This window comes from Pinus tabuliformis, chromosome 5_2 (assembly GCF_031772625.1).
Source record: "Pinus tabuliformis cultivar Carrire ecotype Pingquan chromosome 5_2, CPIR1, whole genome shotgun sequence".
Lineage (NCBI taxonomy): Eukaryota > Viridiplantae > Streptophyta > Pinopsida > Pinales > Pinaceae > Pinus > Pinus tabuliformis.
This window is the reverse complement of record NC_142306.1, coordinates 407069780-407213958: the sequence shown is the minus strand read 5'-3', so window position 1 is coordinate 407213958 and position 144179 is coordinate 407069780. Positions and strand designations below refer to the sequence as shown.

Sequence of the window (144179 nt, the reverse complement as noted above, 5' to 3'; positions counted from 1 at the left end):
TCCACAAGAATCCCAAAGAGGACTGCAAAACCCTGGTCTTCCTTAGCCAAAAATTGCAGAGATACAGTGAATAATACAATGATAGCTTCTCCCTCAAGAGTCCAACCATGAAAATGAGCAAGAAAGTACATAATATAGATCATCTAACCTCTTTCCCTACCTCCATGGGTCGAGCTCACTATCCTAGGAGCTGTTTCAACCACTTCTAAACTAAGCACTACAAACTAGGCAGTCAAAACAACTTGCCTCTATAAACTTGGAAAACAATTCATTCATTTAATATTTACCCTTTTCATGAATGAATATTATAGAAGTGTTACATAAGAGTAAAAGTGTCTTAAAAGTACAATAATTACATCAAAGAGAATCATAATTCACCCCAAAAAGTCAAACTGGGTCAAACTGCGTTTTTCTGAGCTGTACAGTGCATTTTGGAAAAATCTGCCTGACGGGTCGCGCGCCTTTGGGACCACATTTGGAGCACTTGAAGGTGTCCAAATTGTGAAATAGTAGGCTTGTTGGAAAGGTCTGTGAGTCTAATTTCCAACTCAACTGGAATTTTTGAATTTGGAGTTCATTTGCCCTGTCAAAAATCAAATCTCCCAAGACTGCTTTCTGCAGTTCAAAAAAGTGGTAGAAAGTCATTTTTTGCTAGTTTTTTGACTTTCAGGAGGCCCAAAACTTCACCAAATCTCAAGTCCATCCATGAGCATGTGTAAATTTGCATGAAAAATCTGGAAATGCTGAGTTTTGTCAAATGGAGTTGCCATGATGAAGGGTCGCGCGGGGGGTGAGCCCCGTTAATGGGAAAAACCTGCAAATTGCCTAAAAATGCCAAAATTCACCCAAAAATGCTCAAAATTTCTTGAGATTTGTGCTGTGGCTAGGCTATTTAGTGCCATTCTCATTCAAAGAGGCTTTGGCCAAAATTTGGAGTGGATCGGGCCTTTTCCGTCGTTTTAGTGCCTTGGCCAACCTCTTTGGATCTAGCGATTGTAATTTTGACATCTCTCTAAAACCATGACACCTGTGCAAAAAGTGAAGGAGGTTTTTCTTCTTTGGAATGTTATGGACAAAAACCTCTCTCATGTTTCCAAAATTCATCTTTTATTGCTCTGGAACATCATTTGAGTGTGACTTGTCCCGATGTGTGAAATAAGGAATTTTGTCGAAATGGAGCGAAATGAAGGGGATAGGGGGCTTCTAAATTCTTGAGAAAATTTAGGGGAGTAGGGAGGGATGTTAGGAAGCAGGGGAAAGTGGAATCTCAAAGATTGAGTGAGGGGAAGGGGTCCAAAAGGGCAAAACACAGGCCCGACCTAGAAAATTGCCAGGTTGTAGCTAGAAACTAGGGTTTGTGCAAAAATGAGGATTTTGGGGGATCTAAGGGATGGGAAATGTTTGATAGGGTATTTTAAGGATAGGGGAAGGTGTATGAACATATGGATACAAGTTTTACCGATGACTTGACCGTCCAAGAGAAATTGGCTTTCAAAACCCTAGGAGAGGGAAATGACCTTGCCAAGGCACAACTGAAGCATAAACAAAGTGTAAAATGACTCATTAGACACTGAGATGATAATGAAAACCCTATGAATGATGATAGACTCAGCTGAATAGTGACATAGATTGGAAAACCCTAGACCTAATGCCTAGTGACCAAATTTTGCTTGAAGACTCACTGAAATGACAAAATTTGACCTTGACACTTCAAAATCACTTTGTAAGAGCATATTTGATCACTGGAGGAAGGCTGGAAAGACTGACACTAACAGACCCTAGGTGTCTTCCCATTCCTTCTATTGAGTGCATGCATGATATTCTTGCAAAAAAAGAAAAAAGAAAAAAGTACACATTAATATAAAAATTAGCCTCTAAAACACGAGATGCAGATTTTGGGGTTATAGGTTTTAAATTTAACTAGGTTTTGGAAAAAAGGTAGTGTTTTACTTAAAAAGAAAGGCTAATAGATTCACAATCTTGATGATTATGGTTGCATGTATTTCCACGGAAAATATTGCTAGGATATTAGGTGAAGTGTTCGATTTTTTGGGTTTGAAGAAAATCTCCATGCATCATTCAGATAAATAATTGGTTGAACATTACAACCAATTATAGGGTCAAATCATAAAATATGGTCTCCACACATATAAAGCCTATGTATCAAGCAAAACCCTAGGTACCAAGAGGAATATTCATGATTGGGAATTCTTGAGCTGCAGTAGGCTATTTTTTGAGTTTGTTGGATTGAAGCTAGTTTTTTCTCTAGCCCAAAATGATTTTCGAGGGAGTTAGGACACAATATCAAATCATCCTAGATGAATAAGAGAGGAAAAAATCCAAGCAAGAGAAAGCTGTGAGGCAATATGGCCATGAAATCATGTTATGTTCAATCTGCTGCCCTAGAATGATCCAGGTGGATATTGATGGCCACCTGCCTATCCCACTTGGACCCCAACCATTTTATCTTCTAGTTTTCCAGTTTCCTTATTTGTAGCACAATTTACTATTTTTGGTAGTTTTTCAGGTCCTGAACTTCCGGAGCCATTTTGAGGCCCTAAACGACGTTTTTTTGGCATAATTGCTTTAATCATTGTGAAGGATATTATGTCGATTGTTGTATTTCTCAGAGAGATATTTCCAATGAGGTATCATACATGTAAAACAAAGATAATATGCCTAAGTTACAACCCAAGGAAGTTGGCTGCCCAAATAACCCCAATGGGGCCCATAAACTCTTGGTGTTACGTTGCCTCGGGTTAGGGTTTTCTCTTATTGTTCAATAATAAAAATTCCCTTGAGCCTCATTGTAACTCAGTTCAGAGGCATGTAGCTACCACATATCTTATGTGAGATAAGCTACCATCGCCCAAGCTATCTTATTTCCATTCTATTTGTAAGCATAGTTCAGTATTTTTCTATTAATGAAATGAAGTGTTTTTCTGTTGTATATTTGTATTTATGGTTATATCTGTAGTTTTTTGCATTCCTTTTTAAATCTAGATCAGTGGTATTATGTGGCCTGCTCTTTCTCTATTTTTCTTTGCATGTCCCCAACGAGGTCAGTGTATAAGGAGTTAGGGATCGATCTGGTCCAACCATTATAGGATCAGCCTCGCAAAACTAAATGACCTCCCATGGCAGAAGAAAAGAAATATGAGGGGGTAGGATATCCTTTCAAAATGTTGCTCTAGGAATCCCTCGAGCGATAGATGGATGCGATGATGGATAAATTTGCCGAGATCTTTTGACGGCTACCTATAGGCGATGCATATTCATCTAACAGCCACTCTGGAGGCACCACTCCTTTTAAGGTACAAGTTAACTTCAATATTCCCATATTTGAAGGCCTGATAGATGTAGACGCTGTAGATAAATGGTTAAATTTGTTGGAAGGGTATTTTTCTGTTCATGATTTTTCCAACCAAGAAAATATTACTTTTGCACTTCTCAAAGCTACCCCCCACGTCAAGGACTGGTGGGAAATATACTATGAGCAAAAGGATGAGAAGGAACCCTCACTGTTTTCAGCCGCACCCACTTGGAATTTGTTCTGGGACACCATCAAGTAACAATACTACCTTGTCAGGAGATATGAGGATAAATACATAAAGTGGACCATGCTGCGACAGAGGAGGGACCAAGACATGCTAGAGTTTACCAATATTTTTCATACCCATCACACGAAATTGGGTATCAAGGATTCTGAGGGGCATTTGGTACTTAAATATCAAGACTGCCTACACAGGTACATCCAGGATGAGATGGAGTTCTTGGACATATCCTCACTTGGAACGACGTACTGATACACTATTAATATTGAGTAGAAGTTTAAACAAAAGAAGCGAGACTTTGGATTTGTGAATCCGAAGAACAAAGGACAAAGCCAAGACGGGGTGACCTAAGACAACCGGTCAAAGTTGCAAGAAAAGAACACCATCACGAATTCAAAGAAGGACACATGAAATTGGTGTGAGTTCCATAAGAGCCCCACTCACAACACAAGTGAGTGTCAGGCCAAGCAATCCCTGGTGGCTGAGTTGAAGGCTTTAGACTCAGATTCATGTCACGACTCTAAGTCAGAACCAGGGAAAATTTTGAGAACCCCCCCTAAATTTACATGTATAATAAATGGGTGAATCTCCATGGTATATAGGAAAAATGGAAGGCGATTTTATCAACAATATGATATGTATATATAATTTTTTGGCGAATCTCTCACCAGGCATGGCGAATATTTTACTCAATTATAAAATATTGTGTTTACTGAATACACAAATGAAATCATTGCATTTCTTTAAAATATCTTTTGAAATCAAAATTACCGAAATTACATATTGATAACCTATTAGGTGTAGGATAAAATTCACCTGTGCCATTCACAGAAAGCATGAGAAAATACCTAATACTATATATAAAACCAACAAAAATTCAAATTCATCACTTCTAGGGACCTCGTAACCACCCTGCCAATACACAAGTATGTTCTTGTTTGAAATTAGAAAAATTACCCAAATTACAATCTGTTTACTCTAGCATATGTTGGAAAGCTATAGAAGGATGACTAGTGCAATCAATCCATTCCTTTTAGCCCTGGATTTGTTTCAGTTTAAAACATAAGTATACAAATATGCTTGTCCAATGTCTATGCTTTAACCATTCACCTTAAGATGTTTTTATAATATAATTTCCTAAGTCTATTTAATATCTTCATTATCATAAAAACCAACCTATATCCATCTTAACTCCACATCTACCACTCTTAGGGGGATGAAATCTATTTATCCCTCTGAGCACTTGGTAGACCCAGAATTAAGATGGATCTAAGATGATAAAATTTCCCCTTTAAATATTTTATGCTCACATGAATACCATGGTATTACCATGGGTCAATACCATGGGTTATCATAAACCTGGAGCTTAAAAATTACTATTAGTAATTTATAAAAATTAATAAAATTAATAGTTGATTTTTATTTTAACCAAGCTAAAATGTTTAACATACATTAAATTACAACATCCATTTTTACTCTTGATGGGATCAAATATTTTTTCACTCTATGCTATTTTGCATATCATGATATTTTATACCTCTCGGGGGTTAGTAGATCCAGAGTAAACATGGATCTGTGTTGGTTTAATTCCCCCATTTAAATAGGCTATATTCCAGGTGAATACCATGGGTCAATACCATGTGCCATTTTGGTGAATACCATAGGTCAATACCATGTGCCATTTTTATTTTTATTAATACTAATATTAGGGTTAATAATGTTTTTTTGCATGGTATTAATAACAATCTAGTCCATGGCATTTTTTGAGTGTTCATAAATATAAGGTGACTTATGGAGTAAATATAAAAAATGTTTTATTTTTTTACCATACCTCTCGTTTATTTATATTTTTATTAATTTACGATACCTCTTTTACAAATATGGTATTTGGCCCATAGTATTCACTTAAATAAAACCTCTTTCTTGAGCCTTCATAAATATAACGAGGGTTATGGACTAAATATAAAAAGAGGTTTTATTTATTTACCATGCGTCTAGTTTATTTATATTTTTATTTATTTACCATACCTTTTGAGTAAGTATAAAAAGACGTTTTATTTATTTACCATACCTCCACTTTACTTATATTTTTATTTGTTTATACCCTTGCATGTATATAAGGTGACTTATGGAGTAAATATAAAAAATGTTTTATTTATTTACCATACCTCTCATTTATTTATATTTTTATTAATTTACCATACCTCTTTTATAAATATGGTATTTGGACCTTTGGCCCATAGGATTCACTTAAATAAAACCTATTCTTGAAAATGGGCTAATGGAAGGTTGTAACTCCTAATTTCAAGGGCTAAATTTACCTTTTTACCCTCTCCCTTAAAATAAGGTGGGTTATTTGAGGTGATTTGTAAAAATGTACTATGATACAAAATATTCGCCCACTAAAAATTTAAAACCCCTTAATTTCGCCAAAGGGCGAACATTCGCCCCTAAAATTTTCTATGGTCAGAACCCAACAAGAGGAATGACAAAGGGAATCAGATTATTGATGCAGAGCCCAATGCCATTGTTACCACCGCCAAGATCCAGAAGGATGAGCTCGAAGATCCAGAGGAAGGGGAACATCTCTTCCACTCACATATGTGGATGAAGGGTTCGCTGCTGCAATTCATTGTCGACAATGGGAGCCAAAAGAACCTCATTTCAGCAGAGGTCATTAACAGGTAAAATTTTAAGAACCCCCCCCCCCCCCCCCCAAATTTATAAATATAATAAATGGGTGAATCTCCATGGTATATAGGAAAAATGAAAGGCGATTTTATCAATAATATAATATGTATATATAATTTTTTGGCGAATCTCTCACCAGGCATGGCGAATATTTTACTCAATTATAAAAGTCTTTCACTAAATAATAAAACTTTGTAAAGTCCTAGTGAATCTTAGCATAGGCTACATGCTGGTTTAATTCCCCCATTTAAATAGGCTACATTCCAGGTGAATACCATGGGTCAATACCATGTGCCATTTTGGTGAATACCATGGGTCAATACCATGTGCCATTTTTATTTTTATTAATTCTAATATTAGGGTTAATAATGGTTTTTTGCATGGTATTAATAACAATCTAGTCCATGGTATTTGTCCCATAGTATTTTGGCCATAGGTTTCACCTAAATATAACCCATTTTTTGAGTGTTCGTAAATATAAGGTGACTTATGGAGTAAATATAAAAAAATGTTTTATTTGTTTACCATACCTCTCGTTTACTTATATTTTTATTAATTTACCATACCTCTTTTACAAATATGGTATTTGGCCCATAAGATTCACTTAAATAAAACCTCTTTCTTGAGCCTTCATAAATAGAACGAGGGTTATGGACTAAATATAAAAAGAGGTTTTATTTATTTATGATACGTCTAGTTTATTTATATTTTTATTTATTTACCATACATTTTGAGTAAGTATAAAAAGACGTTTTATTTATTTACCATACCGCCACTTTACTTATATTTTTATTTGTTTACACCCTTACATGTATATAAGGTGACTTATGGAGTAAATATAAAAAATGTTTTATTTATTTACCATACCTCTCATTTATTTATATTTTTATTAATTTACCATACCTCTTTTATAAATATGGTATTTGGCCCATAGGATTCACTTAAATAAAACCTATTCTTGAAAATGGGCGAATGGATTCACTTAAATAAAACCTATTCTTGAAAATGGGTGAATGGAAGGTTGTAAGTCCTAATTTCAAGGGCTAAATTTACCTTTTTTACCCTCTCCCTTAAAATAAGGTGGGCTATTTGAGGTGATTTGTAAAAATATACTATGATACAAAATATTCGCCCACTAAAAATTTAAAACCCCTTAATTTCGCCAAAGGGCGAACATTCGCCCCTAAAATTATCCTTGGTCATTAAGCGGTTGGGCCTACTGACTACACCTCACCCTTAGTCGTACATTATCGGGTGGCTTCACCAAGGACGAGATCTCTGAGTTAGCCAATAGTGTCGCCTTTCCTACAACATCAAGCCCTTCACAGATGAGGTATTGTGTGATGTTTCTCCTCTTGACATTTATGATGTATTATTAGGACAACCATACTTGTGGAAGAGACATGCTGTATATGAGTCTAGAACTCACTCTGTGATTATTTCTTTGGGTAATAAGTTATACAGGATACCGCAAGTAGCCCCACCTACCGCCACCTCTTTGATCTCTGCTAAGAAATGCAACAAGATCATCTCCCAGACTAGGAAATTTATTTTCTTTTTGGTTCACTCTCAAAGTAAGGGGAAGATCATAGCCACATCCATGGCCCTCGGGAAGGGTTACTCGATGCAACAGAAACAAGTGGATACGGTCATGAAAGAATACACAGACATCTTCTCCTCACCCACACGGGTACCATTGCACTGTCAGGTCAAGCATTTGTTTGATCTGACTCCTAGAGCACCTCTAACCAACGGGCCGATATATCACTGCTCCATTGTGGAAAATGGAAAGTATAAGCAACTACATGATCAACATCAGGTGTCACACAATTTTCAGGTGTGCGACAAAGTTTGGTTGTATTTGCAGAAAGAATACCTTACTAGAGCCCATCTGAAGCTCAGACCACTCCGATATGGTCCTTACACCATTACCAAAGATGTGGGAGACAATGATTTGGAGCACAACATTCCCCCATTCCTTGGCTTAGACCTAGTCTTCAATGTGGACTGCCTTTGACCATGTTTCCCACCATTACTGGACACATCAAACATTGCAGAACAACTCACACCAGCTGAAGTTTCCTCATCTCATGGAGGAACTCAATGCAATGGGGACCATTGCTTCCTAAGGGGGAAGGAATGATGCAAGTGGATATTTGTGGTCACTTTCCCATCCCACTTGGATCCCCACCATTATCTATTCCATTTTTTCAGTTTCCTTATTTGTAGCACAATTTACTATTTTTGGTAGTTTTTCAAGTCGTGAACTTCCAGAGCCATTTTGAGGCCCTAAATGACGTTTTTTTTTGGAAAAATTACTCTAGTGATTGCTATGGAAATCACATCAATAGTTGTAGTCCTCGGAGAGATATTTCGAACAAGGTATCATACATGTCAAACGGAGATAATATGACCAAGTTACGACCCCGGGAAGTTGGTTGCTCAACTAACCCCAACGTGGCCCATAAAGTCTTGGTGTTACATCTCCTCGGGTTAGGGTTTTAGTTGTTTAGGGTTTTATCTTATTGCTCAATAATAAACAGGCCCTTGAGCCTCATTGTAACTTATTTCAGAACATGTAGCCGCCACATCTCTTCTCAAAGATAAGATACCATCGCCCGAACTATCTTATTTCCATTATGTTTGTAAGCACAGTTCAATATTTTTCTATTAATGAAATGAAGTGTTTTTCTGCTACATCTTTGTATTTATGGTTGTATCTTTAATTTGTTGCTTTCTTGTTTAAATCCAGATCATAGAATGAGGGTTTTATCGTAAGGAATGGATGTATCATGAAGAACTAGGGTTCGTTTGGCTAGATAGGGCACATGTCAAGAGAGATAAGGAAAATCATATGCTCTAGGATTCATAAAAGCTCTTTGACTAGATTACTTAATGAAATTAAGCATGCAATAGGTTTCCTTTATTAAAATCATCTATTAGGTGAAAAATCATGTTAAAAACCCATAATCAATGAAAATTCATGGTAAACTAACATGGAAATAACTTACGAGAGGCTAACCTTTCTGTGTATCAAGCTACCTTGGATGACCTTGGCAGAAAATCCCTTTTACTCAAGCCACTTGATATCCAAGATGGAAGGCCATGAGATGTGTGAGGAATAGAATGGATGGTGAACTTCTTTTAATGTGCTAAGCTGAGCCTCTTGCTCAAATTACCTTGAATAATTTATGAGTTACATTTTACTTTTCTCCTTTTCTAACTTTTGTTGACTCATTGAAGTGTAAAAATCTCAAGATGAATCTTTTAAAGTGAGAATAATGCTTTCAAAAACTTAAAAATCTTGAGTTAGGCCTTGAGTTTGACATTATAGCACTGAGTAAAGAAGTGTTGTAGCACACTAAAGACAACTTATGGAGTGTTATAACCTAGTTGGGGTGCCTTTAAAAGTCTTTAAGAAAGAAATATTTAGAGTTAGATCACATTGCTGATGACTTGGAGGGTGCTACAACATAACATTCTAGACTTATGGAGCACTACAAGGGCTAGAAAAGGTGAAAAAATCATATTTAAATGTTGAAAAGGAGCCTATAACACTAATTGATAGGTCTCCTAGGCACTAGGGAAGCATGTAATAGATATGAAATTGAAAAGGAGGCTCAAAATAGGCTCCAAAACAAGCCTATAATACATTAATGATGAGTTATGATATGCTATAATGCATCACTGGTGAATTGTGGAAAACTATAGGGGTTAAGGTCAAATTATAGCTTTTTGAGCCTAATTTGTGTTGTCTAATTTGTGAAGTGTAGCACAACACTTTGATTTATGATGTGATATAACACTTTCTTGAGGACTTGTGAAGTGTTATACTAAATGACTTATCTCCAAAATTTTAAGTAAACTAAGTTAATAATCTCCTCCAAGAATTACCTTTAGTAGGCCAGAAATGTAGTGTTACTTGAGGTCCTTTGAATGACAGATAGATCTTTTAGGTTCACAAATTCCCATCAAATACTTCAAGTTAAGAAAATTGCTTAGAGATCATAGGTCTTAGACAAAATTAGTTAAATGATCTTTGCCTAGTCCAGAAAAGTGGGTCCCTCAATTTCTCCCAGGCATAAGATTTTGGGAGAAATTGGAGGGGGGTTGGTGTAGCAATCAAAACACAACGGTGTCAAGAAATATGGATCATGTTTCTTTGGTAGACAATTTATAATGGATAGAATGCTTTTTAACACATAAGAAATCTAAAGAGAAATTACTATTGATGAATGGTGACCTCCTCGTGAACTTAGCTAGGAAATTTTATGTTGGAGATTGGAAGAGACACTATAATTTTCTAGCCACCAAGGTTTTCTCCAAGCCTAAAGTAGTTCCATTTTATTGATTGGTACACCATACTTGTAAAAAACTTGTCCATAATTTGTATTGAAAAAACCAATGGTGGAGTCCACAACTAAACATATATGAGTTGTTTCTTTGAGACAACTGCCTCTTTCACTATCAAGGCAGAATATGTATTAAAGTTGGAATATTTTCAATTCCATCATCTCCAAGTTTATGTCTATCAGATTATGCAAAAGAAAAATGTGCAAGTAATGGAAGTAATACAACTTACAATGATATCTAAAAAAGAAACTATAAGAAACATAAATTCATAAGTGTTGCTAAAATGATAGTTAAGTTACTCCAATAAAGTTGCATATTCATCAAAGAAAACCTTGTTTCATTTATACGTATTTTGTTATGGCCTTGGACATGTAGGAAATTCTATTTTTCCATTAGAATCCTTATGTTTTTGCAAATACTAAACTTGAGGAGCAAGATTACTATGTAAAAATGCCTTGCTAACATGATTGCTTATCATCCATCAACTCTATGTATACCTTAACAATTTTGAGTTTGCTAAGCTTAAAACTCTCTCCCTTATCCCATTTTTTATGTAGTTAGATATTTTTAGCCATTAGGATAGGTCACCCCCATGAAACCTTAGCATTCTTCAATGAAATACAAGTCAATTCCAGCATAATACAAGTCAATTCCAGCATAAAAATCAACTTGATCACCATGTTTAATGTTATGCATGTGTCTGTGGCTCTTAGACATGATAAGCAAATCCAAGATTATGGGAAAAAATCCCCCCGCCCCCACATGAAACCTTTGTATTCTTCTATTAAATGCAAGTTGATGGCATAAAACCTAATTCAAACACCATGCTCATTGTTCTACACATGTGTGTTGTTTTATTCGCTCTAGAACATGCTATCAAGATCCATGATTTTGCAAAAAAAAATGGCCACCTCGTGAAGCGTTAACATTCTTCATTAACATGCAAGTAAAAGGCATAAAAGCCAACCCAATCACCATGTTTACTATTTTTCTTTAATGTGTTAATCCACTAACTCTAGATTGATGAAATCAAACCCATGGTTATGCAATAAGAATGACCGCCCCATAAAACCTTAACACTCTTCGATAGAATACAAGTAAAGATGTAAAACCAAACTCAGTGAATACATTTAATGTTATGACTAAGTAAATTGATTTACTATCTCTTGAACACATAGTTTTCCTTGTAAATCCTGCAAGATTCTACCCCTATGGAAAGCATAATGCTCAATTCACATAAGTAAATTAGGTTGAGTAGAAATTAAGGGCACAGAGAGTAAATTACCAAAAAGGAACCTATGTTTCATTAAGTTAAGTTAGCTAAAGAAGATAAGTCTAGAGTGTGATTATGATGGATAACACAACCATGAAGTATAGTATTTTTATAGGAAAATGGTTTAAATAACATTCCCATAAAGTGATGGTTAAGTGAGCACATAATTTTGAGTTTGTTGCAATTTGATTTTCTAAAATTTCAATTATACAAGTGAAGCTTATCTTTTACTAGACTAAATTATATTAATTAAAATGTTTAAAATTTAATAAACCAAGTGTTATATCAATTTTTATAATAAATAAATTATGTCAATTTTGAAATAAGATTTTCTGATTTTTATTTTAATTATCAATAAATATTAGATGGATAATAGTGATTTAATCTCGGCATAATATTTTAGAGTATTCTTAATAGTACTCATAGATTAAAGGTTGAAATTTATTTTAAAAGTAGTTACGCCTTTTCAACTTTTTTAATTAAATTAATTAATTTTAAAATATCATATGTTTTTTTACATGTGGCATTAGTAAGCCATGGTATTAGTCCATAGTATTGTAACAAATCTATTTAGTAGTTAAGAATTTTCATAGTAAGGTAGGAATGAATTTCCATGATTAAGACTCTTCTTACATATTTTTTTAAATGTATATATATTTAACTCATATATTAGTTTTTATATTATATTAATAATAATAATAAAGAAGTTACATGAGTTAATTTCTACAATTGTTTATAATTTTGGTAATGTAAAACACATCATGAGTTAAGTGTTTTAATGCTTATAGGCTTTTACCACAATTAATTAACCACACTATTAATAATAATAATTTAAGATCAAAACAAATGACACACCCAATTAGTATATAAAACTATTTTGTTGATGAAAAAATAACCTAATTCCACGTAACAATTTGATTACTAAAACTTACAAATATGTATTCTCATTAAAACAACTAATCTAAATTAACTATAAAAAGGCTATCCATTTATTCTCAAACTTGGATTCAAAATTATGCAAATGACTATTGTAATTGCCATTTTATAAAAAGGATTCTATAGATGATGGTCGTGCTAGGGAATTACATTTTTGGTTAGAAAAATTGTATGACTATCTTTTATATTCTTACATGTTGTAATTGCCATTTTATAAAAAGGATTCTATACATGATGGCCATGTTAGGGAATTATATTTTGGGTTAAAAAATTGTTTCTTCGATTCAATCTATTATTAATTTGTTTTTAGGGTAGAAAAATTGTATTATTATCTTTTACATTCTTACATGTTGTAATTGCCATTTTATAAAAAAGATTCTATAGATGATGGCCATGTCAGGGAATTATATTTCGGGTAGATTTTTTTTTAAATTCAATTTATTATGAATTTGTTTTTAAGTAAGATTTTTTAGAGTTTTGGTGGATTTTTAATTGAAATATGATGAAATCTCGATTTATATTATTTAAATTGGTTTTTAGATTGTATATATGGATTCAATAACTTGAAAAACTCTAGAACACTTTGGTTGTACAGAGTTCACTCATCAAATTTGTAATTGTAATAAATTCCTAAAACACTTTAGTTGTGTAGAGTTCACTCATCAAACTTATAATTACAGTGAATAATAAAAAAAAAAATCCCCAAATATAAATAACATAAACACGGAATATTCTACTTATTTACGAAGTGACACTTTCTATATTTACTTATTTACGAAGTGACACTTTCTATATTTGGTGGGTTAACTTGGAAATTTTAATTAGATGAAGAGGTGATAAACATAATCTCGAAATGCGTTTATATACTATTCACTAAACAGGTCTTGTGACTTATAATGACTATAGGATATAGTAATCCCATACAAATCTATTTGGAAAGTGCAATTATCTTAGTTGGTGAACAATTTATTTGTTTTATTTTTTAGTATTTATATATTATAAATTTGAATTGTAATTTTTTTAAATATTAAATTTATTTGTTTATTAAAAATATAATTTAAATAATAAAAATGTAAAAATATTATTATAATTAAATTATAATTATAATTTTTAATATATATATAATTTTTGTGAAAATTTATAATAATTATTATAATTATAATTATATATATATATATATATATATATATATATATATATATATATCATCCCAAGAGTTAGCTCAATCGGTTAAGTTGGGGTCTCGTTGTGTCAATTCCTGAAAGCTCTTGGGGTCAGGTCTTGTTATAGGCCGAGGGACGTACGAAGTCTTGTTATAGGCCGAGGAGTGTAAACCCTAGATTTTCCCGTGGACATAGCGCCACCCACTGACCGAAAGTGTCCGTGAACCATGCCCAAATATATATATATATATATATATATATATATATAATTTATTTATTTATTAAAAATATATTTTAAATAATAAATATTTAACAAAAAAAAATTACAACCTAATCTAATTTTGTTTTGCTAACCGTATAAAAACAAAACATAAAATATATAAAAACACACTCTAATACTTAAGTTCAAGGGATCTTAGACTGCGTCGATACCTTTGTTACATCTTGTCAAAGTCGTCACCTATCGGATATATTTGTCAAACACGTACGCTAAACTTCGCCCTTACCACTCTAACATTGTTAAATTTAATCATTTGAATATTACAGTAAATAAAGAATTTTAAATTACGAGAGTTTGACACATTGTATCCTAATTCTCTTTACCACAAGATTTTCATGGTGGGTTATCAAGTGAGATTGAACTTTTACTTCTAGTAAATGGCATTGATGATCAGCTAAACACAAATTATATGAGGTTTGATATTTTTTTCCTATGACAACAATATAATGGCATGGACCAAAATTTATGTTGGTAACGTCTTTTACAATTTCAAATATTTCAGATGTGTGATTTAAAGCTATATTCTATTCTAATATAAGAAATAGGTAGATGTGTTGTCTCCGTTTTTTAATAAAAATTAAAAAAATTATTTAAATATTATATATATATATTATGAGTTTTATTGAAAATTATATTAAAAAAAGTTAAAATAATAAATTTGAATTGTTAAATTTATACAATAAGATTTTATTTAGGTATTAAAAGATATTTGAAAATATTTGAAAATCAATAATCTTTTTAAATTATATTATTAAATTTAGACGCAGAAAAAAATAACATAAAATAATTAAATGTTAAATTTAGAAAATATAACTTAATTAAAATCATCTAAAATAACACTTTTTAATTAAAAAAAAACTTACTAATAATCTTAAAAAATATTCAAATTATATATATATCTATATATATAAAATTACAAACCTAGTAATAAATCAATTCAAATGATAAATTATTAACTAAAGAGTTCACCAAAGAATGACCCTTTGAGTGGAAAACGCACTATCCCCACTATCCATGATTCCTTGAAGTTAGGATCCTACCGACCAAGTGAAAAAATCAATTATTAATAAAGTTTTGTAGCCATAAACATTATTATGGTTACTTAAATTTAAAACATAAATAAGTTATATGAACGAAATATGAATTAAGTTTAGAAACCTTGAAATAAATTATATTAATAAAAAAAAAAATTGATTTATATTTAAAGTATTGTTTAATGTTATTTTTCAAGAGGTTAAATTTGCCATTTTTGTGATACAGTAAAGATTGAAGATATAATTTTTTTTCATGTAATGTTTTATATGAATGAAAAAAAAACAAAATTGATTTAAATTTAAAGTATTGTTTAATGCTATTTTTCAATAAGTTAATTTTGCCATTTTTGTGATACAATAAAGATGGAAGATATAAATTTCTTTCACTTGAATGTTTAATGTATAACTATATTTGATTTGATCTTAATTTCAGAATATTGATCATACTACTAATTTTAAATTTGTAATTTTAACTCAATAACAATGTGATCTTAGTAGATTTTTTTTAATGTTTTTTGAGCATATAAACAAAATTTGGAAAAGATTCAAATAATTTCTCATTTTCTTAAAATTCAAGAAACCAAATTTAATCTTAATCAACATTAACTGTTTTCATCATGATATAGTTATAACATATAATACTTTATAAAATAAATAACTATTAATTCAACATTTACCTATTATATAATATTAATAAATCTTAAAATACAATTAGCAACTAACTCTTGCTTTTTATAATTTTTTTTAACACATTTTAAAAGATTGAACATGGTTTTTCTACATAATTATTTCCAAAATATCAATTATTGGATTTATGGTTAAAGAATAAAAAAATTTAAAAATTTAAATTTTATAAATTAATTAACTATATTTTCCAATAAAAGATTTAATATTTTATAGTTTTTTCTTACATTGTTTATTTATTATACTATTTTACATATATGCTTGATATATCTACTTTAAAATAAAGTAAATAAAGTAAGTAGTATTGTGGTTATGTAATAAAAATGGATTTCAACATGATACTTTTGTGTGGATAATTAGCTTGTAATCATATATTGAATAATTTCGCTATCAAACAAAACCATTATTAACTATCATTAAAATATTCACTGCTTTTCATTATTCAATGAAATGCAAGTCCAAAACATAAAATTCAACTTTATTATTATTTAGGTGTGCTGATTTTGAAACATGATAAATATATTTATTTTATTTTATTATTTTTTAACCAGATTGGTAGTAATTTTATAATAATAAAAGTCTAGTTTTAAGGATAGTACCCTTACATCAAAGCTCTTACCTCTCGAGTCATTAAGAAGAGGGAGATCTTCAAATGAGTAAACAAAATATTACTGTCACTATTACATACAATACTCCTCAAACAAAAAAGATGTTGCCCATATATTCTACAAAACTTGCACACTATCATAATTGAGGTTTACATTACAAAAAAAAACTGATATCCATTTTATATAAATTGAATTCAAGACTAGGATGAACTATCACCATGGGCTATGTTCGAAGTCCTGCATGCCATGAGCTCTATGACCCCTTCTACACCTAACACGAGCACTATCAACACCACCCTCCTCAACATCCATTTGCACATTAGAAGCCTCCAAGATTGCCACCCACTTAGTAAGTTGCTAGACCTCAACATTTATTCTGGCCAACAAGGAATATGTGGAAGTGTTATGCTCCAGATTTTTTTTTTTTTTTTTCCACAAAGGCCTGGAAAGAGCACCATTGCCGATCTATTAAGTCCTCTAGTTTATTCATGGTGGAGACCAAGACTTGTGTGGAGTCTATAAGCTTGTCTATCAACTCCGAGGCCCTGATGGTCTCATGGAGCCCATCATATTTATCTAGCCCAACCATGAAACCGACTGTGGAGAGCATGATAAAATGTCTGCCAACCCAAAAAGGGCTGAGGATAGAGAGAACTAGGACACCACTTCCAGTAACACTCGTTTTCCTTATCCCTGCGGCATATGATTGAAGATGCAAATAGGAGTTCCAACGAAAACCATAGAGCCATATATAATTATACCTGCAATTGGAATACAAGCCCTACAAAGGCTAAAGATCTGCCATCATGGTGAAAATCACACTAGGATAGAGGCAAATTGAACTTATACTCATGTTGGACATTAGAGATGAAGCCACCCTTCTTTGATATGAAGGATTCACCACAACCAAAGGAGGGAGCATTAAATTTGTTTTAGAAAGGTTTAATAAGAAATGACAGTAGAGAGTGAATAACGTGAGTCACATGTTCACCTTCAATTTCCACTTGAATTTAGGCCGATTAAAGGCTTGAACCTGACCTTGCCTTTAGGAACCTTCCACCAGTTCATTAATATTTGAAGCTTGGGAAGATGCGTCCTTAGACTGCCTCCCTGCATTCCTTAGGATAAAATGATTACTCTTCATTTATGGAACTGGTATAAATATGATTTTGCATTGATTTCAAGGATCCCTTGGGACAATGAGGATCCTCTTTTTTCCATTTCATCAACACTTGAATTTAGATTTCTAAGAATATGGAAAAATTTAACTTTGCCAAATTTTGTCAATGTGACCTATATCCTAAGAATCAAGGGAGGAAAGGAGGAGTTAATAGATCTCTTTTCTTTAGTAAATTTCCTTATAACCAATAGAGAATCCCCAAAAATAGTAATATGATTGATTCCTTGATCTGAGGCTAGCTCCAATCCTTTCCAAAGGGAAAGAAACTCAACATGGTTGTTCGTGGTCTTTCCAAGCCCCCAAACATATTGCAAAACCATTTGTTCATCAGGGCCTATAGTGACCCATCCCGGGAAAACATGATAAATAGATTTATGATCATGCAATAAGAAATTGATTGAATTTGATCTTTTTTTTTGGATTATGGGTATGTAATGTTGTACTAAAAGAGTTGCATCGCGCACTTAAACCGTTGGTGTGTTGTGGGATATTAAATTTGCACTAAAGGTTGTGTCATGCAATGAAACCATTTATAGTTATTCTCAAATGGTTACTCCCTTGAAGCTTTGGTTTCTTTAATAAAATGTAGGAACAAGGTATAAATCCCAACTCAATTACCATGTTTAGTATTCTACTTGTGAGTGTTGATTTATTTGAGTCTATAGGACTTCGGTAAGCAAGCTATGATGTGCAATAAAAAATGAATTTGAATATGATGTTTTTGTTGGTGACGGACTTGTAAAATTGTATTGAAAAGTTGCATCGTGGAATGCAACAATTGCCAATTATTCCTAAAATGGCCACCACATGAAGCATTGGCATTATTCAATAAAATGCAAGTATGAGGCATATAGAGCAAACTCAAACACAATGTTTAATGTTCTATATGTAAGTATTGAATGAGTCTAGACAAGGTAAGTATATCTACAAATTATGCAATAATAAATGGATTTGAAATTAATACTTATTTGAGTGGTGTACTTGTGAACTTGTAATCAAAGGTTGTTTAATAATAATAATAATAATCACATTTTAAGTTCATGACCAAGTTAGACACCAAATTATTTTATGAGGCCTTCTAGTTTGTGGGACAAGGGACCTCCCTCCATGCAACTATTTCACTATTAAAGTTTATGAAGTTGTACCTACACTACCCCTTTTGGGTTTGAAATTGTGACTTGTAATGAGAATATACAAGTTACTCCCATTAACAACCATTGTTAATTAATTCCATAATAGCTACTCAATAAAAATTTAAAAATTCTCACCAAATCTAAAACATAAAACCCAACTTTATCACCATATTATTGCTTTATATATCTTAATTTATTAAAATTAAATAAATATATTTATTATTATAAAATATTAAAATTTGAATATATATATATATATATATTATTTTCACTAATATAATTATTTTAAATTAAATTTTCCTTAACACAAACAAATTGGACTTCCCAAAACTCAAATGGTCATTGTGGAGACAACTCATACAATTTAGGATCAATGTTGAATATTGTTCTTCAATTTACTTCTCATAACCACCTCCCAACTCATTCAGTAAAGCGTTGCAATTCATATTCATGAGAAACTCCACAAAATTTCCACTGCAATAAAACAATAATATTCAAAATAATATCTAAATCTATTAAACACTATTTTTTGATAACAACTATAGGTTTAATAATAGTTTTGAACTGTTTAAAAATATTGGTTTTGAACAAACTCCATAAATAGCTTTGCCTTCAATGCTGGTTAAAACCAGAAGAACAACCTGCAGGTATATCTTATAATAATTTAGAAAAAAAATCAATCGGAACGCGAATTCGTTCGCACCGACATTCCCGACAAATGACTGCAGCGATCTCACCGCCTGTGTTCTGTCAACCACAAAAAGCCTTCTACCCTTCTTCCGATTTCACTGCAATATAACAAATAGAAAGGCGACACACTTGCTGAGACCCTAGATTTTGACTCAATTAGTTACATTATTTGTATTTACTGTTTAATTATGCGTGTCAGTTTTTCGGAACTCGGACTTGAAACCTCGGAATTCGGAATCCTCCCGCGTTATAGTTTGTGATGAGCTGGTTTATCAATGGCATCGATATCGCCTTGGTTTTCAAGGCTTTATATACAACACCCAATTGGTCATCTTCATTCAAGTTCCATCCTGAGGTTTTGTTGATTTGCATCCCTGACAGAAGCTGAGGAAGACGAGGCCTCAGGTTCCATCCTCATTGCCATCTTAGCTCTGGTAGGGCTGTAGATCAATAGGTCAGAGGTAGCACGGAGTGAAGGCCTTTAGAAGGATTGTAACTGCAAATAAGCTGGTCTGTGTGGGTTTGATTTGAAGGTGCACTCATGAATTTGGGCTTATGTAGTAACGTTGGAGTAGGGTATTAACTGATTAGAAATATTTTCATTATAGATGTTGTTGTGCATTGCAAGATCTGTATTGTTTGGTTGCACTTTTCTCTTCTATATCTGAAAAAGTAAACAGTTTTCTTAAAAAGCAAACAGTTTTCTGAAAAAGCTTAGTTGTCAAAATATGGAGTAAAAGGAAACTATTGTTGCAGGAAACCCATCTTGCTGAAAACCAATAAGCATATCGAGCGAGGTTTGGAGGAAGGGTCAAGTATCTTCTGCAATAGTTCAATGGCTTCCTTAAGGTCTCCTGTGATTTGTGTCTTTTTTATCATAGCATTTTTTGGATATTCTCTAGCAGAAGATCCCTATCTATTCTTTACATGGAACGTTACATGGGGCACAATATCACCTCTTGGTACCCCTCAACAGGTATAATTTTAAAAAATCTCAGGCCTTTTCAATGATAATATTTATAGCACATGTATGATTCCCTGGTATTTGTCTGAGATCCTCTCTGATGTTGTTTCAGGGAATTCTAATTAATGGGCAATTCCCCGGACCCCAGATTGACAGTGTTACCAATAATAACATTGTTATAAATGTGTTTAACAAATTGGATCAGGCTTTCTTGATATCTTGGTAAGTTCTTCGGGTTCTCTCTTTGCGTGTATTGGCTGACTGAGGTTCATTATCCTTACACAAGTTCTGGTACAGGAGTGGCATCCAGCAAAGGAGGAATTCATGGCAAGATGGAGTTTTTGGAACAAACTGCCCTATTCCACCAGGAAGGAACTTTACATACAAGTTCCAGGTGAAGGACCAGATAGGGAGCTACTTCTATTTTCCATCGCTGTATATGCAGAAAGCAGCAGGAGGATTTGGAGGACTAACTGTAGCTAGCAGGCTCCTCATCCCTGTTCCATTCCCTGATCCTGCTGGTGATGTCACTCTGCTTATAGGTGACTGGTACAAGAGCAACATATCAGTAAGTTATTGATCTATCTCATAAACAATTACATCTTTGGAATATAAAAAGAAAGGATATGTTCAACTTCAGCTTGTCCACAAGGATCATTAATCTCTGACCATTTTCTACCTTTGAGCAGACCCTTAGAAAAACACTTGAAAATGGCAGACCTCTGGGTAATCCTGATGCTGTTCTCATCAATGGCCGTGGGCTACCAAATCAAGCATCAATTACAGTGGAGCAAGGTATCAGATTGCTAATCTCAATAACAAGGCAGTCTGCTAGATTTAGTTTTCACAATTATTCTTTTTAATTATCTAAAGTGGATCATCTGTTTATGTGTAGGAAAAACATACCGCCTCCGGATTTCAAATGTGGGATTGTCATCCTCTTTGAACTTCAGGATCCAGGGTCACAAGTTGAAGCTTGTGGAAGTGGAAGGATCTCACACCATTCAAAACATCTATGATTCTCTTGACATTCACGTTGGCCAAACCTACTCTGTTCTGGTCACTGCAGATCAGCCACCTCAGGACTATTACATTGTTGCATCTACCCGTTTCACAAATCCTGTTATTTATAATACTGGCGTTTTCCACTACATCAATTCCCAGAAGCAGGTTTCTGGACAAATTCCAGGGGCTCCAACAACCGACATTGAGTGGTCTCTGAACCAGGCCAAAAGTATCAGGTTTGAATTTTGATATACCCAACTAGTCTATGATTGGTAGGACTTACGCCCATCATATGTTCTCAAAATTTGAACAACAATTGTTGTGCAGAAGGAACTTGACAGCCAGTGCAGCTCGTCCCAACCCACAAGGATCTTACCACTATGGTAAAGTCAACATTACTCGAACAATAATACTGGCAAACTCTGCCCCCATCATCAATGGCACACAACGCTATGCAGTGAATGGTGTCTCCTACGTGCGTCCCAGCACACCAATGCAGCTTGCAGATTACTTAAACATCAGTGGAGTGTACACCTTGGGAGGCATTCATGATAGGCCCAGCTTTGATTCTTCATCTGGCTACTTGAACACTGCTCTGCTGTCTGTGGAATACCGTACTTTTGTTGAGATAGTGTTCCAGAACAATGAAAACACTATCCAGTCATGGCATTTGGATGGATATTCCTTCTTTGTAGTGGGGTAACTTCTAATTTCCAATGCGTCAAGTATACTGCTGGTGTCTTGACTCATGGTTATGGTTAAGCTAGGGTTGTGATATTGCTCACCAAAATAAAAATGCTATAGACATGTTTAGCTTATTTGAGATTCCATTCTCATTTTCTCTGCAGAATGGAGGCTGGTACATGGACACCTGCAAGTCGGTCTGGATACAATCTCTTCGATGCAGTTTCTCGTTGCACAACCCAGGTTGCCAACCTATTGCGTACCTTATTTTTCTGTGTATATTCTTATAGCTTTTCAAATTGTATCATGACAACTAAGTCACAGCCGCTGCAGCTATTAAATGTTTGTTATGTTGTTTTGTTTCAACGCAGGTGTATCCACAATCATGGACTGCTATTCTTTTAACTTTTGATAACGCAGGAATATGGAACTTGAGGTCAGAAATATGGCCACGCCAATATCTGGGTCAGCAAACATACGTGAGAGTGAGGTCTCCTGTGCGATCACTGAGAGATGAACTTAATATTCCTCGCAATGCTCTCTTCTGTGGGAAGGCTAGACGCCACCCACGCGTCCCTCAGTAGAGATTTCAGGAATTTTCAAGTCAGTGTGCAAGCGAGTGTGCAAGCTAATATGAAATGGAGCTTATCTATGTTTGCAATAAAATGGAAGGCATCGCCACTAATTAGTGTGTATCTCGGGTCGGATAACTTCTTTTCAAGAGTTATCATGGAATACCAGTATATAAACTCCACGTGAAAAACCTGGGATAAATCGAAATTTATAAATATGGCAACTTATTATAGTTTAGATGCAATTGTTACAATGCTCTCGGTTCAGTTTTTTGATGAGATGGTAATGAAAATGTATTCTCTAATACAATATAATACAATCAATTTGATATTACATGCATTCAAAATCTTCAATCAACGTGTACAGCACTTGATAAATTAACTCATGGCTCATCACACAAATGAAATTATGGAAAAATTTAACATATCAAAATTTTGTTTTGAATATTAACTTGATAATAATATTATGGCTGACTTCCTGGATTCAGGATGACAATTACATATACATACCCTTCACTCAGCAATTAATTAAATCATATTTAAGAAGTTTTTCGAGGGAACTCTGAAATCACACGTGTCAAAATATTTTCTCCAATTTCAGGATGCTTTTCATGGTCTTTATAGTTATCAATAATAAAAATAACTATATCCAACAAAATTAGAGAATAATTATATTAAATAAAATTCAAATTGAAATATTTTGTTATCCATTAAATTAATTTAATGCCATATATCATGTTTGTTATTATTTTTTGTTTTTTCATAACCAAGTTAATTTTTGTTGAAATTTGAAAACAGTAAATGCAGTTTTGTTTTTTAATTATTTTATAAAAAAATCATAATAATTAATTGAGTTGGAAGGATAGAAATAAAAAAAAATAAAAAAATTCTTTATTTATATTCAAAATGATTTTTAAGTAATAAAATTATTGTAAGTTGAAGGTTGAACTTCAAAATTCAAAGTAATTTTTAAATAATAAATTTATATTAAATTAATTTTATTAATAATTTCTACATCTTTTTAAAATAAAACTTTAAACCCATACTAAAATATTTCTAATCACTTACGGATAACATTACTATGCAGACTTCCAAATAAATATTTGGTGTAATCAATAACCAACCAAAAGATCGTTTTGATTCCTATAATATTTACCCAATGCTTCTTGTGCCATTACCATTCACATTACTTTTGCTTTCAATCAACCACATAATGCGAATGCAATGAAGCTCATTCACCAAGACACGCCAAGTTAAGTTTAAGTTTTAAATTAAAGTCGACGTGATATGCGGAAATGTGCACGAGAGAAAAACTAAAAACATATAAAATTAAAGTTTTGCATTACTAAATTAATAATAATAATTCGTAATATTCGTAATATTGTGAAAGCAACCATGGTGCAGAGGTGTGGAGAATTTGCAGTTTTCCGTACAAGATAGCTAAGCTAAAACACTATCAAATGAAAACTGAAAATTGGCAAAGGTTTTCGCTTGGTACACCTTACAATTTTATTTTATTTTGTCCAAAAGTGTTGTAATAGTTATTAATAATAACTAAATTTTTATATAGTTCTGTATAACTTTTGCACATACACCCGCACAACTATTTATGTATTCGATAATGTCTTTAGTCATTGATATTTGAAATTGATGTTAATTAATGATTATACTTTGTGAAATACATTTTTCAACAACCTCATCACAATTTTGTTCGCACAACTATTTCTGCACTCAATAATGCCCTTAATTGACATTCAAAACTCTGCATACAATATCTCTAAACAACTAGCTTTGAAATTGATATTAATTAATGATTATACATTGTGAAATACATTCCTAAAAAGATATTTGTATATTTATCATCTTAGTAAATTTCACATCTATTCAATAATGCTTTTCCTTCAACACAACTTTGTCCACACTACTATTTCCACACTCAATACTGCCCCAATACATTGACATTGGAAGCTCCACATTGAATAACACCCATTCCACATAACAACTCATTAAAAACATATAATATTAAAGTTTTGCATTACTTTAAACTAATAACAATAATTCATATTACTGTCGAAGGAACTCATTGTGTGGAGGTGCGGAGCATCTGCAGTTCTTCGCACAAGATAGTTAGCTAAGAAATTGTTGAATGTAAACCAGAAATCAACAAAGGTGAATCGTTAATGTGGAGTTCTCATTTCATTCTTATTATTCCACATTTATTCGAGAATTCTTTTCCTATCGCACAACTTTATCCACACAACTACTTCCACACTCAGTAATGCCCTGAGTCACTGACATTGGAAGCTCCACATTCAATAACGCCCATTTGATTACCTGCACAAGCTACATATAACACCTTATTAAAAACATATAATATTAAAGTTTTACATTACTAAATTAGTAACAACAATTCGTAATACCGTGGGAGGAACTCATTATGCGGAGGTACGAAGCATCTGCAGTGCTCTGCAAAACATAGTTAGCTAAGAAACTGCCAAATGTGAACTGGAAATCAATAAAGGTGAATCGTTAACATCCACCATTTTTAAAATAGAAAAATAACTTTTAGGTGTTGGAGTTGTGAAAAAGGCTCAAACTTTAATTGTATGATAATAATAAAATAAATGTGACACAACCACCTCTACACAAATTTGTCTGCATAACTGCTTCTACGCTCAACAATGCCCTGAATCACATAAGATCCACACACGCATAATCATCTATGTATAACTTCGTCCGTACAACTATTTATGTACTCGATAATGTGCTTCGATAATTCCGCACTAGTTCTGTGGTTGCGAACAAAACGTTCCTAAATCATAATTAAAAAAGAGACTTGTATTTTTACTATTTTAATAAACCTTGCACAAAGCCTTCCACACATTCGTTTGGCCACACAACACTTTTTTCTTCACACGTTCCACACACATATATTGTACTAATGATCATAATAATCTGGCCATGAGAGAGAGCGGTTGCCAGAGAAGTGTTTTATTGCACACAGTTTCGATTACACTATCTCAGATGGACGAAATAAAATCGAGATAAATTCTAGTAGGAGTGAGAACTGGTTATTGTATATGATAATCAATTGAATAAAAATTGTGCATACTGCAAAAATAAATATGTACAAAAAGCGCATTTCATTGAGCAAAAACTTTGTTTAGTGAAGTGCAGAGAAAGTTCATTGTGCGGAAGAAGCTGTTGTACTCTCATGCACAACCACCTCCGAATAACTTCATCAACACATTCATATGGATATGGTATTTAAACAAAGTAATGCTCTCTTGTGAAAAATACCATTTCAAATTTCGTGTAAGCAGATAATGGAGAAGGAACATTATTATATGGAGGGAAGTTCAATGTGTGAAAATTCAACCCATTATGTGGATCTCCTCACATTGAACTTTTGTCCGTACAATAATCTTTTTAGAGTTGACACTTGGATAAAAATGATACTTGTTGCAGGTATGAAAAAAGCTCTCAATATTTCATTGTATGCACTTCGACATTCTGTAGAATCTATTAATAATAAAGTAAGTACACACAACCACCCCCACATATCAATAATGCCCCAAGTCACATAAGATCTGCACACACACAATCATCTCCACATAACTTTTCCCACACAACTATTTCTATACTCAATAACGCGCTTCGATTATTCTAGACAACTAGTTCTGTGGTTGCAAAGAAAACATTCCTAAATGATAATTAAAAAAGAGATTTGTATTTTCATCTTTTCGCACATTCGATTGGCTGCACAACACTTAATAGAAACGAGATAAATTCCAGTAGGAACGAGAGATGGTTATTACATGTAAAATTCAATTGAATAAAGGTTGTGCATAGTGCAATTTTTTTTGGGTACAAAAATGACATTTCATTGAGCAAAAACTTTATTTAGCAAAGTACGAAGAAAGTTCATTGTGCAAAAGAAGCAGTTTAGATTTGATTGTGTTGTTGTTCACAAGAAAATAACATTGTTTATGTTGATATTATTGATAATATTTTAATAATAAATAATGCATACCAACGCTATTTAATTGATTATCTTTGCATGAAGCTTTTTGCATAGTGGAATTAAATGATAAATAGATTTTGTTGATAGATATTTGATCATGATCTTATGCGGAAGTGCATAGGAAGTCCATTGTATAGAGAAAGTTTATTGTGTGGAATTCCACACTTCGCAATAAGGGATTTTATTGCTAATATTATTGATAAATATTTTTTTAGTTATAAATAAAGTTTCATTGTGTGCATCTTTGTAACTTTGCTCCAAAAACTTCTATTGCTAATATTTTAGTATTAAATTATCGACATGAGTTGTTGGAAAGTTCAATTTCCATATCATTGAACAAATTCATAGTTGGAACTAAATGATTTGTTTGATTGCAGAAAAGTTCAAAGTGAATATACCATTCTGCAAAAATTTATTGATTATGAACTTTTGTTCATGTTATTAATAATAAACAATGCATATTTCGATAGTCAATTTGCATAGAACTGTGAATAGAACTCATTATTAAATAATTTTGAATTTGTTATAAAGAAGATTTAGTTTAATTTATATTTATGATTTTTAGATTTATAGTTTTTTAAGTAGGGTAGTCCTTGTGCAGAAGTTTGACTGTTTGATAAATATTTTTCTTCAGAGAGAAGCGTTTCATTGTAACCTTTGGAGAATAACAACTATGTACCTGGAGCCAAGTAGTATCAAATAACATAGAATTAGTAAAAGAAACTCGTTAATTGATTAAAAATTGTAATGGGAGAATAAAATCTTAACCAGATGAACTGTAGTTAATAATTGTATTCTTAAAAGACCTATGTCTCTGGTCGAAAAGTATTATTAAATGTTAATTTTTATCTTAACAAATAACACAACATGTGATATATAACAAAGTTTCAAAACCATGTGTTTGAATACAAATAAAAAATGTTATCATAATTTTTTTTATTATAAAATCGATATAGTCTAAGTAGTTTTAAATGGAATAGTTCTTGTAGTTCAATTTGTAAATATGAGAACTAATATGTACAATGAGAACTTTGTACAAGGAACCAAATAACATAGAATTAGCAATCCAAGCTCAACAAGGTCAAATCTCTAATACAAAGAGTTATTTCACTATAAGCAAAAAGTGTGTATCATAAACATAATTGATTAATTATTCTATCGAATGGAATCTATGCCGACCTGGAGATGTGCCATATTTTATTATTAAGATATATATGTCTAAGATGCAAAACGATTGTCAAATGTTCAATTTTGTTTAAAGCAACAACATAACATTGTATATATATATATATATATATATATCTCAGATTCAGTAAGAATTATATTTAGAATAAAATGTCAATGACAATGGCCATATGATATTTCTTTGTGTAGAGATTTCACTGTGCGGAAGAAACTTATGAGAAATCTGTACAAGGAACTAAATAACACAATATTAGCAAATGAAGCTCAACAGTATGAGATTTATAATAATGATAGTTATTTCGCTGTGGGTAGAGAGGGTGTGTCAGAAACATAATTAACTAATTACTTTGTGAAATGAAATCCATGCAAGTCTCAAGACATTGTGTCAATATTCTATTATTAAAAGATATATGTCTAAGATATGAAACCATTGCCATATGTTCAATTTTGTTTAAAGCAACAATACAAAACTAAATGTAATAGAAAAGCTGAAAGCATATTTTTTGAAAGTTATAGAGATCACTATCATAACATTGATACAAATCATATTTAGTAAGAATTATAGTAAAAAAAAAATGTCAATGACCGTGACCATATCTCAGATTTGTACGAGATCATATTCAAAACATAGTCTTAAAAGGAAAAATTTCTGAATATAATCAAAATTATGCAAATAAAACTATAAAGTAGATGGATTTGTTGTAGCAAAAATTGTTGTTCCGCTTCCTTGAACGACATCTGTAGTCATAAAACAAAAATCTATGACATGTATTACAAGTCCATGACTCATTGAAGAAACACATTCACCGTTTTTTTAATGTAGTCTCTATCGGGGGCAACTGTAACTTCCATTTTCATGTTTTTAGTGAAAATCTCTTTTTCAATTTCCCTAGTTTCTTCCTGCACCTCGAAAACCAACTTAGCATTCTGCTTATTGACCTTGGAAAAAGTAATTAACCATGTGTCAATATGTTCTGCAGTAAAATCAGTGATGCATCAAACGTGCATCAAACTCCGCTCCCATTTTCTGTTTTTTCTCCTCCAATTGAGTTTGTGGCATTTGTTTGAAATTAACTCAGAATCTTGCAACATGGGCAGAACTTCTAAGCCTTTTATAATATCTATTTCCTTGAGATAGGCACTACCTCTCCTTTTTCATAGGTCACTATAGGAAGAATTGATATTCTCAAGTGTAGTGACCCTTTTCGCCCATCTAACTTCCAATTGTTTCACTCGTTCACTATCTGGTAGCTGTTGGTTTTGATTTTCGAAAGAAGAGAGTAGTTGTAGTCTCTGCTTAAAAATATCTAATTCATTGTCAACAAATTTCTTGTCTTCTATAAAACTACTATTAACCAAGTTCGTAAATATTGTTAGTTGCTTTTGCAAATGCATTAAATCGTAAATTGCTCGCCATGCACCATGAATAATTTATAATATTTGGCATACGTTGTTGAGGATATATTCCTTCACTGTATTAAGTAGATTAACAACCCTGTTAAATGATTGTGGTGTTGAAACAACAAAACTTGACAATGAAGGTGACCGTACTGCCAATGGAGTTATTAACAGAGGAAATGGATTTGCGATATCTTGTAGTTCTTTCAATTTGTTTTTTAACATCTATTTTTTTGCAAGCACATTGGTAACATTTTGAGCAATTGCGAATACATGAAACTGATAGATTTATAGTGGCAGATGAAATCTTTGTTGGGCTCCTAGGGTTAGCGAGCGCTCTGAGAACACCTGCAACGGCGCCGACTACGCTTCCGCACAGCTCTACTGAACAGTAACAGACGCATACCGGCAGTGAGAAACTGCGCTGTACCAGGCCTGTAACATGGCTCATCCGTTGGGGGGGGCGTCAGGGCCCTCCCCGTCACATCTCGATCCGGAGCACGGGGTTGTCTTCGGAACTGTGGACAATGAGATTCTGCACACACGACATCATCCCAGCAAGGACACCATGGGCAACGAAAATGATGAAAAAGGGGAAAGCAAGGATCAGAATGGTTCAGACGAGCCTGAAAAAAGGCCAAAGGTAACATCGTCCACTTGCAGACCAGTGGCTAAGGAGAGACCACGTATAGAGTTACCAGGAGAAAAAATAGAAGCAAGAATACAGTTTATGCAGGACCATGCCCTCATAGGGAAGTTCATCGGGTTTTGGCCCACGGAGAAAGCTCTATACGGATGGATAAAGGCGAAATGGAAACCGAAAGGGGATGTTACGCTTCAACTGGGACCAAAAGGTTTCTTCACGGCCATCTTCTACTGTCTGGAGGACAAGCACCGTATACTAGTGGGAGGCCCTTACTTCTTCAATGCAGCTGGGCTTTATCTGAGGGACTGGATCCCTAGATTCAACCCAGACAAAGAAGACCTAACCCTGGCACCTGTCTGGATCAGGTTATACTCCCTCCCAGCTGAATACTGGGAGGAGGACTCTCTTAAAAGGATAGGCGACGGAGTGGGAGAATACATCAGATCCTCCGATGAAACCAAGAGTAGTAAGTATGTTTCTTATGCCCGTATCTGTGTGTTTATTCGACTCAACGAAGCCCTTCCTGACTCTGTTACTCTCTCCCATTGGGATGAGGAGTATATCCAGCCTCTTGATTACGAGCATGTACCTTTCAGATGTCGTAAATGCCACTCTCTCGGGCATTTATTCAGAGATTGTCCCCAAAATGCCCAATCCAATAAACCTAGCTCCTCAGACTCCCCTGCTCAGGATGGCTTCACAAAAGTCACCAGCAGAAGGCGCTCTCACAAAAAACCCCCCAATGGGTCTCAAACCCATGTCTCCAAAACCCATGGCCCAGTGACCAAGAACAGTTTTGACATTTTGGGTGATGACCCAGAGAATCCTTTGCATGATTCCACGGCCATGCCAAATATCCCGTCCTCCTCGTCTCCTCCTCCCGGATCTACCCCCCCTATTCCCCCCTCGAATGTCTCATCCCCACCCTCGCATCAGCGGAGAAGAACAGAATCCCCAGCCATCGGTAAAGTCATGGAAGACGAAGAGGAGAGGGAGCGCCCTCAGAACCCTGAAAACCCTGAGGGAGAAGGAGAACAGGTGCAAAAAATGGATGAGGAACCAGAAAGTTTCGATTTACATGGACTCGATATCATAGAGCTGGAGATAGCTTGTCAAAAACAAGCTTTTGACAAGATACCAGAATTCACACTCAACAAGCTCGAAATGGTCATCTCTCGAGCATACCACCAAAGTCAGCTGGGAATACAACCTGACAGCCAATGGGATGGAAATCAGCACTTGAAGAATCCTAAGAAAAGAGGCAGGAAAACAGATCTGCAAAGAACAATAGAGATTGGTAAGATCCTGGTAGATTCAGGGAGATGTGCTCAGCTCACAAAGTACTTCAAACCCACCATCAATTGATGATGATGAAGCTAGTTTCATGGAATGTAAGAGGGCTCAATAGCCCCGGAAAACTTAGGATGATCAAACATATGATTAGAATGGAAAAACCACAGATGTGCTTTCTCCAAGAAACAAAATGCAACAGTGAAACGCTAGGAAGCATTCTCTCAAAAGCTTGGCACGGATGTAGGTCGGTTGCGGTTGATGCCTCAGGTGCCTCTGGAGGCTTGGCGATTGCTTGGAACCCGCAGGCAGTTTCCCTCTCAGATTTCCATGCCTCGCATCACCTCATCCAGGCTACGTTTCACATCTTGGGTACCAATGTCTACGGCAATCTGTCAAATGTTTACTTCCCTCAAGAACCAGGCAGCAAGATAGCGCTTCTTGACACAATAGAAGACCTCAGCAATAACAGAAAATACCCGCTTTGGATGATAGCAGGGGACTTCAACATGATAACGCAGACGAATGACAAGTTAGGAGGTAGGAGTAGATTGGAGCCAGAAGACTCCCACTTCCGAAGCTTCATTCAATCCTCCTCTCTCATCGATATGCCTTTTTGCAACGGCACCTTCACATGGAATAATCGGAGATCAGGTAAACATCAAATCGCCTCAAAGCTGGACCGCTTCCTCCTCTCGGATAATGCAGTACACCTAGGAGGAGACTTCTCGGCAGCAATCCTCGCACACTCGGGTTCGGACCATTGGCCAATTGCCCTCCAATGGCAGCGGCCAGGTAACACACTCAAACGTCCTTTTCGTTTTGAAGGCTTCTGGCTTACACATCCCTCCTTCAAAGATTTTGTGAAATCCATCTGGAACGCCTTCATTCCCCCCGAAGGCTCTAAAATGTATCAATTTCAGCAAAAGCTTCGCTTTCTCAAAGACCACCTCAAACGCTGGAATAAGGATGTATTCGGCAACATCTTCCAGGATCAGCAGAAGCTCACTCAGGACCTGGAGACTCTTCATCAACAGGTCATCAAGGAAGGGCATACTGAAGCAAGCTTGGAACAGGAACGCCATCTTCACAGTCAGCTGGACAACAGAAGAAAGCAAGAGGAGATTTATTGGAAACAAAAGTCAAGGATTAGATGGTTAAAGGAGGGAGAGCGCAACACAAAATTCTTTCACAACACCACTGTGCAAAGAAGAATCTACAACAAAATCCCGTTTTTACAAAAATCGCCAGGAGAAAAAGTGGAAACGCATGAAGAGATTGAAGAGGTTCTCCTAAATCACTTCAAGCAGATTCACAAGGAGGGAATAGAAGACAGGAGGAGAGCCATCCGTAAAATCACGGACAAAATACCAAAAATTATCTCAGAGGAACAAAACGAGCAACTCATGCGACCCATTCTACCACAAGAAGTAGATGATGCCATGAGGCAGCTAAAGGAAGGCAAAGCCCCAGGACCAGACGGCTTCTCCACTACTTTCTTTCACGCCTTCTGGGACATGATAAGGGAGGAGGTCTGGCAAATAGTGGAAGAATCTAGAGCAATGCGCTGGCTCTTGCCCGCTCTCAACGCCACTTTCATAGCGCTCATTCCCAAGGAGGAGGACTCCCTCACACCGGACAAATTCAGGCCCATTGCGCTCTGTAATGTTATCTACAAAGTAATTTCAAAAGTGATAGCTAACCGTCTGAAACCTCTCCTCCCCGGGCTCATCTCCCCGGAACAGTCAGGGTATGTGGAAGGGCGGAATATTATGGATGGCATTCTTCTTTCTCACGAAATTATTCACTCCCTCAAGCACTCAAAGCAATCAGGTATGCTTCTCAAACTCGATCTATCCAAGGCATTTGACAAATTAGATTGGAATTACATACAGGAGATGCTAAAAGCCTTTGGTTTCTGTGCTCCCTGGATTCGATGGATTATGAATATGATCACCTCTGCTCACTTCTCCATTCTAGTCAATGGCTTCCCCTCACACCCCTTCAACCCTTCTCGAGGCATACGCCAAGGCGATCCCCTATCCCCCTTCCTTTTCGTTTTAATGGCGGAAGGATTAGGAAGGCTCATCAAGCATGCTCTCCACTCGCATCAGATTAAAGGCATCTCAATTCATAATTCCCCAGCCAATTCCCATCATCAGTTTGTGGACGACACAATGCTTTTTGGATACCCCTCGGTACAAGAAGCCCGTCGCCTCAAATCCCTCCTTCAAACCTTCTCGGAAGCCTCTGGAATGTGTATTAATAATGCCAAATCTCAAATTTTCTTCTTCCACACTCCTCCATCTGTCAAAACGGCTGTATCCCGAATCTTAGGATTCCCCGGGGCTACTCTGCCCACCAAATATTTAGGTGCCCCCCTCTCGGTTTCTGCTCTCAAACTTCCAGCTTGGCGATTCCTGCTAGAGAAGATGGAAAATCGGCTCTCTCAATGGACGTATAGATCCCTCAACTTGGCTGGACGTATTGTCCTTATTAAATCTGTTTTGCAGGCCATGCCTCTGTACTTATTCTCCATTTTGGCAGCGCCTAAATGGGTGCTAAAAAGTATAAGAAATCTACAACGTAATTTTCTCTGGAGCAGCGCAGCCACTAATCGCAAATGGGCATTAGTCAAATGGTCAACAGCATGTCTGCCCAAGGAAAAGGGGGGAATAGGATTGAGGGACCCTGAATACAGCAATTCCATAATGAACGCCAAGATATGGTGGCAATGGATCACTTGCCCAGAAAAGCCTTGGGGGAAAGTGTGGACAACCAAATACGCAGAAGACCGGCCTCAAGAGGAGCTCATTCGCTTTGTCCCCACTATAAAGGGTTCTACTATATGGAACGCGGCTAAACAGCATTATCAGCTCATTCAAAAGCACAGCTTTTGGGAAATCAGAAATGGTCGCACAGCTCGTTTTTGGACCGATGCTTGGAACCAGCAGCCCAAACTTCAAGACAATCTTCACTCGGATATCATCCCTGATGAACCAAACCAACTGCACAAAACGGTTCATCAGTTTTGGTTAACCGAATTGGAGCACAACTTTCGAAAATGGAAGGGAAGTGACCGGATCCTCCAACACATAGGCACTCAAAGGCAAGAGGAGCTCACCAATGAACTTAATAAAAGAAGGATAAGAAATGATGACGGTAGTGATATCCTTAGATGGGGTTACTTGCCAAAAGGGGCTTACTCCACCTCAGAAGCTTACAGATTGCTGAATAACTTCCCCTCTCCCCCTGACCCGTTGTGGAGCAAAATCTGGAAATTGGGACCTTGGCCAAAGATTGCATACTTCCTGTGGTTGGTAAGCCATAAAAAAATTCTCACTTGGGATAAGCTCCGGAAACGGCGTTACAGTGGCCCTTCAATATGTATGAATTGTGCACAGGATGAAGAAACTCTCAACCACCTCCTGGATACTTGTCATTTCGCCAAAAGTATATGGGACAAGGCCAGCTTCCGATGCCAAAAAAGATGCATGGGAGAAAATGATATAGTCAACTCTTTAAGACTCTGGCCAATGCAACCCTTCGAATGCCAAATCCTCAACCACCTTTGGTGCATTATACCGGGCATAGTTCTCTGGAACATATGGAAGGAACGCAACCAGCGAATCTTCAGGGATAAACACTCACCATTAGAAGTAACCTGGAGAAGAATTCACAAGAACATTCAGGAAACTATGGCTCTTCAAAATTGGTCCAAGGAAGACTTCCCATCCACTGAGGTTGAGCGTATCATATTAGGCAACTGGCAGCTACAACTCTCCCCCAACTCTGTCCTCAGCAACTCTCCCTCCCAATCCATAAGGAACGACTGCCAATGGAAAGCTCCCCCCAAAAACACCTTCAAAATTAACTTCGATGGGGCCTCCAAAGGCAACCCAGGGGAGGCAGGATATGGTGGTCTCATTCGAGATTCTTCAGGCCAAGCCATCAGGATCTATTATGGAAATCTAGGGTGGGACACCAACAATTCTGCAGAGCTGGAAGGTCTACTGCAAGGATTGATGCAAGCAGAGACCCTCAATATTCAATCCTTGATCGTCGAAGGGGACTCCCAGATTCTGATCAACTTAGCTACCAGGTTACAGAACGGCTCAAATGCGAGAAGTGTAGCGCCAAGCTGGAGGCTGGAGGCAAGAATGAATGAGGTAGCGCAGCGTATCAACAATTTTAGAGCCATCTCCTTCACTCATACTAAAAGGGAGGGCAACAAAGTTGCGGATCTCCTGGCCAACATAGGAACTGAAACGAGGAAACCGCTCCTTTCAGGGGATATAAGCATCTTAACTAACAATCAGCAATTACAGGAATATCAAAACCTCATCTTTGCAGAGGCTCAGTCCCCGGATGCGGGTGAAGAGGTGGTTGATGGCATGGTGCCACATGCCAAGAGGACGACGCCACGTGAAGAGGACGAAGGCTTTAATACCATAAGCCTCTGCTCCAAAAAACCTTAATGCGCATTAATGCTGGCAGACGGTGAGAGAGAAGCGCATTCATGGCGCTCTGGTTCCGAGGGAAGGCCGCGGAGGTTAAGGATGGAGCAAGAATGTTGCAGCGACATTCTTGGCGAGTTCTGGCTCTGCAGACGAGTGAGAACATTCTCTGCACTTGGACGCTTCTGGAGATTTGGCATTTGTTTTGTAGAGCGGACATTCTGGGCAGCTTCTCTGTTCATATGGCAAGAACTAGAGAAAGACAGCCATGTCGAAGAGGGCCTGGTCGTGGGGCACCTTCTCGCCCTCACGCAGTGGCAGAAGGGTATCACCAGTGCTGTTGCTGTTGTAGTTTACGTCGGGCTGGAATCCCCCACCTGCAAGTATCTCAATTCATGGATACCTCCGACCCGAATGAGAGACCGCCAAGGCAGCCTGAACTCCCAGCATTCGGCACTGCGGTATTCAAGCTGGGCAACTTCAATGCCCATGTTTCCATCCTCTTTGTCAGAGATGCAGCGACGGACCTCGAGGGGGCAAGCAATCATGAATTACCTTCCGCGAATCCGCTGGACCAAGGCATGGCTCATGCAGAAGATGCAAGAGGGAAGGCGCCTATCCAGACTCAGACGCAGGAGGCGTCATCGTCCAGAGCGGGCGCGAACGAGGACCAGGATGACCCCTTTGAAGGCTTTGGGTACCCGATCGTGGAGATGGACCCGGCCGACTTGGAGCCAGACGAATAACTCCATCATCTGCCCGCCTTTCAGGTCCTATTTTGATGTACCCGGTCTTGGTCGTCTGATCATGTTTGGTCTTCTGTCTTGGTCACTTGGTCTTCTGTCTTGGTCGCATGGTAGCTTGGTCTCGTTCTGGACGCTTATTATGTATGGTCCTGCTCTGTTTTCAATTTTGATCCTGCTCTGTTTTAAATTTCATCATCCAGTTTATTATGGAAGTCTGTTAACTTACAGGGTCGCCCCTGCGTGGGTAGTGTTTCTGGGTCTCAGCCCCTGCGTGGGTAGTGTTTCAGTGTCTCAGCCCCTGCGTGGGCAATGTCTATGTTAAAACAAGGGCTTTTTGATGAGGTTTTGGGGTATCCAGCGCTCAATGCACGCCTCTGTTGGCTGCAATGTCATAGTGCTATCGCTGGCCTGGAAAACTTGTTTCACTGAATGTAATTTCTCTATGTACATAATATAATTTCCTAGAGTAGTCTTATCGATAAAAAAAAAAATGGATAGATGAGAGTGTAGAGATGATGTCCTTCATTCTTTGGACCACCTTCACCACCACCCCCAAGTCATGGACTGCAGATTATACTATGTAGAACAATACCTTGGCATTCCTCTCGTGGAAATTACTACTCATGAGGAGGTAAACAAAAATTGTTTAGATTCTTGTTTAAGATTTACATCCCTCATAGTAGCCACCTCATGTCTTTGTTATGTACGACTTGTGGTATAACCCTTTATATATAATATATCTTAGGGTAGAACTCTAGCTATACTGAGAATTTTATAAAAAAAAAAAACATTTTGAGCAATTGCATCACTCATAGATTGTTGCAATACCATGAGCCCCATCATGTCAATGTCAGACATATCAATATCCACACGTTCTTAATCAATAAGATTTTCATTTTCAACCTCTATGTTTCCAAATCTCAATTTTTTGTTGGCCTTGTCATACTTTGCATTTTCAATGTGACAAGACGTTCATCGAAAATAATGTCCTCTTTGGCAATTTTCTCCATTATTATCTGATTCTATGCTAAATGAGTAGCAACCTAGTTAGGTGGTTCACTGCTATCAGTTTCCACATGTATAGCTTGTTGAATGCTCTCTCTATTCACAATAGTTTTGGACTTGGATATTTGAACTGTATGCATTTGGTATGGAAAGAATTTGTGAAAATTATCTTGCACATCTCAATGACTTATTGAGTTACCAATAACCAATTTTCTAGAACCAATATTTCTCCTCTTTTCTCGAGTCCTGAATGACATTGCATCAGTAACACGTGTGGAAGGTGAAGACTCTTGTGCAAGATCTAGGTATTTTTGTTTATGTTTTGGTTCAACTACTCTTTGTGCATCCATTATCGATAATTGATGCTTGTTTTTATACAAATTTAATAAATTATGTGATGTGTAAACATATTTTGAATTAAACAAATATTTAGAGGTATTATGTGCTTACACATTAGGATATGCAAAAAATGCATAGGTTCTTTATTTCAATGTAATTTAACTTATTAGAGAAAAGCAGATGCCAATACGAGAGGAAAAAGAGAGATCAATAGTAAATTGATAAGATGCAATGACTATGGTATGTGCTAATAATGCATAAGAACCTGGGAAATTGAGAGAATGAACTTTTGAATAATGCTAAATCCGTTGAGATGTGAAACTAGGAAAGTATTCGCTAGTGCAAATGTCTATGTTTATCTTCTTTTCCAATGGAAAATTCAAATACCGCTTGGTTGATTATATAGGTTCAAATAACTTGCTTTGTTTATCTACCACTTATATTCGTCTCTAATGTCGTAGTTTCACAATTTGTTTCTTTGATCCCAATTACCAATTGTTGCTATTATTCATGTGGAAACTATCACATATGACACTGTTAATAAATAGAAATTGAAAATATCAAAGCCAACATTTATGGGAAGTAATGGAAATAAATATTGATATTGCAAAACCATCTTGTCCACTTACTGTGTATTTTGGTATTAATTTAATATCATTGAAATATGTGTCATTAAGACAACAATTTTCAATACAATATAAGACCATTGTCTATCTGCACTACATTTTGAAAGGTTTTCTAGTGTAATTTCCAATTTAAATTGTCTAAAATCTATCAATGATTTGTTGGATTAACGATTCTAGGGTGAAATTTCTGCACAACTTGACAGTAGTACAAGTTTTCGAAACGACTAAGTGCATATATGTAGTAATAATAATAAGAATAAAACTCATGAAAATACTTGTTTCTATCACGGATTGATTTAGTTACTAAGCTGGCCCCCACCACTCAATCGTTAACGCCTTTGTTTATTTTGATAGTGTAATACAAAAAATAATGAAGGTACATGATTTTTCAATATCACGGTACAAAGCTAATTGCCATAATACATTCCAACTAGCTGTGTATACATTTTCTCATGATTTTTGACAAAGGTTAATTAATTATTATTATTATTATTATTATTAGTACAATTTCGGTAGTATTCACCACAAATTTTCTTTAACTATTGCCAGATTCAGATCCGATTTATAGATTTATAGACATGATTAACACTTTCAATAAATAGAAATTGAAAATTTCAAAGCAAATGTTGAAGATAGCTAGTAATATAAATCTTGAAATTTGTTGTTGTTGTTGTTTTTTTTTTTTTACACTTTGGAAATGCTTATTGTTGCAATGTTGTCGATATACATATACCATGGTCTAACCAACCTTCAAATTTGCATAGAAAATCATGGAAATTCTTGCAAGATTTTGATAAATCGAGGTTACAACTATCAAACTTCAATATTTTGGGTGCCCCAGGGATTTTTTATGGTGTTTAATCCATTTCCACCATTAAAAACATGATTCAAACACTCCTACGATTACATTTCTTCAATTTTTTTCACGGGATCACGCAATTTTTTTTGTTATCCAAGTGAAATTGTAGCTTCCATAGAGAATGCCGTCAATAATAGCTACAAAGATTAAAGTTTTCAATGGCATTCAAAAATATATATATTATTCCAACATGCACTACTCTTTTCAGTGAATCAAATTGACAACTGGTCCCACTACTTTATAAAACCAAACCAAATTTAATTTACAAATAACTTGGCACAACTATTACTTGTAAAATTTGACATACATTTACGATGCAGTGAAAACATTATTCCACACAGACACATTTAATTTTAAATTATTTTATTTTTGCAAACATAACGATTTCAAATATGTGTGGAAGGATGGTGTGTGGAACAAGGAACATAAACCTCTGCACCCACATACATTTGTTTTTCAAATTCACTCTGTATAGTCAAAGATCTACACAAGAGTTCATGGAGTATTGACATGTTAACTTTAAGTTTATGCTCTTATGCTCTTAAGTGAAACCTTTTTTTTCTGCACTAAGTACTTTGCACTCTATATTTTTTTCCGAACGCCTACGAAATTTCTCTTTGGATGTAGAGAGTAAGTGTGGAAAGATCAAAGCCATATACAATATCAAATCTCAATTATCAGTTTTAGTGTTGCATGAAATCCGCATGTGCATTTTTCCTTCACAGACGCTTCCTTTTAACAAAGCCTAGGTCATTTGGTAATCTTAGGAGAATGAAGACACCTTTGTATAACTTCTGTCGAACACAATAGTCATTAGATTCAATGTTATTAATAAATAATTGTTATTACAATTGGATCAGAAGCCAGTCTTCTTTTTTTGAAGTTACAACATAACGATTTCAAATATGTGCGGAAGGATGGTGCCTGGAACAAGGAACATAAACCTCCACACGCACGTCTGCATTTTGAGGTCGCTTCACATAGTGAAAGATCCGTACACGAGCTCATAGAGTTTTTTCATGTTAACTTTAAGTTTATGGTCTTAAATGTTTTTTTTTTTTATTATTAATAAGTGCTTTGCACTCTGTATTTTTTGTTCGAACAACTACGAAACTACTCTTTGGATGCAAAGAGTAAGTGTGGAAATATCAAAGCCATATACAATATCAAGTCTCATTTATCAATTTTAGTGTTGCGTATTGTAGTAATTTTTAGCGAAATTAATATTTGTGTTTATGACATATTGTATCTCGTAATCATCACAATAATAGTAGGCAACATACAAACTGTTGAAATAATTATCTGCATTTATGATACATAAACTTGGTATTCACACTTAGCATGCAAAAATTAATCAATGCCAAGTACTACTATTAATATGCATTCAGTAAATCCATACATAATGATGTTAACATAGCTAGTTGCAAGGATATCGATAAGGCCGTATATATTGACATTATAAAATACCATTTTCGATATTTATTCGGTGAATTCAAGTATATATTGCTTTTAAAAGACTGATATTTAACATTTGATTGAGTCATCCTGGATTAGAGAAAAAGCTACGAGTTTTGGTTGGAAGTGTTATTGATGCTAGTGATGGTGTGCTCCTTGCTACTGTTGTTTTTGTTGGTATTATTGGTGTACTAATGAGTAGCTCGTATCTATACGTCATCAGTGTGAGAATTTATTCATAGACATAGAACATGTGCAAAAAGTATAATTAACGAATTAGAAATTAGGCCCATAATATTTGTCGACTAAATAGTTTGAGACTCATTTCTATTACATTATGCTCAAATGAGGATGCAATATGGATATGGATGGTCTTTTTTTTAGTTTTTTAGTTTTTAGTTTTTGTTTGTTTTGTTTTTGTTTTTTTTTTTTTTTCTTTTTCTTTTTCTAAGTTTTTAGTTGCAAAATACTACTTAGTGTTATCTTACTGAAAAGAGTTGTGTGGAAGTGATTGTGGGTATACAAATTTAGTGGTTATTTTATTATTTGTAGACTGTGCAAAGTGTAGAGGTTAGTACAATGAAAGCTCAAGATCTTTTTGTGCATTATGAATTTTTTGTGCAATTCTGCACGTATGCATGTGTTTTTTTGTTTATTATTATTATTATTTATGAGCGTATTTCACAACTACGAAAATAACTAGCTAGGTGAAGAAAGTTATGCATAAATGGTTGTGCAGAACTGGTTGTTCGAAGAAAACATGTACAAAGAAGAACAAATGCATGTACATAAACATAAATAGCTTTACATACGCCACAATTACAAAATTTGATAAACATGTCTTAGTTACAATGTTAATTATAGCTACAAAGTTCAGTTTCATAATTGATAATGTCTAAACCATTTGGAATAGAAGTCTTCTGCAATTTGATTTCATTGTAACTTTTACAAAATGTAATTAATATTATTTATCCATTTCCTTAAATGGTTTACTGTAGAGCTTCAACATGGACGGGCTATCGATGTATGATTTTTTATTTTTTTTTGTTCGGACCACTAGTTGTAGCTCTTATTCTCATTGTAATATTATTGGAGGACATCATAAAATTTGGAAAGAAGAAAATATGATAAATTGTAACTCTACAATCGAAAGTGCCTCTCTACTTTGTGGAAATAAACTTTATAAAATGAAAATTTTATTATTTATTTGACGAACTAAGTTCAGTTAATATTGAATAATATGAGTATAATCGCTAAATGTGTAATTATCTAATTTAGAATTGGAAAATAGTAATTTTTTTTACATAGTGAATGTCCTGAGTATAAGTTACTTCATTGACTAAATGGCTAAAAACAACTTGTATTCATTGATAGGAGAGCTCTTGTTAATAAAAATAGAACGCAAGCTAACATATTAATAAAATAAGCTGTCTGGAGTAGCTAAATGTTATTTCATATAATTAAAATTGATAGCAGTTGACTGTCATTTCATATACGAACTGCTTAAGTATGTCAGGATTAAGGCGGTTGCAAATTCTTTGCAAAAAAGATGACAAGACAAGGGGGGAGGGGAGCGGGGCCAGAGAGTTGAAAGCAAAGATTTCATCATACAAAATACAAAATGATTTCAAACATTAGATGTCAATTTTTGTTGTTTGTGAAAACAATTTGTTAATGTTCATTTTCTATATTCTATAGATAAGAGAACAAAGCAAGTTGCAAAGATTGGTCAAAGCTATGTGACAATATTCAAAGTAAAAATGCACTTCATTATAAGTGTTATAAGAAACTAAAATATGTCATTCATATAACAAGAATTGTATTTAGGTTCAAATTGTAATTACCATAACTATGATTAAAATAAACATCAAAGTTGAAACATATTTCTGACAATCAAAAACACTTATTGAATATCCATTTTCATTTCTATTAACAAAAGAGAAATTATGTTCGAATTGTTCACAAAATTGGTAAACAATGTTAGAATTTTCACAAAGCAATGAGTTTCTAGGTATATAATTCAAATAACAATAATACTATATGGCTACTCATAATAGTTATTCTATCGATAACAACACTTTTTCTGATATTGTAGTTCACTAGCATATTCATGGTTGCCATTTCGGTTCTTTTTTCTCTTTAACTTTGCACCCCTGCATTGTGGAAAAATAGCGATAATTGATCTACAATTAATTAAATACATATAATAAATGATAATGCAACTTTAAAACAAAGCTATGTGGGGGAAAAAGGAAGAAAAACCATGTGCAAATGAATTGGAATCCTGTGAACCGTTGTATGTAAAAGCCATTTTCAATTGAAATAAACTTACACTATGTAAAAGCATATGTCCTTATTGCTTAACTATTAACTATTTTTAGAGCTTGCATCTTCTTGAAGAAATTTATTTAACTTTGCTCGTATGCAATGTTTCATAGATGCAACTGTAATTTGCAATTTGACACTTTCCTTGAATATCTCTTTATCATTTTTTCTGGCTTCTGCTTGCAACTGTGCATCTAAACCAAAGTTATGTTCATTAACATTAACAAAGTCAATTAGCAATGGGAGCACAAAAAAAAACAACAACATTTGTATCATGTAATGGAAATATAATCAAAGTACAATAAATAAAAATAGAAATTTGCCTCTTAGAAGAGTTATGATTGTCCTTAATGATATTTGTTATGCCTGTATCATTTTCACTGCTAAGACAACATGAGTTAGATCAAATATATAGAAATAAGAAAAATAAGAGTTTCTAATTCCATAGCACAAAAGTACTTAAAAAATAAGAACTATATGAGAGTAACATATTTTGTCCAAACGTTTTCAGTACTATCACATCATATAGTATTTAAACTATGTACAACATTGCCAAAGGACTGTACCACATATCGTATAAACGTTATTATTACTTGCATATAGAACTAATAAATATGCACAACTTGTACAACTTTGACACATGCACATGTAATTGCAAATGTCTAAACATTTGTAATAGAAGTCTTCTACAATTTGATTTCATTGTAACCTTTGCAAAATGTAATTAGTATTATTTATCTGTTGCCTTAACACTGTTGAGGTATGAATTTTTCAGTAGCTAGGACTACTAGTTGCAACTCTTATTCTCATTGTATTTATATTAGAGGAAGTCATAAAATTTGCAAACAAGAAAATATGATAAGTTGTAATTCTACAATCGAAAGTGCCTCTCTACATGTTACTTCACTGAATAATTTGAAAAAAACAACTTGCATTTATTGATAGGAGAGATATGGTTAATCATAATAGAACACAATCTAGCATATTAATTAAATAAGTTTCCTGGAGTAGCTAAATTCCATTTTATATCATTAAAATCAACAGTAGTTGAATGTCATTTAATATATGATCTACTCAATTATGACATGATTAAGGCAGTTACAGGTTCTTTGCAAAAACGACGACGAGACAGGGGGGGGAGAGTTGAAAGCAAAGATTTCATCATATGGAATATGGAATGATTTCAGACATTAGATGTTAGAAGATTTATGATTGTCCTTAGCGATCTCTGTTATGCTTGTATTGATTTTCGCTGCTATGATGATATGAGTTAGATCAAATATACATAAATACGAAAAATAAATGTTTCTAATTCTGTAGCACGTAAGTACTTCAAAAATAAGAACTATATGATAGTAATGTATTTTTTTCCAAACATTATTACATCATATAGTATTTAAAATTTGTACATCATTTCCAGAGGACTATACTGTATATTGTTTAAACATTATTATTACTTGCATATATAACTAATAATTATGCACAATTTGTACAACTTTGACATATGCATCTGCAATTGCAAATGTCTAAATCATTTGCAATAAAAGTCTTCTGCAATTTGATTTCATTGTAACCTTTACAAAATGTAATTAATATTATTTATCCATTTGATTAAACACTATCGAGGTATGATTTTTTTCAATTGATGGGACTACTAGTTGTAACTCTTATTCAAATTGTATTTATATTAGAGGACCTCGGAAAATTTGCAAAGAATAAAATATTATAAGTTGAATTCTACAATCGGAAGTGCCTCTCTACACATTAATTCGCTGAATAAATGAAAAAAAACAACTTATATTTATTGATACGAGAACTCTGGTTAATAAAAATAGAATGTGATCTAGCATATTAATAAAATAAGTTGCCTAGAGTAGCTAAATTCCATTTCATATCATTAAAATCGATAGTAGTTGAATGTCATTTCATATACGATTTGCTCAATTATGACATGATTAAGGCAGTTGCAAGTTCCTTGCAAAAACGGTGGTGGGATAGGGAAGGAGAGAGTTGGAAGACAATATTTCATCATTTAGAATACAAAATGATTTCAGACATTAGATGTCAAACACTATTGTTTTTGAATTTTTTTTGTTAATGTTCATTTTCTATATTCTATCGATAAGAGAACAAAATAAGTTTCAAAGATTGGTCAAAGCTACGTGACAATATTCAAAGTAAAAATGCACTTCATTGTAAGTGTTATAAGAAACTAAAATATGTCACTCATATAGCAAGAATTGTATTCAGGTTCAAATTGTAATTGCAAAAACTATGATTAAAATAAACATCAAAGTTGAAACAATTTTTTGACAATCAAAAACACTTAGTGAATATCCATTTCCATTTCTATTAATAAAAGATCAATTATGTTCGAATTGTTCACAAAATTGGTAAACTGTTACGTAATTTGCACAAATCAATAAGTTTCTAGTTGTATAATTTGAATTAAAATAATACTATATGGCTACTCATAATAGCTATTATGTTGACTACAACATTTTTTTTTTATGATATCGTGGTTCACTAGCATATTCAGGATTGCTATTTCAGTTCTTTTGTCTCTTTAAATTTTCACCCCTACATTGTGGCAAAATAGAAACAATTGTCCCACAATTAATTAAATACAAACAATAAATGATAATGTGACTATGAAACAAAGCTATGTGGGAAAATAAGAAGAAGAAAAAAAACCATGTGCAAATGTAAAGCACCTCGGTAATTTTGGATACAGAAAATAACATTCGATTTCTAAAGAGTTTATTTATTTTTTTATACCTAGACGCAAAAGTAAATGAACTAAAAGCTCGTGAACTGCTGTATGAAAAATCCATTTGCAATGAAAAGAGAAAAAAATGCATTAAGAGATTGTCTGAATTCATAATAACATATATACAAATTTTAACATCTGAGCACTAGTAAAAAGAAAAATGATCATTCCAATATTTAAGGAAACTTACACTATGTAAAAGCGTATGTCCTAATTACTTAATTTTTAACTATTTTCAGATCTTGTGTGTTATGAAATCATCTCAAGAAAAGATAGAAAAGATAGATCAACGCCTTAGAATTCAGCCTCTTCGAGGGGGCAACCTCCTTTACATTACATAAATGAACAATTCTTGGATGATTCAAATGACAAATCCTCCTTTCTATATATAGGAGTCTAAGGAGTCACAATATAATCTAGCTGACCTAACAATAATAATATAAAGCCACAAAAATAACAATAGAGGGATTCTATGGGGCATATAAATAACAATATGGGGGTAATAGGGGCACAACAATATAAATAAGGGGTATAACTACAATAGTAATGGGGTAATCACTAGTATTATAGGGACCCAACATGCCCCTCTCCTTCAAAAAAGTGTTGTCCTCAATGCTTGAGTAGTTCTGGATACTTCTGCATAAAATTCTCATCCTCCCATGTGGAATCTTTAGCGGATAAGTTCTTCCACTTGATAAGATACTCTGAAATTGATCGATTTCGTAGCTGTCGAGTTCTTGTTTTTGTGACTGCTTCTGGTTCCAATATAATTTTTCCTTCCTCATCAAGTTCTGGAAATATTGTTTGAATTGGGAGCTTGTCGCCTATAACCTTCTTTAAACATGAAACATGGAAAACTGGGTGCAATCGAGAAGCTGCAGGAAGCTCCAATTTGTATGCCATAGTACCAATCTTTTGCAACACCTTGTACGGACCATAATACTTTGGTGATAATTTATTATCCTTCTTAGCTTGCTTTAGGGACATTTTCTTATATGGTTGTAGCCGTAGGAATACCCAATCACCTACATCAAAACTTCTTTCACTGCGATGTTGATCTGCCTGTTGTTTCATTCTATTTTGTGCCAACACGAGGTTATCCTTTAAGAGTTGGAGGACTTGTTGTTGATGTTCGATGTGATGTTCCACTGCCTGAACCTTAGAATTTTCTCTTAAATATGATGTGATGGATGGTGGTTGATACCCATAAAGTGCCATAAATGGGGTCATTTTTGTTGCTGTATGGAAGGAAGTGTTATACCACCATTCAGCCAGAGGCAACCATTTGACCCATTGTGTCTGTTTATCAGATACAAAGCAACGAAGATATCCTTCCAAACATTTGTTTACTATCTCAGTTTGCCCATCAGATTGAGGATGATAAGATGAGCTATGAGCTAACTGAGTACCAAGACAAGAAAATAATTCTGTCCAAAAATTTCCAGTGAAAATGGGATCTCTGTCACTTACAATAATCTTTGGGTTTCCATGTAGCTTTTGAACTGTTTCCATAAATGCAGTAGAAACTGTACTGGCTTTAAATGGATGTGATAATGCACAAAAGTGTGCATACTTGGTAAGTCTGTCAACTACCACCATGATGACACTCTTTCCCTCAGACTTGGGTAAACCTGTGATAAAATCCATTGAAACCTCCTCCCAACGTTGGCTTGGAATGGATAAAGGTTGTAATAGACCCGGTGTCTTAATTGTTTCAACTTTATTTTGTTGGCAAACCAAACATTCCGCCACAAACTTTTGAATATCTGATTTAAGGCCATCCCAAAAAAATTCCTTCTTAACCCTGTGGTAAGTTTTTAAAAATCCTGAGTGCCCTCCTAAGGGAGAAGTGTGCAATTCCATAAGAATCTTTTGTTTTAGCTGGGAATTCTTACAGAGGTATAAGCGATCTTTGTACCATAACGAATCATTTTGCCAGCTAAATGTATCAGAAGTACTGGAATCTTGTTGTAGCTTTCGAATAAGTGCCCACACTTCTTCGTCATTCTTCCATTCCTCCCTTGCTTCATTTATCCAATCTGGTTGGATAATAGAAATGGCACACAACAATGCTTCCACATCCTCATCCTTTCTTGAGAGTGCATCTGCCACCACATTTTGCTTCCCTTTTTGTAGATGATTTCAAAGTCATAACCCAACATCTTTGTGACCCACTTTTGTTGCTCTTCAGAGGATAATCTTTGTTCTAAAAAGTATTTAAGGCTATCATGATCCGTTTTTACCTTGAAGTGTCTTCCCATTAGGTAGGGTCGCCATTTCTTAAGTGCATGGAGTATTGCCAACATTTCCTTCTCATAAATAGCTTTGCTTAAAAACTTTCCCTTGATTGGACGACTTTCAAAAGCAATGGGTCTTTCATCTTGCATTAGAACAGCACCAATTCCATTTCCTGAAGCATCACATTCCACAATAAAGGTTTTTGTGAAGTCCGGTGTAGCTAAGACCGGTGCTTGGCACATTGCCTCTTTAAGATGTTCAAAGGCCTTTGTTGCTTCTAGAGTCCATGAAAATGAATCTTTCTTCAATAATGTTGTTAGAGGTGCTGCTATTCTCCCATAATTCTTAACAAACTTGCGATAATACCCTGTCAACCCAAGAAATCCTCGCAGATGCTTTATGGATGTGGGGATTTTCCATTCCTTAATGGCTTTAATTTTGCTAGGGTCTACCTTAACTCCTTCATGAGATACAATATGACCCAAATATTCCACCTCTTGGACTCCAAAGAAACATTTGGATCTTTTTGCATATAATTGTTTCTCCTCCAATAGTTGTAGCACCCTGTCAACATGTTCAACATGATCCTTCCAAGACTTGCTGTAGATTAGTATATCATCAAAAAATACTAACACAAATTTTCTAAGGAATGGTTTGAAAATTGAATTCATCAAACCTTGAAATGTTGAAGGTGCATTGGTAAGGCCAAAAGGCATGACCAAAAATTCATAATGACCCTCATGAGTTCTAAATGCTGTTTTCGGAATGTCTTCAATCTTCATTCTGATTTGATGATATCCTGAACGAAGATCCAACTTGGTGAAGTAAATTGATCCATGCAATTCATCCAGTAATTCATCAATGACAGGAATGGGGAACTTATCTTTAATAGTGAGCTTGTTGAGCTCCCTATAATCCGGACACATGCGCCATGATCCATCCTTCTTGTGCACCAATACTACTGGAGCTGAGAAAGAACTTTGACTCGGTTGAATTATACCAGCCTCTAGCATTTCTGCAACCATACGTTCAATTTCACTTTTTTGGACATAGGGATATCTGTACGGCCTGATGTTTGGAGGAACACTTCCTGGAATCAGATGAATAGCATGATCATGATCACGCATAGGTGGGAGACCTTTGGGAGTCTCAAATACCTTGGAATGATTGTCCAGGACTTTTTGGAGATCTGGAGAAATAGATGATTCCAATGTGGAAACATCTAGCGAACATAATTGTGCAATTACACCTCTTTGCTCCTTTTTTAGAAGCTTTGTCATGCCATTAGAGCTGATTATCTTTCCTGGTTTCCCTGCAATACCCCTTAATTCAACTTCCTTTCCTTCCGTAGAAAATTTGATGAAAAGTTCTTGAAAATTAAAAGCTATTGTACCCAAGGATTGTAGCCATTGGACTCCTAGTACAACATCAGCACCTCCCATTGGAATGGAAAGCATTGGGCTAGTCAATACATATTCTCCCATGGATAGCTTGATATTATGGCACTTTCCAGAGCAATTTATTGTTCCTCCATTTGCAATCATCACTTGACACTCTGGTGCTGGATATAGGAAGCAATTCAATTCTTTTGCTACCCTACAATGAATAAAATTGTGGGTGCTTCCTGAATCAATCAACACTATTACCTTTTTCTTCTTGATTTGTCCTTCTATCTTGATGGTTTGAGGAGTGGTAATTCCCACCAATGCATTACAAGATATGGTCGGATTTATTTGTTCTTCATCTAGGCTTTTTTCCTGGAGTATATCCTCTTCTTTTGACCTTTCTTGCTCCTTTTCTTCTTCCTCTTCACAATCTATGTAGAATAATTTCTTCTCAGCACACTTATGACCTTTTGTGTATTTGCTATCACAATTGTAACAAAGCCCTTTTGCTCTTTTTTCTTCCAATTGTTTTGGTGTCAACCTTGTAGGTTGTGGAAGACTAGGGGCAACAACACTTCCATCTTTATAGTTGTGAGTGGTATGCTTCCTAGTTGCCATAATTTTGCTTTCCATTTTTCTTGCTAACCTGAATGCCTTCTCTAATGAATCAGGTTCCCAAAGGCGAACATCATGTTGGATATTATCCTTTAAAGACCCTATGAACACATCAATCCTATGCTCCTCTGGAATATCTTTTACCCTTATGTTCAATTTTTGGAACTCCTCAATGTGCTCCATTATTGAACCCTTTTGTTTGAGACTTATCAATTGGCTAAAAAAAGTGTTGCTTTTTGTATCCTCATAATGTGCTATCAATTCTTCCTTAAAAATTGCCCAAGTGATAAATTGTTTACGAGAACAAAGCCATTGATACCATACAAACTGATTTGGTTCCAAATATACAGTTGCCATACGTACCTTTTGTGCGTTTTGCACATTATTGAGATCGAAAAATTGCTCCATTGTAATATCCATGTTGCGGGATCCTTGCCATCAAACTTTCTCATATCGATTTTTGGAATATGGTAGTTCTTCGATCCAACACTAGAGTCTATGATATCATGATTAACATTTATTTTGTTCGCATCATGAGTTTCCTTTACTACCTTTTCACCATTAGTAAGTATTTCTTCTAGAAAATTTGTCAAATCTGTCTTCATATCTGTCATGCCTGTCTTCAAGTTTGTGTTCAAATCTATCTTCAATTCTTCCATGTTATTCTTCAAATCTATCTTCCAATCATCCATCTTAGCTTCCACGCCTTTTATCTTAGATTCCATGCCATTTATCTTAGCATCTGTTAGCTTTTGTGAGCGTGACATTTGTTGCACTTGTTCTTGTAATTTTGATATATCATGTAGCATTTCTTCCTCTTCTTCATGAGTCATGCTAGAGCTTTCAGGTTCCTTACTAGGTGTTTGCATTTTCTTTCCTTGGGGCATCAGTTACCTATAATAATTCTTTACTATGCCCTTTGAATTCCTTCAAAATAAATTTTCAAACCAAGCTTAAGCAAAAATTTTAGAAAATCTACACACCTTTTTTCACTTTTTAGGAGCTAGATATTGCCTCTGATGTATCTCTGTACTTTCCAATCATCTACTTCTGAATTTGTGAGCTGTAGTAGCCCTCTGTGTCTTCTTTCCAATGCCACAAGTTTGACCCAAATTGGATTCTCCAAGGAAGAGTTATGTGAAATCTCCCACAGTGACTTGCCTATAGACTAGTTCAGTAGAGTGAACTTGTACGACGTGCCACGAGTCACTGTTTCGACCTATGGATCTGAAAAAAACATACAAGAAACTACATTCCGTCCTCTTTCTATACCTTCTTATGAAATTTCAATCTGATCCCCAGAGAGAAAGTTATGACGATTTTCCCCAAGTCACCTGTTTTGAATGTAATTCAGGAGTCTGCAAAAAGAGCAACTTCCTCAGATCATATCTCCGCAAATGTCGTGCAAAAAGCTCTGAAATTCGGACCCAAGGTTCAGCGCGATTTCTTCTCAAATGGGTTTTTGTTGCGACTTCTGAAACGTCACAGAAAAAAAAGTTATAGCGAAAATTCCACGATGACCTGTTTGGAGCAGCGAAACCCTAGAATCCAAAGCTCTGATACCAAATGTTATGAAACCAGCTCAAGAAGAGATAGAAAAGATAGATCAACACCTTATAATTCAGCCTCTTCGAGGGGGAAACCTCCTTTACATTACATAAATGAACAATCCTTGGATGATTCAAATGACAAAACCTCCTTTCTATATATAGGAGTCTAAGGAGTCACAATATAATCCAGCCGACCTAACAATAATAATATAAAGCCACAAAAATAACAATAGAGGGATTCTATGGGGCACATAAATAATAATATGGGGGTAATATGGGCACAAAAATTATAAATAAGGGGTATAACTACAATAGTAATGGGGTAATCACTAGTATTATAGGGACCCAACATTGTGTCTTCTTGAAGCAATTTCTTTAAGTTTTCATGTAATATGCAATTTTTCATAGGAGAAACTATAATTTGAAATTTGACGCTTTGAATGAATATCTCTTTGTCAATTTTTGTGGCTTCTACTTGCAATCGTGCAGCTAAAACAAAGTTTTGTGCATTAACATTAACAAAGTCAATTAGCCATTCCCTGCTTTCATGTGTACTAAAATCAACTATATCGTCGAATTATGTTTCCTTTGACTGTTTCAGCTTATCCAATTCAACTATACATGTTTGTCTTGAAATTAATCCAGAGTCATATGTGATACATGGACTGTTCAGATTCTGCACAACTTGTACATCTTTGACGTATGCATATGCCCTTTTATTCTCTACATTTTGATATTCAAAAATAATGTTTTCCATTCTTCTGATTCTATGAGACCATGAAACATTGAGTTGCTTCATTCGATTGGCATTTAGCAGTTCCTACTCTCTTTTCTCAACATTAGAATGTAAATTAAGTCTCTAGCTAAAAGTAAATAAGTCATTATTCACGAAATACCTATCTCCTTTAAGATCACATTGAATAAACTTAACAAATGACTTAGCTCTTTGTCCCAAATTCTTTAGATCGCAAGATGCTTCCCATGCATGTTCAATGATTTGTAATCATTGGTATGTATTTCTAATAATTTATGTTTTCACCACATTAAGGAAGTTGATAGATTTAGCAAATATATACGATGTGTCGCAAATAGTAACTGTAGGCACTGTTGCTGGTGTTGTTAATGAAGTCATCAACAAAGGAACCAAATTTAGAAGGTCCTTTATTCTTGATTTTAAGATTAAGTTTCCTACTTCATGTTGACTAATAGAGTCTGCAAACACATTACAGGGAACTTGATGCAGCTCCATGATCGATGTGATTAAAACTCTATACAAATAAACATACACCTATGTGTGGTCTAAAATTTATTGTTGTGAAGATTTACTTTTCAATCTTCATTTCTTTATTGTTGCTCTGATACTCTTCATTTTGCAATGTGATAGGACCATCATAAAAAATAATAGATTCCTTGTAAATTTGTTCTATTGTTTCTTGATTTTCAGTAAAATAGACACTAATCCAATTAGGTAGCACAACATTATCAACTTCTACATTTATAGCTTCTTCAACATTTACTGTTTCCAAGAGAATATTAGATTTCAGTAACTTGGTAAGCAAATATTAGCTTCCGGTATCTTGAATATTTGTCTAAATGTCTTCACATTCAAATATATTTTCTTCGTTCGTAGCATAATTGTTCTTGTTTCTGAATCAATTTTTTTTGCGCACGAATTAACAATTTTTTTGTAATAAAAAACTTTTGGCACACATGCAACATTCTCTAATCCACTAGTCCAAACTTGTTACTAACCTTCTCGTCCTTTGACACATTAGCATAAAATCAATATGCAATCGACCAGTGGAAGTTCTCATCGACAACACCAAGTGAATTAACGGTCTTGTAACATTGACTAATCATTTTTTTCTTCTTCCGTAAAATAGAGTGGGAAATATCATCTCTTTCAAATACTTATCTTTGAATATGCCCAAAGGCTTATAACCTTCACTTAAAGAAATGTTTATTTGATCATTGCAAAGATCATAAATACTATACAGATCACTAAATCCATGTAACAATGTCTTTGTCACAGGACCTTGATCGCAATAATCTTTATCATCATTGCTTCCTGTATTTGCATCTTTATCACATGAAAATTCATCTTTGTTTTAATCAAAGACTTGTTTCTAGTTTTCATTTATTCTGACATTCTCTAGTCTATAGAGTGAAGTTTTACACAACCGTATCAATTCCCCCGTGACTTTATGAACATGTATTCACCCAACAAAAAATATGATTTTAAACACTAAATGTGTTTTAATTGCCACAACCACTAGTATTAATTAATGATTATATGTTGTGAAATGCATCTCTAAATAAGAATTAAAAATGGGTTTTGTGTATTTATTATCTTAGTAAACTTTGCACAAAACTTTCACATAACATCCGCTCATGCAGAACAACCTCCACACGACTACTTCCGCTATGGAGTGTGATTCAAGACTTGAGAAAGAGCTCAATGCTTCTTTAGTTTCAATGTCGAGGATATGTAGTAATTTACATAGCTGTTAGTTAGTTTTTTTTTCCCGTTAATAAAGAAAATAAGTTTAGAATAGCTTCATGTCAATCCTTCTTCGAATTTTTGAACGTTAGAACAAGGAATTGTGACTGTATTAAGAAAAAACAATTAATTTCCATGCATGACATCTATCTATATTTCTATAAATCAAGACACATATCCTATCTTACGCATAGTCAAAACTCTACATAATGAAAATAATAATAACAATAGTTTAACATTAATTTCTCTTTCCTCATGAATAAAGTTTCCTCGATAAAATATCAACGCAGTAAAATCTCTACACAATGAAATGTACCACACATCCCTTGTTCAAATCAATAACACAGATAGAGCACCCATGAAACCCCTTATTTTCCTGCACATAACTCGGTTTCAAGGTTTTTTATCCCCAATAGAAAACACATATTCTTCCAGTATAACATTGTTGGAAATACTTGGTTGGGGGGGGGGGGTGAATCAATATTCCTTTTCTATTGTTACTTTTACCAGTTAGATCACTTATAATTAGAACACAAAACGAACAATAAGAATAAATTCTTTTATTAATTTCCTTTTCACAATAAATCAAGTACAATTTATATAGGGCTCCAAACCTATATGAAGACACCGATCTTCAATCTTCCAGGTTGCGACTTGTTGCCAAGCACCAACTTGGACTTTTGTGAGGCTCCGATGTCTAGGGCACCGAACCTATCTTCTCAAGGCATCGAACTTGTGTTTAGAGGCTCCAACCCCTAGGGAACCAACCCTTCTCTAGTACATACTCCGATTTGGTTTATTAAGGACTCTGATCTTCTAGGGCTCCAACCCTATCTTATCCAAAGCACCAAAATTGAATTTAGGAGCACCAACTCCAAGGACACCAATCTTATATTTTCCAAGCACCAACTTGGACTTTGCAAGGAACCAACCTTATCAATTTTGAGGCACCAAACCCAAGGGCTCCAACCCTATAGCTTCACTTTGTCAAGGTATGTTAGGTTGTACTTCACGGATCCCAAGGTCTTCTTCATTGAGCCCTGTCAATCTTCAACTTCACTGTAGTCTTCATGCTACATCGTCAACGACAACCTTAACTTAGAAGGTGTCATCACTGTTCTTCATGGTACCTAATCAAAATCTCCAAGGTCACCTCATTATGACTTTAGCAATGCATCATGGTCTCCAATTAATTTCTCCAAGAGGCTTCAATAGGTATGCATACAATGTCCTTCAATGAGCTGATTTACCAAGACTTCAAAGATCCTTCAATAATGATTTGGTGATGTGTCAAGCAAAACCCAAACTGTCTTTAGATGTTTGCTCCAAATGATGTTAATGACCTGCTCCTTCAAATGAGGTATGCTTCTCCAAGGTTGTCTTCAAGAGTTGGTCATAAGGATATCTTCAATAGTTCAAGATTTTCTGGCCTTATTTCTTCTTCAAAGTATGCTAAGAGGTGTCTATAGATTTGCTTCAAAAATGTATTTAATGGTGCTCCAAGGAGACTTCAAGAATGCTCCTCAAAAGGCCAAGAGATAGGCTCCAAATATGTCTTCACAAGGCTTCAACAGAGATGGCTTCACAACTTACTAAATATCCATTTCATAGTTGTGACAACTTACCAAATACCCACTACAAGTCTGCACAATTCTATAAGGTTCTTCCATGGGTTACTGCATGCACAGGTCTTCAATCTCAGTTCTGCATTCACTGTATAGGTCTGCAAGTGGACTTTGGATCACATATTGCTTCTTTAAACAATTTCTTCAAATAGTTTTCAAACTGGAACAAAGTCACTTCAAAATAGATTGCAACAGGGCACTGAGATTCCTTCAATAGACTCACAATTTTCTTCAAACTACATTTATGATAGATATGTCAGTCTTGATAGATCCACGGTCCAATCAAAGGTCACTATGATTTTCAATATCCTTAAAGAATCTGAAGAGAAGCACTATTGTTACAAAAAGTCTGAAATCTGATCCTTTTTGCAAATTATTGTTAACACTAGTCCGAGAATATGACTGTACTTATCACCACCCACGGTTCGAGCTTAGATAGGACACTGGGTGCAGATATGAGATTTGGTGACCCTTCTCCTATATAAGATTGCAACAGGAGATTTGAGTTCTGAAAAAGAAAGGAGGTCTAAGCTGTAATGGATAACCTAATAGAAATTTTCCCAAACTGTAATCTCTAATGTCCTTCTCGGCTTCTGTCTCCTTTTTTTTTCCTCTCTGAAATCTTCACCGAAATTTGATAGCTAGAATGAGGAGACAAACTTCTATTTATAGTGATTTCATCTTCCAAATGAACAGACACGTCTTCTGGGAGCATGCCGACTTGAGAGGCCTAACACAGGTCGACTTAAGGACCAAATTAATATTCCTAACTTAATTAATATATCCCTGTTAGGTTCCTATACCAATAGGAGTCATAATTTTGAATGACTAAGGTTAGGCCTCATAATATTGTACATACTTTTGCTTTCTGTAAATATTTTCCATATTAAAATAAAAAAATGTAAAGATGGTATGTCCTAAAAGAATAATCAAAGGACAAAAAGAATAAGAGAAGGTAAAATAAAAATGAAAATATATGAACCCAAAAAAACAAAAGAGACCATGAAAGTGTGCAAGTCCAAATGCCACTACTATTTACTTTTATGCACAATAATGATTGTGTGCAGCTTGTTATTCATGCCAAAATCCATGGTAATCAAACTGATTAATCTTGATTATACCATGCTTTGAATTTTACATTTATATTTAGTGAATAAAATCCGACCAAACAGTTTAATCTTGGAAGATCATTAGATAGGTAGAGAAAATAAAAGGACCTCATTAGTTTAATTTGAGCCCTTGGATGATATAAGGTTAGAATAATATAGTTTACTTTGTAAAATAAAAGGATTGATAAGGGTTTGCTAGCCTAAAATGCACCCAAATAAAATGAAGAAAAAATGGTAGGGTAAGTAAATGGGTAAGTAGAAGAAAGGTTGCAGAAATATCAAGTGATTACACAAAAGCACTTATGTCATGTTTAAATGCATCTTTCAAATGTGCATAAGAAGTAAACAAAGCAAGGACAATGGTTTACAACTTGGTTTATTTAACATCCCCTCAGTCATTTCACCCCTCTACTTACTAATTTCCCATAAATAAGTTCTAAGTACTTAAATCCTTTAAGTCAAAGAGGCTTAGAGCATTTCTCTGACTTTTGGAGGGATCAGACCCTCGGCTCAATGACTTATGGGCACAAGTGCTAGAATCCCCTTCATAAGATTCATCTCCATTCATTTCCCCTCATTATTTTAATAAAATCCCTTTTCCTAAGGTTAAACTTCATTTACCTAGGAAAAGTAAACCCCCCCACGTTAAAACATATTTCATCCAAAAACCCACAAAAGAATTTTATCCTAAGTACTAAGTGTATGTAAAGTGCGCAAATATTACATGTTACATTATGCTTAAGGAATATTAACCACCCCACTCATTCATTTCATATTAATTTCTAATTTTATTGTATAAATCCCCTATAATTACCTTTTTCCCGTATATTAATTAAACCCCTAAATTAAATATCCCAACCCTTAGTTTTAATAAAAAACTATATAAATTACCCATATCCCAATACAACCTTACTTAGTTTACCTAATCCTGGTAAACATAAGTTAATCCAATCATTAACCTCACTTGATTCCCTAATCTCGCAATTAAAGCCCCACCCGATCACTTAACACGGGATTAATTCTTAAACTAATCCCATACTGCCAAAGATTAAAGCTATGCCCCCCCCAACTCTCGTTCATTTCCTCTACACATATTCTCTGCCCGACTACTGTCATATCACAAGTGCCCAAATCTAACGACCTACATCCATGTCGGTCGAACCCTATTGCCGACCTTTACCCGTCCAATAAGGTAGTTTTCCCCGACCCCCTGAATGCTACGTGTTACGCTCTAAGGTAGATCGGGTGACCCCTCCTAAAAACCACCCTCACCACAAAAGCGATGCGATGACCCTCCAATACTGCTTTCTTGCTTAACCGAAAAAACCGCCAACTATTCATTGATAAATGAACCAACCAAAAATAATTATTTTTCTATAAAAGGCCGAGAAGCCCTCTATTCATCCTTTTCCACTCATTTTCTTTGTAAAAAACCTTTGCGACTCCTGCAAGTGCCAAATTTACTAACAAACCTCCAACGTCACTCTAGAAGACGCTGCAAATAACCCAACTCACCTCTCAGTCCGTGCCAAAACCATACAAACCTCTGCAGCCGTTGTGAACCATCAACTTGAAGCCTATTTTCCCAATTGCAAGTATTCCACCATAGAATATCACTCTCCGTTCAAATTTGGAAATGATCGACCTGTCAAGTATTTGCATTAAGTAAAATTAATTGAAAATTACCTTAACATTTGAAGAAACCTGCAACTAAACCCTCTGATAAGTTTCCAATTTCCATTTAAAACCTTTAAATAAACCCCTAGTGCCTAATTCAAATCCACAAGAATTGAATAATAGTTGCCCTTGTTGACCTAGAAGTTAGACCTATCACAACTCCCCATTTGGACCTCGACCACCTTCCCTTGGCTGACAGGGATTTTCAAATCAAAGATACATCTACCTGGGGCCACCTGCTTAAAATTCATTGTTTAAGTAGGGACAAATACCTCAACCATGCTGATGATATTGGCCTTTGGGAGTAAAATTTGCCAAAATATTAGTTCCTCAAAGTACATATCTTCCCAAAAATTGTCCATATGTGCCATGCATGCTACATCCCTAGTCACAGAACCATAATGTCTCATGACCAAAAGGTGTTGTTTACTATCATAAATGAATCCATCATTGAAATGTTACAAATCCAACTAGGACCAAACCTCACTCCACTCTCAATTAGAGATTTGTTAGACCAATATTCCAAATTAAGTCCCCCTAGACTAGCCCAATTGTTCCAAGATTTCATTGTTGAGGAGCAGTACATTCCTAAAAATGCCCCCCCCCCCGATATCTTTATGCCATGTTCTCTGAAAGGGGCAAACAAATCATCACCATGATATCATGTGTCCTAGGCTGCTCCACTGATGAATTTTTTGATGAACTTGTCCTTGTTGTCATGTCAATCTATACCTCAGGACAACCTCTTGATATTGTGTACAATTATGTTGAGTTCATAGCTAAGAGAATGCATGAACAATTCACCAGGATGAACAATGAAGGAGTGTTTAAATACTCATTTTTCCTCTACCATATGTTCCTATATTATCAGCCAGACAGATTTCCTTTTCCCCTCTAGAAGTTGGATACCAAAGGCCAGCCCAGGTTTGTAATTTTTTGGACCCCACTGTTCCATAAGTATGACTCACCATATACATATTCATATTTCATAGATTCTTTTGTTCATCCAGTCATGGCTAAGCTAAAAGGAATCCCTCCTCTCAGTATAAGTCTAGAGATCAAAAGGGTCCTTCAATTGTCCAAGCAAACCAAAGTGGGAGATTGGTACCTATAGCAAAACCACACAGAGATAAGGATTTATGGGTGCCATCTTGCAGCATATAAACTACCCAAATACCTCCCCATGAGATTATTTGCTCTATAGTACTATAGGCGAATAATGAACTCTGCTGAGATAAATTTTGTCTCGGCCAAGAAAAAATCACAATTCAAAGTAAAAAACCAGTTAGGCCCCTTCATCTGCAATTCTAGAGAGGTAGGGAAGGAAGCATACCAAGTTTTGCAGCAAATGAAGTTCCAACAGAGTTTGATGTGGAGGTATGACTTTAAATAATTCATGAACAAATTGAGAAAAAAGGCCAAGTTGGGGCCTTATATCCACCACCCCATACCAGAAATAGAAAGATATGCAAATTAATCTATGTGGGTGGAAAACACTCTTGTAGACAGAGACAGTACAAAGGTAGATGTAGAGATTACCTTATGTGACTTAGAAAGACAGTTTGATGAGAACTCATTTCTGCAGGTTCCTGAACAACAAGAGCCAGCTATGAGTACCCCTCCTATCATGCAGACTCCTCAGAATGAGGAAAAGAACGCCAAAAGTACCAGGGAGGAACCCTCAAGTTCAGGGATGGGCACATCAAATATACATTATGAGGCTAGTCAGAGCAAAAGGCCTAGGGTAAATCCTATTACAGAATAGGAAGACACAAAAGGCTCAGTAGAAATAACTAATACTAAGTCAAATAGAAGTAAAGGCATAGCTCTATCTGGAGAAATGCAGGGGCCCTCCACATCAAAAACTCAGATGTTGGAACGGTAGCTAAGTGTTGAAGTGTCTTCGTTTAGTAGGCCTACTGACAAGGACCAAGACATAAAGGATAGATATAGAGAAATCAAAATGAGGAATGAGAAGCTCAAAGCAAAGACATATGCTCAATATCTAAAAATCACTCCCACAAATCAAGCAAGGCTGATGTTAGCTTTTGACATCAAGGAGGGAAAGCTTCAAATGTCCTTTATCAAACCTACAACAGAGTAGCCCAAGACATCATCAGACTTCAAGAGGGTTGACTTTGAAGTATTGGCAAGGGATATTCATCCCATAGACCAAATATAACTGCATAAACAGGCTAGAGAGATGATATACTCCACCCTTACAGGTAAAGCCATAGCTTCCCATCAGCTACAAAACTCATTGAATAATATCTTGGCACAATTTCAGTTGGAGAAGGCCTCCTCACAGGCCAAGGATACCAGGATTAAGTCTTTGGAAGACTTAGTTATTGAGTTGGGACATGATCCCAAAGATATTAAAGCTACAGAGCAGCTCATAAAGAAGAAAAATGATGATATTGTTTCACTTAAGAAGCAATTAAAAATACCCCAGCTACAACATCCTCAAACACTTGAAGTTTTGGAGACCCAGCACAAGCATGAGGATTGGATGGACTTGGTCTTACAACTAAATGACCAACTAAGGGAGATAGAGAAAGAATTGGATAGATTGATCCAATTAAAACAAACTGACATAGCCACAACTTCCATAAATGTCATCCCTACAGTATCTACAACAATTCTTTCCACATTAGCAGCCTCACTAGCACCTACAGCTCCACCTGCCACAACATTGCCAGTCACAACAGAGTCTACATCAGCAACAGGTACATCAAGAGAAGAGGCAAACAAATTAATTAGAGCCATGAATGAAATGTCTATTCAGGCTACAAAAATTAACAAACTAAGATAAAAGGTGGAAAGTTTAGAAACTGACTACAAACTTGCCCAAATTATGCAAAAGGAAGAGGCACAAAAGGCCAGTAGAATGAGCGAAAGAGTCAAGGCTATGGAGAAAGACCTAACATTGGAGAAACCCTTTGGACAAGCCAAGGAACTTTTATGGGCCAATATCATTGAATCTCTTAAGGATATTTGTCAATCTATTCAAGTTATTTTTGAGCAAGCAGAATTGATAAAGATAGCTACAAAAGCTATCCAAAAGGTCAAGGAGGAATTGGGAGACATGCCTGAGGATGCCAATAGACTCATCCACTTCCTTAACAAAAAATATAGGTATGAGCTTCATGAGCTGGATATAGAAGACAGAACTAAAACCATCTTGGAAATAAGGAAGGTCCTTTCCAAGAGAAACCTAATGCTAAACTTAGAAGAAAAGTGCCAGAACATGCAAGTAGCCATTGATATATTCATGGCTAAGTTCCAAATTTTGAGGGAGAAAGGATTGCATAGTCCATTGGTCATTAATGACAAAGTTATGACATAGCAAGACTATGATAATAGACTTGGGTAGTTGGCTAAAGAACAAGCTAGCACTTCAGTGATAAAAGCACTACCAAGAGGTAAAGTTTTGTATAATACATTTGAGAACTTGTTTTTTCTCCAGCATAAGATAAAACACTTGTTCATCACCAAGCCCAATTTTTCCAAGTATACCGAGACTGATGAGATATATAGGTGGATGATGAATGTCAAATTACTTGATGCTGAATGGTGGGAAAAGATTTCTGATTTACTATAAGAAATTTACAGTAAAAAGGTTACTATACAATAAAAGTAGAACAATCAGGTAAATAGATGAAAACAGGTCAGCATGGTTAAAGAGTATCAGTGTCAAAGAGTATCAAGTGAAAGATAAAAGTTAAAGAGGATTCCAACGTAAAAGACCCCAAAAACAAGCCAACATAAAGGGCTTAAATCCAACCATATAAGTCAGCAACACCACAATAAAAGGGACAACATGAAACAATTCAATAGTTGTCTCTATCTTCTTGCAAGAAGATATTTTGTATTTCCTAGATTAAATCTCAAGTTTGTTTTGAGATATTTTGTAATAATTTATGTATAAATACTTCATAATTTGAAGTATGTAGGGGTGGATTCTTAGACATTTCTATAGACTTCTTGATCAAAAGAATGTAAGCTATTGTATCACTCACTAGACCAACAAGCTGGATTAATGAATAAAGACAAGATATTTCACAGGATTCATGTGTAGGGCGAAGTGCAGACAAGTATTTTCTCATGTTGTTTTTATATTTCTCAATTTTTTTCCACAATCTTTAATGTTTATCTAAATCTGAATGCTATAACATGGAATGATATCTCAGAATTTGCTTAATTGCACCTTGTTTTAACTGTTATGCATTTAAATGTTTTCTACCGATTATCTAAGTTAAGGAATTCTTAATAGCTCCTTAGTTTAGATTGTTTCTCTGTAATCTATAGCAAAGGATTCTCAATTGCCCTTTATTTTCGATTATCCTCTGTTCCTTATCTTAATCCCGGTCTAAGAATTCTTAATTGTTCTCTCACCTTGGTTAAAACCTTTCCACCCCTCTGGCGTAAAGACCTGCATTGTACTCTGCTAGCTTTCCCTTTGAACACTCCCTTTAGTGAGTTAATTCTATTTTTTCTGCCCTTTTGTTGACCCCATATCCCAATGGTATAAAGACATCATTATATAAATCTATTTCAAGGATTCCACCATCCAATCTTCAACACAAATAACAAACCCCATGAACTTTCAGAACTAGCCAAAAATCCCAGCAAACAAAGCTAAATCATATAGAGAGAACCCTCTCTGAGCCATAGGTTGGCCAAATCCTATGCTTAAAAGTTGGTTTGTGGTTACCTCAGTCCTTTCCTTCTTCTGAAAACTTCTAGGGAAAAGTTCTGAGCGATAACATAGTGGCGACCATACTGGGGACATCGAATCCTCAATCCTAATAAAGCTTTAAGAAAATCCTAAATCTTCATTCTAAGCCTCTTAAAGTCATTTTTTAGAAGTTTCTTGAAAAAATCTCACAAAAACAACTAAAAATTTTGAAATTATGGCTTCCAGGAAAACTCATTTTACTAAGGTTGATCCAAATACAGACCCAAGCCCTACCCCAGTGGTTGATAATCCTAACTTAATTTGAAGAAAAAAAAAAAAAAGTTTAGTTAGCCAGATAACATTAGTTAATGCTAGTTCATGTCCTGATGAGTGGTTACTTTTAGAAGAACTTCCCTTTGATGTGCCCTTTGATCTTTCATTATTTAGAACAAAATCTGAAAATGCACTCAGTGAAACTGTTCTAGATCCCGATTTCATTGTAGACCTTGAAGTTCAACAGGCCAACAAATCCATTGATGAATACATTATGAAATCTCCACAATCATCCATCAATATTGCCATAGCCCCTGAGCTTTCTGAACAATCATCTGTTACTTTGAGTTTACCATTGTTCCCTTCAACTTCATCAATAATACCTTCTGAAGTCCATTCTTCACCACCATTTATACCTACTCTCCCTCACCAACCTATCATTACCCATTCATCACCTACTAGTCCTAGTTCTTCATCCACCACTGCATCATCTTCGAGTACCTCAACCCCACATCTTAGCCCTTCCCAACTTACAGCCATGGAAAATAGATATGCTCCTCTTGTTTTCCTTGCCCAAGTTGGTGCTATGCCAGCAAACTACCAAAGTAAAATTGTTCAATTTGATGGCACAAGACATTACACTTCTCAACAACATGTCAACAAGATAAAATATTACTTTGAGTTGCATGAAATTGACACAGATAATGTTCAAATGAGACTCTTTGTCCAGACATTAGCTGGTGATGTTAGGAAATGGTTTAGAGCATTTCTTGTTAATAGTATTGATAGTTTAGATGCATTTCATCAACAATTTTTGAATAGATGGGAAAAGAAAAATAATCCCCTGCAAATCCTTTTAGAATATGAGAATATTAGAAGAGGACCTAATGAGATTGTTCAATATTACTGCACCAGATTCAATAGTATATATAACACCATCCCAGTTAACCTTAGACCCCCACCTGAATTAGCATTAATAAAGTTCCTTGATGGTTTTGACACAGATATAACATACCAACTTAGGGAAAGAAACCCTCCAACACTAGAAGAAATGCAAAGTGTAGTTGTTAATGTTGAAGGTAATTTGTTAGCTAAGAGGGCTAGAGTTAAAAATGAAAGAAGAGGAACTGCGAAGGATGAAGCTTCACCCTCTAACATTAAAATAGATAGCTTAGCCAAAAGTATGGAAAAACTAATGTATAGAATAGATAATATGGAGAGGAAACCCCAATGGGATAACCAACAAGCACTTCCAGTTAGAAACCCAAATTTTAGAAAAAACCAAAACAAAAACATTGGGAAAAATGGACCATATTAGAACATTAGGCCTCCTTTTCAAGAAAATTATGCAAATACATCCCATCCGGAAGATCCTGAACAAGATACAAAATTAACCTAATGGGAATAAATGATGAAGACACTGTTTTTCTAACCCAAGATGAGCAGGAACTGCATATGTTGCAGCAATTACAGATACAGACTGGAGAATCATTTGATTATAAATAGGGATATGATTCTGCCATTTTGAACTACATAAACAATATAATCTAAGAAGTAAAAATAATGCTGATGTCCATTACCAAACCAAGAAAATAGTGCAAAGTCAACCCAAGAAAATAAAAGAAGCCCCTATTTCAAAGATCCTCCAAATTCTCCCTAGGCAGAACCCAAATCCTTCTAGCCCCACCATTGTAGATATAACCTCTGATCAACCTTCTGTGGATCCACCATCTACTTCAATTCCACCTAAGTAAATAATGGACAAAGCTCAAAACATCATATTTGAAAATCCACATAAGGAGATCCCCAATAAAGGAAAAGAAGACAAGTCTACTCAAATCCCTACTTCAAAAATTCAAAGCCTTCAAACAGAAAAAGTTTCCTTGCCATTGAATCCAGGAGAAGAGATAGCAAAGCTAAAGATTTCAGTTCCTTTAACATAACTAATCAAGAATGAAACTTACAAGTCACAGATAAACTAGACCCTAAACATTGCTGAAAGTTAGAATTCTGTCAACTTGTTTGATGACCAACCAGAGCTCATATTTGGTCTAGATGTTAATGGCAAACCATTAGAAGGAGGAGTTCCACCTTTTTACATCAGCCTTAGTATCCTTGATAAAATTCTACACAATGCAATGTTGGATTCTGGGGCCTCTCATAACTTAATGCCCAAATCAGTAATGGAGAAATTAAACCTGGACATTACAAGGCCTTATAAAGACTTATTCTCATTTGACTCCAGTCAAGTAAAGTGTCTAGGATTGCTTAAAGATTTGTGTGTCACTTTAGTCCAATATCCTGCCAAAAGCATACTTATGGATATTGTAGTTGTTGACATCCCACCAAAGTATGGCATGCTTTTATCTAGATCATGGGGAGCCAAACTTCAGGATCCTTACAACTGGATATGTCATATGCAACAATTTCTATTTTTGGAAAACCTAAGAAACTATATCGTGAGACCTTAATGAAATATATGGTAAGTAGCCAGGATTGGCCTCAAAAATTTCCCATCTACTCCATACACTCAGATATTGATTCTTTTATCCTGTATAATGTTGATCAAACACAAGAAGAAATATCAGACAATACTAATACGAAACCAAAAGAAATTGCAGTTTCTACACGAAATGAAACTAATCAAACTATAGAACGTTTCAATGAACAAGATGGTCAAACTGCTATAAATGATGAAAAGTTTGTTGCACCAGATAGTGAAAATTATGAGCATGAGATATTATGGCATCTAGAATTTGATGGGTTAGTCAATAAGTTAGGAGCAAGAGTAGGATTATGGATATATAATTTAGAACATAACCACTCTGAAGGCCATGCATATAGATTGAATTTTAAATGTACTAATAATATGGCCGAGTATGAAGCATTAATTTTAGGTCTTAAGTTAGTTAGGAATCTAGGATCCAAAAGAGTTTCTGTCATGGGAGACTCTGAACTAATTATAAAACAGATTGATGTTGTATATATGACAAAGGACCCTATATTAAATTGTTATGGAGGAACTATTGTAGAAATACTTAACACTTTCCTAGAAACAAAGCTTGCAGTAATCCCTAGAAAACACAATATGCTACCCATAGTTTAGCAATGTTTGCTAGCACCTACAAATTACCCTTCCAACCTAACCATCATTACACTGCTGAAGTTAGGCACAGACCTGCAATTCCAGATAATTTGAAGAATTGGCAAATATCTTTTGATGATAAACAGATAAATAACTTTTTAATTTCAGAAGAAGAGTTTGTAAATAATAATATAGATACTGATACATCAATAGATCTTGACACTAAGGGTAGGATAGAAATAAATGAGATAGAAGGTGATGAACTAGATAGAATCAATCCAACTAAATTTACTAAATCAGATATAGATAACTTAAAGAAAATTGAGATTGATAAAATAATCACTAAAGAAACGGAAGTAATTAATCTCAAGGATAACTTCTTACCAAAGGGATTAAACCCACTGGAAGATTTATTTGATTCAAATGATGTTCCTGGGAAACTCAAAATGGAACCATTAAGGTCTAATACAGAGGAATGTAATATAGGTACCAATGAAAATCCTAAATTAATAAAACTTTCAAAATCATTACCTCCAATTGAAAAAGTAAAGTACATTGAATTGTTGAAAGAGTTTCAAGATGTCTTTGCTTGGAGTTATGAGGACCTTAAATCCTATGACACCAACATCATCCAACATACAATTCCCATTAAAGAAAATCAAAAGCCTTTCAAACAAAAACTTAGAAGGATTAATATTGTCTTATTACCTGCAATTGAAAAAGAAATTCAGAGGATGTATGATGCCAAAATAATTGCACCAATCAGATTTTCTGATTGGGTCTCAAACTTGGTGCCAACTAGAAAGAAAACTGGTGAGATCAGACTCTGTGTGTATCTCAGAAAACTCAACAAAGTGTCACTAAAAGACAATTATCCTCTCCCCAAAATGGACCACATTTTACATAGGGTAGTTGGATCAATCAGAATCTCATTGTTGGATGGGTTTTCTGGTTATAATCAAATCTTGGTTCATCCTGACGACCAACCCAAAACTGCCTTTACTACTCCTTGGGGCACATTTATCTCTGTGAAAATGCCTTTCGGGCTAATGAATGCAGGAGACACTTTCCAGAGGGATATGGATATAGCATCTGCAGAAGAAATTCATGATTTCCTTGTGATATATCTAGATGATTACTGCATTTTCAAAATCTGACAATCAACATTTGGATCATCTAAGACAAGTTTTTATTAAATGCAGGAAATTTGGAATCTCTTTGAACCCCAAAAAGTCTTTGTTTGGGTTAGAAGAAGGAAAGTTGTTAGGTCATTGTTGTGGTAAAACATAACCCCCCCCATTTTTCACTTTTAAATCTCACATGGGGACCCTTTTAACTAATCGTTTGGTAATAATTTTATTGGATTGTGAGGATGTGGATGACCTAAATGAGTTCAACGTGTCTTTATCTATCTAGCTAAATATGTTTGAGCTCATTTGGATTAGATGTTTGTAAATATTGCTTGTTTGAAGATTGGATGTGTTCTAATTGCTTGACTTTGTGGCTTTTGCATGGGCCGATCATGTCTTGGTTGTTGCAATAGGCTTCTTGTGTGATTGGTGATTAGATTTTATGATCGTGACAACATTCTATTACTGGTCACAAGAAGGCGATGTGGCACCTTTAGTTGCCACATCACCTTACATTTCATGTTGGTTTCTTCTCTCCTCCACATGGCATTGTAAATATTAACATATGAAACATCAGATTGTAAATATAATATAGCCCCAAGGGTTAGCTCAGTTGGTCAAAAACCGTGCTTCGCCATCGGGAGGTCATGGGGTCGATTCTGCCTGAAGCCCTTGGGGTTAGGTCTTGCCAGTAGGCCGAGGTGCGATTAGCCCAGATTTTTCCGTGGACGTAGTGACCACTCACTGATCAGGGTGTTCGTGAACCACACTAAAAAATAAATAAAATAAATAAAAATAAAATATTGTAAACATAATATATAATAAATTAGAGCTTTTTGTAAATAATATAAATTGAATTTATTGTAATATAATATATATAATAAATCAAACTTAAAATAAATAATAACAAAGTTATTGTTAAAGTGTATATATATTCAAACACATATTTAAAATAAATAAATAAAACAATTAAATTCACCTTATAAATAATTTATACTTTTTTTACATACTTTAACTTAACGTATTATATTTAGATATTTTCTTTATATACAATAACTTCTCACACATTTTATTTTCACCAAAGGGAGGCAATACGCAACACATTTATTATTAACATGGTTCTTTTGAAGTTTGGTTTGACTTTTCCGTATGTATCAAAATTTGGTAATGTCAAAGCGAGTTTGTTCACAAAGACACTATTTCCATTCCCGCATGCTGATAAATTCCATCTCAAGTAAAACCAAGCTCTTAAAACAAAATCCTGAAGCATTGTTGTGGAACATATAAAAGCATACATTAAAACAAAATGCCACAATTTTGGCAAAACAATATCAACGTTCATTTATCCATCGCATTTCTCTTCATGCAAATGCGCATTAAATTGCATGGAGCGCAATCTAAACTAACCCATGACAGGTCATATAGGTATCACCCAGTCCATCTTATGCAGCACACATGGCAATTCTGCATTCATTCCAAATAGCATCAAATGCCAATTTACCGTCAAACTAGATCTCAGGGATGCATTTTAAATACCAATTGCATTCATTTATTGCCACATGATTTTGAGTGATGCTAATGTTTTCTAAGCTGTTGAATGACGATTAGTTTTGTTATATTGTAGGTCTGAGGATAAAAGCAACTTTTCCAATATAAAAGGCATAACATCAAATTATCACACCACATACATTGAAACTACCTCATACAAAGAACGAAGATTATGTCGACTTATAGTTTCAAAACTGATAAGAAACGCGCAGTGGAAGGTGCAGGGTGCGTCGTTTGGAACGGGATTTGGCACACAATTCTGGATTTTGAAACACACTCATGCCAAATGTTCCACCTGCAACCATGCAAGACCCATGCAAACATGAGGATCAATGGCACACTCCAGTTTCATTCTCGAAGGGGAGTCTCATGATGAATGCCTAATTGATAGAACGCCGATGGAAAGTATTTGCATGACATAATCTATGATCTGCCCCAATAATCGGATCCCATGAAATAAGCAACAACTATTGTCAGTTGGAAACAAAATCGATCATTTTTCCATATGCATTGCATCAAAACAATCCATTTACAAGTCCAAACGATGTGGAATTGGCAAGAAAATAATGCATGAATGGATGTTGACCCAACAAAAGTAGCACAAATCATTACCAATGGAAATGTGACAATGCGATGAAATTAAGACGCCTTCGGCATTCTTACAGGAACAATTTCAATCTTGGGATACAAGAAGATAATTTAACCACATCAGAACTCAAATATATCGCTGGAAAGTGAATTCTTGGCATAACAGATCAAGCTTTGGAAGCAGTGTTCATACTTTTCAAAGAAAGATGTAAATTTAATGATGAAAATGAGCATCTCGAAATGTCAAATACACCCTTTTCAATCGACTTTTATTTTTGTTTTTGTTTTTAATCTTAATTTTAAATTAGAATTTATCTTCCTTATTATTATATTAGTTCTAGAATTTAATATAGTTATTTAAATTTAGTTTATATATCAGATTTGGATTCTATTTGATTTAATTAAATCATTTTTATTAAAAAATAAAATAAAACATTTGTTGGTTTGAATTATAGGTGGAATGGAGGATTTGAAGCCTAAGCTCAAGGAGAAGGAAACAAACTTATATGGTTATATAAGAAGCATGGATACAACAGCAGTAGGGGATCCAAACACAGGAGTATCTACGTTATAGGAAGGATCGCGATTCAGGAGAGGGGATTCTCTACTATGATTCAATTTGTGCTTTTGCACTTCTGTTTTGCACCGAGAGAGTGATTGTAGAGATTGAAAGAGGGTTTTTGGCCCTGTTTTATTGCTTATCACTATTGCAAGTAGTAAGAGCATAGGTCTCAAATTCTCAAGGACTGCGTATTTTGTAAAAAGCTTTGGCATTGTTTAAATGAATTTCCATTCATGTGTACTATTACCGTAATGCTGAATTTTTTATATTTATTTTTGTCCAAGTTTTGTAATTGATTTCGATCTTTATTCTAAATAGTATTTGTTGTTTATATCTAACACTATTGTTGGTTCAATTTTGATATGTTATGGAGCTTTACAAGAGCTACCTCCAAGAGGCAGAACGAGATTGAATCTATAATGAACTCATTGAAGTATATATGAGATAAATGATAACTATTTATCATTTAATCGCAAATGTATTTTGCTTTTTATTCCATTTATTAATATGAACTATTTCTTTTGGTTAATGGAAATCACATGGTGAATTCGCTCATAAACCAGTCCTTCCCCCTGTTTTATTTCATTGGCTCTCGAATTAGGAGAGGGCTATCCCATTCTAGTTCGAGATAGGATTTTCATTTTAAATTAGTTTTGCATTTGTAAATTAATTCTTCATAAAAGTCCTCTTTCGTTAGAGGCAAACATCTTGTTCCTCAGTGACAAGATTGAGCTCTGATATTAATTAACCTCCATGGTTGATTTTAATCTTTATTCAAAACACTAAAAAATCAATCATAAGGATTAATGTAATATATTGTATATTAATTTATTTTTAATCAATAACACTTAACATTTGAAATTATTTTTCTTTTCTTTTTTAGAGTTAACTTTAGCATACTAATTATTAATTAGTTTTCTAACGTTAACTTTCAATAAATAATAATAATATAAAAGAATTAGAATAATTTTAATTTTACTTAGGTAGTGTATTTAATTAGATCTTATTTTAATTAAATGTTTCCTTAGAATAATAATAACATTATTTAGTTTAATTGACATTCATTTTATAGTTTATCATAGATATTTTATAATCTTATAATAAAAAAGATTAAATATTTAGTATTATTGTTAGAACTACATTAATAATATTTAGGAATAAATTATAGTATAGTTATTTTATTATGAAATAGTATTAGTATAGTATAAGGTATATTTCTTTATATAGTATAATTAGTTAATAACTATAATATCATATGATATATTAGTTTAGATTTGGCATATGAGATAAATATGGAATACTTTAGTACCTAACATGACTTTAATGATAGTGTAGTATTAACTTGGCATTACTTTAGGATTAATAAATAGTATTAAACTAACAAGTTTTATAGTGATAACATTATCATAGTATCATATAGGATTAACAATTAATACTAACTTAATACCATAAAGTTAGTTAGGTTAGAATAAGTTAGGCTAATTGTAAGTCATAACTTAGTCATGGCTTGGCTAAGCCCCAGAGGATCACTCTCTTGCCTAATCAGCAAGAGGGTTGATCTGATGTCTCTTCTCCATTGATGGATGAAAGTCATATTTTAAGTCATCGGAGATTGAGAGAAGGTAACTGGACCTAGTTAAACCAGTCGGAGCCACTAATCCAAATGGATAAGGGACGGTATTCAAGTCCCTGATCGGGTGGTTTTCCCCCATGTTGTTGCAGTGATTTTCGAGGCATCAACATTTTTGGCGCTAGAAGGAGGGCCTCTGAAAAGTGTATTTGTTGAGTCTTGAATAATAAAGTCTGATTTTTCTAGATGACTCATACTAAACATTTTGTTTGGAGTTGTATCCCTCAACCCTTGAATTCTAACATTCCGATCGAAATCACAAAATGCTTGATGAAGGTAAAATTCGACGGTGAAGGTAATACCTCTGCATTTGAACATATTCTTCAATTTTATTTAGATTTTGCTGATTTAGATATTGATCTTGATGAACTTGTCTTATGTAGGATTTTTACCGTGACTCTTACAGGAGTTGCTAAACATTGGTGTGAATCGCTTCTGGTTGCCTCGATCCACAGTTGGGATGAGTACACATCAATATTCCTTCATACATTTGCAAATTGTAATCATGATCAGGTATGCGAAGAAATTGAAAATTTGAGAAAGTTAGAAAACAAAGACTTAGTTGATTTCATTCTCAGATTCAAATTGGTATGTTTAAAATTTGATTATGAAGATCAACCTACAAATGATGAATTTATAGAATGGTTAGAAGAATCCCTTTCTCTTCCTTCTCCCTATGAGGAAAAGGTATTGGTAATTGAAGATCCATCATTTTAAATAACATGTCTAAATTAAATCAAATTAACAATGCACAATCTATAAATGATAAATCTCAGCAATGCAAAGATCTACATCTTACTGCTAATCTTCCTCTTGATAATATTGCTGACAATTCAAATGAATCCACTATTACTATTAATCGAGCAAATCAACAAGTGGAAATTATTAATGAAAATAATGTGCATTGTACAAATGATACTTTTGATTTATCTCATGCTATTGACCAAACTCAATTACAAATTCATTCTCAAAAAATTGAAAATGTTTTACAAAAGCATGAATCTCGAAGTTGTTTAGATGAGTATGAAACATGTTCAAATAGAGAATATTTCAAGTTCATCTCCTCAAACAATTATTTCTACCTTTACCCAGATTTATTTTGCAAAGACATTTCTTTTGCTAAATCATTATTGATTCCTTTTGACACATACGATTTTAAAGAAGACAAAGGAATTACTTTAGAAATCATTAGTAATGAACTGTCACACAAATTTAATCGGGGTAATGAATTATCAATAGACTACAATTTTCATGATTTTGAGAATTCTCTTAAATTTGAATTTAATCATTTTGATGGATCTAAATGTTTTCCAAAGGAGAATTTCAGTCAATTTATTCATCATAGTTATGCAGAAGATAAAATAATTAAATCAATTTTTCATATCTCTCATAACTCATGTATGTTTCAAAATGAATATTTTCCTTTTACTAATGTTACCAATGAAGAATTTCATTTTGAAACTGCATCAAATTGTAATGACCTTTCCCTTCCCATTTTCGATTCTAAACTTCCTATCTTTGATCTTGATTTTCAACCTTTATCATTTCCACAAGTTGATGTTTACACTGTTAATGATTATATCATTCAAATCAAAACTCGTGGGAAGGAAATTTTTGTGAATTGGTCTCAATTGTCATTTAACCATAGGGAAAATACTAATGGTTGGCAGTTTGAAGAAACGAACATTAAATACTTATCGAGTGTATCATTAAAAGTGCATAGAGTTCAGAATCCAATTAATCAACACTTATTTTTTCAAACACTTGATAATATAAATTCATCATTTTGCCAATCACCTCACTCATCCAATGATCCCCTTAAGAATTCATTTCAAGGTCATTTGGATGACTTAGTTCATAATTTCACTTATGTACATAACATTAATGTTTGTTCATCCATTCTTCCATTTAATCTCCTTCACTCTCTAATGAATATTCATCCATACTTTTACAATCCATTAGAAATTTGGTTGGAGGACATTTTTCAAGAAAGGGTGATTGCAAATAAAATTCTTTTTGTAAATATATTAACAATATATGCACATAACTCTTCTTTTAATATTTCGATATTTGTTGAATTTTTGTTACTAATGTACATGATGTATATTTCTACAGGTAATAAGGAACTTGCTTGGTTACATTGGAAGTTTGATCTTACGTAGCCATATTCTTTTTCGATTGGCTTAGGAATCATTTAAATTTCTTTTTGCTTTATAGCTTGAATAAAGGATGATTTGTAGAAGAAACATGGAAGAAAACGAACATCTATGAAGTAAATTATTTTAGGTATGTATCATTATTATCATCTGTTTATTTTTATTTCAGTTTGTTTAAGTTCCCATTCTGTTTGGTGTCCTTTTTGCAAGTTTGTATTAGTTCAACTTTTGTGAATAAGATGGCTGTGATGAAAACAAAATTCTTAACGGAGAAGTATTTAAAGACTTGTTCAGGGAGTTTTTCTTAATCTAATATTTCCCTTATCATTGTTATGATATGTTTTTAAAGTAAGTCATGATTAAGGAAAATTATCCCTATTAAAACTCACAAAAGAAATTGTTAATCACAATTCGTCATTAGTTCATTTTTAATAAACTCAGGAACACGATAACTCTTTAAACAAGACAATAATTCAACTTGATGAATATTTATAAACACAATTTTAATGCTTTTATGTCAAGTCATCATCATCTTGTTTGGGTCATTTTGATTCCATGCTTTTGATTTTATCAACTTGTTCGTTTTGATTTGGTTTGTTTTCTTTTTCGCCCCTTTTCATGCAGTTGATTTCACGATATATCTTTTTTGATCCCTTAAAAAATCCTAGTTCATATTCTTTTAGTAATATTATTAACTTTCAGTTAAAGGATTTTCCAATCCAACTTTGGTTTCATACATCGGAAATCTCTGAACTCTTTCTATTCTAGTGAATTTTATTTATCATAAAAGGCATATCATTATGGAACCATAAGACTATCTTGCTTCAAATATTTCTCATGAGGAAACACACATCCTTACTAAGTGATTGAGTTTAATTTTTCAAGGAAAGAATTGATTTGAGTTTAACACAATGAATCCCTCCCACCCCTCCACATAAAAACCTCTAATTGATAGTTCTAGGGAAAGAATTTGGAGTAAACATTATGAAAGTATTATGTCCATTAAACATAAATCTCTATTACCATCCCACCTCTTTCACTCAAATACATCATAAACTAAAAGCTTGCAAATGCGCTTATCAAAAGAGTGATTAAAGAGGAAGCATGGGAAATACAAGTAAACCTGTCGGGGCTATGGACGCTCACTGGCAGTGGGACTAGGCTTGTATGGCATAAAAGACAACTTCGCCGGGGTACTGTTCAGGCTCACTGGCAGCGAAGCGATGTCAGAGACAATCATAAAATGGATATATGCTTTATCAAAAACTCCTATCTCTACCTTCTTCTATTTTTAATATGAGGTAGTTTTAAAAAAAATTTTCCTAAATCTGGATTCATGACTTTTACTCGAATTTGTTTTGAGTACTTATCTTTACAAACTCATATTACTTAATCTATTTATGTGGGACCTATGGAGATGTTTTACTGTTAGACGGTTTCATGAACTCCATTATTTTTAACCTTTGGGTAAATTAAAGTTCATTACCTTCAATCAGAGATAACTGGTTCTTCTCCTGTGTGTCGCCATTGTTGTGGTAAAACACAACCCCCCATTTTTCACTTTTAAATCTCACATGGGGACCCTTTTAACTGATCGTTTGGTAATATTATTATTGGATTGTGAGAATGTGGATGACCTAAATGAGTTCGACGTGTCTTTATCTGTCTAGCTAAATATGTTTGAGCTCATTTGGATTAGATGTTTGTGAATATTGCTTGTTTGAAGATTGGATGTGTTCTAACTGCTTGACTTTGTGGCTTTTGCATGGGTCGATCATGTCTTGGTTGTTGCAATAGGCTCCTTGTGTGATTGGTGATTAGATTTTACGATCGTGACAACATTCTATTACTGGTCATAAGAAGGCGATGTGGCACCTTTAGTTGCCACATCACCTTACATTTCATGTTGGTTGCTTCTCTCCTCCACATGGCATTGTAAATATTAACATATGAAACATCATATTGTAAATATAATATATAATAAATTAGAGCTTTTTGTAAATAATATAAATTGAATTTATTGTAATATAATATATATAATAAATCAAACTTAAAATAAAGAATAAAAAAGTTATTGTTAAAGTGTATATATATCCAAACACATATTTAAAATAAATAAATAAAACAATTAAATTCACCTTATAAATAACTTATATTTTTTTTTTACATACTTTAACTTAACGTATTATATTTATATATTTTCTTTATATACATTAGCTTCTCACACATTTTATTTTCACCAAAGGGAGGCAATACGCAACACATTTATTATTAACATGGTTATTTTCAATTTTGGTTTGAATTTTTTGTATGTATCAAAATTTGGTAATGTCAAATCGAGTTTGTTCGCAAAGACACTATTTCCATTCCCGCAGGCTGGTAAATTCCATCTCAAGTAAAACCAAACTCTTAAAACAAAATCCTGAAGCATTTTTGTGGAACGTATTAAAAGCATACATTAAAACAAAATACAACAATTTTGGCAAAACAATATCGCCGTCATTTATCCATCGCATTTCTCTTCACGCAAGTGCGCATTAAATTGCATGGAGCACAATCTGAACTAACCCATGACATGTCATATAGGTATTGCCCAGTCCGTCTTATGCAGCAAACATGGCAATTATGCATTCATTCCAAATAGCATCAAATGCCAATTTACCGTCAAACTAGATCTCAGGGATGCATTTTAAATACCAATTGAATTCATTTATTGCCACATGATTTTGAGTGATGCTAAAGTTTTCTAAGTTGTTGAATGATGATTAGTTTTTTATATATTGCAGGTCTGAGGATAAAAGCAATTTTTCCAATCAAAAAGGCATGGCAACAAATTATCGCACCACATACATTGAAACTACCTCATACAAAGAACAAAGATTCTGGTGACTTCTAGTTTCAAAACTGATGAGAAACGTGTAGTGGGCGGTGCAGGGTGCATTGTTTGGAACAAGATTTGGCACACAATTCTGGATTTTGAAACAGACTCATGCCAAATGTTCCACCTGCAACCATGCAAGACCCACACAAACATGAGGATCAATGGCACACTCCAGTTTCATTCTCGAATGGGAGTCTCATGATGAATGCCTAATTGACAGAATGCCGATGGCAAGGATTTGCATGACATAATCTCTGATCTGCCCCAATAATCAGATCCCATGAAATAAGCAACAACTATTGTCAGTTGGAAACAAAATCGATCAGTTTTCCATATGCATCGCATCAAAACAATCCATTTACAAGTCCGAACGATGTGGAATTGGCAAGAAAAGAATGCAGGAATGGATGTTGACCCAACGAAAGTAGCACAAATGACTGCCAATGGAAATGTGACAATGCGATGAAATTAAGACGCCTTCGGCATTCTTACAGGAACAATTTCAATCTTGGGATACAAGAAGATAATTTAACCGCAACAGAACTCAAATATATCACTGGAAAGTGAATTCTTGGCATAACAGATCAAGCTTTGGAAGCAACCTTCATACTTTTCAAAGAAAGATGTAAATTTAATGATGAAAACGAGCGGCTCGACATGTCAAATACACCCTTTTCAATCGAATTTTATTTTTGTTTTTGTTTTTAAACTTAATTTTAAATTAGAATTTATCTTCCTTATTATTATATTAGTTCTAGAATTTAATATAGTTATTTAAATTTAGTTTATATATCAAATTTGGATTCTGTTTGATTTAATTAAATAATTTTTATTAAAAAATAAAATAAAGGATTTGTGGGTTTGAATTATAGGTGGAATGGAGGATTTGAAGCCTAAGCTCAAGGAGAAGGAAACAAACTTATATGGTTATATAAGAAGCATGGATACAACAACAGTAGGGGATCCAGACACAGGAGTATCTACGCTACAGGAAGGATCACTATTCAGGAGAGGGGATTCTCTACTATGATTCAATTTGTGCTTAAGCACTTCTGTTTTGCATTGAGAGAGTGATTGTAGAGATTGAAAGAGGGTCTTTGGCCCTGTTTTATTTCTTAGCACTATTGTAGGCAGTAAGAGCATAGGTCTCAAATTCTCAAGGACTGCGTATTTTGTAAAAATCTTTGGCATTGTTTAAATGAATTTCCATTCATGTGTACTATTACTGGAACACTGAATTTTTTATATTTATTTTTTTCCAAGTTTAGTAATTGATTTCGATCTTTATTCTAAATAGTATTTCCTATTGATATCTAACACTATTGTTGGTTCAATTTTGATATTTTATTGAAGCTTTACAGGAGCTATCTCCAAGAGGCAGAACGAGATCGAATCTATAATGAATTCATTGAAGTATATATGAGATAAATGGTAACTATTTATCATTTAATCGCAAATGTATTTTTCTTTTTATTCCATTAATTAATATGAACTATTTCTTTTGGCTAATGGAAATCACATGGTGAATTCGCTCATAATCCAGTCCTTCCCCCTATTTTATTTCATTGGCTCTCGAATTAGGAGAGGGCTATCTTGTTCTAGTTCGAGATAGGATTTTTGTTTTAGATTAGTTTTGAATTTGTAAATTAATTCGTCATGAAAGTCCTCTTTCCTTAGAGGCGAACATCTTGTTCCTCAGTGACAAGATTGAGCTCTGATATTAATTAACCTCCATGATTGATTTCAATCTTTATTCAAAACACTAAAAAATCAATCATAAGGATTAATGTAATATATTGTATATTAATTTATTTTTAATCAATAACACTTAACATTTGAAATTACTTTATTTTTTTTTAGAGTTAACTTTAGCATACTAATTATTAATTAGTTTTCTAACATTAACTTTCAATAAATAATAATAACCTAAAAGAATTAGAATAATTTTAATTTTACTTAGGTAGTGTATTTAATTAGATCTTATTTTAATTAAATGTTTCCTTAGAATAATAATAACATTATGTCAGGCCAGACAGTAACTCCATAAGGCAAAAATGATTCCACTGTATTATTCCATCAGGGAGGTCTTCATTATATACATGAGGGAGAGACTGTTCAGTTCGTCTCCCGATGACTGTTCATATTTCTTATTTATCTATTTACATAAATTCACCCAATCACAAGGATTAGGTGTCAACATTCCCCCCCTTAATCTGAAGGGATGTTGGTGAGTCCAAGCATCATTCTGAATCGTTCAAGCTTTTCTCTTCCAAGCGCTTTGGTGAAGATGTTTGCAATTTGCTCATTTGTGGAACAATGACAGAGATGGATTGTTTTGGCCTCAACATGATGTCAAATAAGATGATATTTAGTATTGATGTGCTTCGTTCGATCATGGAATTTTGGGTTCTTGGCCAAATTTATTGCAAAGGTATTGTCAATCATGAGTGGAGTTGATTGTACTTGTTTTACCTGCAAATCTTCAAGAATTTTCCTGAGCCACATAATTTCTTTTGTTGCTTCAGCTGCTACCATGTATTCTGCTTCTGTTGTGGAATCTATTGGAACTGATTATTTGTGTGATCTCCAGGAGACAACTCTTGATCCAAGACTCATAACATATCCTAAAGTTGATACCCCAGTTTCTTTGTCTCCATCGAAGTTTGAATCAAAGTATCCAATCAAGCTGAAGTCGTCCACTTGTGTATAATTGATTCCAAAGTATTGAGTTCCCTTCAAGTACCTTAGAACTCTTTTTTCAGCAAACCAATTTCCCTCACAAGGCTTTTGCATAAACCTGGAGAGGATTCCAACAACAAACAAAATTTCTGGTTTGGTAGTAGTTAGGTAGTTGAGACTTCCTACAAGCTGTCTATACTTTGTTGCATCCTCAAATTCTTTTCCTTCAATAGATGTGAGCTTTAAGTTTTGTTCCATTGGAGTAGTAAGAGGATTGCACTTTGTCATGCCAAACTTGTTCAATAGATCTCCAATGTATTTCTTTTGAGAAAGAAATATGGACTTTGGATGTTGGGTTGCTTCAAGGCCAAGATAGTAATGAACATAGCCCAAATCAGTCATTTAAAAACTTTTCCCCAATTCCTTCTTCATGGATGCAATGTAGCTTTCATTTTTCCCTGTCATCAAAATATCATCTACATATACCACAAGATATACAACTATTTTTCCAACTTTCTTGACAAATAAAGTTGCATCATCAAGATCAAAATGTTTGAAATTGAGTTTCAAAAGATGCTCGGTTAGTTTTTCATACCAGGCTCGCGGTGCTTGTTTGAGGCCATACAAGGACTTCACAAGTTTGCATACTTTATGTTCATGTCCTTTCACAGCAAATCCTTTAGGCTAGGACGTAAAAATATTCTCTTTTAGATCTCCATTCAAGAAAGCAATTTTTGCATCCATTTGATGGACTTTCCAATCGTTCTGAGCTGCTAGTGCAAAGAGTGTCCAGATGGTAGCCCATTTTGCTGTGGGGGAAAAAGTCTCCTCATAATTGACCCCTTCCTTTTGTGCAAAACCTTTTTCCATAAGCCTAGCTTTGTGCTTGTCAAGTGAGCCATCAGCTTTATACTTGTTCTTGTAGACCCACTTGCAGCCAATTGGTTTTGTTCCTAATGGAGGATCAACCAGCTTCCAAGTGCCATTCTTTATGAGGGCATCATACTCCTTTTGCATCAATTCTTTCCATTCATCATGAGAAGCAGCTTCTTTGAAGGAAGTTGCTTCAAAATCTATAGACATGTTCAATTCACAATCATAAGAAACATCCATATCAACAGGTGAATTAGAGTCATCTACATCACCTCCATTTTTCCGGTTTGAATTTCTGGTTCCTGTCTTTCCAACTTCATCAGGAAGAACACTTTCAAGTGTCTTTGTCAGCCACTTTGGGGGACCTTTCTCAGATGGTCCAGGCTGCTCTGTTGATTGAGTTGGGACTGAATCAAGATTGAGTCTCCCAATTCTATTAATTACATCACTTAAAGCATCATCCGTTGTTGGAGTTTCATGCGGGGGAGAGTGTTCTTCAGAAGAAGATTCCACATGTTGATCTAGTATAGGAATCCACCCTTCAAGATGTGGAATCTGATTATCAAATTCTTGAAATGATTTTGCTTTTGCGAATCTATCCAAGCGATCAAGTTGCTGCTCAACAACGTTGTCAATTTTGGATGATTCAAGAAAAATTACATCTCTAGATACAACAAACTTTTTATTTACTTCATCATAGAGATGGTATGCTCTGGAGGTGTTTGAATACCCCAGGAAGATACATTTACGACTTCTAGCACCAAGTTTGTTTCTATGTACCTTTGGTATCAAGGCATAACAGGTGGAACCAAAGACCCCGAGATTCTTTACCGAAGGAACATGTCCATACTACATTTCATAAGGAGTCTTGTTTCTAATAGCATTAGATGGACATCTATTCTTTATATATGCAGCACATAGAACAACATCAGCCCAAAACATTATTTTTACTTTTTTGAAGAAGAGCATGGATCGTACCATATTTAAGATTGTCCTATTCATTCTTTTAGCTACACCATTATGTTGTGGATTATAAGGCACAATTGTTTGATGTTTGATCCCATGTTGGTGAAGATAGTTTTCAAATTCATTTGATGTGTATTCTTTTCCATTATCAGTGCAAATAGACCCAATATGAGATTGTGCATCATTTTCAATCCATTTATGAAAATTCTTGAATGTTTGAAAAGCATCAGATTTGTTCCTCAATAAATAAACCCAACACATTTTGGTGTAGTCATCAATAAATGTAATGATATATTTATTTCCATTTGCAGAAGGAGCAGGAATTGGACCACATAAATTTGAGTGAATGAGTTCAAGTTTCCTATGTGCTCTTGAATGTGAATCATGAAAAGACTTTTTTCTATGCTTTCCTAGAATGCAAGCATCACATTGCTTAAGTTTCCTAGGAATTGTAGGCAAACCAGCAACACCATTTTTCTTCAACAAGCGGAGACTGTCATAGTTCAAATGTCCAAATCTAGCATGCCATAATAAACTTGATGGAAGTGTACCTTCTTCATGATGAGAATTGTATGAGAAATGTTGTGCATGGACATAGGTTCCTTGCAGTTTGAGAAGCTTTTCTTCTTCTATTCCCCTCATGACAAGTGAGTGGTCAGATGCTTTTCTTACCTCAAGCTTGCCATCAAACATATGAATGGAGTGACCTTGCTGGCGGATGTGGACCAAGGACAACAAGTTTCTCTTGAGCTGTGGCCCGTGGGAGATATAGAACATGATCCAGAAGAAAGTCTGGAAGACTAGGCAGTTTAAGCCTGATTGTGCCAAGCCCTGATGGCTTGATTTTTGATTTATCTGCAAAGTATACTACTCCATCAACATTGTCAGTGAAATCTTCAAAAAAATATTTTCTATGAGTCATGTGGCAGGTTGCTCCTGAATCAAGCAACCAATCATTTTTCCAAGAAGCAAGTGAAGCATTAAATAAATCTTCATTTACTCCAATGTTACATTGTGCCACAACATAGTGAGCGGATTCAAGTGCTTTACCTTTGTCTGTATCATCAGTTTTACCTTTCTGTTGGTTTATTTTCTGCTCAATTTTGTCCCATGGTAGCTTGCATGTAGAGGCATCATATGATCCATTTCTTTTGCAGTGTATGCAGTGCAAATCTGCCTTTTCTCCTTGAGAATGTTTGCCCCCCCTACCTCTGAAATATCTTCCTCTTCCTCTTCGTCCACCTCTTCCTCGTGTAGAATCTTGAGCAGGATGCTTTACTTTATGAGCAAGGCACACAGCCTGTTAAGAAGATTCAGGGGCTGTCTTCTTTCCAAAAGCTTTCTCTCTTTCAGCAAACTTTTTCACAAGAGAGTCAAAGGTTATATCTTTGAAATTTCCATTTGCTTGCAATGACTCAAGATAATTGAAGTAGGATAAAGTTCCTTGAGAAAAGGGATAAGAGGAATATCCAATTCAACCTTAGTGGATTTGATATCATGCATTATAGACTTTACTTCAGATGCAAGAGCAAGAGGATAATTATTTTGCAGTTCAAGAGTGAAGAGTTTAATCATGAGTTGAACAACTTTAAGTGCAAAATGTGAGTCATAGAGTTCTTTCAGCTTTTGTAAGGCTTCAAAGGCAGTTGAATATGATAAAATATGGTGACTCACCTCTTCATTTACAGATGCTACGATTAATGCATAATCTTTTCTGTTCTTGTTTTCCCAAATGACGAGCTCTTTGTCTGAGGTAGGCTGTATTGGTTCATTGTCTCCGTCTCTGACACACACTCCTTTCCAAAACTCATTGCAAATGAAGGTGTGTTTTATCATCCGAGACCATTCAGGATAGTTCTCCTTGCCAATGAGAACTATTCCCACCATGGATATGATTGAATGCATACTGTAGCAAAAAAAAAAAAATTGCTGCAAAACTTTTACTCTTAAAAAAAAATATACTTCTTATGTGACTGGACAGCAAACTCAAATGTCAATTCACATTCATCTGGATAGAATATAATTGAATTTGGAAAAGTGAGCACCTCATAAAATATCTCAATCTTATCAAATATTGGGCAATTCCAGACTTGTGCTCCTTGAATTTACAAGGTGGAGGCGTTATGGAAAAACATGACTAATCCGCATTTACAATGCTATATCCTTCCCAAAGATTGAAGGTCACTTTTCCTGTGACTATTTTCCTAGCAGACACATCTTTTATAGTACACACCTTCTCTAGACATTTGACAGGGAAATCATTAGTGAGAACACATCCTAGTTCTCTCCTTTTGCGTAATCCATGACAAGGTTGTTCTCATCCAAAGCCACCCAAATATCAACGTTGTAACCTTCAATGCAAAAAGAGACTATTGTTATATACTGTGACAAAGTGGCAGAACATACATGATTGAACGCCTCGGGACATTGAGTATGCAGAGAGAGTGTTACATATATGAAATCGGTTGGGTTGTGTAACAGGCAGCGAATTTAACATAGTAGAGGGGTTGATACCAATGCGTAGCAAGCAAAGTACAGGGACTGCAGTAAATATATGCAAACCAGAAAACCCATTCTCGACCAAAACGAATGCTGTAGAATTGGATTCCAAAGGATTTATCTCCCTCCACGTCTAGGATATCCTTAAACAACGCTATAACCACAGAGAAGCAGCACGTGGACGCTAAAGTGAATACTAAAGATTTTGTTAATACTGCAGCTCTTTTGTAAATGAAATTTTGTATATGTTGGTAAAAGGCGAGTTGAACAACAATTGTCCTTACACAGAGAATGGACGTTGCAGCAGCTAGAGAAAATCGATAATCGCAGACCGCCACAGCAAGGCCATATCCTCAGGCATAGTCATGATGCCGCAACATCGTGAAGGCATCAGCGCAGAGAGTACCGTAGATCACCCAGTTGTAGCTTGAAACAGTCCTCCGCGGCCGGGGTTCAGTCTTTCCAGCGGAACAGAGTTAGGTTCGGCGCTAATTCTGTCAACAGGGATAAGGGAGGCGTATAGTGATTCAAGGGCGCCTGCCACTGACACCAACGGTTATGATACCAACGGTTATTAAGCATTTATGGACAGTCCAGAGAGCCAGAGAACGCAGGCAGTGTAGCAGACAGGCGTACAGGCACTGAATTATATGGACAGCAGAGGAGCAGACAATTATATGGAGGAGCAGCTCAGCTAGTGGAGAGCAGACTAGGGAGTTACAAGGGACATAAGAGCTAAAAAAGGAGCTGGCTCTGATACCATGTCAGGCTAGGCAGTAACTCCATAAGGCAAAAATGATTCGACTGTATTATTCCATCAGGTAGGTCTTCATTATATACATGAGGGAGAGACTGTTCAGTTCGTCTCCTGATGACTGTTCATATTTCCTATTTATCTATTTACATAAATTCACCCAATCACAAGGATTATGTGTCAACACATTATTAAATTAGTTTAGTTGACATTCATTTTATAGTTTATCAAATATATATTATAATCTTATAATAAACTAGATTGAATATTTGGTATTATTGTTAGAATTATATTAATAATATTTAGGAATATATTATAGTATAGTTATTTTATTATGAAATAGTATTAGTATAGTATAAGGTATATTTATTTATATAGTATAATTAGTTAAAAACTATAATGTCATATGATATATTATTTTAGATTTGGCATATGAGATAAATATGGAATACTTTAGTACCTAACATGACTTTAATTATAGTGTATTATTAACTTGGCGTTACTTTAGGATTAATAAATAGTATTAAACTAACAAGTTTTATAGTGATAACATTATCATAGTATCATATAGGATTAACAATTAATACTAAATATCATAAAGTTAGTTAGGTTAGAATAAGTTAGGCTAATTGTAAGTCATAACTTAGTCGTGGCTTGGCTGAGCCCCAGATCAGCTTAAGGATCACTCTCTTGCCTAATTAACAAGAGGGCTGATCTGATGTCTCTTCTCCATTGATGGATGAAAGTCATATTTTAAGTCATCAGAGATTGAGAGAAGGTAACTGGACCTAGTTAAACTAGTCAGAGCCACTAATCCAAACGGATAAGGGATGGTATTCAAGTCCCTGACCAGGTGGTTTTCCCCCATGTTGTTGCAGTGATTTTCGAGGCATAAACAGTCACATAATTTCAAAATATGGTATAAGGATATAACCAGCAAGAATAGAAGCCATATTTCAAATACAACACCCGAGGAACATTAGAGAGTTACAAGCTTTCTTAGGAAAAAGTATTTTTCTTAGAAGATTTATATCTAATCTGGCATAATTAATTAGATCACTAAAAAATATGTTGAAAAAAGATTCGACCATAAAATGGACCGTTGAGGCTAAAAAATCCTTTGAAGACATTAAATTGACCTTAACTAAAATACCTGTGTTAATCAGTCCAAAATTTGACAGAGATTTCATCTTATTTTCCTTTGCTTCTAAGCACACAATAGCTGCAGTTCTATTGGAGAAAATTGACCAGGGCTATGAACAACCCATTGCTTTCTTTAGCAAATCCCTGAGAAATGCCCCCTTGAAATACAATATAATGGAAAAAAAGCATTGGCTTTAGTCAAAGCCATTAAGGACTTCAGGGTATACATCTTGTATTCTCATATAGTAGCCTACGTTCCAAATTCACTAGTCAAAGATATCTGGACTCAAGATGGTCCTGATGGAAAGAGGGGAAAGTGGATTGCTACTATTTTAGAGTATGATATAGAAATAAAACCTACTAGGTTAATCAAGGGCCAAGGTTTAGCCAAGCTCATGGCTAAATCGAACTATCAGGTCTTGGATATAAACTTTATTGCAGAAATAGATAATGAAGAGGAGATGGCGACTCCACTAATCAGCTAGGCTTTTATTGAATCACCTTAATACGCTGATATTATTTATGTTTTACAGAATTTACAAGCTCTCCCTAAATTATCTAGGACTAAAAGCAAGTTTTTAAAGATGAAATCCTTGAAATTTTATATACTAGACAATGCTTTGTTTTGGAGAGATCATGAAGGTATTCTTCTTAATTTCTTATTAAAAGATGAATCTGACAAAGTTTTGCAAGAATTTCATGCAGCATACTGTGGAAGACACCTTTACTGGAATACCACTGCAGATAAAATCCTTAGAGCTGGTTTATACTCGCCTACCTTGTTTGCTGGTGTCAAAAAATATGTGACCTCCTGTCACAAATGTCAACTTTTTGAGGGGAAGAAAAAGCTTTTACCTTTACCCCTCAAGCCAATCTCTGCTGAAATATCTTTTCAATAATGAGGTTTAGATTTCATTGGTGAAATTCAGCCACCCTCTTCTGCTCAACAAAAATGGATCCTCACAGCCACAGACTACTTCACAAAATGGATAGAGGCTATACCTTCAAGGCAAGCCACATACACTGTTATCATAACCTTCCTTGAAACCAATATTCTATCGAGATTTCGATGTCCAACTAAGCTCATTACTCATAATAAAACAACCTTTAAATTCAAAATAATGATAGATTTCTGCAACAAGTATCATATCACCATGGGCCATTCTATAGCCTATTACCCTCAAGGTAATGGAATGGCAGAATCCTTAAACAAAATTATGGTAAACATCATTAAGAAGTTACTAGAGGACAATAAGAAAACTTGGAACAAAAATCTAGTCAATGCCTTATGGGCAGACAAATTGACTACTAAAAAAACAATTGGTACTTCTCCCTATCAACTAGTTTATGGGATGGAAGCTATCTTTCCATCCTCTTTAGGAGTACTAGTAATGAAGACACTTCAAGAATTGCATGTTGAAACAAATAGCATCCAGAGAAGAATCAATCAAACTATTCATCTACAAGAAATCAGAGAAGGGGTCTATATCAGGTCTCAAGTTATGTAGGAAAGGGTTAAAAAGATTTTTGATAAGAGAACCAAGGCTGAAGATTTCTACCTTGGTGACAAGGTGTTCAAGTGGGATTCGAGGAGGGAAGACAAAGGTAAACATGGGAAATTTGATTTCCTAGGGAAAGGTCCCTATGTCATTTATGCTTTAAGAGGAAATAATGCTTTCTTCCTAAGAGAAATTGATGGTACATAAGCAGAAGGTGGGCCAGTGAATGGTTGAATGCTAAAACACTACTTTGAACCTAGTTACTAATTTTCATTTCCCATTTGTACATATTCTATTTTCAAAGGTCCAGTTTGGATTGGATGGTGATTTTTGAAGTTGAAGCCCGAAGAGAAGGCCCTAAGCTTTGAAAGATTCATAAGTATCAATAATGCGGATGCATAGAAGAACACTTTACAAGGTAACATCAATAACAATTCAAAGGCCACTGATCTTTCAAGTTCTTGACATTTCACTAGAAAATGCCATCCCCAAGTGGAGCCACCGTTAGGTTCCTATACCAATAGGAGTCATAATTTTGAATGACTAAGGTTAGGCCTTGTAATATTGTACATACCTTTGCTTTCTGCAAATGTTTTCCATATTAGAATTAAAAAATGTGAAGAGGGTATGTCCTAAAAGAATAATAAAAGGACAAAAAGAATAAGAGAAGGTAAAGAAAAAATGAAAATATATGAACCCCAAAAAACAAAAGAGACCATGAAAGTGTGCAAGTCAAAATGCCACTACTATTTACTTTATGCACAATAATGATCGTGTGCAACTTGTTATTCAAGCCATAATCCATGGCAATCAAACTGATTAATATTGATTATACCATGCTTTGAATTTTACGTTTATAGTTAGTGAATAAAATCTGACCAAACAGTTTAATCTTAGCAGATCATTAGGTAGGTAGAGAAAATAAAAGGAGCTCATTAGTTTAATCTGAGCCCTTGGATGATATAAGGTTAGACTTAGATAGTTTACTTTGTAAAAGAAAAATATTGATAAGGGTTTGCTAGCCTAAAATACACCCAAATAAAATGAAGAAAAAATGGTAGGGTAAGTAAATGGGTAAGTAGAAGAAAGGTTGCAGAAATATCAAGTGATTACACAAAAGAACTTATGTCATATTTAAATGCATCTTTCAAATGTGCATAAGAAGTAAACAAAGCAAGGAAAATGGTTTACAACTTGATTTATTTAACATCCCCTCAGTCATTTCACCCCTATACTTACTAATTTCCCATAAATAAGTTCTAAGTACTTAAATCCTTTAAGTCAAAGAGGCTCAGAGCATTTCTCTAACTTTTGGAGGGACCGACCCTCGACTTAATGACTTATGGGCACAAGTGTTATAATCCCCTTCATAAGATTCATCTCCATTCATTTCCCCTCATTAGTTTAATAAAACTCCTTTTCCTAAGGTTAAACTTCATTTACCTAGGAAAAGTAAACCCCCCCTCCCCCCCCCCACGTTAAAACAGATTTCATCCAAAAACCCAAAAGATAATTTTATCCTAAGTACTAAGTGTATGTAAAGCACGCAAATATTACATGTTACATTATTCTTAAGGAATATTAACCACCCCGCTCATTCATTTCATATTAATTTCTAATTTTATTGTATAAATCCCCTATAATTACCTTTTTCCTATATATTAATTAAACCCCTAAATTAAATATCCCAACCCTTAGTTTTAATAAAAAACTATATAAATTACCCATATCCCGATACAACCTTACTTAGTTTACCTAATCCCAGTAAACCTAAGTTAATCCCGTCATTAACCTCACCCGATTCCCTAATCCCACGATTAAAGCCCCACCCGATCACTTAACCCAGGATTAATTCCTAAACTAATCCCATACTGCCGAAGATTAAGGCTATGCCCCCCCCCCCCCCCCCAACTCCCATTCATTTCCTCTGCGCATCTTCTCCACCCAACTACCATCAGATCACAAGCGCCCAAATCTAATGGCCTACATCCATATCGGCCGAACCTGATTGCCGACATTTACCTGCCTGATAAGGCAGTTTTCCCCGACCCCCCGAATACTACGTGTTGTGCTCTAAGGTAGAGCGGGTGACCCTGTTAGGCCTCTATAATACAAGTGTAACCCCTTATTATTATTAGTACAACCTCCTTATTATAGTTTTGTACCCATGTAGTCCCCAAATTTTTATTATTGTGCCCCATAGAAGCCCACTATTGTTATTATTGTGCCCTTACATTATTATTGTTATGTCGGTTCTGATTATATTATGACCCCTTATACTCTTATATATAGAAAGGAGGTCTTGTCATTTGTATCATCGAATAATTGTTCATTTGTATAATGTAAAGGAGGTTGTCCCCTCGAAGAGGCTTATTTCTAAGGCGATGATCTATCTTTTCTATCTTTTTGTGAGTTGGTTTCATAACATTTGGTATCAGAGCTTTGGGTTTTAGGGTTTCACTGCTCCAAACAGGTCATCGTGGAATTTTCGCTATAATTTTTTTTTGTGATGTTTCAGAAGCTAAAAAAATCCATTTGTGAAGAAAGTGTTGGAAATAATACTGAGAGGGGGGGGTGAATCAGTATTATCAAGCAATTTACCAAATCTTCCTTATTTGATCTTTTGAATTATTCTTGCATATCAGTACCATAAAATAATGAGCATGAATAAAGAAAATAGACAGTCACACCAAAGAACACAAGATGTAAGGTGGAAACCCAATGCGGGAGAAAACCACCTGCTGCAATATGTCTCTATCTTCTTTCAAGAAATTCCTTTTACAATGATTTTGTACTGGTGCAGTCCTTTACCAGTACGCAGGCTGCAACCTGCAGAGAGCTACAACTCTCTCTCGTTTTCCAGTCTCTCCTGGAAGGGAGCTACAACCCCCTACTTCTTTTCATGAAGAAACAAATGATCAACAAGTATACAACAGATACAGTCCACTACAGATATCAGATCAGTAATTACAGAAACAACCCAGAACACCTTATGAACAGAAATATACAGTCAACAGATCATCTTAAGACAGGGACGCATATTTTCTTTCTGTGGCCTGCGACTGGACGCAGTCTACCTTCTTCTGTTCTGCGTGCAGACGCACTGTTCTTCTAAGCTTTTCTGCGACCGACGCACCCAGCAGCACTATCGCGCCGCGTCTTTCGCTTCAGAGACGCACCCAATAACACAGTCGCGCCGCGTCCTTTGCCTCAGAGACGCACCTGAGCTTTTACTGTACTGCGTCCCGGCGCACTTGCCCTTCACTGAACCTGCGTCCCTTCAGATATAAGAAATATGAGGACTTCAGAACCAACCCAAACACTCAGATCCACAGATCTGATCATGCGCCATAGAGATCATAGTCCATTAGAAGATTCGCCCTTATAGATCTGGACTAGATCTCACCAAGAGATATTCAACCAAGATGATGCTTAATCCAAATGAACTCCTTTGCTTTATATAGGCAAGCTTCTCCCCAAAACATGGAACAATACCACGAGCCGACACCATAGAAACACAAAACCGTCGGCTAGATACCACACAAGAAACCCCCACGTGCTTTTCTCTGCCTTGAAATGTGTGCACTGGGCGGACGCACCTCCTGAACGGCTGGCCTGCGTCCCTGGACGCGGGTTCTGTATGGTATACCTGCGGGGACGCACTTTCTGAACATGATTCCTGCGTCCTTCTTGATTTATCATCTGAATGGGTTTGCCATCAAGGACAACACCTGAATCATAATGCCAACAATCTCCCCCTTTGGACTTGATGGCAACCACATAATCTTCTCTTCAGCTTCATTCTCCCCCTTTGACATCAAGGGCAAAGGGTATGCTCCCCCTATGCTCATGCATCTCCAGATCTGTAACCAGAAATCCATCATGAAGGAGATAGAGACATATTGCAGCTATTTCCAAGATCTCCTTCTCCATAATGCCAACAATGCATTATGTGCTCCCCCTGAGCCTATACCACCAATAGGAAGATGATCAACAGTAAGATGATGCATCAACAACCCCCAGCTTTTGCCTGAGGTATTCAAAAGTGTCCCTGGGCAACGGTTTGGTGAAAATATCAGCAACTTGTTCCTTAGAAGGAACATACTCCAACTTGACCTTCTGTTCAAGTACTTGTTCCCGGAGAAAATGGTACTTGATTGGTATGTGCTTGGTTTTTGAATGCATAACCGGATTCTTTGAGATGCTGATTGCACTTGTGTTGTCACATAAGATAGGAATAGGAGGTGTACAAGTGATTTGATAATCCTGCAAAGTCTGCATCATCCAAAGAAGTTGGGTGCAACAAGATGCAGCAGCAACATATTCCGCTTCAGCTGTAGACAAGGCAATTGAACTCTGTTTCTTGCTGAACCAAGATACCAGTCTGGACCCATAAAGAATGCACCACCACTTGTGCTTTTCCTGTCATCCACGCTTCCGGCCCAATCTGCATCTGTATAAGCATGAAGAGTGAGATCTGTATCTCTAGGATACCATAAGCCATAATTTTGAGTCCCTTGAAGATATTTGAAAATTCTCTTCACTGCTTGAAGATGAGTCTCCTTTGGATTTGCCTGAAATCTTCCAACTATTCCAACTGCATGCATGATGTCTGGTCGGGTACCTGTCAAATATAGTAAACTTCCAATCATAGATCTGTAGGTTGGTTGATGTACTGCTGCAGATTCATCATTTGCACTGAGACTACATCCTGTGACCATGGGTGTACATACTGGTTTTGCATCTTCCATGCCATATTTCTTCAAAATCTGCTTGAGATACTTGGTTTGAGATAAAAAGATTCCTCCTTCCTTCTGTTGGATTTGCAAACCAAGGAAATATGTCAGTTCTCCTAGCAAGGACATTTCAAATTCTTTCTGCATGACCGAGGCAAAGCTTTGACTCATAGCTTCTTCATTGCTGCCAAAAATAATGTCATCTACATACACAACAAGTATTAGCAATTTGTCATTTTCAACTTTTATATACAGATTGCTATCTGCTGAACCTTTTGAGAAACCTTGTTGATGAAGATATTTGTCCAACCGGTAGTACCAAGCCCTTGGAGCTTGTTTGAGACCATAGAGAGCCTTTTTCAATCGGCATACAAGATTTGGATCATTTCCAAGAATGAACCCATCTGGCTGTTCAATGTACACTTCTTCTTCCAAGTCTCCATTCAGAAAGGCTGATTTCACGTCCATTTGAAATACTTTGAAGTTCTGAAAACTTGAGAGAGCAAGGAACATTCGGATGGCCTCAAGTCTTGCAACAGGAGCAAAAGTTTCTTCAAAGTCTATTCCTTCTTGCTGCGCATACCCTTTACAAACGAGTCTGGCTTTGTTTCTAATTACTTCTCCATTTTCATTCAATTTATTTTTGAAGACCCATTTTGTTCCAATAACATTCTTATCTTTTGGTCTAGGAACCAGCTCCCAAGTGTTGTTCTTTTCGATTTGCTCAAGTTCTTCATCCATTGCTTTCACCCAACATTCATCTTTGCATGCCTCTTTCACATTTTGTGGTTCGGTGGAGGAAAGTAATGCCAAATAGCTTGAAGCTTCTGCAACTGTTCTTCTAGTTTGTATACCTGCTTCTTTTTGTCCCATGATCTGAGATTCTGGATGGTTCTTCTGAACATATCTGGATGGAGTCTTTTCTTCTATTCTTGTCCGTTCTTCTGCTTCTTCGTGAGGTTCTTCTTGAGAAGGTTCTTCTTCTTCATCATTCTGTCTTTGAGGGTAGCTCTCATCTTCTTCGATGTCTTCACGATGTATTTGCCTAGGAATATATCCCTTTTCATCAACCACTACATCAATGCTGTCAACAATTCTGCCAAGTCTTTTATTGTAGCATTTGTATGCTTTGCTATGTGGAGAATAGCCAAGAAGAATGCCTTCATCTGCTCTAGGATCAAGTTTGCCAAGCTGCTCCTCAGTATTCTTGATATAGCATTTGCTCCCAAAGATTTTGAAGTGCTTTACCGAAGGAGTTTTACCACTCCAGAGCTCATGAGGGGTTTGAGTGCTGTTCACCCGGACATTTGTCTTGTTGAGAATAATAACCGCAGTATGTGCAGCTTCACCCCAGAAGGTTGCGGGGGTTCCTGATTCATCAAGCATAGCACGAGCCATTTGTTGGATTGTTCTGTTCATTCTTTCAACAACTCCATTTTGCTGAGGCGTTCTAGCTGTAGAGAATTCTCTCCTTATCCCATGTTCATCACAGAAATCGAAAAATTCATTTGAAGTAAATTCCCCACCTCTGTCAGATCTGAGGCACTTAATTTTGTGACCTGATTCATTTTCAGCCAAGGCTTTGAAGGTTTTGAATTTTTCGAATGCTTCATCTTTGTGCTTCATAAGTCCTAACCAAACAAACCTGGAGAAATCGTCAATAAATAATATCAAGTATTCCTCTCCTCTAGGTGTTCTTTTTCTGAATGGTCCACATACATCTGTATGTACTAGCTCAAGAGGCATGCTGGCTGATCCTTCTTTCTCTGGAAAGTTAGTTCTGGTTTGTTTTCCAAACTGACATGATCTGCATATGGTGTTGTCAGGAATTTTGATATCTGGAAGATCGCGAACTGCCTGATATTTGCAAGCTTTCCTTATTTGTGAGAAGCTTAGATGTCCCAACCTTCGATGCCATAACCAGTGCTCTTCATTCTTGCTTAGATAGCATTGTTGTTGTCCTTCATCAAATATGTATAGATTATTTGGAGTTCTCTTTCCTTTGAGAACTGTTTTACCTGTATCAAGATCACGAACAAGGCATCCATTTGATCTGAATATAACCTCGGTTCTTTGATCACACATCTGGCTGACACTTAGTAGATTATGCTTCAATCCATCAACAAACAAAACATTTCCAGCCTTAACATCTTCTTTTAAAGGAGCAATACCTTTTCCTTTTATAGTTGCAGGAGTATCATTTCCAAAAGAGACTTTCTTTCCCTTTTCTAAATTAGAATAAGACTCAAGTTTTTCTTTATCACCTGTCATATGCTTCGAACATCCACTGTCAATGTACCATAGATTTTCTTGTCCTTCTGCATAAAATGCTATCCCACATCTTTCTGTTTGAGGTTCCTTTATTCTCCATGTTTTGGCGCCTGAGGCTTGTTCTTTTTCTGCTCTTGTACCTTTCTTTCGGAAACCTGCTTCTGCATTCAAAGTCTTTATGTCCAAAATTATTGCAAATAGAACATTCAACTTCATTTTCAAGAGCTGAAAAGTTGTTATAGGTCCTTTTTGTAATCCCTGTCATACTTCTTTGTTTTTGAGCTTCCCTAGTCATGATTGTTTTATACGCAACACATTGAGCTGCTTTGTGACCAAAGTTATGGCAAGAAAAGCATTGTCCATTGAAGAAGCTTCTGCGATTATTGAATCTACCAGCCAACTGATTGTAATTTCTATTTTCATCTATTCTTGAACCAAATTGAGAAGATTTTACCTGTGGCTGGTTGTGGCTTTTGTTCACCCTTAAGCTGGATTGCCCCTGATAGTTTCTGCTTGACATTTGTCCCTGCTTTACCTGATGATCTTCCTTGTGCTCTTGCTCATTTCTTCTTGCTGCATCAAGATAACTTTTTGAAGTGGATGCTTGAGAAGTTTCTCCATTATAGCCCAAACCTGTCTTATTTAGTGGAGACCGCTGCACACTGATAATCTCATCCAAAGTTTCAGATCCTTTGACAAACTTGAGATTAATAGTTTTTGTTTTCTCAATTTCTTTTCTAAGACCAACAATTTCACCTTCTAATTTTTCAAGATGTTTTTCCTTTTCATCAATTTGGAATTGTAGAGTATCAATAATCATGTTCTTTTCTTCTATGCATCTCTTGAGTCTAGTAATTTCATCATAAAGGTTATCCACATCTACAGCATCCTCATAATCATCATCTTCAAATGCCATTAACAACCTATATTTATTACCTTGTTCATCTTCATCACTGTTTGATAAGCCATCACTATCTTCATGGGTGTAGTAGCTTTTCTTATTTGCGCTTTGTTTCTTGTTCCATCTAACTGGTTCCTTTCCTTTATCCTTATAAGAGCATTTTGCAGCATAATGACCTACTCTTCCACAAGCAAAGCATTTGAAAGGTAGCTTACCTCTGAACCTTCCAGAACCCCTTTGAAGATTTCTGACAAAATTTGATTCTTCTTCCTCTTCTTCTGGATCATGGCTTGCTTCATAGTAATCTTCTTTGCCTGATGCTTTAAAAGCAGCCTCCCTTCTGTCTGATGGTCCTCCCTTTCTCATTTCATAAGCAGTTAGAATTCCATGTAGCTGAGACATAGTGAGAACACGGAGATTTTCCTTTTCTTCTATTGCAGATACTTTAGATTCAAACTTGGGGGATAATGATCTTAGAATCTTTTGAACTACTATAGTCTCTTTTATTTCTTCACCCAAATTTTTCATACAATTAACAATCTCATCTACCCGAAGAAAATAATTAGCCACACTTTCATCATTATACATCTTGAGAGTCTCATATTGAATCCTGAGAGTTTGAAGTTTAGCTTCCTTTACCTGTTCATCTCCTTCATAGCTAGTGATCATTTTGTCCCATATCTCTTTTGCTGATTTGAAGTGCATGACCTTCATGAATTCTGTTTGGGATATACTTCCTAATAGAGTACTGACTGCTTTTGCATTTGTTTCATACTGTCTTTTTCTCAGCTGGATCTGTAGGAGTAGCTGAAGGAAAAGCATAGCCTGTTTCTACAATGTTCCAAACTTCAGTACCAAGAGATTGAAGATATGCAGTAACTCTTACCTTCCAATAATTGAAGTTTGTCCCATCAAAAACTGGTGGCCTGATTGATGCTTCTCTCTCGTAGTTGCTCATGATGAACGATCTACCTTCAAGCGATCAAGCTTTTCTGAAGGACCTGCTCTGATACCAATTGTTGGAAATAATACTGAGAGGGGGGGGTGAATCAGTATTATCAAGCAATTTACCAAATCTTCCTTATTTGATCTTTTGAATTATTCTTGCATATCAGTACCATAAAATAATGAGCATGAATAAAGAAAATAGACAGTCACACCAAAGAACACAAGATGTAAGGTGGAAACCCAATGCGGGAGAAAACCACCTGCTGCAATATGTCTCTATCTTCTTTCAAGAAATTCTTTTTACAATGATTTTGTACTGGTGCAGTCCTTTACCAGTACGCAGGCTGCAACCTGCAGAGAGCTACAACTCTCTCTCGTTTTCCATTCTCTCCTGGAAGGGAGCTACAACCCCCTACTTCTTTTCATGAAGAATCAAATGATCAACAAGTATACAACAGATACAGTCCACTACAGATATCAGATCAGTAATTACAGAAACAACCCAGAACACCTTATGAACAAAAATATACAGTCAACAGATCATCTTAAGACAGGGACGCATATTTTCTTTCTGTGGCCTGCGACTGGACGCAGTCTACCTTCTTCTGTTCTGCGTGCAGACGCACTGTTCTTCTAAGCTTTTCTGCGACCGACGCACCCAGCAGTATTATCGCGCCGCGTCTTTCGCTTCAGAGACGCACCCACTAACACAGTCGCGCCGCGTCCCTTGCCTCAGAGACGCACCTGAGCTTTTACTGCACTGCGTCCCGGCGCACTTGCTCTTCACTGAACCTGCGTCCCTTCAGATATAAGAAATATGAGGACTTCAGAACCAACCCAAACACTCAGATCCACAGATCTGATCATGCGCCATAGAGATCATAGTCCATTAGAAGATTCGCCCTTATAGATCTAGACTAGATCTCACCAAGAGATGTTCAACCAAGATGATGCTTAATCCAAATGAACTCCTTTGCTTTATATAGGCAAGCTTCTCCCCAAAACATGGAACAATACCACGAGCCGACACCATAGAAACACAAAACCGTCGGCTAGATACCACACAAGAAACCCCCACGTGCTTTTCTTTGCCTTGAAATGTGTGCACTGGGCGGACGCACCTCCTGAACGGCTGGCCTGCGTCCCTGGACGCGGGTTCTGTATGGTATACCTGCGGGGACGCACTTTCTGAACATGATTCCTGCGTCCTTCTTGATTTATCATCTGAATGGGTTTGCCATCAAGGACAACACCTGAATCATAATGCCAACAGAAAGTGCATTGAACCTTTGGTTCAAGTTTCAGATTTTGTCTCGCTATATTTTCAGATATATGGTTTGAGGAAGTTAGGGCTTTTTCTATTGGGTTGTGTTATATTCTTTCCATGACTAGCACATGCAGTTAACCGAGGGGTTAGAGGGGGGTGGAGCCCCCCTTCGTTGCGTTGATTGTGTAGTGGGTGGGGGGGTCACAGGGGGTTTGAGGTGTACCCATAACACCACTTTATGGGGTCCGAGGCAGCGCCCTCAAAAATTTTGGTTTTGGACCCTATGTTAGGTTGGGCGGACCCACTTATGGTTTTGTGCATGATTTTCGCACATGTTTTTTGGACGCGATGGTTTTCAGCCCATGGTATTGGATGCTTCAACATGTATAAATATGTATTGTAACATTGAAAGGAAAATAATGAAAAATCAAGCTGGTAGTCCCAATTTTGGGATCTAGGGGAAAATATCTGTGTATATGTGTTTTATGTGTTACGCTCTCACATTATTTATTTTCTGTGTTTTTTAGAATTCGTATGTAGGTAATTTCTGTATGGGGTTAAAACCTACATTTGGTATCAGAGCAGATTTGGCTTCAAGGGGATGCCTTTGTTGCTAAGGGGTTTCGCTTGGGCCTGTGGTAGACCTTGTTCAGTGGGAGATCTGTGAGATCAATTCTGGTGGTGAAAGAAGATGGAAAGCAGTAGAAAGATAGAGATCGAGAAATGTAATGGTTAGAGTTTTGAGTTGTGGAAACTCAAGATGGAGGATCTGTTGGTGGATAAAGATCAGTGGATCACGGTAGATCTGGGTACTAAACCAATGGGAGTGTCCAATGAAGAATGGAAGAAGTTGGATCGAAAGGCAAAGAGCACAATACGATTGTGTGTCTTAGATTTAGTATTGCTAAATGTATCAGGGGAAGCTACATCAAAGGCTTTGTGGGACAAGTTAGGGAGTTTGTACCAATCTAAGTCTCTGGTGAATAAAATGTTCCTGCGGAAAAAGATGTATAACCTGAGGATGAAAGACGGAGACTCAGTGACAGAGCATCTAAACACATTTAATACTGTGGTAAGTCAGTTAACATTTGTTGATATTAGAATTTCAGATGAAGATAAGTGCATCAGTTTGTTGTGTTCTCTACTAGATTTGTGGGATAGTCTGGTTATTGCAATAGGTAGCAATGCAACTGCCTTGCAATTTGATGAAATAGTCTCAGCCTTGCTGACGGAGGAGATGAGACGGAAAAATATGGAGAGACAGAATGGTGATGCCTTGTCTGTATGAGGACGGTCCCAAAACAGAAACAAAAATAAGTCATCGAGTGGGAGATCTAAATCTAGAGGGAGATCTAAATCTCTGAGAAAACCTGTAAAGGTGGCATGCTGGAAATGCGGAAAGGAATGGCACTTCAAAAGGGACTGTAAATCTAAAGCTCCTGATAAAGGAAAGGGATCTGATGATGCTCCTTCTATAGAGGCAAAAACCACCTCAGATGAAGGTGGGGATGTGTAGTTGGCTTCTTCAAGTACACATGTAGATCATGAGGCATGGTTGATTGACTCAGGTGCATCCTTTCACTTCACTCCCCATAGACAGTGGTTTTGTGAGTATGAGAAATACGATGGTGGTGATGTCTTCTTGGGGGATGATAGGAAGGCTAGGATCGTTGGTTGCAGAAAAGTAAAGTTGAAATTTCAAGGTGGAAGGGTTAGAACACTTCCAGGTGTTCTGCATATTCCTGCATTAGCCAGAAATCTGATTTCTGTTAACAAGCTGGATGATGCAGGTGTAAAAATAGTGTTCGAGAAGGATACTTGCAAGATGGTTCAGGGAGCACTGGTATTGATGTAAGGAGTTCGGATTGGAACTTTGTACAAGCTGCAAGGTAGCACTATTATTGATGGGTGCAATAGTTCTATGGTTCCTGAAAGTGGAGCAAAAAATCTAGTGGTCTTTGGAGAGGAGACCATGTTGTGGCATCAAAGGCTTGGACATATTGGAGAGAAGGGCCTTCGATTACTTCATGGTAAAGGTATGGTAGAAGATATGAGTAATAGCTCTCTAGATTTTGATTTCTATTGAAAATTGTGTATATGGAAATAGAATTAGGTGAGTTTCCCCTCTGGTGGTAAGAGGGCAAAACAGATATTAGAGCTTGTGCACAGTGATGTGTTTGGACCTGTGAAGGTTCCATCAGTGGGTAAGTCTGTGTACTATGTATCATTTATAGATGACTTCTCAAGGAATACATGGATATATTTCCTTAAGAAGAAATCTGAAGTCTTTGACAGGTTTAAAGAATTTAAGGCTTTCGTGGAAAATTAGACAGAGAAGAAGATAAAGGTGCTGAGAACAAATAATGGTGGAGAGTTTTGTAGCAAGGAATTTGAAGAATTCTGTAAAAGTGTGGTATAGCATGGCAGAAGACTACTCCATATACACCTCAGGAAAATGGAGTTTTAGAAAGAATGAACAAGACATTGATGGAAAGGGCAAGAAGCATGCTCAGTGGTGCCGGGTTAGGACGGGAATTCTAGGTAGAGGCGGTGGATACTACATGTTACCTGGTCAATAGGTCACCTTCATCAACATTGGAGGATAAGACTCCACAAGAGGTATGGACTAGTAAGAAACTCTCTCTTTCACATCTAAGGGTATTTGGATGTGATGCATATGTACATGTTCCAAAGGAGAAAAGAACCAAGTTCGATAGTAAATATGAAAAGTGCATCTTTCTTGGGTATAAGGATGGTTTAAAGGGTTATAAGCTTTGGAACCCAGTAATAAGGAAGATTGTGTACTGGTAGCCTCCTGCTGCAGCAGGTATTCATCTTTCATGATTGAGATTTTTACATGCCAAATATGTCATACTTTGCAAGCTGCAGTGTTCCATATTTCCACAAGAAGCAATGAAAGTGTGCTGGTCCAAATGCCAGTGTTGTATTCCATTTTTGATGAGTTTTTCAGTTAAGGGAAGGCCAAACAGCTAAATCCTGGCCTCCCTAGGTTTCAATTTCCTGTTTTAGGATATAGAGAATGATACCTGTCCAAATAGTTCAATCTTGGCACATTTGTAGATAAGTAGAGAATCGAAGGGACCCAACTATTTAATCTGGGCCCTGGCAGAAATAAGTGTAGGTTTAGATAGGAAATGTTCAAAAGAAAAAATTGTAAATCTGGGTTTTCAAGCCTAAGTGCACCCGATCAAAAAAAAAAAGAAAAAATGTTAGAAAAATAGGCTGGGTAGGTAGCTGTGTGGTTGCAGAATTATAAATTGTGATCAATTTTGTGGTACAAAGTGTTTTATCTTTTCGGATCACAGTGCAGGTAGTTTTCAGGCAAAGGAGCTCAAAGCTAGACATCACTAACTCCCCCTTCTTCTAAGTTCCCCAAGTCACTTACTAATTTCCCAAAGAGGTCAAGATCTGCTTGAGCCTCTTAGTCTCATCATACTCCATATCAGTTGCCTTGGTGAAGATCTGCTTCACTCAAGGATCTCAGTTCTTTACAAGTTCTTTTCCCCAAATTTAGCCTAAGGTCCCTGACCTTAGCGCTTGCTTATCACTTTCATATTAACTACTAACAATATTGTATAGCTCCCTATCAGTTTTCCCCTTTCCCCTATTAAAACTTTGTATATATAATTCCCCTATGTGAATAGTCCCTCCCTGGAAATATAGCCATATTTTTATAAGTCCGGGAAAAAGTGGTCCATCCGGGGCTGTTTTTAGCCCATCCGTGTCTTAGCAGGGATTAATCTGACACCTGGTCAGACTAATAACCTCTTCCCTAACCCTCAAAAACCCACTTTTTTGCCCCCAACCCAAAGTTTTGGCATCAAATATTAAACCCCACCACATAAAACCCCCGTAAACCCGCATAAACCATTGTTTAAACCCACCCGCGCGCTATATTTAAATGGGAATATTCCCGCGAATATCCCCGCCCACTAACCCGCCGCCGCCTCGCGTCTACCGCCAACCGTTGGATTGCCCGCCCCGCAGATCAACGGTGGGCAGGCTGCCCCATCCCCGAACCGCCCGAGCTTTAGCGTCCGGGAGATGGGCGGTATTGCCGCCGTACTCCTGCCACGCGTCAGCTCCTGAGCTGTGGCGGAGGCTCCCCTCACAAAACCGCTCTCCCCCAAAGGTGGTGCGCCACAATAATGCTTACCGCCTCCTGCCCAGTGACGTCACCGCATACGTCACCCCCTGCACAGTCACTGCTTACGTCACCCCCTCTGCCCGGTCACATGTCCAGTCATCTACCTGCGTGGCCCCTTGCCACGTGTCATGCCACGTCACCATCCGTACATGATGATGTCATGCTGACGTCATCCCGCCACGTCATCATGCTGACGTCATCGTTGACGTCACCCGCCATACAATGTCACATCATGCTGACGTCATTAGCACTTTTTTGGCGCGAAGGGCAAAAATCGCACTTCAGAGCCCCGGAATCAGATTCTGAGGCAGTTTTTGATGAGCGAAATTGCTCATCGCTAGATTTTTTGGGCTTGAATGGGGAATCTTCATGGAATATTTTCATTTTGCGGCCCCCAGCAAGCCCGAAAGGCGCTGAATGACACATTTTTCTTTTCGAAGCTTGCCTGAAGGAGCAAAAAACAGTTTTGAAAGAAACAGAGGCCGAACAGCGGCCATTAATGTGTGAATGAGACCCACAGCATGCCGAACAACATCAAGTTATTGCCAAAGAGTATCAGAGGAAGGAGGAGAGCCAAAGAGTATCAACCGAATATTTTTAAGGGCTCGAAGCACCTGAACATTGATGAGCCCCCCAGAAAGTCAAAAACAAAAAGAGTAAGCCCGTCCTAGCTCTCAAATCACAGTCAGAAGCATTCAATGCCGCCGAACAGCAAGGGTGCAAAGACCAATGCACAGTTATGAAAGATGAACAACACACAGCCACCAGGACAGACATTAACTCATCTTGTTACAGCTGCCCCCAGCATAGCTCAAAGATATTTTCTGGCATTTATTTCTAGATAAGATTAGGTTAAAAGTAATCAGTTTTCTGTCAGACCTGTTAGGTCTGCTGTAAAAGATAAATTTTGGAAAAATCTTCCCTATATATGCCACCCTCTGTATTGTTTAAAGGGTCGGTTGGTTGATAGTCTTCAGTGGAGACTCGCACTGTATACCTGATATGTTTTCTGTAATCAAAGACTGCTGAAAGGCTTGGAGGAAAGATTGTCTGCTCTGTGTCTAATGGTTTTGAAGAAGTGAATTTGGAATTCTTGTGCTGCAACATGACTCAATAAGTTTTCCTACCTCTGTTTTTCCATTGATATACCGTCTAAAATAGTAGAAAGAAAGAATAGTCTAGAATTGGTTTAAACGCCCTCTATGCTCATTTTCTGCTATTTCTTTATGTTTTCATCTGGGTTAGTAATGAATATGAATTCCATATGGCTCATGTTTCCCCTAATCCCTTCATCTTTGACAATTGTCTAGGAATTCTTAATTGCTCCTAGACAGAGCTCATTCACCTTCCCCTTTTTAAGCCGAGTGAGAGATTCTTTATTGCCTCTCATTCCTTATCCCTCATTCCATCCTTTTAAGCTTTAAGTGTTGTTTCATGACTAGCTACCTTGCTCCTTATTTCTCTTGTGACCAAGAAAACGCACCAGCACTCCCACTCCTTGACTCCACGCCCAATGGTTTGAAACTTACCAGACTATGTTTTTCCTCTCTACTTGAGACATCCTCCTTCCCACCGAAAACAAAACAAAAACCCCTGAACTTGATAACTAGCCTAAAAACATTTTAAACAAAGCTAAACCTAAAAGAGAGAGCCCTCTCTGATTGCAGGTTGGCTAGAACCTGCAGTCCAAAGTTGGTATGTGGTTACCTCGGTCGTATCCTTTTCCGAAGCTTAAGGACAACTTGAGTGATAACATAATGGCGACTCCACTGGGGATCTTCCTCAGATAAGTTTCACAAAGAAAGTTGGAAAGCTCCACTGGGAAGACCCAAACCTTCACAACCTTTTTTCAAGTCTAGCTCTAATCTTTGATGGTGGACAGAGATCAGGCACTCAAATTTAGTGTATCCACCTGGCAACTCCACATCATCCTCATAATAAAGACTCCACTGGAGAAATGAACCCAAAAGAAATTTATGAGCAGATCAGGTTTTTGACCTGGATTATTATCCAAGAGTTCATGTTCTTTCTCCTCCATAAAATTTTGCTGTACATATCATTTGAATTTTACTTTTATGTTTTCCCGTAGAAAATGTTGAGGAAAGCCCTCCTTGCACACCCGAACAACATCCTTTAAATGCTGCTAATGCTCACCTTGTAGTCAAGGAGGACACTACTGTCACAACAAATCATCCTATCCCTATTCATACCGAACCCAGTCATTTAGTCCCTATACACAATCACGTACCTCGTAAAGTTCCTGATAGATATAAACCACTCATTCTGCCTCCCGTGCTTAATCCTTTGCCCAAAAATCATCCCATGTATCTCCCAAGATTTGATGGAGAGAGTGGAGTTACTGCTCAAAAGCATATTCAGGCTTTTGAAGATTATTTGAACATTTTTGAAGTGGAGGATGAGGATGTTAGTGTTAGGCTGTTTGCCCTTTCTTTGCAAAGTGAAGTTAGGACTTGGTTTAAAGCATTGCCTGAGGCAAGCATCTCAAATCTCCAGCAATTATTCAAACTCTTCCTTGATAGATGGATGATCAAAGTCAATTTCCTCGTGCTCATAGAAGAATATAATCAGTTAAAAAGGATTCCAAATGAATCTATTCAGCAATTTTCTGACCGATTCAATCAAGTTTATCATTCAATACCATTAAATATAAGACCTCCCCTTGATTTTGCCCTATTACATTATCCAGCAGCATTTGATCCAGAAATAGAATTTCATCTGAGAGAAAGGAGCCCCTCTACTATGCAACAGATGTAGAACATGGCAATAGATGTAGAGGCTAATCTGAAAGTTAGGAAGGGGAAGTTGAAAGCATTAAAAGGGGACGAACTTGATATCTTTGTAAAGAAAGCAGAGGAATTAAAGCAGATGTGCACAATAGAAGTTGAATGTCTAGAGCACCATAACAGATATGTTTTGCAAAAGGAGAGTAATGATATTCATGAACAAACCTGCCACAAAACAGATGACATATTCATATCGCCATACATGATGGAGCAGTCTCCTGATATAATGTATGAATATAGTAGCTTCTCTTCTTTCAACTGTCTGCCCAAATATGATCAGTATGATGATGACTGTGAGCCTAACGACCAAATCAGCCTTACAGAGGAGTCAGACATTATTTTGGCAGAAAGCTCAGTTCAGGTTCAGCTGCCTGAACCCAATGATCAGCATGCCCATTTCAGCTATGAAGAGAAGGAGGAAAAGGCAGAAAATTTTAAATTCAGTGAAGGAGCTTTACCATTTTGTTTCAAGTCTTTTCAGTTTATTAGGGAAAATTATCATGCTGTTAATAATCAAGTGTCACCATGTTCTGTTACTGATCAGCTAGAGGAAAGTCCAGGCCCTGCTCTTAAAGCATCAACACTAGATTTGCAGCCCCAAAGTGCCAGTGAATGTCAGATTGAGGAAGACTCAGAAGTGGCAGCATGTGACCAGATAATCCAACTGGATTCCCTGCCATTGGGTTTGCAGCCATCTCAGATATTTGAAGAAGAAAAGGAACAGTCAGCACAAGTCTGTCAGGTGCCATCTGAGCCAGCTTTCAAAAAATTACAGGTACCATCCCATGTTTTGCAGAATTCATCTGATGGTAAGCTGCGTGATGAGGTAAAACACTGCTCTTCTCCGCTAGCAGGCTGCGAACCACAGTATCAAGTGGTTGATGATCCACTAATTCTAAAGCGTGATAGCTATCCCAAACTTTTGTACAGTTCTTTAGTTCAGTACAACAATAATGTATATATGCTACAGGACCCTTTTGTACAGTTTCTTGTTTCAGCAAAGAAGATGAGCAGCTTCCTGACCTTCTCAAAGATCAACAAAGCCATATCAGATTGCAAGATCTTCAATTCAGGTAACAGCAAGCACGAGCAACAGAATCCATTCATGTTCATAATGCTTAAGTGGCTGCATTGGCTGTTTCATTACACCTAACGGAAAAGTAAGTGCTGGTTAGGGTAGGTAGGTAGGATAAATAAGGCAACCGGCCAAGCAAATTTTGCAGAATACAGCAGCAATTGAATATAAGGCAGTCTGACCTGCTGTTCTTGGCTTTTCACAAGGAAAAGCCATCCCCAAGTGGAGCCACTGTTAGCCTCCTGCTGCAGCAGGTATTCATCTTTCATGATTGACATTTTTACATGCCAAATATGTCATACTTTGCAAGTTGCAGTGTTCCATATTTCCACAAGAAGCAATGAAAGTGTGCTAGTCCAAATGCCACTGTTGTATTCCATTTTTGATGAGTTTTTCAGTTAAGGGAAGGCCAAACAGCTAAATCCTGGCCTCCCTAGGTTTCAATTTCCTGTTTTAGAATATAGAGAATGATATCTGTCCAAACAGTTCAATCTTGGCAGATTTGTAGATAGGTAGAGAATCGAAGGGACCCAACTGTTTAATCTAGGCCCTGGCAGAAATAAGTGTAGGTTTAGATAGGAAATGTTCAAAAGAAAAAATTGTAAATCTGGGTTTGCAAGCCTAAGTGCACCCGATCAAAAAAAAAAAAGAAAAAATGTTAGAAAAATAGGCTGGGTAGGTAGCTGTGTGGTTGCAGAATTTTAAATTGTGATCAATTTTGTGGTACAAAGTGTTTTATCTTTTCAGATCACAGTGCAGGCAGTTTTCAGGCAAAGGAGCTCAAAGCTAGACATCACTAACTCCCCCTTCTTCTAAGTTCCCCAAGTCACTTACTAATTTCCCAAAGAGGTCAAGATCTGCTTGAGCCTCTTACTCTCATCATACTCCATATCAGTTGCCTTGGTGAAGATCTGCTTCACTCAAGGATCTCAGTTCTTTACAAGTTCTTTTCCCCAAATTTAGCCTAAGGTCCCTGACCTTAGCACTTGCTTATCACTTTCATATTAACTACTAACAATATTGTATAGCTCCCTATCAGTTTTCCCCTTTCCCCTATTAAAACTTTGTATATATAATTCCCCTATGTGAATAGTCCCTCCCTGGCAATATAGCCATATTTTTATAAGTCCGGGAAAAAGTGGTCCATCCGGGGCTGTTTTTAGCCCATCCGTGTCTTAGCAGGGATTAATCTGACACCTGGTCAGACTAATAACCTCTTCCCTAACCCTCAAAAACCCACTTTTTTGCCCCCAACCCAAAGTTTTGGCATCAAATATTAAACCCCGCCACATAAAACCCCCGTAAACCCGCATAAACCATTGTTTAAACCCACCCGCGCGCTATATTTAAATGGGAATATTCCCGCGAATATCCCCGCCCACTAACCCGCCGCCGCCTCGTGTCTACCGCCAACCATTGGATTGCCCACCCCGTAGATTAACGGTGGGCGGGCCGCCCCATCCTCGAACCGCTCGAGCTTTAGCGTCCGGGAGATGGGCGGTATTGTCGCCGTACTCCCGCCACGCGTCAGCTCCTGAGATGTGGCGGAGGCCCCCCTCACAAAACCCCTCTCCCCCAAAGGTGGTGCGCCACAATACCGCTTACCGCCTCCTGCCCGGTGACGTCATCGCATACGTCACCCCCTGCACAGTCACTGCTTACGTCACCCCCTCTGCCCGGTCACATGTCCAGTCATCTGCCTGTGTGGCCCCTTGCCACATGTCATGCCACATCATCGTCCGTACATGATGACATCATGCTGACGTCATCCCACCACGTCATCATGCTGACGTCATCGCTGATGTCACCCGCCGTACAATGTCACGTCATGCTGATGTCATCAACACTTTTTTGGCGCGAAGGGCAAAAATCGCACTTTGGAGCCCCGGAATCAGATTCTGAGGCAGTTTTTGATGAGCGATTTGCGCATCGCTAGATTTTTTGGGCCTGAATGGGGAATCTTCAGGGATTCTTTTCATTCTGCGGCCCCCAGCAAGCCCGAAAGGCGCCGAATGACCCATTTTTCTTCGCGAAGCTTGCCGGAAGGAGCAGAAAACAGTTTTGAAAGAAACAGAGGCCGAACAATGGCCATTAATGTGTGAATGAGACCCATAGCAGGCCAGAACAACATCAAGTTATTGCCAAAGAGTATCAGAGGAAGGAGGAGAGCCAAAGAGTATCAGCCGAAGATTTTTAAGGGCTCGAAGCACCTGAACATTGATGAGCTCCCCAGAAAGTCAAAAACAAAAAGAGTAAGCCCGTCCTAGCTCTCAAATCACAGTTAGAAGCATTCAATGCCGCCGAACAGTAAGGGTGTAAAGACCAATGCAAAGTTACGAAAGATGAATAGCACACAGCCACCAGGACAGACATTAACTCATCTTGTTACAGCTACCCCCATCATAGCTCAAAGATATTTTCTGGCATTTATTTCTAGATAAGATTAGGTTAAAAGTAATCAGTTTTCTGTCAGACCTATTAGGTCTGCCGTAGAAGATAAATTTTGGAAAAATCTTCCCTATATATGCCACCTTCTGTATTGTTTAAAGGGTCGGTTGGTTGATAGTCTTCAGTGGAGACTCGCACTGTATACCTGATATGTTTTCTGTAATCAAAGATTGCTGAAAGGCTTGGAGGAAAGATTGTCTACTCTGTGTCTAATGGTTTTGAAGAAGTGAATTTGGAATTCTTGTGCTGCAACATGACTCAATAAGTTTTCCTACCTCTATTTTTCCATTGATATACCGTCTAAAATAGTAGAAAGAAAGAATAGTCTAGAATTGGTTTAAACGCCCTCTATGCTCATTTTCTGCTATTTCTTTATGTTTTCATCTGGGTTAGTAATGAATATGAATTCCATATGGCTCATGTTTCCCCTAATCCCTTCATCTTTGACAGTTGTCTAGGAATTCTTAATTGCTCCTAGATAGAGATCATTCACCTTCCCCCTTTTAAGCCGAGTGAGAGATTCTTTATTGCCTCTCATTCCTTATCCCTCATTCCATCCTTTTAAGCTTTAAGTGTTGTTTCATGAGCAGCTACCTTGCTCCTTATTTCTCTTGTGACCAAGAAAACGCACTAGCAGTCCCACTCCTTGACTCCACGCCCAATGGTTTGAAACTTACCAAACTATGTTTTGCCTCTCTACTTGAGACATCCTCCTTCCCACCAAAAACAAAATAAAAACCCCTGAACTCGATAACTAGCCTAAAAACATTTTAAACAAAGCTAAACCTAAAAGAGAGAGCCTTCTCTGATTTCAGGTTGGCTAGAACCTACAGTCCAAAGTTGGTCTGTGGTTACCTCGGACGTATCCTTTTCCGGAGCTTAAGGACAACCTGAGTGATAACATGTACAACCAAGATGTGGTGTTTAGAGAGGTGAAAGATGTTATTAAGTGTGAATTCCAACCAAAGGAACCTGAGAAGATAGAGTTTGAGCTAAAGGAGGAAGAATCAGACTTTATAGCAGAGGAGGAATCAGAAGATGAAGAGCCACAAAATCTGGCTGTGAGAAGATTAGTTCGAGAAAGAAGGCAGCTAGAAAGGTATATTCCAACTGATTTCTGTTCAAATTTTGCTTTGTCTATTACTGATGGTGATCCCAGAACTATGAAGGAAGCAGTGGATTCAAAGGATGGAAAACTCTGGAAAGAGGCCATGGTTGATGAAATGGCATCTTTGCACAAACATGAGGTTTGGGACCTGGTGGAGTTTCTGGCTGGAAGAAAACCCATTGGCAGCAAATGGGTGTTCAAAAAGAAGACAAATTCAGAAGGAAAATTGGAGAAATACAAAGCTCAGTTGGTAGCAAAAGGTTATTCCCAAGTGCCGAGAATTGATTTTGGTGATATTTTTTCTCCTGTTGCCAAGGTAAACTCTATTAGATTACTTTTATCTGTTGTTTCTGCTTTTGATTTTGAGGTAGAACAGATGGATGTGAAGAAAACATTTCCTCATGGGAATCTGGAAGAGGAGATCTACATGAAGCAACCTAAAGGCTTTGCGATGAAGGGTAAGAAAGAACTAGTATGTAAGTTAAAGAAGTCTCTGTATGGGTTAAAACAATCAATGTTGTATCAGAAATTCGATACATTTTTATGGGGACTTGGCTTCACCAGAATCAAAGAAAATCACCGTGTGTATTTTAAATTAATTAACGACCGTGTTATTTATCTGGTCTTTATGTGGATGATATGTTGCTGGTTGGAAATGACAACGAAATTATCCAGGATTTGAAGATCCAATTGTCCTCCAAATTCGACATGAAATATCTTGGTGTTGCAAACTATATTTTGGGCATGGAAATTAAAAGAGATCGGGCAAAGAGGAAGCTCTGGTTAAACCAAAGGAAGTATACTGAGACAATATTGCAAAGGTTTAATATGTAGGATAGTAAACCGGTGAAGGTTCCTATTCCTATAGGTGTAAAGTTATCTGTTGAACAGTGTCCCAAGACATAAGAAGAGGAAAAGGATATGTCCCATGCTCCATATGTAAGTGCAGTCGGTAGTTTGATGTATGCAATGGTCTGTACTAGACCAAACATTGCACATGCAGTGGGAGTATTGAGCAGGTTTATGTCAAAACCAGGGAAGCAGCACTGGACAGCAGTGAAGTGGGTTTTCAGGTATTTTTGTGGCACTAGTGATTATGGTTTGTGCTACCTAGGAAGACCAGGATTGGACAGAGTGTTGGATATTCATGGCTTTGTTGATGTAGACTGAGCTAGAGATCTAGATCAGGGAAGATCTACAAGTGGGTATGTGTTTAACCTATTTGGAGGTGCAGTTAGTTAGATGAGTAAGAAACAATCTGTAGTGGCATTATCAACTACAGAGGCAAAATACATGGTAGCCACTCGTGCAAGCAAGGAAGGAGTTTGGTTGCAGAGATTGTGTTCAAGTATGGGGTTAGTACAGGGAGCTATAAGGATAGACTGTGATAGCCAAAGTGCAATTTTCTTGGCAAAGAACCCTGCTTATCATTCAAAGACAAAGCACATTGATGTTTAGTATCACTTTGTGAGGGATATGATAGAAGACAAAAAGGTGTTGATGGTAAAGGTGGAAACTTTGAAGAATACTGCAGATGCATTGACAAAATCTGTGAGCTCTGAGAAGTTCTCCTGGTGTAGAGAAACAATGGACGTTTCAGGGCTGGAAAAATGACTAAGCTCTCTTGTGGCCCCCTATGGAATGAAAAAAATAAGTGGGAGAATGATGGATTGTGTTATATTTTTTCCATGACTAGCCCATGTAGTTAACTGAGGGGTTAGAGGGGGGGCGGAGCCCCCCTTCGTTGCACTGATTGTGTAGTGGGGGGGGGTCACAGGGGGTTTGAGGTGTACCCGTAACCCCACTTTATGGGGTATGGGGCAGTGCCCCATAAAATTTTGGTTTTGGACCCTATTAGGTTGGGCGGACCCACCTATGGTTTTGTGCATGATTTTCACACATGTTTTATGGACGCAATGGTTTTCGGTCCATGTTTTTGGATGCGATGGTTTTCGGTCCATGGTATTGGATGCTTCGGCATGTATAAATATGTATAATAACATTGAAAGTAAAATAATGAAAAATCAAGCTGGTAGTCTCGATGTTGGGATCCAGGGGAAAATCTCTGTGTATATGTGTTTTATGTGTTATGCTCTCGCATTGTTTATTTTCTGTTTTTTTAAGAATTTGTATGCAGGTAATTTCTATACGGGGTTAAAACCTACATTTGCAAGCTCCATAATTTAAACTAAAATAGGTCATCATGGGATTTTCACTATAACTCTTTTGCTACGAAGTTTCAGAAGCTAAAACAAAAACCCATTTGAGAAGAAATCAGTCTGAACCTTGGCTCCAAATTTTAGATCCTGTCTCGCTATATTTTCGGAGATATAGTGTGAGGAAGTTAGGGATTTTGCAAACACCCAAATTACCTTCCAAACAAGTCACCTTGGGAAAATCATCATAACTATCGCTCTGAGCATCATATTGAAATTTCGTAATTAGTTACAGAAAGAGGACGAACTTTAGTTTCTTGTGTATACCTTTGATATCCAAAGGTCAAAATAGTGACACAGGACACTTCATACAAGCTTTTGTTTTGTTTTGTTTTGTTTTGTTTTGTTTTTTTTTTTTTTTTTTTTTTTTTTTTTTTTTTTTTTTTTTCTGAAAAGGTATATAATCAGGTCATATTGGTAGATTGTGCATAACTCTTTCTTGGAGAATCCAATTTTGATCAGAGTGGTGGCACTGGAAAGAGGACACAAAGGACTATTGCAAGTCACAGTTGCAGAACTGGAAGAGCCAAAATTACAGAGTTATAGTCATTTCAGGATCGAGTGCCTAAAATCAAGAAAAGGCGATATGACGAAGTTTGATGGCAAGGATTCGGTAAATTGGATACTACAGATGGAGAAATATTTTGATCTACATGAGGTGCAACTGTTAGAAAATGTACGTATTACATCTTCATATTTAGAACCAGATCAATTTTTATGGTATAAAGGGCTTTGTTTTCATAAACCACTTGTTACGTGGTCAATTTTCACAGAGGAAATGATAGCACATTATGAGGATACAAAGAGAAACACCTACTTTAGCCAATTGATAAATCTCAAATAAAAGTGTTCAATGGAAGAACACATTGAGGACTTTCAAAAATTGAATATAAGGGTAAATGATATTCCATAGAAGCAAAGGATTGATGTCTTCATAGGTACTTTAAAGGATAGCATTCAACATGAGGTTCGTCGTTGGGAACTTGATTCATTGGAGAAGGCATTCAGGTGGCCAAGAAAAATTGAAAGAGAAATTATGGAAACAAGGAATCCCACGACTTACGACTATAATTCTGGAATTTTTTCTTCTCCTAGCCTTCCACAAACTACAAGGTTTACACCACAGCAATTGGAAGAGAAAATAAGAAAAGGGCTTTGTTACAATTGTGATAGAAAATGCACTAAAGGTCATAAGTGTGTTGAGAAGAAATTATTTTACATAGAGTATGAAGAGGAGGAAGAAAATCATCAAGAAACATCAAAATAAGAGGATATATGCCATGACCCAACCCCAAAGAAATAAGAAATGAATCCGACCATATCTTGTAAAGCGTTGGCAAGAATTACCACTCCTCAAACTATTAAGATAGAAGGACATATCAAGAAGAAAAAGGTTCAAGAAATGAAAGATCACATTGAGAATGAAGAAATGAATCCAACCATATCTTGTAATGCATTGGCCGGAATTACCACTCCTCAAACTATCAAGATAGAAGGGCATATCAAGAACAAAAATGTTCAAGAAGTGAAAGATCACATCAAGCATCAAGAAATGAATCTGACCATATCTTATAAATCATTGGAAGAAATTACCACTCCTCAAACTCTCAAGATAGAATGACATATCAAGAAGAAAAAGGTTCAAGCAATGAAAGATCACATCAAGCATCAACAACAAGTTCTCCAACTTTTAAAGGATAACACCACTTTGGCGCAAAATCGAATGGAACAAGAGGTAGATCAACATTGCAGTGAAAAAAATTTTGATGTAGGTGATTGGGTATTTTTACAGCTACATCTCAAGCAAACTATTTATGAGAAGGAAATGTTGGCAATACTACATGCACTTAAGAAATGACGACCTTACCCAATGGGAAGACACTTCAAGGTAAAAATGGATCATGATAGCCTTAAATACTTTTTAGAACAAATATTATATTTAGAAGAACATAAAAAATGGGTCATGAATATGTTGGGTTATGACTTTGACATCATCTACAGAAAAGGGAAGAAAATTTTCGTTGCAGATGCACTCTGAAGAAAGGATGAGGATGTGGAAGCATCGTTTTGTGCTATTTCTATTATCCAACCAGATTGGATAAACGAAGCAAGGGATGAATGGAAGAAGGATAAAGAAGTGTGGCCACTCATTCAAAAGTTGCAGAATATCCCAATTCAAACAATATTGCCAGAACTTGAAGAGGAAGGAAAAATCATATTGGAACCTGGAGCAGTCATGAAAACAAGAACCAGACAACTACGAAATCAATCAATTTTAGAGTATCTCATCGAGTGGAAGAACTTACTCGCTGAAGGTTCCACATGTGAGGACAAGCATTTTATACAAAAGCATCATGAACTACTCAAGCGTTGAGGACAACACTTTTTGAAGGAGAGGGGCATGTTAGGCCCCTATACTACTAGTGTAACCCCTTATTATTATTAGTAAAACCCCCTTATTATATTGTTGTACCCATGTAGTCCCCACATTATTATTATTGTGCCCCATAGAAGCCCACTATTGTTATTATTGTGCCCTTACATTATTATTTTTATGTCGGCTCTGATTGTATTACGACCCCTTAGACTCCTATATATAGAAAGGAGGTCTTGTCATTTGTATCATTGAAGAATTGTTCATTTGTGTAATGTAAAGGAGGTTGGCCCCTCGAAGAGGCTTATTTCTAAGGCATTGATCTATCTTCCTTATCTTTTTGTGAGCTGGTTTCATAATAGACCCCTCCTAAAAACCACCCTTGCCACAAAAGCAGTGCGATGACCCTCCAATACCACTTCCCTACTTAACTGAAAAAACCGCCAACTGTTCATTCATAAATGAACCCGCCAAAAATAATTATTTTTCTATAAAAGGCCACGAAGCCCTTTTTTCACCCCTTTCCACTCATTTTCTCTGTAAAACATTGAAAACCTTTGTGACTCCTGCAAGCGCCAAATTTACTAATAGACCTCCAAAGTCACTCTAGAAGATGTTGTAGACAACCCAACTCACCTCTCAGTCCATCCCAGAACTGTACAAACCTTTGGAGCTATTGTGAACCATCAACTTAAAGCTAATTTGCCCAATTCCAGGTATTCCACCATAGAATACCAATCCCCGTTCAAATTTGGAAACGTTCGGCCTGTCAAGTATTTGCATTAAGTAAAATTAATTGAAAAATACCTTAAAAATTGAAGAAACCTGCAGCCAAACCCTTTGATAAGTTTCCAATTTCCATTTAAAACCTTTAAATAAACCCCCAACGCCTAATTCAAATCCACAATAACTAAATAATGGCTGCCCCTATTGACCTGGATGTTAGACCTATCATAACTCCCCATTTGGACCTCGACCACCTTCCCTTAGCTGACAAGGATTTTCAAATCAAAGATACATCTACCCAGGGCCACTTGCTTAAAATCCATTGTTTAAGTAGGGACAGATACCTCAACCATGCTGATGATATTGGCCTTTGGGAGTCAAATTTGCCAAAATATCAGTTCCCCCAAGTACATATCTTCCTAGAAATTGTCCATATGTGCCATGCATGCTACATTCCTAGTCACAGAACCATAATGTCTCATGACCAAAAGGTGTTGTTTACTATCACAGCTGAATCCATCAATGAAATGTTACAACTCCAACCAGGACCAAACCTGACTCCACTCTCAATTGGAGATTTGTTAGACCAATATTCCAAATTATGTTCCTCTAGACTGCCTCAATTGTTCCAAGATTTCATTGTTGAGGAGCAGTACATTCTAAACCCCCCCCCCCCATATCTTTATGCCATGTTATCTGAAAGGGGAAAACAAATCATCACCATGATATCATGTGTCCTATGCTGCTCCACTGATGAATTTGTTGATGAACTTGTCCTCGTTGTCATGTCAATCTATGCCCCAGGACGACCTCCTACTGTTGTGTACAATTATGCTGAGTTCATAGCTGAGAGAATGCATGAACAATTCACCAGGATATGTTCCTCTACCATATGTTCCTATATTATCAGCCAGATAGATTTCCTTTTCCCCTCCAGAAGCTGGTTACCAAAGGCCAGCCCAAGTCTGTCATTTTTTGGACCCCACTATTCCATAAGTATGACTCACCATATACCTATTCATATTTCATAGATTCTTTTGTTCATCCAGTCATGACTATGCTGAAAGGAAGCCCTCCTCCCAGGATAAGTCCAGAGATCAAAATGGTCCTTCAGTTTTCCAAGCAAACCAAAGTGGGAGATTGGTACCTATACCAAAACCACACAGAGACAAGGATTTATGGGTGCCAGCTTGCACCATATAAACTACCCAAATACCTCCCCATGAGGTTATTTGCTCTAGAGTACTATAGGCAAATAATGAACTCTGATGAGATAAATTTTGTCTCGACTAAGAAAAGATCACAATTCAAAGTAGAAAACTAGTTAGGCCCCTTCATCTGCAATTCTAGAGAGGTAGGGAACGAAGCAGACCAAGTTTTTCAGCAATTGAAGTTCCAACAGAGTTTCATGTGGAGGTATGACCCTCAAGAATTCTTGACCAGATTAAGAAAAAAGGCCAAGATGGGACCTTATATCCACCACCCTGTACCAGAAATAGAAAGATATGAAAATCAATCTGAGTGGGTGGAAAACATTCTTGTAGACAGAGACAGTACAAAGATAGATGTAGAGAATGCCTCATGTGACTTAGAAAGACAGTTTTATGAGAGATCATTTTTGCAAGTACTTGAACAGAAAGAGCCAGCTATGAGCACCCCTCATATCATGCAGACTCCTCAGAATGAGGAAAAGAACCAGGGAGGAACCCTCAAGTTCAGGGATGAGCACATCAAATGTACAGTATGAGGCCAATCAGAGAAAAAGGACTAGGCTAAATCCTGTTACACAATAGGAAGACACAGAAGGCTCAGTAGAAATAACTAATACTAAGATGGACATAACTAAAGGCACAACTCTATCTGGAGAAACATAGGGGCCCTCCACATCACAAACTCAGATGTTGGAAAGGCATCTAAGTGTGGAAGTGTCTTCATTTAGTAGGCCTGCTGACAAGGACAAAGACATAAAGGACAGATATAAAGAAATCAAATGAGGAATGAGAAGCTCAAAGCTTAGACATATGCTCAATATCTAAAAATCACTCCCACAAATCAAATAAGGTTGATGTTAGCTTTTGACATCAAGGAGGGAAAGTTTCAAATGTCCTTTATCAAACCTACAACACATCAGTGCAAGACATCATCAAACTACAAGAGGGTTGAATCTGAAGTATTTGCAAGGGATATTCATCCCATAGACCAAATAGAACTGCATAAACAAGCTGGAGAGATGATATACTCGACCCTTATAAGTAAAGCCATAGCTTTCCATCAGCTACAAAACTCATTGAATAATATCTCGACACAATTTCAGTTGGATAAGGCCTCTTCATAGGCCAAGGATACCAGGATTAAGTCCTTGGAAGACTTAGTTATTGAGTTGGGAAATGATCCTAAAGATATTAAAGCTACAGAGCAGCTCATAAAGAAGAAAAACGATGATATTGTTGCACTTAAGAAGCAATTAAAATTACACCAGCTGCAACATCCTCAAACACTTGAAGTTTTGGAGACCCAACACAAGCATGAGGAGTTGATGGACTTGGTCCTACAACTAAATGATCAACTAAGGGAGACAGAGAAAGAATTGGATAGCTTGATCTAATTAAAAAAACTGACATAGCCACAACTTCCACAAATGTCATCCCTATAGTATCTATAATAGTCACTTCCACACTAGCAGCCTCACTAGCACCTACAGCTCCACCTGCCACAACATTGCCAGTGATAGTAGAGTCTACATCAGCAATAGGTATACCAAGAGAAGAGGTAGACAAATTAATTAGAGCCATGAATGAAATGTCTATTTAGGCTACAAAAATGAACAAACTAAGAGAAAAGGTGGCAAGTTTAGAAACTGACTACAAACTTGCCCAAATTATGCAAAAGGAAGAGCCACAAAAGGTCAGTAGAATGAGTGAAAGAGTCAAAGCTATGGAGAAAGACCTAACATTGGAGAAACCCCTTGGACAAGCCAAGGAACTATTATGGGCCAATATCATTGACTCCATCAAGGATATTTGTCCATCTATTCAATTTATTTTTGAGCAGACATAATTGATAAAGATAGCAACAAAAGTTATCCAAAAGGTCAAGGAGGAATTGGGAGACATGCCTGAGGATGCCAATAGACTCATCGCCTTCCTTAACAGAAAAAAAAGGTATGAGCTTCATGATCTGGATATAGAAGACAGAATTGAAACCATTTTAGAAATAAGGAAGGTCCTTTCCAAGAGAAGCCTAATGCTAAACTTAGAAGAAAAGTGCTAGAACATGCAAGTAGCCATTGATAGATTCATGGCTAAGTTCCAAATTTTGAGGGAGAAAGGATCGCCTAGTCCATTGGTCATTAATGAAAAACTTATGAAACAACAAAACTATGACAATAGACTCAGGCAGTTGGCTAAAGAACAAGCTAACACTTAGCGATAAAAGCACTACCAATAGGCAAAGTTTTGTATAATACATTTGAGAACTTGTTTTTTCTCCAGCATGAGATAAAACACTTGTTCATCACCAAGCCCAATTTTTCCAAGTATACCGAGGCTGATGAGATATATAGGTGGATGATGAATGTCAAATTACCTAATGTTGAATGGTGGGAAAAGATGACTGATTTACTGTAAGAAATTTACAGTAAAAAGGTTACTATTTAATAAAAGTAGAACAACCATGTAAATAGATGAAAATAGGTCAGCATGGTTGAAGAGTATCAATGTCAAAGAGTATCAGGTGAAAGACAAAAGTTAAAGAGGATTCCAGCGTAAGAGACCACAACAGCAAGCCAACATAAAGGGCTTAAATCCAACCATAAAATCCAGCAACACCACAATAAAAGTGACAACATGAAACAATTCAATAGCTATCTCTATCTTCTTGCAAGAAGATATTTTGTATTTCCTAGATTAAATCTCAAGTTTGTTTTGAGATATTTTGTAATAGTTTATGTATAAATACTTCATAATTTGAAGTATGTAGGGGTGGATTCTTAGACATTTCTATAGACTTCTTGATCAAAAGACTGTAAGATATTGTATCACTGACTGGACCAGCAAGTTGGATTGATGAATAAAGACAAGATATTTCACAGGATTCATGTGTAGAGTGAAGTGCAAACAAGTATTTTCTCATGTTGTTGTTATCTTTCTGAAATTTTTTCCACAATATTTAATGTTTATCTAAATCTGAATGCTATAACATGGAATGATATCTCAGAATTTTCTTAATTTCACCCTATTTTAACTGTTATGCATTTAAATGTTTTCTAATAATTATCTAAGTTAAGGAATTCTTAATTGCTCCTTAGTTTAGATTGTTTCTCTGTAATCTACAGCAAAGGATTCTCAGTTGCCCTTTATTTCCGATGATCCTCTATTCCTCGTCTTAATCTTGGTCTGAAAATTCTTAATCGCTCTCTCACCCTAGTTAAATCCTTTCCACCCCTCTGGCCTAAAGACCTACACTGTACTCTGCTAGCTTGCCCTTTGAACACTCCCTTTAGTGAGTTAATTCTAGTTCTGCTACCCTTCTATTGACCCCATATCCCAATGGTCTAAAGACATCATTCTATCCATATGTTTCAAGGATTTCGCAATCCAATCTTCAACACAAATGAAAAACCCCATGAACCTTCAGAACTAGCCTAAAATCCCAGCAAACAAATCTAAATCATATAGAGAGAGCCCTCTCTGAGCCATAGGTTGGCTAGAGCCTATGCTTAAAAGTTGGTTTGTGGTTTCCTCGGTCCTTTCCTTCTTCTGAAAACTTCTAGGGAAAAGTTATGAGTGATAATGCTCCCAAAGTATTTGGAGTTTCGAGCTAAGTAAGAGCTTGCTGGAAAGATAAAATTATGCTCTTCAAGATGGTGTAGGTTTCATGGTGAGATTCTGCCTCTAAGGAGGTAATTTTTTTTTTTAATGTGACTGATCTTTATTTAGTGAAGAAATGGAGGCAGGGCAGGATGCCTTTGAGTGTTGGGCTTCTTCATGGTTTGACTTCTTCATTGATTGACTTCATAATCATGTACTTGCCTTCTTCTTCATAGAGTCACCATCATGTCATCGTCAATGTCATCAGTTCACCATGTCATCACAATAGTGAAGTGATATGTCATCAATCATATGCAACATCATGTCATCATGTAGTCTTCCATCGTCAAGATCATTGGAGGTAAGGGCATTTAAGGTTATGGCTTCCCACCATCATCAAGACCATCAAAGGTAAGGGCATCATCTAGTCCTTCATAAAGCATGGTCATTCATCAAGGTAGTCCACATAAGTCATCAAGAGCTTCTAGATCATCAAGGTACATGATTGGTACTTGGTACTTGGCACTTCTTCATGAGTGACTTGACATCTTCCTCGATGGACATCATCATCTGGCATCTCAAGAATATTTTCCATCCTGGCCAATGCCATATTGACATCAATGAAAACCTAGATTAACAATCTCCCCCTTTGTCATTGATGGAAATATTCTTTCCCTTTCAACATTCTCTCCCCCTTTGACATCAATGGAAATGGGGTGCCCAAAGTACTTCCCCTGTCAAGCTGCTTCTTTTCTTCACAACTAGTAGTTCTTCACATATATCTTACTCCCCCTTTCACATTGCTCTTCTTTCTAGCAATGTGGTTCATGATAGATCTGCATACATTCCTTTATGTGATAAACCAACTCCCCCTCTCTGCACAACCTCCTCTAGCTCAGGAAATATTACCTTCTTCAGTGATCAAGTGGAATACATCTTAAAAATAGTCCATCGGATGAATAAGGGTTATGTTCTTGAATGGAATTTTCCTGAGATATGATCTATCAAAGAATGAATGTCCAAGGTTCTTATAGGATCCATCCACGAATAACTTCTTGCAAGAATACTTAATCATCATAAGCTCCCCCTAACTGTATGCATGGTCTTCCTTTTGGCAGAGTCTCCTCATCAAATACTTAGATTATCGAGGATTAGGTCAACAACATGTGTTGTTGGTTGGAGAGTTCAAGATATTTTCAGATTGAATATGCTTCTTTCTCCATACTAGTGTAACTTTCTTCTCTGGCATATTTCTAGCTTGAGTAAGTGCCCAAGTCAAATTATAATCACATGTCATATTTCCAATGTTATGAAACTTGAAGCACTCTATGTTGTTCATGAACAAGAATTCATGACTTCTTCTTGTAGAATTTCTTCTCGGAGATTTATGGGGACCATTATATTTATCTTTGTGATATGCTTTACATTGTTTTGCCATGTGCCCAAAGTTTGTACAAGAATAGAAATAACCAACAAATATACTCTGGTACCTAGGAGAAGAAGGTTTCCTTGATGTACTTCTGAAGTCTTTTTTCCTTGGGATCCTTTGATGATAACCATTTCTTCTTGCATCCTTGACATCATATGCATTTCTTCTTGGAGTAGGATTTCTTCCAATGTCAATTTGACTCTTGCCTTTGCTGGGGGGTCAGCATTTCTTCCAGGTTTCCTCACATCCTCGTTGTTTGAAGCATTATCATTCTTGCTTGAGGATTCACCTGCATAACCAAGACCTAATTTATCAAGGGGAGACATTTGATAACTTAGGATGTCATCTAGGGTTTGAGAACTTTTCAAGTTCTTATTCAGCAAGTCAAATTCCTTTTTAAGAAAGACAATTTCTTCCTTCATTTTCTTTCATTCTTCATCCTTCTTTGATAGAGTGATCTCCATTTCTTCCTTAATCTTGGTTGCTTCACATGATTGGGCCTTAAGAGAAGTGGTTTCTGATTTTAACTTGGTGATGTCATCATCCTTTTCTTCTAGTTGGCATATCATGGTGTTTCTCTCCTTTTATGCTTCATCAACTTGTCCTTCTATGAATTTCAAAGCTTCCATCACCTTCTCAATTCCTTGTGCTTGTTTCCTTGCTTCTTCTAGTTGAGATATAAGGGAGGATATCTCTTCCTTGTATTGACCAATCTCTTCTTCAAGATTGTTCAGCATTTTGTGCCTTTGTTCAAGATGGATTGACAAGGTATCTTCCCATTTCTTTGCCTTATCCAATTGATTTGTCATGGATATGACTTCTGCATGATGATTTCTCTTGTTTTGATGAAATTAATCCTTAATCTTGGCAAGCTCCTCATCTCTTTCATGTACTTGAAGCTTGACAAGGTCAACTTGCTTCCTTGTCTTGTCCTGGACACCAACTTGCACTTTCTTCTTAAGTTCCTCATTTTCCTTTTTCAAATTGTTAATCTCTTCCATGGCAGCCATAAGTTTAGTGAGGAGATCTTCTTCAAAATATTTTTCATTCTCTTCATCTTCTAGGTCTTATTTAGCCTTGATGTCATCACTGTTATCTTCAACTTCCTTGATGGGATCTGGATTTCCTTCTTGTTTTCCATCATTTTCTTGACTAGAGATAATTTTCAACACTAATTTTGAGTGAAGATCATGAATTTTATCCCATATGCCTTTTGCTGATGAACATTTTTCAAAATTGGCCTTCATAGAATCAGTTAGCCCATTCAAGATTTCTTTCATTTTTCTTTTATTATGTTCCTTTCGATTCTCCATCCATATTGCTACCAAAAATCACCGATTTCCAGACTTCAATGCCTTGAGTCTTTAAGAAATTCCCCATTCTTGCCTCCCATAGATCAAAGTTTCCATTGAACAATGGATCCTTCACAAATTGATTGACTTCAATTTTGGTAGTTGAGGGAGACAAATATTTAGGAGGAATGAAGAATTTCTTCCTTGGCTTCACCATTTGTGTTCTAATGATCAACCTTCAAGCTGTTAGGCTTTGAGTGAAGGTAATAACTTTGATACCAATTGTTGGAAATACTGTGGGGGGGGGGGGGGGGGTGAGGGTGAATTAGTATTCCTTTTCAATTGTTACTTTTATTAGTTATATCACTTATATTTAGAACACAAAATGAAAAATAAGAATAAACGCTTTTATTAATTTCTTTCTCACAATAAATCAAGTACAATGTATATAGGGCTCCAACCCTAGATAAAGACACTAATCTTCAATCTTCCAGGCTATAACCTGTTACCAAGCACCAACTTGGACTTTTGTGAGGCTCTGACCTCTAGGGCACCAACCCTATCTTCTCAAGGCACTGACCTTGCATTTAGAGGCTTCAACCCCTAGGGCACCAACCCTTCTCTGGTATAGACTCCCATCTGGTTTCTTGAGGACTCTGATCCTCTAGGGCTCCAACCCTATCTTATCCAAAGCACCAACATTGAGTTTAGGAGCACCAACTCCAATAATATATGCATTCACGCTCTATCGATCGAATAATGAATTCGATAGCATAATTTCATATACAACCTGAAAGCTATAAGTGTATATGATGAAGCCTGTTGAGGATCATATGCAATAGAAAGTAGATATACGATCTATTTACCAAAGGCCTAGAACTAAACCTCAGCAGGGAGAGGGGATTAGGTTGAGCCGTTAGGGTCAGGGAGAGGGGCTAGGGCCTAGAGCTAGTATTCCGGGAGGGACTAGAACCAGGGAGAGGGGCGAGCGACACCAATCTTATATTTTCCAAGCACCAACTTGGACTTTCCAAGGCACCAATCCCAAGAGCTCCAACCCTATAGCTTCACTTTGTAAAGGTATGTTAGGTTGTACTTCACAACTCCCAAGGCCTTCTTCACCGAGCTCTATCAATCTTCAGCTTCACTGTAGTCTTCATGCTACATCATCAATGAAAACCTTAACCTTAGTAGGTGTCATCATTGTTCTTCATGGTGCCTAATCAAAATCTCCAAGGTCACCTCATGATGACTTTAGAAATGCCATGGTCTCCAATTAATGTCTCCAAGAGGCTTCAATACATCTGCATACAATGTCCTTCAACGACCTTCTTTACCAAGACTTCAAAGATCCTTCAATAATGCTTTAGCAATGTGTCAAGAAAAACCCAAACTATCTTCAAATGTTTGCTCCAAATGATGTTAATGGCCTTCTCCTTCAAATGAGATATGCTTCTCCGAGGTTGTCTTCAAGAGTTGGTCATAAGGATATCTTCAATAGTTCAAGATTTTCTAGCCTTATTTCTTCTTCAAAGTCTGCTCATAGGTGTCTATAGATTTTCTTCAAACATGTATTTAATCGTGCTTCAAGGAGACTCTAAGAATTCTACTCAAAAGGCCAAGAGATAGGCTCCAAAGATGTCTTCACAAGACTTCAAAAGAGATGGCTTTACAACTTACTAAATATCCATTGCACAGTTCTAACAACTCACCAAATACCTACTACAAGTCTGCACAATTCTATAAGGTTCTTCCATGGGTTATTGCATGCACAGGTCTTCAATCTTAGTTCCGCATTCACTGTATAGGTCTACAAGTGGAATTTGGATCATGGATTGCTTCTTTAAACAATTTCTTCAAAATATTTTCAAATTGGAACAAAGTCACTTCAAATAGACTACAATAAGTCACTGAGATTCCTTCAACAGACTCACAATTTTCTTTAAATTGCCTTTGCGATAGATATGTCAGTCTTGATAGATCCACGGTCTAATCAAAGGTCACTATGATTTCCAATGTCCTCAAAGAATCAAAAGAAAATAACTACTGTTACAACAAGTTTTCAATCTGAGCCTTTTTGTAGATGATTGTTCACACTAGTCTGAGAATATGACAGTACTTATCACTGCCCATAGTTCGAGCTTAGACACGAGACTAGGTGCATATTATATATTTGGTGACACTGCTCCTATATAAGACTACAGTAGGAGATTTGAGTTCTGAAAAAGAAAGGAGGTCCAAGCTGTAATGGATAACCTAATAGAAATTTTCCCAAACTGTAATCTCTAATGTCCATCTCGGCTTTTGTCTCCCTTTCTTTTCCTCTATGAAATATTCACTGAAATTTGATAGCCAGAATGAGGAGAAAAACTTCTATTTATAGTGATTTCATCTTCCAAATGAAGGGACACATCTTCTGGGAGTAGGTCGACTTGAGGGCCCTAGCACGGGTCAGCTCAAGGAACAGATTAATATTCCTAACTTAAAAAATTAATATCTCCAAAACTATTTGGAGTTTTGGGCCAAGAGCTTGTTCGAAAGATAAAATTATGCTCTTCAAGATGGTGTATGTTTTGTGGTGAGATTCTACCTCTAAGGAGGTGAAACATAATTTTTAATGTGACTAGTCATTATTTAGTGCAGAAATGGAGGCAAGGCATACTACCTTTGAGTGTTGGGCTTTTTCATGGTTTGAATTCTTCATTGATTGTCTTCATAATCATGTACTTGCCCTCTTCTTCATCGAGTCACCATCATGTCATCGTCAATGTCATCAATTCACCATGTCATTAAGATAGTGCAGTGATATGTCATCAATCATATGCAACATCATGTCATCATGTAGTCTTCCATCATGAAGATCACCGGAGGCAAGGATATTTAAGGTTATGGCTTCACACCATCATCAAGACCATCAAAGGTAAGGGCATCATCTAGTCCTTCATCCAGTGCGTTCATTCATCAAGGTAATCTACATAAGTCATCAAGAGCTTCTAGATCATCAAGGTACATGATTAGTACTTGGTACTTGGAACTTCTTCATGAGTGACTTGACATCTTCCTGGATTGACATCATCTTTTTGCTTCTCAAGAATATTTTCCATCCTGGCCAATGCCATATTCACATCAATGACAACCTAGATTAAAATATGCACGTGTCGCATTTCACAACAAATCCATTATGCGCAAAAGTATGACATATTAGCATTAATAGTTTAACAATAATTTCCATATGCACCACCTTTTCTCCCTCACAAATCCACAGTAAAAACCTCGTACAATGAAAATCAACAATTTTAATCATTATGTTCCCCACTACATACTTCGTACTTCGCACAATGAAACATAATAATATCCATTGCTCTCATGCACATACCTGTCCTCTGTAAACATTCATATGATATATGATATATGACATAACAAATTAACATTAATAGTTTAACAATAATTTCCACATGCACCCCTCGTTCTCCCAAAAACACCCCATCTTAATAAAATCTATGCACAATAAAATCTCCCACACATATCCCATGCACTACAAAGATTCAATTCTAACACACTATCAGTGCACTCGTGAAACCTCCCATTCTCCTGCACATACAATTTCACAACAAATCCATCGTGCGAAAAAAATCTCATAGATTAACATTAATAGTTTTACAATTCCCTATGTACCACACCAAATAATGGAAATTAACAATATTAATCATAACCTCTACGCAATTTATCTCCTGCACATACTTTGAACTCCACACAGTAAAATGTTTTTACATCTAAACATAATAATATTGCCCATTCTCTCGCACATACCCCATCTTCTATAAAAATTCATACAATATACGATCTAGAAATGTGTAGCACCCCCACCCCCCATGCAAAGGACCTACAACCATGTCAATTTTGTCATCATGGGGAAGAGAAATACGATAATAGTTTCAATGTCAGTGTTAATGTTAGAGCACTCATCGACAAAATGGCCACTATGGAAATTAGTTTTTTTTCAATTTTAAATCAATTATTAGGTACTGAAAAATACCAAAAATAAAAGTCTCTCCACTAGGGGAACTATGTCCCATCGGAAGTTGCTAGGCCAATCCGAAATTAGAAATAAGATTTCCAGAAAATTAGAAAAATATTTTTGAATTTGTGGAAAATTGAAAAATTCAACATTTTCTTGAAACTTCGGTTAAAATTGCAAAAAAACAGCAAAATAATGCACAACCAATGCAATTTGACTGCAAGGTGAATTCTATAGCCCTTGAGGAGGTAGGGACTAATAAGAGAAACACTAAGATGTCTATATTGGAAGGTTAGAAATTCCCAACTTGGAGAAGTGTCATTGCATTAAAAATGGTGTCACAAGTTTTTATCTTAAATAAACATTTTTTTTCCTTCTTATTATTTAGAATGGATATATTTTATTTTCATGCATTTATATTCTTTATGTTTATATTGATAACATCATATTATTGCAATTGTGCACACTAGTCACAATGGCATAGGATGTGCCAATCCTTACAGAACTTATGCCAATAGCTAATTGTTGTTGTTTGGATCTAATTTGGATTACACCTCCTCATTGGGAAGATTTTAGCTACCAAAATCTTCCCATGGACAAGATAATTTTCTTGTAATATAGTTCCTATCATACCATTTTGTGTTCCTTAGAGTTTTCCCTTTCAAGTTATTCTACCAAATTTCTTGCATCCTCAACAAGTTACTCTTTATTTTCACTACAAAATTGTGTCTTCCTTGAATTATTCAAGAGCTTGCAATGCAAAGTTGTCTAAAATGGGTAGAACCTAATGGACCTCTTCTCTATTCAACATGGAGGGTTTGTATAGTTTCAAGTACACCACATTCATCATTGAGCTAATTTTCATGTAAGGAATAAGTCTCAACCTAAAATAATTTTCATTTACTTGCATGTTGATGTCAAGTGTTCTATATTTGAGTCGCTTAAGTTTCCTTGATACTCCTTGTAATTTTTATTTATGGAAATAAAACCACACCTATCTCCAATATGAAACTTATGATCTTCTCTATTTTTGTCAAATTTTCACTTATATTGCTACTAGTTTCTCTAAAGCTGCTCTATTTCCCTCAAATGTATTTCCAAATCTTATCCACTTATGTGATTTCCTTCTCATCTCATTGCAACTCAACTTTATCTTTCTATTTTCCATACGAAATGTTAAATGCAAAAGGGGATAAATAGTCAAAGCAAGTCTTAAGAAGAGACTTATTGGTGGAAAAATGTAGTGTTCTTTTTCTATAGCAACCCATAGGCCATAGCTCTCATTCCATTATACTTGCATCCATTTCCATTTAGAGAAAGGGAGAGAAAAGTAGTCTCACCTTCTAGTTTGGTTTTTTCCTAAAAGGGTTTCCTATGTCATATCTTGCATTATCGTGGTTTTGTGAGTGATTTCTCTATTTGTTGTCCTTTTTCTGCATATTTATATTTCACATGCATATGTAGTAAATAATAAGTTAATAATTCTAGAAATATAAGGAAAAAATAATCCCTATGGTGAAAATTTTAGAGTTAAGTAAAATTTCTTTATCATATTTGTTGTGACGAATTGTCTAATGGAATATCTAGGGTAGTTTACATATCATATATCCTTATATATTTACTCAAATTTCAAGTGTGGTCACTCACTAGATGTGGAATATAGAAAACAACACAATAATATAGTGAAAATCCAACTTGTATTAATGATAAAAATGGAAAAATACTATAGAACACAAAGTAGCTAGAATGGTGGTAACTTATCTCTGAAGAGAGAGAGAGAGAGAGATGGCAACTACACTTATTTGCAAAAATTATTTCAAGAAGCTGAAAATGACCTTTTAACAAAAATAAATAACCATAAAGGTTAAAAACCATAACCCTATAATATGAGGTTATAAAAGGTTTGTGGGCCAGTTGTGCTGTACAACAACCCCCCATTTCATAAAAATTTTCTTGAAAAATTATAATATGAAATGGGTCCCTTTTAAAACTTAGATGTGTGAATAAATTGGTATTAACCCATATTTTGAAAAATCCTCATCAAAAGGTCCAATGGAAATGATATATTCTAAAATAAACCTTTTGAACAATAATAAAATAGGTCTTTTAAATAATTATAAAGCTCTTTATTATTACGATAAAGCGATCGCAAGATCGCATATCGTAATAATAAGAAAACATATATAAAAGACCCATTGACTCACTCCGATCCAAAAAAGGAAATCACTATCAGATATCGGGGAAAGGCAAAAGCACATAGTATAGAAAAAACGCCTCCCCCATTTCCCCAATGCGATAAAAGGTATCGCCATCAGCAATCGGCCATAACAACCCAATACATGAATTGTGACACTTTCAAATCCTCCGATGCGATGAGACGTATCACCATCGACGATCGACGATTTTGCAATGACATAACTACCATGACCCGAACCCATCCCCGATTGCGATACATTAAATCAAGACGCGTGTTTTGAAACATATTTGAAAGGCTTGCATGCATTGTATCACCTTTTGGTGATCGAGGGATATTTTGGACTATTATTAAAACCTTCCCGTTCACATTACCAATCATTGATTGCGATTTAATTCTGATTATCCGCCAAAAATCTAAGCCACACTTGAATGGATCATTCATCATATAAACGTTATGATGGGTATTTAAAAGCTCCTTTACCATGATTGACAGGTTAAACGGCCAATTAATGAAGCAGATATGCCTAGATTTTCCACTTAGATTCTATCTGCAGTAGTTTCACTATAATCTTTGATTATTCGCTAATTGATATAATTCTTTCATATTGGCTCATACTACCTATTCTCAGTATCACACTAGTTTCATTCCTTGTGTAGAATTCCGCCAAAATAACAAGTTTAAACAAATGGGAAAGAAATCCAGGAAATCTGCGACAGCAGCGGACCCTGCAGAAACAGTGCAGCCAACCAGTGATCCAGGACCAAGTAAAAAAGGTTTAATTTTAGACACTACATGTCTCGGCCTTGGAAATACAAGTTGGCAAAGTATCTATAATTTAATTGAAGTAGAGGATCCTGAGGAAGTATCAGAAGAAGCTACTGCAGACTCAACTAATAAATCAGAAGCTTCCCTGAAAGACTTAGCCGACTCATATTTGCACAGGATAGCAGCACGGGAGAAAATTCTTCCATACACTGATGTAGTCAGATGGGTGGTTGAAGAAATCCCAGTTTCAAATAGAACGTTTTGCACAACAGACGGAAGAATTTTTGGTTCATTTCAGCCTGATGACTTAAGGAAGATGTACCATTTACCCGAACCTGAGAAGAAATACAACAAAGCCTTTCTGGAGAAATTCGCAGCAGAGAATGAGACTGAGTCGGCCCCAATCAAGCAATGGAGACAGAATCCCGCAAAGCACAAACATGAATCATCGGGTAAGTACTCTATGGATTCATTATCATCTCCTTATTGTTATGCTGGGGCAATGATGTGTAGGATGTGGGGAATGCATGATTCAACAAAGTTTACTATTGAAATGGTTCCTTTAATGGAAGCGACAGTTAATAGTTATGTGATGGATTGGGCAAACATATTGTCCGATAAATTAGCCACTGCAATTCTTGACTTCAGAACATATGCACGTAAAACCACCAGAACAATTCCCCCTTTTTATTATAGTGCTTATATTATGGATACTCTTTGCTTTAATTCCAAATGCCCGGTACTTGGGTGGAGATGGACTGCATAAGACCCTAAGCCAATCCACATTTATCATCAAATGCTATGGAATGCACACTATAAAGACCACTTGTACCAAATATGTAATGGTTTCATGTTACCTATCTATTATGCCATTTTTGATAAGCCTGCCCCAAGGACTTCCAAGGAGGCAGCGATTGACTTGACTGCTATAGGGAATTGGTTTGAGGAAGAAAAGTTCACATATATAAGGATTTATGGTTGCCTCCCAAAACCCCATGTCCTTCCTTTGTATATACCTGATAAGCTGTTGGCTCGAGAGTTGGCCTACCAGATAACCACAACAGGAACATCCAAAACTCTTAGGAATTCTAAAAAGCAGTCATGGCCTACATTTCCTTTGAGGTGCGGTGTTTACACTCTACATGATTACAAACATGCGGAGAAAGAGACAGAAAAAATAAACATGCTCAATCTTGCAACCATCCCCAACAGGCAATACGACCCAAGGAAAGTTGCCTATAATGTGCTTGAACAAGCCAAACTTACAAAGTTTGACCATGAAAAAGATCAATTTGACGACCTGTTTTCTTCATCAGAATCATTATTTCAGGTAAAAATGTTGGCCAAAATGAAATATAAAGATGAAGGACTGGTAGAATTCAATAGGCTTAGAGAACAGAGGTTGCAAACTCTGCCTCTGGACTTATTAGCTACTACCCCGACAACTCAGTCAAGCGAGCCTGAACAATGAATTATTGACAAACCTCCCGCTACAGAGAAAATCCCTGAAAAGGGAAAAGAGCCAGAACAAGAGACAGAGCAGGAGAAAGAAAAGAAACAAGACAGTGAATATATTGATCTAGATACTCAGATTGATCCCAAACTCCTCAAAGAGTGGCAACAATTTGACTCTATTATAAGCAATCCCGAGACTTCACAAGGGTTCGGCACACCTCAAGTAACAGTCAGTCAAGAAACAACAACAACTACGGTTCCAATTGAAGGGACCAGCGGCCTATCCATCAGCAAAGATGCAGAAATAATTCCCGAAGATCCATCCGATCAGATTGTTTTGCAGATAGAATACATACCACCATTAGATGTCTTTTACAGTGCCAAACATAGGGTTTTGGTGAAAAGACAGAGGAAAAGGAGGAGACTTGATCAATATTCCCTCTTACCAGAACAAACAGAGATGGCTAATTTGGTGTGGAAGGAAGAATTTAACCCTTCTGATGGCCTTACAAAACTTTCTCAATATGTCGGAGCTTATTTGGCAGCCACCATGGATAAAGCCTCGGAAGTAAGCTATCTACTTAAGGAAAGAGATCAAACAATTGTTTCATTGCAGTCACAGGTGTTCGAAGCACAACGAAAAATAGAACAGTTAGAACAACAACTATCAACATAGCAGCAGATGAATAATCAATTAAATGAGCAATTGCTCAAAGAAAAGCAGAGGATAGACTTAAGAAAAGTACAGAAATAAAATGAATTATCCGAAGCATTAACCAGGTTGAAGACAATGAACGAACAAATGAGTAAGACTAAAGATGAGCAAATCGCTCAACTGCCACACCAAGTAGAAAAGTTCAAGAGTCTTCCTTAGCCAGCAAAGTTCAAGTCCGAAGCTCTCCAAATCAATAAAGCATTGTTAAATTGGCAACTAGGGCCAAACTCCATGTGGGTTAGCTTATTTCTAGCAGCTGATATTTTTATTGGATCCCTCTCGTCGAGAGGTGTAGGATTGATCCAAACATCATCCGATTCCGATAAGTATTTATAGAGATATGAATTTATTTTGTTTATGTAATTATTATCAAGCCGACCAGCACTTATGTAGGCTCTAGAAGCCCAACTGACGTGTCTATTCATCATCCTCGTTGTGGTATAAATAGATGAGGATTTGATATCATTTATACACTCATTCTTGAGGTGATCTCCTCCTCTCCACGTCTTGGGTTTTTTTGGAACAGGAGAGAGACACCATGAGAATGAACGTTGGCTTATGATGCCCTAGTTCTAACGCATAGCAATACACCATAAACATGATGCCATATACTCAGCCTCGAAAGCACCTGTACATATGATATATATATATATGTTGCTCTTTATGTCCAAGGTATAGAAGCTGTAGTGGAGCTGCAGTCATTCATGGGCAATGACACAACGCAACATGTAGAGATAATACATACAGGTGGATACACAGCAAATATACGCACATAATTACATGCATGTTTTCATGGTCTGTCATTTACGGTGTTAAAGTTGCGTTTACATTTTCTTTCATCGGACAACTAATTGGGTAACGTATTGGGTGAACTTATTCTGAAAGCATTGGTCTCGGTTGCTTAAAGTGTTGACACGGTAATCTAACGAGGTGACAATATGGAAGGGTTGCAGGATATATATTAAACCGTAATAATCGTAAGCCCAGACAAAGCGAGGATGGCGGGGTTTCTGGCTTGGGCTGCAGATGTCGTTGGAGGAAATGCTAATGCGAATGGGAATGGTAATGGTGTGCAGTACACCGTGTTGCCAAAATTCAATGGAGAAGAAGAAGCATACCTGAGGGAATTGGATCAGAAAGTGACATCTCTGCAACGTACTGTCCAGCTGTTGAGGCAGCGCATTCCTCAGAGCTTACCCCATCTTCACACACATACCTCGGCCTCTAATTCTTCTCTCACACTTGAGCTCCATGCCCACTCTGCTACTCGACTGGACATCTATCAACACGACAGATGGTGACCATATCCATGCAATCATGAAGTCCTATCACGCAGATCATGGAATCACATAACGCAGTCAATGGAAGAAGTCTCAACGCTGTCAGCATGAGGAGACATATACGAGCGAAAGGATGATCCACGTAGGCATGACTAAACGCCACATTCTAGATATGGAACACAGTCATATATGTCCCCCACAGTTTGGAACACGCAGTCATATTTGAAACCCACTGTTTGGAACGCAGTCATAGAACCTACAGTTATATATAAACACAGTCACGTATGTAAACGTAGTTAGCCACAGCCAAGGTATGAAGCCACATAGGTATCGGGTCAAGGTATGACTAAACGCTGTTATAAAGACTCATATACACAGTTAATAAAGACAGTTACACGCTCATGGAGTTTTGGTCTTCTTTCCTCCTCCCAGTCTTAATGTTTTGGCACACCATTGATGAAGCAAATCCAGGAGCAGAAGGAATGATGAAGTAAAGATGCAGCATGATGGGCAAGTTAAGTAAGGAACAGCATGATGTATGGGCAGTATGATGTAGATCATGGACAACATGATGTATGGGCAGCATGATCTATGAGATCATGAGCAGCATGATGGTGCTAACGGTAAGGTGCAACAAATGGATGAGATGCAACACGATGATAGGTATCAGTTGAAGTAGAATGTCTTCAGCTGATCTCATCATTATAGGAGATGATCTATGCTCAGATCTAGATAAGTCAAAGTGTTGACGTTTGTTGTAAATGTACTCTCTCTCTCTTTCTCTGCTAAACTTTGAAGATAAAAGAAGATTTGATCAAAGGGTTTCCCCACACATTGTGGGGCTTGTCCCTGGATCGCGCCATATCTTGTGTCCTCTTGTCTTGGCTTGTCTTCTGCGTTTTATATTTATGTTCTATCTGCAATTTATCATAATGCTGATGTGATCGCTAACTGTGAAAATTTAAATAAATTTCTCTAGCATAGAACATCCCAAAACTTAACATGGTATCAGAGCTGAGGTGAAGACAATGCCCAAGAAAGAGTGAAATAGCAATCACCGAAGACAATTGGGACAAGACAGAAGGATCAATGGGTTCCTCATAATTCACCGAGGGTGAATTCAAAGCAGAGAATGTTATCAAAATGGTGCAGCGGAAGGTTATGATGGTCCATCTTAAGATCACTTCATTGGGAAGTTCGGATCTAAGGGTGGAAGGAAACACAGATGCCTTGTTGAAATAAGTTCGGTCGTTATGCGAAGGAGTGTTCGAATGGCAGAGACACATCTCTTGATGAAGATAACAATCATTCTTGGGACATCTTCAATGATCAAAAGAATGACTGGTAATGCAGGTCATCGAAGGAAATGGTCGACTCTTCCAGGAAAGCAAGGAACCCCAAAATCTCTTTTATGTACCTGATCGAACCTGATGTCCATCTCGGAAATGGGAGTCAAAGGTTACAGGGTGGCACTTATCGATGAAAGGTATGTGTTTGAAAATAGATCTTTTAAAGATGTTTTGAGTTCAGGGTTGTATCAAGTTGCAGGAAGTCCACTAGGGACTATGTCCATTGACTCAGCACGGGAGGTCTGTGAGTCAGATGGTGACTAGGATGCCTGAATTCAAAAAGAAGCATGAAGGTACATGTCTGAAATGTACCGAAGGAAAATATTATAAGGGGACCATTCCCCTCATGCAGCAGGTTCACAGGTTTGGAACAACCCGAGGAGTTTGAGAATCATGATCAAGGAATCTCATGTATACAGGTGGAAGAAATCCCTCTATGGCTTGAAGGAAAACACTTCAGGCATAATATGAGAGGATTGATAGCTGTCTAATGCAGTTGAGTTTCAGTAGGAGTGAAACCGATCCAAACCATTACTCGAAGGTTGTGGATGATAAACCTCTCGTACCAGCACCTATGTCTGACAGGTGCAAACCCTCTCATTTATAGGAGACAGAGGGAGTTGGATTCAGAATGTGGGAAGATAAGCTGCAAGCTTGTGACTGCCTCGAGGATCTTAACTTTCAGAAGTTATATGGTAATGATGTCGGACCAGATTTGGGAAATGCCTTTGAGTTTCATAAACTCATTCGCATTGATGTTCTTGGAGAACCTCTGTTCGAACATATGTGTTGCAGTTAGCATGGTGAGCTCATATTTGGTTGAGCCTCACTGGATTGGTACCAAGAATCTTCTGAGATATCTTCAGGGGCACAATCTCTCATGGATTGAGATACACTGCCGAAAATATGAAACCACATGATTATTCGAATGATGAGTGGGCAGGAAGTATGGAGGATCACTAGAGCACTTCTCAGTGCTGTTTGGAATCTGCCTTGATATCCTGGATGAGCAGGAAGTAGAAGTCGGTGACTCTGAGCACCACCAAGGTAGAACACATTGCTGATAATATACCCTTCTATGAGGCAGTCTAGTTGCTGAAGCTCTTCAGTGAGCTGTTTGTACACATGATGAATACCACTGTGATTCTCTGTGACAACCAGAGATGGGATTCGATTATTGAGGAATCTCGTATTTGACAATTGCTCCAGTGGACAGACATCAGATACTGCCTTATCTGGGATATGGAAAGTCGATGAGCAAGGAGGCTCCATCGCACTGAGATGATATACAGGTCACTAAAGCCCCGGGGGAAAGATCAAATTTGTGATTTTCCCGAATGACTTGGAGTCATCAAGAGATCTTTGTAAAAGGGTCTTGCATGTTGCATACATTAAGCTCTGGGAGCTCTGGGGGGCTTGCAGAATCTACTGGAGCAACATACGACCACAGGGTGACTCACCCTCCCCTGGTGATGCGCACTGAAACAAGATGATTCGCTCTCTTGTGGGACAAGATGATTCGCTCTCTTGTGTAGCAGGATGATTAGTTCTCCTGTGAGGCCTGGATTGATGTGTTCTCCATGGCGATTGTAGCAGGATTGATGTGTTCTCCTGTGAGGCCTAGATTGATGTGTTCTCCATGGCGATTGTAGCAGGATTGATGTGTTCTCTTATGAGGTGTGGATTGATGTGTTCTCCATGGCGATTGTAGCAGGATTGATGTGTTATCCTGTGAGGACAGGATTGATTAAGTTCTCCTGTCGAGGCATCCTACCCATGTAGTCTGGGACTCATGGGAAGTACCTCTCATCTGATCAATGAGTAGGGAAATGAAGTTAGGGACCATAGTAGTACCGATGGACGCATCGTTGTATCTACCGTACTCCCTATGATAGGATGTCCTCCATTGATCTGGGATCAATGATACTGGTCTGGGACCAGTGGTAGGAGTTGTACATGCTATGACACTGACTTCGGGTCGGCTGAGACTGGTCTGGGACCAGTGGTACATACTCCGAGACTGACTTCGTGTCAATGCAGTACTGGTCTAGGACCAGTGAGAGTGGTACATACTATGACACTGACTTCAGGTTGGTTGAGACTGGTCTGGGACCAGTGGTACACTCTCTGAGACTGCGATATTGGTCTGGGACCAGTGGTAGGAGTGGTACTTACTATGAAGCTGACTTCGGGTCAGTTGAGACTGGTCTGGGACTAGTGGTATGCACTCTGAGACTGACTTCGGGTCAGTGGAGAATGATATGACTCATTCTTGATCAATTCTTCTTCTTCGTAGTTCAGCGGAGATGAGCAGAGCAGAGCAGAGCCAGCAGATCAAAGCTAACTGAGCTGAGTTGAGCAGAGCAGAGCCAGTAGCGCTAAGCAGAGCAGAGCTAGCAGAGCCAACAGTGCTGAGCAGAGTAGAGCTAGCAGAGCCAACAGCGCTTAGCAGAGCAGAGACGAGCCAGTAGAGCTGAGTAGAGCCAGCAGAGCTAGGCAGAGTAGTGCAAGGCACTAATGGCAGAGATAGCACAGTCGTACATATGGATCAGTGGATGGAGTTCTCCCTAGTTGAGAGGGAGTGTTAAATTGGAAACTAGGGCCAAAATCCATGTGGGTTAGCTTATTTCTGGCAGCTGATATTTTTATTGGATCCCTCTCATCGAGAGGTGTAGGATTGATCCAAAGATCATCCGATTCCGATAAGTATTTATGGAGATATGAATTTATTTTGTTTATGTAATTATTATCAAGCCCAGCACTTATGTAGGCTCTAGAAGCTCAACCGACGTGTCTATTCATCATCCTCGTTGTGGTATAAATAGATGAGGATTTGATATCATTTATACACTCATTCTTAAGGTGATCTCCTCCTCTCCACGTCTTGGGTTTTTTTGGAACAGGAGAGAGACACCATGAGATTGAACGTTGGCTTATGATGCCCTAGTTCTAACGCATAGCAATACACCATAAACATGATGCCATATACTCAGCCTCGAAAGCACCTGTACATATGATATATATATATATATATATATATATATATGCTGCTCTTTATGTGCAAGGTATAGAAGCTGTAGTGGAGCCGCAGTCATTCATGGGCAATGACACAACGCAACATGTAGAGATAATACATACAGGTGGATACACAACAAATATACGCACATAATTACATGCAGGTTTTCATGGTCTGTCATTTACGGTGTTAAAGTTGCGTTTACATTTTCTTTCATCGGACAACTAATTGGGTGACGTATTGGCCGCACTTATTCTGAAAGCATTGGTCTCGGTTGCTTAAAGTGTTGACGCGGTAATCTAACGAGGCGACAATATGGAAGGGTTGCAGGATATATATTAAACCGTAATAATCGTAAGCCCAGACAAAGCGGGGATGGCGGGGTTGCTGGCTTGGGCTGCAGATGTCGTTGGAGGAAATGCTAATGCGAACGGGAATGGTAATGGTGTGCAGTACACCGTGTTGCCAAAATTCAGTGGAGAAGAAGAAGCATACCTGAGGGAATTGGATCAGAAAGCGACATCTCTGCAACGTACTCTCCAGCTGTTGAGGCAGCGCATTCCTCAGAGCTTACCCCATCTTCACACACATACCTCGGCCTCTAATTCTGCTCTCACACTTGAGCTCCATGCCCACTCTGCTACTCGACTGCAGGACATCTATCCACATGACAAATGGTGACCATATCCACGCAATCATGAAGTCCTTTCACGCAGATCATGGAATCACATAACGCAGTCAATGGAAGAAGTCTCAACGCTGTCAGCATGAGGAAACATATATGCAACGAAAGGATGATCCACGTAGGCATGACTAAACACCACATTCTAGATATGGAACACAGTCATATATGTCCCCCACAGTTTGGAACACGCAGTCATATCTGAAACCCACTGTTTGGAACGCAGTCATATACCCTGCAGTTATATATAAACGTAGTCACATATGTAAACGTAGTTAGCCACAGCCAAGGTATGAAGCCACAGAGGTATCAGGTCAAGGCATGACTAAATGCTGTTATAAAGACTCATATACACAGTTAATGAAGATAGTTACACGCTCATGGAGTTTTGGTCTTCTTTCCTCCTCCCAGTCTTAATGTTTTGGCACACCATTGATGAAGCAAATCCAGGAGCGGAAGGAATGATGAAGTAAAGATGCAGCATGATGGGCAAGTTAAGTAAGGAAAAACATGATGTATGGGCAGTATGATGTAGATCATGGACAACATGATGTATGGGCAGCATGATCTATGAGATCATGAGCAGCATGATGGTGCTAACGGTAAGGTGCAACAAATGGATGAGATGCAACACGATTATAGGTATCAGTTGAAGTAGAATGTCTTCCACTGATCTCATCATTATAGGAGATGATCTATGCTCAGATCTAGATAAGTCAAAGTGTTGACGTCTGTTGTAAATGTACTCTCTCTCTCTTTCTCTGCTGAACTTTGAAGATAAAAGAAGATTTGATCAAAGGGTTTCCCCACACATTGTGGGGTTTGTCCCTGGCTCGCGCCATATCTTGTGTCCTCTTGCCTTGGCTTGTCTTCTGCATTTTATATTTATGTTCTATCTGCAGTTTATCATAATGCTGATGTGATCGCTAACTGTGAAAATTTAAATAAATTGCTCTAGCATAGAACATCCCAAAACTTAACAAGCATTGATTACATAGCTAAAACTGCTATGTCATAACATTTCTCTGGTTGAGCCCCTTTATGAGATTACTGCATTAATAGTTGACAAATCAATCGATGCCAGACAAGATTTAGAATAGGCCGATGAGACTTTAACCAAATTTCTTTCTTGGCAAGACACCAGTGAAGGGCAAGCCGCAAATCTGCCTAAAATTATAGAGTCACACAAATAAATCCTTTTTCTAGAATGGCAATCACAATTGATGAAAGCAGAGAGAGAAACCTCAAGATGCAGATTATCAACCAGTAATTTAATTGAGTTAATCAATGACACTCTTTATCTGTCTAACATGATTTCACAGTGCTCTCCAGGTAAATTGACGTCAGCCAAAGCATTGGAACAAACATGCAATCAAGAATTGGAGAAGAATGGAAGATTAATCACTGGCATCCAAAGTTTAACTTGGGATACCTTTTGTTTTTTCTTATTTAAACCATACAGTCAGAGGGCCGCACTCAAATGTTTAACCGATGCCATCAGTTGCATGATTCCCGAAATCCATGATGCCACATACTCAGCTCAACTACATTCTCGTCTAAGTCACCCTCCAGAATTGCAACCGATGCTTGCTATCTGCCAGTTCAAGCCAAAGGGAGATCATCTGAAACAATGAATCATGTTGCCGACTGCAAACAAGCTAATTTTGAGGAGATACTCATAATTTAGTTGTACCAATTAATAGCATTTTTATTTTGTCATTAGTTAGCCTAATTAGTATTTATAGGCTCTTTCATGCATTTAGAAAGTGTCCTCAGTTTTTGTATGATCTCAAATCAGTAAGTCACACTATTGTGCTTCTGATATATTTTATAAAGCCTAGGCCAGTATTCTGAATTTTAACGAAGAAAGCTTTGATGAAATGTGCACTATTGCCTTATTGTGGAAGTGTTTCTAAGTTAGAAGAAGGAATTTGAATGCGATTGATATCGATAGTGATTCAAATAACATATGGTACTATTATCTATGCTCTTTCCTCATTCTTGCATGTGAATCAACATTTATTTAATCTTGCTATCATTGGATATATATATGTGTTTAAACAACAATCCTTATACTTATCACTATTGAATGTCTAAGGAGTGTTATTCTTTCAATCATATTTATGTCTATGATATATATGAAGAATAGTGTAATAATGTTTTCTTGATTACTTTGTTCAACTACTTGAACAAAGTAATTATCATATGAATAAATGTCTTTGTTTATCAATAGAGTCATCTATATGCCTGTTTGTGTATAAAGATCATCAAAAGTTACACTAAAGCAAAAATTTCCCGGGATAGGATAGTTGTTCATAATTTTACTTTTGGATTAAATAATTCATCCGTTATCATTAGATATTAGAGAATCAACCACTTATCCATCCTATTTACCAATCATTGGGAAACTGGTCCCATTATTTCCAGTCGGAGCCACCACACCAAACGGAAAAGGAGCTGCCTTTAAGGTCCAGACCGGGTGGTTTTCCCCGATGTTGTTGCAACGATTTTCGAGGCATCAACATTTTTGGCACTAGAAGGAGGGCATGAACTGTGAATGGCGAGCAAATCCAAACCTATAACCCATTCTGAGAGTAAATCTCCCTCCACCTCACCTCGGACCTCCCATTTGCATACTGGAACACCAGTATTCAAACGAGAAGAAGAGGAGTCAACCACAACTGCTCAAACCCATCATACTTCAGAACGATTAAGTCTTGAGTCCCCTGAAGTACAGTCTCTTATCTAGAAACTTCAAGGCTTTTCAATATCACCACATAAATCTGAGGTATCTCAAGGCAGTGAGACTTTGCAATTCAATCTACCTCACCCTCTCACCAAACTTCAAAGCAGAAAGCTTGGTATTGAACCTACTGAGTCGCCTTTACCAAAAAGGAAAAGGGAAAAAAAGAACACTGAACAATCTGACAGTAAGACTTTCTCATCATTATCCTCCATCTAATCTTCTCCAGTGCAAAATCAGCCATCCACCCCTCCATTACACATTGTTGTTCAACAAGGATCAGGAACTTCAACATCTCAACCTCAAACCTCAATGTCAACTCCTTCCCGAACATCTGGAACTTCATCGGCAATATCATCTACTATTAGTTTTACAATGGCTCAGAATCCATGGAGTAGTCCTGGTGTGGTCAACATACCTGCACCACTACACCAATTGCCAGATTCTCCTGAAAAATGGTTGCCGAAATTTAATCCAGATACAGGGACACCAGCTGAGGAGCATATTAACAATTTCATGTTATCAGTTAATTTGAAAGGAGTAACAGAGGAAGATGTTGTCGTTAGGCTTTTCCCTTATTGTTATAGACATTTTTGTGCCTCGCAGCATGGAGCATGAAATGTCGATAATTACAGGGATCCAAAGTCCCTAAACATGTTGTTCTTACCCCTAGAGGAACAAGGTCAGCAAACCACAGCACTTCCTATCAGTTCTCCACCTGAAAACACTCAAAAACAGGCTATTTTTGGATCATGTCAGCTGCTCCACTGAGCATCTGCGCTGAATGTCAACTGCTCCTCCTTGTACCTGCGCTGAAAGTCAAAACCAATGAAGGCTACCTGCGCTGGGCGAGATTGGCCAAGTGGCACAGTCATTCTGCAAGGTGTCAACTGCCCAGGAAGCTTCCAAACTGACACTTGGTTCAAGGAATTTTCCCTATGATGAGTAAGAGGTACTTGATCTCCATGTGGAAGCAAGGATCTCCAAGTGGACTCAAGAACTGAAGTTTAACTGAAGAGGGAAAGGACACAAGGCAGCTTCATGTCAGTCTCAAGCTGACTCATCTTTTCTCCTTCTACCCTATATATAGAGCTCTTCTATGAGGTCTAGGGAGGCTGGAATTTCGTGCAAAGCAAGGAAGTGCTGTTGGTTTACAGTTAGAGCTATTGGGTGATTGCTTTTATAGAGGTGAAGAGGAGATTTCTTGCTGCTGGGGAGGTGCTGCTGGATTGGAGCCATTGATGGTTGTAACCTTCTCAGAACCTTTTACTTCTATCAATAAAGCTTTGAATGTTCTCCTATATACTTGTATTGCATTGATGTATTGTATTTACTTGTATATCTGATTCACTCTAATCCATGCATCAATTATGAGTACATGTTTCTTGTAGTTTCCCTCTCTTGTTTGTGCAGGATCGTTGTGTAGCTGGGCCGGCAAGGGAACAAGGAGCTGGGAGCAAGGGACAAAGAGAGAAGACAAGATCGACAAAAGCGAAGGATATCGGTTGGTCAATCTTTTCTTCCTTCTCTATACTTTCATAAAGGAAAATATCAAAGCTTTACTTTCAGTTGTTGCTAAGGAACTATCGCCCTTAGAGTAGGGATAGGGTCATTCTGAGTCAGATACTTTTCCCCACAACAAACTGGCGACTCCGCTGGGGAGCGTATCCGTTTGATTTGTGTTTGTAGTATCTTTGCTATTCATTTCCTGAACAAAAGAGTACCAAATCGAAAAGCTTTTGACTATATCAAAAGCGAAGTAGAGGGCCTGCTACTCTTGCTCATTTTCTGAGCAGATTCATGATTTGAAGAGCTGATCTACAAAAGACTCTTGTGCTCTTTGTGATAGCTTTTCATCCTCTTGATCATCCCTTAGCTTGTACTTGACCTATAGCTTTTTATTTCAGCAAAAACAGTGCATTTTTGAGCTTTTTATGACCCGGAAATCCTTGTAAACGCAACTCTCGTGTCTGAGTGCAGGCTGTCCACAGGCAGTCTGCATTTCAGCGCAGGTACTCCCTTCGAGAACTGCGCTGAAAGTCAGTTTGACAGACCAGAGCCTGCGCTGGACCAGTTAGCCAGTGTCTTCCTGAGGTTTCCCACTGTGTCTTAGCCCTGTTTTCACTGTTATTTTGTTGCTGATTGCTTGTCATTGTACTTGCTGTAAACCAACTTTCCTTGACATTATTCCGCCTCAGTTGTGTGATGAAACTGTAATTGTTCTTTCAGTATTTCTTGTTTCAGTTACAGTTTCCCATTGTGAAAAGCAAACCAGTATAGCTGTGGCCTCTTAGATCCTGAACTGTAAAAGTGTCTTTGTGATCTTAAGAGCTAGTTTTATTACTTTTGATGGCTGTTTGAGCTTGTTTGTTTTTCATTTTATGGTTTGAATCTATACATTTCCAGTGTCGAAACAAGTCGATCTTAAGGTGTCTTTTGATTTTGGACAAGCTTGTTTACTTTCGCTTGAAATTAGATTCAAAGTTATACAACAGTTTCCTTTTTTGTCTTACATCAACATTAAGGAAAAAGAAAAGAAATATCTGCATTGTGCATGTGCATTATTGACAGTTTGCATGTGATTTAGGAAAAAATGCATTTAGTGTGTGTTCTATGATCTGTGAGAAAAGTTGATGTCTTTCTTTTCCCTCAGTAGATTAAGGTTTTCAAAGTTGAAAGATTGAAAAGTTTTGCTTCTCATCTTAGATTTGCATTTAGGAAGTTGTATATATACATCTCGTGGTGATCCTTAAAGGCAAACTGCTAAGCAAGATCAACATTAAAATAAATCCAATTTACATAACAACGCTTTGTAACATAACGCAAACATTTAGAGGTCTAGGTAGAGACGTGTTCCGGCGTCGTTAAACATAGTGACTGTCGATCTCTACGAAGGTGGGTGATTCCTCCTGAGAGTCGGTGGCACTAATACGGACTTGTGCTCCCACGTACCGTCGAGTATATATTGGGAGACCCCTATAGGCAATTATCCTTTATCCATAGGAAGCCATGTCGACCGCCCTACTGATCGCGATGCAGTGAACACAGCATTCACGAAGATCAACCACCCGTACCGTAAAACGTATTCTGTGGTTTCGCGAAAAGTTTGGCACACCCTCTGCCTAGATCTCCAGAGCAGTTTCTTTTGGCCTTTTTCAAACTCTATAACTGAAAAATTCCAACCGAGCACTTGTCACTTCGGGCTCGTTAATACATCGAAGGCGACTAGAGTCATCTTTAGCTTTTTCTCGACTCTTAAAACATGAAAAAGCAAGTTTGTGTCTAAAAGCGTCGTTAATAAAATTTATTTTAAGCGGAACAAAATCACCTGTTATTCCCACGTTGATCTTTCAGTTGAAAAGTATGGAGCCCACCAACCAAGGAGGCAACCTTGGCGGAAGTCCAAATCCCTTCTCCTCTTGGGGAGATGTTGGTGCGCCTCATATGGCAACATTGTCACTTCCAGGATTGACAATTGGCCTACCTGTATGGCTCTTTTCAACTAATGTAGTCCAGATCGCCACTAATCCTGAGCAGTCGAATCAACAGTCAGAACAGTCTAGAACTACCCACCAGCCTTCCACTTCTTACAATACTTCCTCTGATCCTTCATCTTCGCAAGGTAGAGCTGGCAAAAGTCAACCTCCCAAGGAGAAGAAGGAAAAGAAGAAGAAAGAAAAGAAGCAGAAGGAGCCTATGGTGAAGGCGACTGGGGGCAAGCAGAAGACAGCTGACAAAAACCCACACACTGCACCGACCGGGCCTAAATCGCCATGTGTCATTTGCAAAGGGACCCACTTCCATCTTGATTGTCCT

General features: G+C 36.7%; 1 protein-coding gene across 1 annotated transcript; it reads left to right on the top strand.

Moving 5' to 3' along the window:
- Positions 1–20345: 20345 nt before the first annotated feature.
- On the top strand, positions 20346–22251 carry LOC149159248 (protein SKU5 SIMILAR 14-like). The gene is made up of 6 exons (XM_089433449.1): positions 20346–20555; positions 20656–20765; positions 20841–21111; positions 21233–21338; positions 21439–21784; positions 21876–22251. The coding sequence occupies exons 1-6, from the start codon at positions 20415–20417 to the stop codon at positions 22249–22251; spliced, it is 1350 nt and encodes a 449-aa protein (XP_089289575.1). The 5' UTR covers positions 20346–20414.
- The last annotated feature ends 121928 nt before the right edge of the window (positions 22252–144179 follow it).

Excerpts from the sequence above, each read along its gene's own strand:
- LOC149159248 (XM_089433449.1), top strand. The coding sequence starts at position 20,415 with ATGGCTTCCTTAAGGTCTCCTGTGATTTGTGTCTTTTTTATCATAGCA. Across the intron at positions 20,556-20,655 it reads CTCTTGGTACCCCTCAACAG|GGAATTCTAATTAATGGGCA; the intron begins GTATAATTTTAA and ends ATGTTGTTTCAG. Across the intron at positions 21,112-21,232 it reads GGTACAAGAGCAACATATCA|ACCCTTAGAAAAACACTTGA; the intron begins GTAAGTTATTGA and ends ACCTTTGAGCAG.